This window comes from Oreochromis aureus, linkage group 13 (assembly GCF_013358895.1).
Source record: "Oreochromis aureus strain Israel breed Guangdong linkage group 13, ZZ_aureus, whole genome shotgun sequence".
Taxonomy (NCBI): Eukaryota; Metazoa; Chordata; class Actinopteri; order Cichliformes; family Cichlidae; genus Oreochromis; species Oreochromis aureus.
Window position 1 is genome coordinate 25,318,235 of NC_052954.1, and position 102,057 is coordinate 25,420,291.

Below are 102,057 nucleotides of genomic sequence, written 5' to 3' on the forward strand. Positions count from 1 at the left end.
GCAAGGCTGCCGGACACTGGCACCACTGGGCCCTCTGACCACCACCAGTAGGCAACAGGTGAAGTGTCTTGCCCAAGGACACAACGACTGAAACTGTCAGAGCCGGGGCTCGAACCGCAACCTTCCAATTATAAGACGAACTGTCAACTCTTCAGCCACGATTCAGTCATCCACCCATGTGTGTGAATGACTGAATGTGTAAAGCGCTTTGGAGTCCTTAGGGGACTAGTAAAGCGCTATACAAATACAGGCCATTTACCATTTAAATTGAAAATTTTGTTTGAATTCTGCAATTGAAGACATGCTCAGTTATTTATGAACATGGTCTTTGTTTAAAGCAAGAAATGGATTTGTAACATGGGGTGCATATCTCATTCTGAAAAAACTTTAACAACTAATAAGTGTTACCCAAAGCCAATCACCATCATCCAAAGCATCAGTATGGCTCTTCTTTGGAAGACATGAATTGTTAAGCACAAGGGATATTGTGTAATTGTAATTGTGTAATTTTTTTTTTTTTTTTTTTTTTTGTCTTTGAACCCTTTTATAGCCGACAGGTATTGAAGACACGTTTTCTAAGAGGACGAAAGTTGGCATTGCGATGGTGAAAGAAGAAGACATCATCGATGTGTTGGTTGTCCTTGAGGCGGCAGTAATCCTGTCTAATCTGAGGGATGTCTCAAGTGCCATTTCCATGCTGATGGGCCTTCTTTTTGCCCTCAACATAGACTATCCAAAGGAACTTAAGGACATCTTTGAAGTCATTCAGAACATCCTAATGAACATTGGTGGAAGGCAGTGCATCTCACTAGTGCATGGTCTAAGAAACAGACTCTTGCAGAAAGCCATGCAGAACTGTAATTGTATGCTCCTTAGTGTTAAGGACAGTTTTATTTTACTGTTTGTTTTTTTATTCTTGCAAGTTCTCATTCTCACTTTTGTATGTCACTAAATGACTACACTTTACATTCCAGATTAGACAATTGCTCATTTGTTCATGGTTTAAGAAACTTATGTGAACAACAATATGCTGGACTTTGCAGATGCTTATCTCATGCAAGTCAGTAGTTTTTCCTTTGTTTTGCAATTGAGCAGACTCAAACTGATGTTTCTGAAATATTCATATTATCAAATGTTTCAGAAGCATGCACTCATTTTCAGAGATATTGGTTCTGTGGAATTTGTTGCAGTTGTAAACGAAGACAAATACAAGAGTTTGATGTCTTAGTTGTTATAAACTGATCTTTACTGTCACTTATCAAAGGTTTTGTACTATTTTAATATTTCAAGTTTTATGCTAACAGGTGTGACTGAGCACAATGAAGTTTAAAAATTTTGCAAATGTAAAGAATAACTTTTCTAAAATAGCAAGTGTTCCGTTGATACATTACATTAATGCAGACTTTATGTTGTTACTTCACAAGAATCACTACTGCTCCTAGAGTATTGGTCAGAATTTAATCTTCACCCAAACTGGGCTCAAGACCAAGTTCAAATTTATTGTTTCACAGGAGCAGCCTTTGAGTTTTGATGGATTGTGAGCCTGATGAGCTACGTCACTGATTTTTCTGTTTCTCAGATGACTAAGATGGCACAATAAATGGTGAATGTTGGGTGCTCATGAGTAATTGTCTTGTCATGTTCTTAAAACAAACTTTCTGTATGAAATGATCAGATAGACTTTAATGGAATCTGTGGGGTTTTATTTTTTTTTCTGTAAACAACAGAAAATTAATTTAAAGGAATGTAGGTATTTAAACCTGAGATCTAAGATAAACCTAACAGGTAGTTTTGCTGAAATGGATGTTAGAAAGCTAAAAAACAAAACAAAACTTAAGATGTTTAATACACATTTTTCTTTACATCCAGTCAATCAACTCTTATAATTAAAATGAAACTGATTTACAAGTTCACTCAGCTACCTTAAGGAGCTCAGTTAATTAATAAACTTAAATCAACTTAGCTAACAGATTATGTTAGTTGAGCTAAAATAGATTCCTAAGTTAAAAGAACTACTAAAGCATTTGAATTAACTAAAAACCCAAGTCAACTGAACTAGGACAAGAGTTTAAACAATAGATTATTTTAATTTAGCTGAAAGGGTTTTCCCAAGTAAAAATGACAATTAAAGGAGTTGAACTGACTAACAAATCTCAGTCAACTAAACTAAGACGAAAGTTTAGACAACATGTGATTTTTCATTAAGATAACAATTGGTTGTGTTATAAGAACAAACTCTATTTCTTGACTTAACTTAAAATTTTAAGGCAGCCCTTTACCTCATATTTTTAAGTTGAAACAACAAGTTATATTTTACAGTGTACCGATAGGCTTAAGAAAGGTGGTGGTGTTACTGCTAATGTTAAGTCAAAATTTGATGCCACAATAATTCTATCAGAATCTTTATTGTCATTGTGCTTTCAGAAAAACGAAATTGTGTGCAAACCCGTTCAGTGCAAGTAAAAAGAGCACATTTTTAAAAGAAAAATAAATCAAATAAATATAGTATACAGTGTGGACAAGACAAGAGAAACTACTGTATATAAATGAACAAGTAAAATACGGTTACCCTCAGTAATAGTTGACCATGAAAGTAAAAAGGGTTTTTTTTGTTTGTTTTTTTGTATACTCAGTGATTACAGAGTATAACACGGTAGCAGAAGATTAAAAAGATTTTGGTGTCACAGTGATTCAGTCCCCAAAAATATTGCACAGTTACAAGTTTTTTGTATTTTGCAGTGATTTATCCCCTGAAGATATTTTTTAACACAACAGCCCTGATGGATGTTCTATATCTCAGTCTTTTTGTTTTGGCTGTTATTGTCCTGTACCGCCTTCCTTAGGGTAACAGCTGGAACAGGTGATGTGGGGGGTGGGATGTGTCCTTTTTCAGTAAGTTAAATGTGTTTATAAGGTAATCCGTAGCTAGGTCTTGAGGATAACAAATTTCCCACGTGTGGGACTAATAAAGGTTATCTTATCTTATCTTATCTTATCTTATCTAGTTAGCTAAGATGAGCACTCGGCTGTCGTGGAAACGTTTTGTAAAGTTCGTTTTGCTAATCCGTGCAGGTGAATGAATTCACCCAGACTAAAACAAAAAAACATAAAAACCCCAGAGAAAAGCACCGGGCTTCTCAGTCACTAACTAACTACCGTTACTGTACTTTTATTATTAGTAATATACTGTAAGAGCAACAGGCTGGACTCTTTACAGATGTTTCCTTTGCCACATCTGTAAAGACAGTAACACCATTTTTTTTTTTGCACTTAAGTAACCCCTCATTAATCATTAACTATGGATTAAGATAGCAAAGACCAATATTTATGCACTGAAGTCAACTACCGTTTGGCAGCTTACGTTTAAAATTTATCTTTAATTTTTCCACTGATGACGAATTTAGCACTGACTTGTTTTTTTAAATCAGTTTTTTAAAGTTTGTTTCAAATATTCAGATTAAAAAAGCAGTCTGGATGATTCTTAATGAGGTATTGTTCACAGTTACATGTGCAATACTCTGTACAACTGAGTATGGAGGACCAGAAGAACCACACTCATCAAAATTAAGAATTCTGTGCTTACCTAATGAATTGTAGAATAAATTTTGTATTTGTAAATTCATTTCTGAATTCATTTTTTAACATAATTTTATTTAAACACAATTTTTTAAATACATTTTTCAAAATGAATTATTAATTAAATTAAATTAAATACTTCAAATCAAAAATGAATTGCACAAAAAAGGATTAAAGTCTCAATAAAAACCTCATTTCAAAAACCATTTCGAATTACAAATTAAAAAACTGATTTTCAAAAACGTTTTTTAAAACGCAATTTAAAATGGCGATTCCACTCCTCATTTTAAAATCCATTTGCCTTTCCTGTTTGCTCACGGATTACAGGGTTGCTTGAAATCCTTGAAAACGCTTGGATTTTAATATTGTCTTTTCAAGGTTTGAAAAGTGCTTGAATTTTGTATGTGGTGCTTAAAACTGCTTGAAACTGTAACTATTATAGCTGTTAGTTATGGCATGGTCATTTATGGAATATGCTGTGAGCAGTAGCAGCACCACAGGCCTGCAGGGTTTAGGCCTGTGGTGTTCTCCTCTGTCTTGCGGCGGACAAACAATTTTTTTTACTGGCACAATTTGTGGGGCATCTTATTGTGACATCTGATTGTTCTTATTTTAGTTATAGTAGTATTTTAAATTTTGAGTGTACAAAAAAAAAAGTCAGATGCATAGGCTGCATTTTTAGATACATAGTTGTATAAAACTTTATGGTTTACAAAATTTGTGCATAAGTTTTCAAAATGTACAATTTTTATTCACATTTCAGGACGAAAAACACAGGCTGCTAAAAGTCTAAAGAATTCTGAAGCCTCAGTGTTGGCTGGAATGGAGAGATAAAAATTGGATAACGATTATAGAGAGAAAACAGGAGGAATTCAAACTGACTGTCCAGAGGAAACGGGGGCTGAAGAGAGCGGGACAAGTGTCAGAACGAAGGAAGAGGTAAGGCAAATTTTCAGTGTTTATAATCACAGCCAAATGGAACATATTAGGATGTATTTATAAGTTGTTGTTTTTTTTGTTGAAGCATTAATTACACAAAACTATGGCTGTATTTATAATATTAAAAACTTGTAAAACTGGACAATATACTACATCAATATTTACATTCTGAGTTGATGTCTGCAGAAAATGTCTGTTTTGAATATTTCGTGTTTGCATTTTTATGTTTTCTTTGATCTTGTCCTTGGGCTTGGAGTGAAGAAAGACGAAGTAGATGGGGAGGATTTTACTTTTGATGAGCCCTGTCTGAAGACACACGTTGCCTGCATGGGACAGCCGACTAACTTACCATCATCTGAAGCGCAGTCTTTGAGGAATGAACTCAATATGAACTGGGATTTGATAGAGGTATTTTTATATATTATGTGGGAATTGTTTCTTTTTTTGTTTAATTTTTGCCAGGTGGTAAACAGACACCACACTTAGTTTCAGACAGAAAATAAATGCTCTAATAAATGAACAGTTTGAAGGTGACCCCCACCAGCTGCTGGCCAAAAAGCATATTTCTGGACTTTGCCTGTGCCTTTATGGAGAGTTGGCTGCTGGATGCACTGGAGCTGCCGCTGGGGCGTACAAAACCAACTTTGGAGAGGGCTCACAGAATTGGCCAAGAGCCCACAACAATCCTGCACCCTGTATGCTGATAATGAGATTTCTGAGCTTCAGAGATAAAGAATTGGTGATGAGAGCAACTAAGACAAAAAGAGAAATATGATACAAGAACCAGACAGGGAGGCTGCATATCAAATATAATCAAATGCTAATGTTTGAAAATCAAAAGTATACAAGTAGCCAGTCTTAATGCACACTCACATATTTAAAAATCAGTGATCAGTTAATACACACAAAGATCCAGAATTCTGCATATCAAATATGAACAAATGCTCTCTGTTGAAAAGGTAAATTGTGTCTTTCTGCCTTCCTGCTTGTAGAGTAGATGCAGAGTTCCAATGCCTGTGTGTGTGTGTGTGTCCCCCCCCCCCCCCAGTGCTGTCCCATCTCACATGTGTAGAGCGATGGGTATATGCAAACATCATTGTGCTGCTTCGTGAGTAGAACACCGTTGATGGTGTGCTACAGGACAGATATGATTAACCACATGGATCCTGATGCTGTTTGTGATGTCCAGATGGTATATGAGGAGTTATGGTAAGTGAATGTAAGATGATAAATGAAACAAAAACAAAAAAATATATATGAATCTTATACTACTTTCAATACTCATGCCCTCGATATGTTAAAAGCATGGAAAGACCATTTTAGAATATTAGAATTATATTTGTAAAACCACATGAGCTGACTGTACTGAGTCTGGCAGGCAGATGGTGTTATATGTCAAACTTTAAAGCCTAAAAATAGTTGCATGTGGCTGATTTTTTTATTTATTTTTTTTAATTTGTCTGATTTTCGGGTGTTTGTCCTACACAGTTGATAATCTTTCTTTCTTCTTTATGTATATTTGTTCCTCAGCTCTTTGGCGAAGAGGACTAAGTCTGTGGTTCAGACCCTGAAGAAAGATGGGGTATTAAAATCAAAAGCTGAGGAGCTGCCGGTCAGCTGATGAACTGCACTGAGACATACCCCAGGTACCAAGCCCCCCACCCCCCCAAGGTGCTGTCCCACTTGACGTGTGTGGAGCGATGGGTATGTGCAAACATCATTATGCTGCTTCGTGAGGAGAAAACTGTGCCATTCATGGTGCGAACACTGTGCCATCCATGATCCTGAATCTGAAAACAGGGATCCTACAATCCATGGCCCCAAGTTAGGAAGACAGCACCATCACAAGAGATGTCAAGACTGCCATTAGAAAGGACCTGAAGCCCATATACACTTCACCACCAACCCTACGGGAGTACCTTCACAGATCTACTGCACTTGATCCAAGGTTCAAGTCCCTGTCTCACCTAGACCTTGCCCTACACCTGAGGACATACCGTGATCTCGCCACTGAGATTGTGAGAAGTCTTGGCACTGAATAGGTAAAGAAAATAATTATTTTGAAATTATATATTTTTTATTTTTTAATGATAATGTATTTGATCAAAGTTATTGCCACATTTTAATGTCTATAAAATATTTTGAAAAATAATTGTTTTAATCAATAAAGTAACTTTCCCTGCAGGGTCAAGCAGCACCAACAGGAGAAGACATGTCCCCAAAACCAGTTGGCAACGGCGGAGCTTTTTGGCAATCGCAAATTTTCAAAGTTATATCATGATAAATATTTTTGGTCATGTCGCCCTGCCCTAGTCTGAATCTCCCTCAATGATTCTGTTAAGAATTCTCTCTGCCTCTGTCAAAGAGTTGTCTATTAGGAAAAAGTGAAAAAGTCCTGATGTGCACTCGCACATACAGTACTAACACCATCTATTACTGTGTCTGAATGTGAGGTATTGCCACTGTCAGTTTAGGCCTAAAGAGATATGTGTTTTTAAAAAAAGAACACCTAATTTAAATGTAATCATTACATGCTTGTTAAAAGCTAACTTCCAATCTATAAAGTTTCTATTTGAGATGGCACAATAACACTTTTATAATGTGTACTCTAGTCTAATTTGGTTGTATGAGGTGTACATTGACCTTCTGTGTTGTAAGTTATAACAGTTACACAGCCATCAAGGATCAAATCAGCTTCTAAATAATTTTATGGTTTTTCTCCAACACTCCCCACATTACATCAAACTCTTACAAGTCCAGAAAAGGAGCTGTGAACAGAAAGACATCAACTGAGTGGTAAGTATTTTGGTTTTCCAATATATTATTAATTGTCAGTGACATTTATATTAATCAGGCTGAACTTTAATCATACTTTAGATCAACCTGTTTTACTTATACTTTGGTTTGGGAAAGTTGTGTCTTTACTGATCTTTTCCTGTCTTCTGCTTAGACTTGAGATATGACTGCTCTATGCTGTTGCTGACATGCTGTGTAAGTAAAAACGATGACAGTTTGGTCTGCATTTCTTGCAAGATCATATCCCAAAAACCTATATAGTGAACTCTGCAAGTTTTTGAACAGTGAAATTTGTTTTTTGCCCAAATTATTCTGCAGATCATCAGAATCAAACGTTAGTGGCCTTGTTTGCATAGCCCTTTTTAAAAATATGCTTTTATTATTGTGTGTTGGGTGGTGGTCAGGGCTATCCAGACTGACAAGCAGGAGATTGAATGTCACCTCTCTGGTTGGGAGGGAGCCTGAGATTGTCTAAATTGGGGTTTGTTCTATAGCAAATGCAGAAAAAAATGTTTTAAGAAAGCAAATAGGTTGGTGTTCTACAAAATATGATTGTTTGCTTGCAGTACACACTAGGAGAGATGAGTCCTCCGTCACAGATGGTGTGGTCAGTGAAGATGGTCACCTGCAGGTTCAAGCTCATTGCATCTCCATCCCACTGCCACTGTACTTAAGGGAAGTTGGGACAATGTTAAAGACTTTATTCTGCACTCACATTTGGATCACCTAAATCTATGACAGTCATTCAGGCAGTAATGGCTGGACTGGAAACAAACATCCTTAAAATGTTACAACATACCAAGCTTCTGTGTTTGAATGCAAAACAAATGTGCTGTTTGATCTAGAGCCTGCACTTGTGACTGAACAATAAATACATTTTATTTTGATTATGTAAGTAATGTAACTTGCTAAACAAAGTTGTGGAAAGCCTAAACTTAGTTTTACAACAATTAAATCTGAGACTTTGTTTCATTGTAAGATTATAACAATGATGGCAATATAATTGTTTGTTGTTCAGCAGAACAGGGTCCAGTATGTTGGCTGTTATACTTTTTTGCATTTGAAAATAAAAGTTGCCATTACAAGAATTGTTGTTAATGTTTTTTTTAATCATACTTGCATACAGTGTTCTATTAATATAAGTGTTGTACTAGAAATTTCAAGGATGATAAAACATAATGTGAATTTTTGTGTGTCAGTAGGTAAACAATTAGGCTATACGTTCACACTCCAGGTCTTAATGCTCAATTCCGATTTTTTGATCAAATCCGATTTTTTTTTGTCTGCTTGTTCACACTACAAATAAAATGTGACAGCAAACGCGCTCTAGTGTGAACGCTCAAAGCGGCCCGCATGCGCAAAAGAAGACGTCACGCTCTGTTTAGACCCAGAGCAAACAGTATTGTTTGACTGACGGCCGTTAATATAAAGACTTGTTTCGGACTTATTTCCCAATTTTGCTTTAAGTTATAAAGTTATTTTGTTATTTACATATGGCCTAATAATTATTCTTATTGCTGTTTTAGAGAGGAGCGGTGCTTCAAAGGATAGTTGCAGATTTCTGTCAGAATCTCCAGATTATACAGTACAAATAAAATGTTCACGTTGTCTTCCCAACAGTTTCACTAACATCTACACTGGACGGCCAGGAAGCATTCACAATGTCTTTTCGGGCGCTTCTCCGGCGCTGATAATTGACATCTGTCTTGTGTCAGTGACGTAAAAGACGGATTTAATGCGACATGACCATTCAAACAGCAGTCGCTTTCTAAACCATCAGATATGTATCGGATTCAGTACCACATACGAAAGTGACCCAGGTCGGATTTGAAAATATCGGATTTCTGCCGTTCACGCTGTCATAGCATGATCGGATATGGGTCGCATAGGTCAAAAAAGTCAGATTTGATGCGCTTTCGCCTGCAGTGTGAACGTAGCCTTAGTGTTGCAAAGTCAGAAACATCAAGTTATTCTTAGTACTGTATACTTGCAATGAAGTTGTCCTAAGAGTCATCTTAAGTAAGCTTAAGATCATTTTTTTGAGGCAACGAGTTTGCATAGTTTTTTTTGAGTTTTTTTTTTTTTTAAACTAATTACCACTTACAGGTTGGACTCCACACCTTTGTACTTTGCAGCATTGACAGTAGTCGCTCGGGGTCTTCGGATCATCTGTTAGAGAAGGTATTTTGGTAGAAAACATTACATCAAAATTCATTGGTAAAATCATATCACATGTAAGCAAAATTAACTGGCTTAACAATAACAGTGTGTTGTCAGTGCCGCTGCGCAAGAGCTCAATTCAGTTCAATTCAATTTTATTTATACCGCGACTTTTGTAAAGTTTTAAATAAATCCTTCTCATTTCATTGTGTTTCGGAACACTTAATATTAGGCCTACATTTTTGCTGTACTCTTTCGAAAGTAAGTAAAACAACAAAACAATCTGATGTCTTAAAATAGTGGGGAGGTTTTGTAGTCATTCCTCGGAGGGTTGAAGTGATTGACTGACTTTCATGTTTTGACAAATGTGAAAAAGGTTTTGATTGTTGTAGTGTCTTTTGAACAGGTTAGTCTGTGTTATGAAAAATGCCTTAACCGTTTTGAGAACTGCATTAAGAGTGGTGAAAATTGTTCCAAAATTATTGAGAACAACTGTAGGCTTACGGTTGTGATAGTTGCTACTAGTACTTCTTGTTTTTGAAAGGGGTAGATGTTATCAGAACGAGTGTGTAATCAGTACTTTATGTGGATGACTCAAAGTTATGAGCACACTGTCAAAACTCTGCCCTGAAACTCTTCACTCCCACTTACTGAGTCTAAATAATACTGAGATTTTTATTAAACAGAGCAGAAATTAATTGAACTGAACTTTCCTTTTTCTCGGCATTGTGCACACAGCAAGCAACTTGGTAAATGGACTAGTTCCTTTATAGCACTTCTAAACACTACTTGAACACTCAAAGCACTTCATACAACATGCTTCCTTCACCACTTCATGTTCTATATAACATTCACACTCGATGTATTGGAGAGCAATCCGTAACTTGTTTAGTATCTTGCCCAAGGATTTTTGCCATGAAGACTGGAGCAGTCAGGGATCAAAGCACCTACCTTCTGCTTAGTAGATGACCTGCTCTACCTTCTGAGCTACAGTCTGTTTTGAATTATAGTGAAATGTCTGTGAACTGAAAATTGAAATTAAGCTATTGTTATATTATATTATATATAATACTATTATATTATATTATATTATATTATATTATATTATATTATATTATATTATATTATATTATATTGTGTCTTAGGGTGATAGATTGCGTACATATACACATTTGGCACAATAACATGGTAACAGGGACACCCCGTGACCTGAGTGTAAATAACCTTTTGTGTTCCTCTATGCATTGCACAGGTCGGGAAGGCCCCAAGCAAGATGATACACGTGAAACTATCTTCTTCTTCTTCTTTTGGCTGCTCTCTTTAGTGGTTGTCCTGTTCCTAATATGCCCTCTGTCACAACAACCCTCCTTCATTCCATACATCTTCTATCTGGTTTTCCTACTTTTCTGCTGCCTTGCACCACCATCTTCAACATCCTTTGCCCAGTATATTCACTATGTGTCCATTCAGCCTTGCCAAAAGTGCATCAAAAAAATAAACAAGTACAATTATATAAAAAACTTATATACTACTGCTGTACTACTGTATATTACAGTAAATTCCCACTATATATGGTTACAGTATATATGCTTATGTAATTAGTCACAACATACAGCTGTGATACCAGAATGAGAGCATGTGTTACTATAACCACTGAAAAAAAGTTGGAAGTGATTTGACAGAAAACACTAACGCAAAGTAAAAGATATGTGGCATATAAGTTATAATACGTACAGATGAGAAATGCATAAACACAAAATGTTTTTTGTAGTGAAGTATGTGAAGTATATGAAACATAATGATAAAAGACCAATGTAAGGAAATGTCTTCCTCATTTGTGAACTACATAAAGAGTGGTTAGAGTGACATTTCTGATCTGAGAACTGTGTCAAAGCAATCAAGAAAAACTGTTTTTAAAAAAGTCCCCAGTATCACTTCCTGTTGCTCTGTTCAACATCAGATTTTTATCAATTTCTCATTTACATTTTTCCTCTGGTACATTTTTCTTCTGATACAGTAAAATCTATACTCTGTAGTCTTCTGCTTCTTATGATGATCTTTTTTGTTCCCTTTGTTGCTGAAAAGTACTCGATTCCTCTTCCTCTTCATTGGGCAGACTTGATTTCCTGATAAATGTCCATCTGACCAGGCTCCTCTAAGTTTACAAATTGTTGTTGTGGAACTAATGTCGGTATAGTTGGTCTGACTCAAATTTTGCTTTCATTTCATCCTACTTTAGTATTGTTGCTGATCATGTCCATCCCTTTATGAACACAGTAAATGGTAAATGGCCTGTATTTGTATAGCACTTTACTAGTCCCTAAGGACCCCAAAGCGCTTTACACAACCAGTCATCCACCCATTCACACACTGGTGATGGCAAGCTACATTGTAGCCACAGCCACCCTGGGGCGCACTGACAGAGCTGAGGCTGCCGGACACTGGCACCACCGGGCCCTCTGACCACCAGTAGGCAACGACCGAGGACACAACGACCGAGACTGTCCAAGCCGGGGCTCGAACCGGCAACCTTCCGATTACAAGGCGAACTCCCAACTCTTGAGCCACGATCGCCCCGTGTGGCTCCTGATGGTTGCTTCTGACAAAATGACAGGGAAAAAGTATTGAACACGCTTACTGAAATTTATTTAATACTTCATACAAAAGCCTTTGTTGGTGATGACAGGTTGAAGAGGCTTTTTTCATTGTCTTCCTGAAACGGCCACCCTCATTTCATCGTCATAAACCTGGTAGATGACACTAGCATTTTTATCAAGAATGTCTTGGTACATTTTTCCATTCCTCCTTCCTTCAATCATAAAGTGTGCCAGTGTCGTATGCTGAAAAACAGCCCACACCATGATGTTCCCATCACTGAAGCTGGTATAGTGTTTGTTGGGTGAAATCCAGTCTCCTTTTATGTCCAAACATGGTGCGTGTTATGGCACCCAAATACACCCATGTACAGCACTTCATGGAAATGGGGTCTACATGGTGTAAATGTACATGGTGTACATAAAAATCTACTGAAAATGATTTGATAGGGTTTCCCCCATTAAATATAGTATAGTGATTTTAAAGACCGAAAGCAATGATACTTCAGAAGCCTTTCCCTTTTCCTTACTCTTGAAAGAAGGTTATCCCCATCGCCCACATACTCAGAAAATCAGTTTCATTTTGTGTAATGTTTGTAATTTCAGAACTTCTTAGGCTACCAGAAAAATTAAAACAAGAGCACAGGGACTCATCATTAGAACTTCAACCAAACCACTCACAACTGTGATTTTGCAATCTCGTCTGATTTTAAATTATTTGACTTGCAGTATTGTCTTGCCAAATCAGATGTCCAACGTACTTTCACTTCCTTCAGTCAGTTCAATTGGGTCTTTGTTTTATTACTCTGACGTCACAACAAATCTAAATCAAGAAATACCTCAATAATTTTACAATGCTGCATATGTCTATTTTGCAAGAAACTAAGCAGTGTCCACACTTCAGATGTCATTAAGTGGTGGACATTTACAACCAATATAAAGAAAGGAAAAAGGAAGTCTCTAAGCTGGATGTGTGGATATTCATTTGAAATATGTATCAATATTACTCTTTCTTTTAAAAAAAAAAAATCTCCCATGTTAAATACATGCTAATGATATATATTTAATATAATAACAATTTTATAAATGAGTGTTTACTGGGGTCTGGTTTCTGAATTTTGAATGAAAAACTGTGTTTTTCAAGAGTTAACTTCGATTCAAGGATGTAAAGAAATTACAGGACTGGGTTGGAAGCATAATTGTTCCTCAATATAGTTATTAGTAGTAATTTTGTTAATATTATATTTAAATTTAGAAATAAAGATAGCAATATTTTATTAAAGACATAATCGGTAGTGCAGGTATTTTGAAAACACAGTATGTTGTTCATGTTTTTAACAAAGTTAAATTATTTACAGATATTTAATAAAATTCAAAGATATACCCCATTTATTTCGCCATATAAAGAGCTCAATTGTTTTTACCACGACTAAACGTCTGTATTCTCTGCCCCTAGTTACAGATGATGAACTATCACAAACAGCCAATCACAAATTCAGTTTGTGAAAAAAACGCCAACCAGAGTAGAGATTGGCAGTGCGGGATTCCCCTGCCTTCAGCTTTCAGTTCCTTCTGTCTTTCATCAGCCATAAAGGTAAAATTTGGTTGAATTCGGTCACTAATACTGTGAATCACTTTTCAGTCTGACCTAAGAAAAGGTAAACAATCCGTTTCTGTGTCCTTGTGTGTGTGTGTATGTGTGTCTGTTTGTGTTTATGAAAGCATGTTATTATTCTTTCTGTTTTATTTTTGTAATTAGCGTTTTTTAAATATATGTATGTTTGCTCCAGGTTTGTGTTTGCGTGAAGATGTCCGACCCCGAGACTCCAACCCAACCTCTAATCGGCGCTCGCAGCCATGAAACAACCGTCAATGTTGGAGTGCCAGGACAGAAGTAAGTGTTAAAGATGTACTTTTGTGTGTGTCACAAATATCAGGTGAGGGATCACGATGCGAAAACCAAAATGTGGGTGTCCTAAACGTTAATTTAGGTTTTGAAACTGTCGTGTCGTTTTGTTATAATAGGATACTACATGTTTTATATATATGTTTATATATGTTTTATTTTTGTTTGTTTGTTTGTGTGTGTGTGCGTGTGTGTGTGTGTGTGTGTGCACGCCTGCCAGACTGCTTGCCTGCTGATGTCTGTTTACAGTGTCACAGTTTGGGGATCCTGTTCCTTTTTGGGGGATAAGAAAGTCCTATAATGTCATAGAAAGTCGTGGCTATGTAATAAAAAACGAAATCACTGTCAAAGAAACACATTTGTGTGTCAGAGAGAAGGATTTTACCGTTATTTCCTGATTGTGTTTTTTCTATAGTTTTTACATAGCGGTAGCTGATCATATTGTAATTGTAAATTACTACCACACTGATACTATATTACTGTAGTACAGATGAATAACAGCACTTCAAAAAAAAAATCCCAAACAAAACAACCTCATTTATATTATATTTATAAAAGTTTTTAGTTTGCTAATTGATTTACACACTGCAAAAAGAAAAGAACGAAACAAAAATAGACTCCAAAACTGCAATGTGAAGTGGATTTCTGGGTTATTATGCTGAGACTGCTACTGATGTAGAAATTAATGTTATTTTAGAATTAAATAAAAATATAAATGAAATATATACGGCATTTGTTTAAAAACAAAACTGTATTTAATGATTTGGGGATTTTTTTTTTTTTCTACAATCAGTAAATCAGAACTCAAAAAACTTCTCACTGAGCACACGTCAAAATTAAGGATTGTCCAAAACATGCCCTGGTGAAAACAGAACTCATCTTAGATGTTCACTCAGGTGTCTGCTTGACAACAGCTGATGTCATTACTTAGTTACGTATACACATGAGCACCATGGACATAGTTCCTGTTATATCAATTTTTTCCCCAGTTCTGAGCCAACAAAAAGTCTAAGTTACCAATCAGGTTCTTCATTCTTCATATTCTTTTATGTCCATAAACCTTTCTGCCTACCTACTCATCATCTTTCTCTGACTGAAGGTTTTCATCCTGAAGACCTTCTAGTGGCAAATAATATTCTTTTAATCCTACAAGCATTAATAAAGAAATATTGATTTCTTTTTTTTCCAGTGGCCGCTCTACCCGGGCTTATAAGGTGGCAGGATTGACCCTTCTGGCCTGTGTGCTGATTGTGGGCCAGGCGATGACCGTCTATTTCGTCCTGAGCCAGAAGAATGACATCAAATCTCTGGAGGATCGGAACAACAAACTTGAGACACAGGTGTCACGAGGCAACTCTGGTGAGAATGCTCTGCTGGGAATTAGTAGGATCCAGCAAAAAAGCTTTATTTAAAACAAACTGCTTAACCGCTAAACATTAAAAAAGATGAAAAAGAAGACAAAATGTCATGAAACTGCCCTGTTACCTGTAAAACAACTTAGACTGATAATGAATCGGTTCCTAGGATTTTATTGAAACTGAATTACGGCTCTCTGTTGTTGTACAATTTATTTTTAGTGCCACTCTCTTTTTCCTGTATTTTGCTTTTTGTTTTACCTCCGTCTCACATACACCTTTCTCTCCCTGTCCATAGCTCCTGCACCCATGAAGATGCATCTGCCCTTGAACTCCATGGTGATGTCGGACTTTGTGGACACGGTAAAAAAAAAAAAAAAAAAAAAATGTCTGAAACTGGGCTTTTGATTTTCAAGTTAGTAAGTCTCAGACCAAATCTAACCCTAAACCTAATTTTGTCAAATTTTGAAGATAATCACGCAAAATTTTGACTTACTTATATATTTATTTACTTACTTTCAGTGATGAAATTTGATCCTTTTCAGTCTAGTTACTGTTTTTCAAGTTAAATAAGTACAACTTTACTGAATAGTGATACACTTCTAAAGTCCAGTATTTTTCTCATTTGTGTTTTTTTTAACTTATTGTGTTGCAGGACTCTTCAACTGGAACCCCAGATGATTCATGTATGTATTAAATATTTGTGTTTATGTATTCTGTATATGTGTTAATTATCTTCTCATCTGTTTATGGCCTAGAGAATGCTTTATTTTAACAAAAATGCTCTTTTTTCTTTCCTCATATGTGACCTCAAAGTTCAATAGTCAGAAAGATTAGACTGTTAAAGTTTGTCTTTAACAAATTTATAAAATGTGGATCAACTCATCCCCTCTCCCCTGCTCTCGCAGCCCCTCCTACCACCAAGTGCCAGCTGGAGGCTTCTGGCGTGAAGCCTGTTCAGGTGCCAGGTTTCAAACCTGCCTGTGAAAAGAATGGCCTCTACAAGGCCCAGCAGTGCTTCGGGTCCCTTTGCTGGTGTGTGAACACAGCCACCGGGGAACAGATTGATGGAAGCGAGCGCGAAGGACAAGCCAATTGCAATGTGTCCGTCCGTGCTGGTGAGACAAGATAACAGATTTTGAGTATTAAGTTCAAATTAGAAAAGAAAATATTCATGAAAATGCCATGTTCAGTTTCATATCAGCATTTTATTGTTGCATTTATGGTTTATTTTATGTAGTTATTTAAATCTACAACCCACACGTCAGAGATTTCAGTGAACCTTTTTGCTGACTATTTGTAGAGTTGTGCATGATTAATGAATTTGTGTATTAGGTTTTAGCATGATATTGAATATACTTTCAGAGAACTCAGATCTAAGGTTTTTTGTTTTAAAAATATTGATCTTTCATAAGAGGATTGTAATGTAATTCCAATATGCATATACAAATCTGGATTCATCTGATTTAAGCTACAGTGTCACTTACAGTCCAACATCTGTCTTTCCAGGCAGCATGATGAAAATGCTGAGTCTTCCCAGTGAGGACAATTAAAACTGTGGTGAGTAAACAATCATATTCTTCTGCCTTACTTTATATGATCGCTATAAGCTACAGTTTCTACAATTAAAATTTCACTATCGTAGGGTATTTCCCTACAATGTAATGTGCCTTGGTGCTATATAAATAAAATTGAATTGAACTAATAATTTTGGAAAAGTACAATTATCTTGAATAGCAAATTTAAAACCATTAATCATTTATTAATCATGCTTTTTTTGTTGTTGTTGTTGTTTTAGGCAACAGAAGCCGCTTCAGTCTTTTCCAGAAACCAGTTTCGGCTCATCTCCTAATATCGTGTTACAACTTTGCCGAATCAATCACCACAGCTGCACTTGATAAGCTAATGGGGTTTTATATATCGCTGATAAATTACCAAAGAGTAACCAGTTACCTGCTTGCTATCGTTCCTATTTTATTGCAACCAATATTCTACTGACAGCAGAGCCTTTTGACCGTGATTGCAGATTTTTAATGGCTATTAAAGATGAATAATTATCAAATAGTGTTTAGTGTGCAGCCTTAAATGCTTTATTTTAATGTTGATGATTGGACAAGAATGTGGTTTGTGTGTTGGGAGGCACACAATAAATAAAGAGGAAAAAATAAGCAGAAGCTAAGCCAAAGTACTTTAAAAAAAATACTTTTAAGAATGGATTTCTGACAAAATGTAAATGCAGTCCTCCCTGACATTAAAGGCTTGGTCTTTAAATTTTGTAATGTTTGGCATAAGGTAAAATATAATAACAATAAAGCTGTTATTACAAGTTTTGAAGCATAATTTGGACACATTCGGGATACATGAGTAGATTTATTTGAACAACCCAAATAAAACCTGTTAAAAACAGTTCTGATGGTTTTCTTTTATGACACCAGCACAGTGGGAATTATAAACAATTCTGTTTTCGATGTGTAGGAGCATAAACACACAAAAACCAAAACTGCTAAACCATTATGCTCTTTCAAGTTGAATCAATATCCCACAAAGATTATTACTTAAAAACATGCAAAGACAGAGGACAAAAAAGAGACACTAAAAGCATACAATATGGAGACAGGAACACAATGATTGTCAATAGGCACATGTCACCAAGCATACAGTACACACGTTTGCCTGAAAACTAACAAGCTGAAACGTCTTTCTCCTTTATGGCTTGTTTATCTAATTTCTGTTAGAGATCTAATTACGCAATGGTGTGAAATGTTCATTTCGATGTTGCCACCATGTTAAAAACATCACAGTGCAGTTTTACAGTGCTTTCCATAGACATGAATACATTTTTAATATTACACTAAAGCTGCAAAAACAACAATATATTTTGTAGAATCACTGAATACTGTAGTGTTTCCTGATTTATTTTTGAAAAAGCGGATTGTCCACATTTTTGGATGTGGATATCCATCCATAGTGAAATATCCGCTGTGCAAAATGAAAATTCACACTGAAATGTATGCTAGTTTTGCCAAGTGGCACCACTGTTTTGTACAACTTTACACGCTGGATTATTAGAGATGTGTCTCCTGCAGCAGAAGCAGCATCCTGCAGCAGAAGCAGCATAGTCTATGGATAAAACACTCAATTTTACAGCTTAAACCTCTAATACTAAAAAAGTACAACTCATAGGTGCATGATGCAATCAGCACATTCTAAGAAAGTGAAACTGCTACCGCTTTTCGTTCGACAGATTCCAAAAAAATACAAATTACTAACGGCTTTAGATTAGTAAAATTGATACATGTGCAAATGGTCAGTTTCCAGCATATAAAAAACAGGCAGCCAACTCTTACAAGGCTTTTGAGATGATACTGTCAACTCCGGACCACAGTAGGCACTATTAATGTATACTTTACATGAAATGCTTTAACACACATTCCCCAGTTTTTCTAAAAGTTCAAAGAGCAAATTAAATCTTAATAAAGAAAAAGAATTGCTTTGGCATTTGGCTGTTTTCTTGCTCTTAGAATTTTTTCAGCAGTGTGCAGGACACAGAAAAAGCAACATAATTTCCAGCAAATTGAGTTTTTTTCTGAGTCAATCATGGAACAACTTGTCAAAATAAAAAAAAGAGACAGGTCTCTGAAAAGTGTTAACTTATACAGAGATTAGGAAATACAATCTAGAAGGAAAGGGAAAGGGTTCTGTACCTGTAGATTGACATCACTCCACATTACAGACACTGCTCTGATAACTGTAAACAATGTGAAAAAATAACAAAAACCACAAGATTTGACAGGTTTTGCAGAGACGAACTGCGTGATGTAAAGTGAGGCAATTTTACACCCTGAGCAAAAAAGGAAAAAAAGTGCTAATTCGTTAAGGCTGCTATTGTTGATTTCTGACCACTAGAGGGCAGAAGATACCAAAACACACAGAATTCAAGTCCTGTTTGAATTTTCATAAAAATGCAACGTGTTTTCTTACAACAAGCTTGTGCTAGAGAGGTCAACAGAACCAGAGTTTACAGCTACATATTTGTTGGTCTTTCAATTAACTTTTAGAAAGCATGTGCTGTAATGAATGAAAAGGTTGGCTTCAGAAGTCAATCATAGCAGCTGTGAGGATTTACAATAGTAGCAGTTTGTCTAAATTTCAACCAGACATTTTTCTGCATTCATATTAATATGAACTGTCATCTGCAGGGGGGTCAACTTAATTAAAAAAAATATATATGAAAAGGAAAAGAACAGCTGTTTTTTTTTCACTCTATACCAAATTCAATAGTGTAATTATAAATTTTTTTTTATATATTATTTGAGTATATTGAAAGTAAAAAAATACCACATTAAAGTCTGATAAGTTTTAAACTTTTTCTATATGTTTCTGATCCCATGTGGAGCTGTACTGGCACACTCTTCCTGAAGATGTCTGACACTCGCTTTGCTCCGTTGTTTGCCTCCAATTTTCCTCCTTTTTACTTGCGTCCTCCTTTCAGGTTGCGTATGTAGTCTTTAATGGTTTCTTCGATGTTGGGAACAGCATAATTTTGAGCTGCATACATCCCTGTACACGTGCCTATGGCAACGCCTAGCAGCGCTGAAGAGCGAAGTCTAGCGACAACGTACCCAGCAAGAAAACCCTTCAAGAAAGGAGAAGCAAGCAGACTGCCCCCCTAGAGAGAGGAAGAGAAATGAGACCTGGTCTGGTGTTTTGATATATACCTCGACCTATAATTTTATAACTTAACTCTCAACAAAATTCAAGGCGAAGTAATCTATGCTCTCTGTATAATAATAATATTGGTTTTGTGAGCCTTACTGGAGGAACTCCAGCCTGTATCTCATCTTCTACCCGTTTCTGAATGTCCTCCAACTGGTCTTTTAACTCCACGAGATCCTTGAGTTGGCCCAGTGGATTCTACACAAACATGTAGGCAGAGAGACAAGCAAACAGGTTAGTGGAGGCAACCAGGGTTTTCTAAAACATGGAGTGTATCTAAAAATAATAAAACATTAGAACTTCCTGTATTATGACCAAGCACAGCAAACACTCTGACAATGAACTTGAAATAATAAATACACAGAATATACAGTATATACAGTTTTAAAATTACACAGTTTTAAAATTAAAGTGACTGAAGGTGAATAAATAACTGCAAGTGACTAAAAGTGAATAAAGTGTCAGTAGTGTAGGAAGAGTGTAGTTTATGTTTATGGGTGTGGGAAATGTTCTTATCGGCTGGAGCTGAAAAGCAGAGTGGCTTTGGGGACAAAGGTGGCTCTCCTCCTCTCAGTCCCCAAAGCCAATCCTTGCAATTGTGAACAGGCAATTTTCACATTTGGAACTAAATATTAAAGTGGTTGTATCTTATTAAGTTTCCTCGTGTTTCCCCGAGCTCTGTGTAAAAGCACACTGCATTCCACAAACCAGGTAAAACGGGTAACTTACACAACAGTGACCCTATGCCGATGGTAGTAAAATAAACAAAAAGCATAGAGAACATGTTGGAACAGGTACTTGTCTCTTAAAACCATTCCTATATATCCGTTGCCCTAAGCGGGCATGACACCTTTTAGAGAACAGTAACATTGTTTTCGACAGGTTACTAAGCTAACTGTGTTTTCTTTTAGCTTCTTTAATTGTAGAAATATTTCATTTTAAGCGCTGTTTTTGTTGTTTGCTAACTGACACAGTCAAGGTGAACAGACCTTCCAAATCTAGTCCTTCCCGTCAACGTTATTTTAGCAGCTAGCAAAACGTTTGCTGTTATTAAATTAACAGTCTTTTCATTTTCAGCTCATTGACAGTGCTATGGATTTGGTTGAATGCACAATAAATGTATTTCCTGTTTGCTAATTTCATTCGGTTAAACGGAAAGTAAGCTAACGGTTTAGCTAGCTACCTCTAAGACGCTACACTTTGTTTTACGTAATGACACCCCAAGCTGAAGCTGACGGCCAATGCTAAATGACAGGTCAAGTTAAAATTAACGCCTATCCACTATTCAAAGTTGGCTTAACATTAAAAACTTGGAGACAGACCTTGTCATTAGCCATCCTTCCAGTCCGTTGATGCAGCACCTCTTCTTCTTGTTCTCGTGGATTTGCTTAAAAATGAAGTCTACTGCCCTCCACTGGTGTATTCACGGACCACTGTTCTTCTTCTTTCGGCTGCTCCCTTTAAAAAGCAGAAGATCCTCCTTTCAGATCATCTGTTTCCATCTCACCCTATCAAACCAGCTTTCTCCTTTACTGCATCTATTAATCTAACCTGTGGTTTTCATTTTTTACTCCTGCCTGGCAGCTCCATACTCAGCTCCAGTGCTCCTGGCTTTGGTTCCCATCCACCTGGTCTCCTGCAGGCACAACATATTCTCCTTCCTTGTCTTCATCAGTCAGACAGGTCTTTCTTTACCAGTGTCATGCCAAAAAGGCGATTGTTGATGTTTATTTGTGGGTTTTTTAATGTCTAATATTTTTGTTTATATTGATAAATAGGCTGCAGTCAACAGGATTTATGACAAGGATATATATGATGTGAAGAAATGGCATGTTTTGCAAGTATCCTAATGACTCTGCCTTATTGTACTTAATGCTTTCACATTTTCCTCTATCACACCAAACCTGTTGCACATCACAATATCATAAATCTTCTCTCTGGTCTTCCTCTTTTCCTTCTGCCTGACAGCTCCATATTCAACACCATTTATTCAATATACCCACTATCTCTCCTCTGTACATGTCCAACCCATCTCATTGTTTCCCCTCTAACTTGATCTCCAAAGCCCTCGACCTGAGCTGTCCCTCTGACAGAATTATTTCTAATCCTGTCCACTCTGGTCACTGCCAGAGAAAATCTGAGCATCTATGACCCCGCCACCTCCAGCTAGACCATCTGCTTTTTTGTTAGTGCCACTGTCTCCAAACCATGCATACATAGCAGGTCTTACCTACTAACATCTTGCAAACCTTTCTTTTCACTCTTGCTGCTATTCTTTTCTCACCAATCACTCCTGACACTCCGCCCACTTCACCCTGTCTGCACTCTCTTCTTCACCTCTCTTCTGCACTGTGTGTTTCTTTGGATAGTTGACCTCAGGTATTTAAACATGCAGAACAGTTTGTATCCACCTCAAATGTCCCTGTCCTTAGTCTGTCTTCCACATTATAGTGAATTCACTTAAATGTCTTTATTGAATTGTTATGTTATATATATTTTTTAATTTGTGCTGCCATCTTGGGCAGATCTCTTTTGACAACAAAGTTTTTAATTTCAATGAGACCTTTTTACCTGGATTTTTTAAAAAGCATTTATAACAGTCACTTTGCCAGAACATGAAGGTAACTTCTACCTTTTGACAGGAATGTTATTTCTGGCTCAAAATGACTTGATATCATCCATGAAAGATATGATTGAGATATCTTTGGCAGATCATAGGCCAATAAGTCAATTACAGCTGTTTAAATACTGGCAATCATTTTTTTGGCAAATACCAGAAACCACTTTGTTAAGAATTTGTGACAGCCTGGTAAATTTCATTAAGGTGAAATATGAATAAATGAAGCAATTAATTACCCTGCCATTTCTGATCATTGTAAAAAAAAAAATGATATGCTATGTTTGAACACTGTTTGAGGGCTGTGATAATTGGGGAGACTTCAAAAACAATTTAACCAAAACATAACTCAGATGGTCACAATGGGCTCATTACTTTAATTGTCTCTTCCTCTTTCATCTCTCACTCTGAAACCTCTTTAATTCCAAGTTCCAGTTTGGCTTTTGCAATGCAGAGCAGTTTCCACCCCCCCACACATTTTAACATTATGATGCTGAAATACTAATATAATATACTGATATAATAGAACAGATCTAAATGATGGGAAAATGAAAGTGAAAAAAAGAACAAGAGTTCAGATAAATAACTAGCGAGGCAAAGGGATAGAGGATCAGAGAAACAGAAACAGAGAGATGCTCATTATCTCTCTTTTGTAATCATCAGTGCATCCCACAGTAGAAGCAGGGAATAAACATTGTAGGGATTAATGTAAGATAAGTATTTTCCCATAGATGTATAACAACAAAGTCTAAGTCATTACATCAAGTGAATTGGATTTAAAACCTTGTGTGATTTATTTTTTTTACTTGCCGAGACCATGACTCCCCACAAGTGTGTCTTTCCAGAGACTGTGGAAGTGAGAGCGAATGGCAGAGCCCCGAGTCACAGGAGATGAGAAAGAGATTGAGAAAGATGGCGAGAGAAAGCATTTAAGACCTACTAGAGAACTTGAGTTATTCCCATCTGATGTAGAGGCAAAAGAGACAAAAAGAGCGAAACTGCAAAATGAAAAATATGTAAAGGTCTTCATCTTCTATTCATTTAAAAAGATGAAGCTTGCCAAAACATAAATTTCTACTTTTTGTTTCTCCGAAGGGCCTTATAGAGGTATTTAATCCTCATGCTCAGGCAGGACAGAGAGTCCATTAACCTTTCCTTGTTTGGGGTTATCGCAGGACCAACCTGATATGGACCACAGTATTTAATGGTTGGTTCAAGCTGGACGTAACACAGTCTGCATAGTTTTGCATGAGATGAAAGACTGCCCTCACACTCCCCTGGACTGCAGGTGTTTAAGACTTGGAAGGAGCGATGGAGGTAAGGCGTCTGTGATCTTCAGTGCTGTTGATGGTTCAGGGGGCGTATTGATTTTGGCTGAGGGATGTTTGGCTGACTAATCTTTGGACGCCTCTGTACTGGAAAGGTCACGGAAGCTTATGGTGCAATCATTACAGAGATGAGCTTCAGGGAAATGTGTATTCACATACTGTACCACGAATATCAGGGACAGATCGTAGATTTATGTTTGAGTTATCATTTTTAGTTTAGGTAGTCATTGCAATGTCATGAGATGCAGCTCGCCCAAAATAACCTTCGAAACAGTAATAAATTTGCCTATTTTCTGACTAGAAAAAAACAATAAATAATTTGGACTTTTATAGCTTTGTGACTAAAGCTTCATCTATTATTCAACAAGCCCAGCGGAACATTTTCTCTTGCATAATGAATGTGGTTTGTGTTAATACTCCAAACAGCAATAGCATTGGTTGTTTGAGCAGATGTAGCTATTATAATTTAAAGGATGGAGAAGTAAGCCCTGCATACACTGGCTTTGAGATGTCGAGGCAGTCATCTTTTTTCAGATGTGATTAAAGAACTCATTTAAAATGTATTTTATAGTCAAAGCACTGTATGTGTTACTGTCTGTTAGTTATTTTCTTCATTGGGAATAAAGCAGGAAAACCCCAAGAAATGTTTACTCCATGATTTGCTGAAACTTAATAAAGCAAATGTTTTTTATAAGCAATCTTGAGTAAATATGAGTTTCTCTGAAGGGCACATAAATTCTCTAATTTCAGAAGCTTCTTCACAGCAAATAATATGTTCATATGTTCCTCAAATGGGATGACATGCTCTTCTGATAATCAGGGTATGAAATACTGTACGAGCTTCTAAAAGCATCTCTTTGGGATAACTTGCCAGCAGCATACCCTTTATGATTTATGTTTTTATTTGCTCCTTCATATCTTGTAAGTTGTTGTGTTGTTATGAAACAGGTACTCAGTGTGAATGTGGCAATATATGGAATTGGTTCTTTTTTTTTTTTTTTGCCTGTCCCATTTGGTTCTTAAGCCGTCAGAATTGTTGTCTGAAGACCAACAAGGATACCAAATGGATTTATTTTGCCAAATGGATCATCATGGCATTGCCGTATTGGTCCATTTGATCAAACTTTGTTGTTATTATTTATTTTATTTTCAGTTGTTACAGATGGGACAGACATGACGGGGGGATAGGAAAGGGAGAAAGAAAGAGAGGAAGGAAAAGAAAAACAGAAGGGAAAAGGGACAGTGAGAAAGGGCACTTACAAAGACAAAGAGAAAGAAAAAATAAAAAATAAAAAATCTCCTGGATCACCTGTTGAGAGAAAAAGAAGAAAAGACAAGCAAAAAAAAAAAAAACAAAAACAAAGCAACATACTAAACACAACACCATCACGTTAATCTAGCTAAGTGTGAACAGCAGTAAATACTAAATATTGAAAGTTGTTGTGCAGCACGCAGGACAGACAGCGCACAATGTGCTTTGAAGTAGCAGCTAAGAAAGGTGTAGTTTGTCTACGAACAGTAAACACCCGTGTGTACACCTGTGTGGATCAACGCGCTTGTATACAAAAAGGTTTCCCCATGTAACGGTCTGCTAGAGGGTGTGAGGCCCATAGCCCCGTCCCCCAGGGCATGAAGCAGGCATGGAGGAGATCCAGGCTCCAGACATCCAGAGGCCCCAGAGTGCGAGAGCCCAAGGAGTACCACCGGAGGGGCATCCGTGCCACCCTCCTGGGAAGGGCTGAGGGATCCCCAGATGAGGGGGTCACCCAGTAGCCACGGAGCAGAAGCCAGAGGGGCTGCACCGGCGTGCCCGCCGGCTCTGCCGGCAGCCAGCTGTGCCAGAGTGAACCGAGTTGCAGGCCCGAGGCCGGAGGCCCGAGGGCCCCTTTGCCCGGAAGAGGCCTGACCGAGCGACAGGCACCGGGCCCCGCCAAGTAGCCACCGGGAGTGAGCTGGTGCATACCTGAGCGCCCAGCCCGGACACCAAGAACCACCAATGCACCAACCCCTGAGGGCATCAGTTACCAGCAGGGAGTGTGGTGAGGGGAGATAGGCCTCCACACTTGGAGGGCCTGGGAGTACCCAGGAGGTGGAGTCTAAGACCCGACCTGACATATAGACACAGACAAACAGGCACACACAGACATAAACATGCTTTCCCACCCTCATGCACACATATACAAACACTCAGCACTCACCCAACGTAGGGATAGACATACATAGACATGTACACACAATCATACTCCCCAAACATACTCTATGCCTTGGGTCCAGGTACCCTCGCCCCCAGAGGGGGAAATGGCACCCAGACCCAAGAGATGTGACCCTTTCCCCCGGGGTGGAGGCAAGCAGACCGGAATTGGTTCTTAGAAGAAATGCGCTTGAAACATTGAAAGTTTTATCACAGAGTGTATAAAACTCATCTCCTGCTGCCTCTTGTGTGAAGAGCACTGACTTATGGTTTCATAACCTGAGCTCTGCTTCGAGAGTGTTATGGCTAAAGCAGCGTGGTACTGACTCGATGCTGCTTTTGCACTACACCGTGTTGGATGTTATCAAGGATCACCGTGCATAAATTGGTTCTTTCTATTGTGCTGCACGGCACTATACAAAAGACAGAAATAATGTACTTAACAAGCAAAGTTTTTCAGTTAATGCTTTGTGCCTTACTGTCTTATTTTTCAACCCAGTTGCAGCCTGGGATCACTTTTGATCCACTTTAATAGAAATAAAGTGTTTCGTCAGTCAGACACCTTTGTAGTGTACCAGCTAATGTGATGCTTTTCCCCAAGGCTAAAACCTAAAAGCCTTTCAGCAAGGTGCAGTGGTTTTGTGGGCTGACTTGGCCCCTCTTCATCTGAGTTCCCTCATTAACCTCGGTGCTCAGTATTCAGCCCGCGTCTCCACCGATGGCCCCTAGCCGAGAAAAATGTGAGTGAAGAAAACAGAGCTGCAGAGGGACTGAGACTGCTTCACAAATATTTATGACTCAGCATTGTTTAAATGCAATGAGGCGTCACAAAAAAATTATCAGCCACTTGAAAATAACACAGAATGAATTCAAATATAACACAGAAATGAATGGAAGCTAGGTAGTATTAGCCTTTCATGTGTAGTAAGGGAGAGTTTTCTAAACCTTTGAGATAACAGAAGAGAAGGTCAAACTTTATTGACTGTGAGGCTGCGTGATTTAATATACACCGATTTTTTTCAGGCTGCATGTCAACATTTGTGTGGACAGCCCAGGCTCCCTGCTGTAGCAACCACCAGCATGAGGTATGAGTCAAGTCAAAGTTTATTTTATAGCAAATTTTAAACAACCTCAGTTGACCAAAGTGCTGTAAAGTTTTACAAAATATACAATTATATGTGTAAGAGTCACCAAATCAAATAATAAAGATACACTAAAAGTCAAATAAAACAAGTAAATAAGACTGTGTTTGCATAATAAAAGCCAGAATACTCTGCTCAACTAGACAAAAAAGCAAGGGAGACCAAATAGGGTTTTCTAAAGTGCTTAAAATGATTGACATAGTCAACAGCTCTTATATAAAGAGGTAAGTTGTTCCAAAGATTAAGAGCCACCACTCAAATCACTATCGCCTCTGCTTTTAAGCCAGGATCTAGGAATGCCCGAGAGGAGCTGTTTTGTAGAACGCGGTACTCTCTTAGGATTGTAGGGTTTTAAAGGTTCCATTAAGAAAGGAGTACCAAACCACTGAGACTCCTAAAAACAACTAATCAAACTTTAGACTGGATCCTGAAATGGACTGGATCCTTTATAAGGAGGCCAGTATAGGTAGAAGCGTTCACACCATTTCTGGATAAAGGATAATCTTGATGATTGGATTGGCTGTATAAAGTAATCCATGTATTGCAGTCCTTTAACGATACATCAGTTATATGAAATGAGCCTGATAACTTTCTATACAGCAATGTAGAAAACTGAGTATTCTTCAAAAGCAAATTTTATAATACACTTACTAACCCAACTGTACAGCTCTGACATATGGCTTGCTGTAAGTTCTTTTTTCAAAAAACACTCAATCTTAATTTTACTCTTTAATTATATTTCTATGGACTAAAATATAAAGTGTCTAAGGAACATCATGCAGTGCATCTTGTGGTTTAAGGATTTCTAAATAACAGATGATGCAGTGATGTCGTTATTTTTTTTATTCATGAAAGGTGTGGAAGTGCTTTCCCACCAGATCAGCAGTTAATAGTAACATTAGTTCTAACCAGGACTGAAAAATGAAAGAAACTCATAACATCCATCTGGACAATGGAATTTGGGGAGTCACCAAACCTCCACTGTGTTTGGAGCTTTTTAATGGAAGTATCCAACAAATATTATGACCTGTTGTGTGATACAGACCGTCCAAGACATTTGCAACAAAACAGCACATGTGATGGTTACTTGTGATCTTCTTACGGCATCTAACAGAGGATGTGTTTCTATACTTGCTCTGCTAGGCCTCCGTCCAGCATTCAATACCACTGCTCATAACATAAAACTGAAATAACAATGCACTGCTTGTATTAAATTAAATGCTCTGCGCTGGTTTGAGTCGTATCTGTCTGATAGATTTAATAAATGGCCTGTATTTGTATAGCGCCTTTACTAGTCCCTAAGGACCCCAAAGCGCTTTACACATCCAGTCATCCACCCATTCACACACACATTCACACACTTTAGATTTAATAGATTCCAGTTTATTCATTCAAATGGCTCTGTGCTGTGACCAATACTTTCTTTTCTTATCCAATATTATTAGAAGACATCGCAAAAAAATGAACTGCTATTCAGATAGTACTCGGCTACATTTGTCTATTAAGCCAGACGACAGTACATACAGGCATGTCTTCAAAACAGGCCTGGCCTATAACTTTCTGCTCCTAAATTTGGACAAACCTGAAGTTATTGTACTCTGTGCTAAAAATTTAAAAAATGTAGTGTTTAATCTGGTACACTTTGAGCTGTCGATCAGCACATATGTGCTTCAATGGACACATTAAACACATATGTAGGACTGCTCTCTGCCATCTGCGCAATATTTATAAATATCCTAGAAAGAAAATTAGAAACTTCCTGTCCTGCATTTCTTTATGTTGAGGCTGGAGTATTGCAATTCATTATTAGCTTCTCTGAATTGGCTCCCTGTTAAATCAAGAATTTAAATTTCTTCTCATCACATACTATGTCTTGAAAGCTCAGGCACAATCACATCTTATCGTTATACCATATTGTCCCAATAGAACACTTAACTCTCAGAGTGCAGGCTTACTTGTGGTTCCTAGAGTTTCTAAAAGTTGAATGAGAGCCAGGCTGCAGCTGTCAGGTCCATCTCCTGTGGAACCAGCTCCTAGTTTGGATTCATGAGACAGAAATCTTCTTTTTTAAGACTAGGCTTAAAACTTTCATTTCTGAGAAAGATTAAAATTAGAGCTGGATCCAGGAGACCCTGAATCATCTACTAGTTGTTCTGCAATAGTATTAGGCTGCTGGGGAACATACCATGATACACTGAGCATTTTTTGCTCCACTCCTATCTTTCCCCTCCATGTGTATATATTAAAAATCACAAATGCATGACATTAAATTTTGTCTTCTCCATCCTAGAGTTTGTTTTTTGACCTCTGTTTCTAAGCTTTTCTTTTCTTTTTTCTCTTTCCTTTCACCCTCCACCAGTCAAGGCAGTTGGCTGTCCTTCCCTGAGCCTGTTTGTGCAGGAAGTTTTTTCCTGTTGAAAGGGAGTTCTTCCTTTCCACTGTTGCCAAGTGCTCGCTCATGAAAAGCCTCTGTTTGTTGGGGTTGTCTCTCTTACACTTTAGCTTACTATAAATTTTTTTTGGAGCTGTTGTTGTGATTTGGTGCTATATAAACAAAAATGTATTAGCATGAACTAATTGTTTTAGTGTGTGAGCTAGCACTTTTTAGCAGAATTGGTAGTTAGTTGATAACTTAGCACTAAGCCCTCTTATAAATAACCAACATAATAGGGCCCAAAGGCTTAAAAAAATATGGAGTCAAAAACCTAATGGGTGACTTCATGGTGGCAGAATCCATCTTTTATACAATCTCTGGCTCTAACTAAGAAATAGTATTAAATCTAGACTAAACCAGTAAACATTTTCTTTGACAGCACCCTGAATTCCTCCCATGCACAAAATAAAAAAAATCTGAATACCCTCACAGCCTCATATATTTCTCCCTATTTTATTATTTATTTTTAAGTGGCACCCCAATCATATTTTCGTATAATAAGCACAGAATGCATGTGTTGTCATTCTTTGGCAGACTCCCAGCATTAACTCTAACCACAGTAATGGAAGTCAGTGCATGCAATTAAAATGAACTGTTTTCATTTCAGTGAAGCAAAGTGCTCTGGCTATCCACCACTAATCACTTCAATGTGTAGATGGTGTGTGACACAGAACTTGCATTGCTTATATTATGGGGACCTGCCTCCCCTGTTTTTGGAACAAGAAAGCAAGTTTCTGTATTGCAGCTCATTAAATTTTAGGGTGAAGACATCTATAAATTATATGAATATAGTATAGATTTAGGGATTCAATACTAGCACGTAGGAATAACTGAAAGGAAATTAATACAAGTGAGTGCAATATTCTCCAACTGGAAGTAGAACCGATTGTGTGTGTCTGTGTGTGTGTCAGTACAGTATGCATGAGTTTTCCCAGATGCCAATTAAAGTTTTTAAGCTCTGTTGCTTCTCTGGCACAATGACACAACCAAAGGTAAGGAAAAAGAGGTACTGCAGCCTCACTGCACCACTCTGCTGTGATGCACCAAGGGGGATGTGTCTGCGTATGTCTGCATGTTTGAGTGCAGTCAGAGGTACATGTGTCATGAATCAGGGGAAAGATAACTGAAAAAACCTGTCAATACTCAAGTGGGTGGGAAGAAAATGAAGAAAGACAATGCAGAACTGGAGGTTTAGGCAGCAAAAGACAAGGGGAGAGAGCTGACAGGTTAAAAGAAGAAAACACTGATATTTCATAGTGTGAGGGAATTACTCAAAAAAGTGGAAAGAGAAAGGATTGAAGAGATAAAAAGAGGTTTAAGATTAAGAAAAAGGCTGAATAATGTTTATTGGATAAACACAGATGTGTCTGTTCCTCCTGTTGTCAGAGTCTATTGATAACGGCGTATGCTTTACAGAGGGGTCTTTCCTCCCTCTATGACTATGAATCAGCCTCACCTCAACTCTGTCCATCCCCTCTCTTTCTACCTCTTTCTGTGTGCTTTTCAACCCCTCCTCTTCCCCTCCCTTCTCTGTTCCTCACACTCACGCTCTCACGCGGGGGATGCCTGAATCGGTGGAAGTCCTGATCAGTGTTGTCAGAGTCCCTCGTCTGCTGAGGGCAGAGCCTAAACCCAGTCTAACCCAGCTCAGCAAATATTGAAGATCTCTGCATTATCATGAGAAGGAGAAGCACTGGAAAGAGGATTTCTTGCAGCCTGTGGACATTTGCAAAAAGTGTTGAAGACAGGGACACTCTCGTTTCATAACCAGAGAGGTACGGTGAGAATGAAAGCTGTTTGTTGATTATTTTGAGGAATGCAAAGCTTCAAACTGGGATTTTGTGTTTAAGTCATTACAGACATTGACAGAAGAGGATCCACCAGAGCTGAATATTTATAGCAAATCACTTTGGAAGAAAAAAAAAACACATTTTTATAATTGCAGATAAATAAGTGTATTTATTTTTCAGCATGTGCAAATTGAGTTAAAATTTGAGTGTACAGGATGCAGCTGGATGAAGAGTTGTTTTAACCTATTGGCTGAGGATCAACAAGCTAATTGATTTTTTTTGGCAAGAGTGGAAGACCACTGAACCAGTTGCCCAACCAACCAACCAGCCATGGAGTTACGAGGGACACGCGGGATAGTAGGTGGCCAGGACACAAAGGGTCAGGGGTTAGGTTTTGGCTATCCAGTCACCGGGATTCCAGCCAGCTCCATAATAACAGCCGTGCAGCAGCAGGACTACTCAGCCAGCGTCTGGCTTCGCAGGAGGGATAAACTGGAGCATGTAAGTTCTGATACTGGAGATGAGGTATTAGACATAGCTGAAAGAAGAGTGAAGTCTTAAGTAGAATTTAATAGTTAAATAGTTAAAAACATGTTGTATTTTTCATATCCACTGGGACATGTTCTCACCCTCTGACCCTTGGTTAAGCTTTTCAGAACATGTAATTTCAAAAATGGGATAAAATGGAGAAGAAATATGTTACCACATGAATGTCTTTTGGTGTTCAACTATTACAGACTGATAAAATGAGGGTGGTGTCACTAAATTATGATAATATTTGACTGTTTCCTATGAATGCACACCCAGATTACAGGGTGTGGGCTGGAGTGTTAACAAGAAGAGGCTTCTGTGGAAGGACTGGACAGAAAAATATACATTTATATAAATTTAAAATAAAATGTTGAGACAGTGGACTGTTTGGTAGCCATAAAGCAGAGACAAAATTCAGGGTACAATGCAAAGCTGAAAATCTAAATAATTAATTTATTGATGGAAATTTAATTATTTTGATAAGTGCAGCTGCTTATGTCTGATTAATAGAAATCTAAATTAAATTAATTACTTTGTTTTTGTTATTAGCAACAAAAGGAATTTAAGTTAAGCACAATAAGCAGAGGGAAAATTGATTGTTTATTATAAGGAAATGTTCATAATGAAAACACAAATAGAGCTGCTGTATGTTCATAAAATATTTGTCATGTCGCATTTAAACTGTATTGAGTAACTTCTTTTTTTGTTAACCATGCCCTCTTTCAGTACTGTAGGTTACAATGATCTACATCTAAAATGTATCCTTATAGCCTACACATGCTTGTAAAAATGAGTACAGAAAAAGGTCTAACATTAATGAATCTGCTGAGCAACTTCAACTGTAAACTACTGCTTGTATAACACATCAACTTACATTTCTAAATTTTGCATGCTTTGTGTTGTAAGTGAAGGAATAAGTTGAATTTTGCTTTATATCCAGCAACGCTTTTCTTTTATACCTTTGTGATGTTCAACAGTTACTTTTGTTTTCTATTAGAATTGAGTTTCTATTAGAAACATCCTCAGGAGACTCGCTGCTCCGACGTAAACTGAATCAACATTCTGTGAAGGCCTTCCAGGTGTAGAGATTTAGCGTCAAGGAAAGGAATGGAAGAGGTGTGTGTGCTGAATATTTGATGCTGCAGGGGAACAGTGCCACGTCCAGAGAACTGCTGCTAAGTCTGTCTGCATAACTAACTAGAATGATGAAGCAGCCTGTCCCCTTTCTGCACACCCACACACATCTACAGAGGCACTGAATCACACAGATACATGCACACGCATACTGTAAGTCTGTTTTTACAGGCCGGCAGAGCACACACAAAAGCACTCAGAGGCCAGCAAGTTGGCCGTCAAGCCTGAAAACAGAAAAGACATTTTGCATTTTAATACACTACCGAGCAGACATGCAGATAAACACACACTCATTCACTCTATGCATTATTCAAAGCAAATTATAGCTTGAAGGACAAAAGCAAACTTTACAGTGTACAGTGATTTTTTTTTCTGTAATTGCATAACATTAAGTCTGTGTCTTTCTAGCTACATCTAATGTACACGATGTGTTGGCAACATTTGACAGATATGATTTCTCATTCGAGTCGAGAACAAACCCATTATTGTTTTATAATGAGATTTTGTTTAACTGATGGAGCTTGACTATACATTTAAGAGCAAGAGTTTTCCTGCTGACAGCGATGACAAATGTGGTGTAAGTTCAAGGAGAGATAAGAAGTTGGATACTGAGAGCCTTAGGGACACGGAGTGCCAGTCACAGCGATGTGATTCAAGTCACATCTTCAGCATATTTTCAAACTCCAAGAAGGTTTTTTACTCATTCCAAGTGAAGTCATCAATCTAAGAAATCAGAGACTGATTACAGCCTCATGTTTTCACCTGGTCACTTTGTAACTTGGAATATGCATATTCTGCAGTTGTCCAAAAATCCACTTAAAACATATACAAATACTGTGAAATCTGTGAACATTTTGGCACAACCCTGTCCTCAAAACAGTACCAGTGAATAACAAGACTGTTTATCATTCCTCATTGATTAATTAAAAATTGATCATGATGCTTGAATCATCAAAGAACAACCAAGAAAATTCATTTTGACCACAAGGGGAAGGATTACTATTAGAGCAGCTAACAGAGAGATGGATCAGTTCAGTATGTATGGTGAAATTTCATTCCTTGCTACGTTTTGAAAGCATGATAGTGCTGCATTTGGATTAAACATCATCTTCTGTCCTTATTTGACCAGTCTCATGCAATTCATTGAACATATTTTGCTGCTCATCCAAGCGTATCAGCTTGCTCTTAGTTATTACTCGGTAGCTATGCATATGTGTTTTCTCTTACACTTCTCTTTTCCTCTTATCTGTGCTGAGTCATTGATTTTGTAACAGATGAGTTTACTGTGGTTGCTTTCATTAAATTATGCAAGTTTAAAGAGTACATTACTAAAGATGGGGTCTTGATATAGTACACAGTGGAGATACTTTTGCTTCCTATCCTGATGTAGTTTAATTTCCAACATAAAATCATGCAAATAAACAAATCATCCAGCAAATAATCTGAATGATGATCAGCTGAAGAAGGTGCATGTTGGTGCTGTATCCAGCCTTCTGCTTTGTGGATCCTCTATTGTTTGTTTATTGCCTACATGCATTTTTACATGAGTACATAGAATTTCATACAAGAGGTCAGAATCATAGACTAAGTGGTTGAAAAATATCTTTTTTGTTTCTTGTTGTAGTAAACAGGTGTGGCTGTTCTGCATCTTGTAGTCACACTCATTCATCTATCTGGTTTCAGGTGCACATCACTGCACCTAGGGAGGTGAAATGCCATTTAAAGTTTCTCTTAAGGCAGTTACTGGATCTTCTGTGTTCACTGTGTGCTCATAAGACAGTCTTAAAGAAGATGAATCAGCAGCTGAGAGCCAGGGCAGGAGGCTAACTGTGAATGAAAGATAGCCAAACCTCCCGGAGGAATTTTAAGAACTGGCAGCTGAAAGTACAGCTGGCTCCACACGCTGATTGCATTTTCAATTTCATAGTGGCAGCGCTGATGTATAGACCCATATCTGTGGTATTATTGGTCAAACTATATGGGGCCTCGGGGACTTCTAGCCTCTTATGTAAGTTTATTTGTCATGATTCTTAATCAGTGACCCAGTGTTCTGTGTTTTGGACTTTTGAATCTTGTTAAATTCATTTTGAGTTTGAGTATTAAGCTGATTTCTGGATGTTATTATGTTGGGTTTTCTTGTTTAGTCACTGTAGGGTCATCAGTTTATTTTTCTCTTCTCTTGGTCTAGTCTCTGGGTTTCGTTCTTTAGTGTTCTCCTCCTGTGTTCTTACACTCACCTTTATGTTTTGTCCTTAGCGTCGTCCATGTTAGGTCTGCCATGTTTCCATGTTTGTTACTCTCTGTGTCTCTCGCCCTCTCTTTCGTATCCCAGTCAGACACTCTGTGTTCTGTCTCCCTTAGCTATTCGTTCCCATGTTCTTCTTTGTGTTTCCTCCTTGTCTCCCCTGTCTGTCATGTGCTCTCATGTTTGTTTATCCCCATCCTGGTGTCAAGCTTACATGTCCTTGTCTGAGTCTTGGTATGCGTGCTACTTGTCTCATGTGCATTGTGTTCAGTTTTGCTTTCCTCGTCTTGTTATGTGGAAATTTGTTCCTGCTGTGTTCCCATGTGTTTCCACTTCCCTGATCATCCCTCAGTGTCTATATTGTCTCAGTTTTCCTCCGTCCTTTGCCAAAGCCCCTCTCCACCTACCCCTTTGTTTCCATGTTCCTAGTTTTCCAGGTTTCCTTGTGTTTTCCCAGTTTAGGTTTTCATGATTAGTTCCTCATTCATTTTGGTTTTCTTATTTCGTTCTGTTTTGACAATCAGCCTGAATAAATGGCTCGCCTTTTGTTAAAGTTCATTCCTGCCTACGTTGTCTGCATTTGGGTCCTCACGCTCCGCTCCACACGGTCTGCTGCCTGCAGATTGTGACATTATTATGTTTATTTCTTTCTTTTTTTCCTATCCCTCTCATCTGCTATTTTTGTGGGCTGGGCGAGTGAAGATGATGAAACTCAGGGAAAATATTTATTTGCCTCAAATGAATAAGAAAGTCGGATTGATTTCTCAGTGCACATTAGTCAAAGTATGAAATATTATTAGACATTATATCTTATGATGAACTTTTTTATCTGGAAGTGATGAATGATGCTGTGAATCGGCTGAAGAATGAGGGGTAGGAAGATTACACTCAGGTTTTGACACGTCCATCTATAACACAAGTTCACCCTGGAAGTGGGAAATGTAGATGTAGTGACAAAGTAGAAATATTTTTAGCCGTGTGAAAATTTGTGGAAATCAATTTGAGAAGCTGTCTATGAAGTGAATAACAACTTATGATTATTTATGATAAACCTCCGGATTTAATACATAATAAATAAAGTTATATATGTGAAACATTTATACTGCTTAACTAATTTATTAGACCACCACCCAGTGTAAGGATCTGCCACAGCTGTTCTAAATCAGCAATATTTTTAATTACCAAAAATCACTTTTACATTTTTATTTCATTTGTTTATTAAGATGCCAAATTACACTTACTTGCATGTCACTAACAGAAAAAAAATAGTTTTAATAGTTAAAACTCATGATTGATCTGACTTCTTTGAGAGTCCAGGCTCAAATTTGAGTATAAAAATGAGAATTCAGTAATTTTTAGTTTATGTAATTTTGTTATTTTAAAATGTAATTTTAAGTTTAGTCTTTTAGTTAAAGATGTTTTGACTCATTTTTAAAACATTTGTATTTTCTTGTTCTTAAGAAAGGTGTTCTAATACATTTATTTTAAGCACTTGAAGGAAACCAGAGTAAAACCTATTATTTCCATTGCCTTGCAAGGTGGAACTGTTTATATACATTTCAGATACTAAATGCAGAGACACTAAACCTGTGGTCATCAAATGAGGAGAATTAACTTTTTAAAAAATGTGATTAATTTGAAAGAAATAATAATCTTGGTGCATAAAACTGAGCATAATGTTAGTTCAAGCAGGCCACAGAATCAAGCTCACCTGGAAGTCCCTGCGTCCTGTTGGGAAACCTCTTATATTTATGCTGCTGCTTCTGCAAGCTGCTTTGCAACCCACCCTCCACGCCAGCTCTTCTGTTTCATGCTATTTCTGACCCAATCAATGTCTGTTGTCATTTTCTACTGTTCAGTAATGGTGCGTTGCTGTCTTTAAGTATTCCACACAGGGCATCGAGGTCCCACAACAGGGCCATACTGCCAAATAGCAATGATTAAAATTGTAATAACAATCCTGTTTCACATGCAGGTGTCCTAAGAGAAATATGATGATGCCTGTCTTACTCTTTACTATCTTTATTAGTGAAGCAGGAAAGCCTTGAGTCCTTTTTTCCCTTTGTTTACAATCAGTCAAGTTAAGTGCTTAAAAGGAAGGCCTGACATTAAAACTCTGGAAGACACTGATGTAGAGAAAATGGCATGTGGTCTAATAGCTGACAAATATCTCCTTGTGTTATATTCTGTGGCACCATATCATCCAACCCTAATGGAGGTGAATGGGACTCCAGATCTTTCAAAATTCTACAGCACCTTCTTTTTAAACAAAAAGCGTGCTTTAGAAACTGTCAGCAATTTATGTAACAGACATAAATACATTCACAAAAACACAGTAATGAATCATTAGGACTCAGGAGCACATCTGCTTCCTTTAGGCGATCCTAAAAGATTTCTTGTCATCACTTTCAATCCTTAACCACCCTCAGATAAAAGGTTGCTCTCCGTGGAGAAAGTGCAGCCTCATTAATGCTGTTGTCTCATGCGTTCATCCCCATTACTTGGTGATGACCTCGGGCAATTGTCTCTGCCTTCAAAGCAGCAAGACCTTAGTTTTTCAGTTAGAGATGGACAGGTTTTCAGAATTCTGGATTCCTTTTATTTTTAATTGGTGAGTTTTATCTGACAGCAGGGGAAAAGACTCATCTTGAAGTTTGTGCTGAAACTGTTTCTTTGCGGTTAAATTTAGCCATAAAGCAGTCTCTTCATAATGCTGCTCGAAGGCTTTGATCTTTCTGTAAGATGTTCTAGTCTAATTTTTTACTCTTAAACAACAAAAAAAAATAAAAAATTCACCAATCCACTTTCCTCTGTCAAGCAGCCACATTACATTGTAAGTAAAAATGTTGACCAGTTGATTAAAGGTGTTTGATTACAGACAGAATATTCTCATTATGTAGTGGATGGAAGATAAACAGCAAAGAGAAGACAGTGAAATAAAAGACAACACATATAAACTGCTGCAAGCGCTGATCAAAGTTAAGGAAGATTTACAATGGGATTATTTTCCTACCTAAAGATCAGCAGAAATGAGGGCAAGAAGACAGATGTCTTTATATCTGTGAGAGTTGTTGTTGTAAGTGTATTCAAACTTTATAGTCCGTGTGTAGATACCTTTGGCCAGAAGCTTACTATCATCAATCACCAACACTCTTCACTGTGTTCAATACCCAGTACCAATTAAAATTGATGCTCGGGGTTCTTGGCTCCTTTTTAACAGCTTGGCACGAGTTCATCCTGATTTCACTTCAGCATCAACTTGACCTTGTGTGGAGGCTTCATGCTTAATTAAAGTTTACCTCTTGCCTGTTTACAGCTAAACTGTACAAGGCTGCAACTACTGTATAAACATAATCTACACAAACATAGTTCTATATAGTCCATAATTAAACTCGCTACCATAACAAACCTTGAAAGAACTTCAATTAAAGCTACTTTCAGCTGCTCCTATATGCACAAGAGGTCACCACAGTGGGTAGATCCACATGTTTGATTTGTCATATAACATGCATGTTAATCACTTCTACATTATAAAGTAGGTGTTTCTGGGAGCTAGATATTTATTTTCCTAAATGGGTAGCATTCCTTGTTTACTTTGGTTGTGTTGATGGCTGGTTGTATTTCAGTGGTTTCTCTGTATTTAAACAAGCTATTTAAGGTATGTAAACAATAATTATCCCAAATTAAAACAATAATTTACTACCAATAATTGCTCATTCTCACTCTTTCATAGGTGGTTGAATTAACACAAATCTGGCTTGGTACACATACACACACACATTTATACACTCACACACGTATACCCTTAATTCACTATTCTGTTGTATAGTCCTGCCTTGTTTATTTAGTTTACTTTGACTGCTTTTTGGTTGGATAGATGCTTATTTGCTTTTCTTTTTGAATCACATGACTTCTGTATTTGCTGTTGATTTCTTTTCCAAACCTTAGTGATGTTTGATCCTTAGTGATGCTGCGAGTGCTTGCACAGTTTGTAGACTACAGGAACAGTAGGGGGAGCTATCACCTAATATGAAAACTTCATTGTGTAAATTGATGTAGATTTTTAATTCAGAGGATTGGAGCTATAACGTTTTGGCCCACAGCACGCATCAGACTGTCAGTTTCCAGGTGTGTGATCTATATACTGCACCATGATAATGAATACCATCTGTTTCAATTCTAATTAGTTGAACGTCTCTTCAGGACCTGACAGTTTGAGGCATACTGGCTGTCAGTTTTCTACATGTGAGCTTTAAATCTCCTTTAGTTTAACTGGCTTTTTATTTTCTTTCCTTTTTTTCTTTTTGTTTTATGACATCTCAGAGGGAGCGTGTTTCCTCTTTCTCTTTAATCACAAAATTGGCTCAGATTGCTTTAAAATATAATCAGTTAATAAATACACATTACATCAAAATTTTTAATACATGATATTTTTTCCCAACTTTGTAATACTGCAAAAAGCCCTTCAGTATTTATACTGATTTATGTTATATATTTAGGATTTACTGTCAAATCAATTCAAGCCTTGAATAATGTGATAGTGCAGTCAGGGACATCATAAAAAAAGATTTTGCTGTCTTCAAAGTCAGAAGAGGTCTTTTCAGGTCTTTGCCTGTTGTTATTCTTTGTTTGACAAACTGCCCTTGGCACAGACAATGAAGTGCATATCTTTGAAGGGGAAGTGACTGACTAAATGAGTAAATAAGTAAATCAATAGCATTCCTTATCATGGAAAAAAAAGGCTGTATAATTGATTTTTTTTCCCCAGATTTTTAAAGATGGAAAGAATCTCTACTACCCCCTCACAAACCACCTGCCGAGACAGAGTAATGGGGAAAATCCACTGGAAGCCATAATCATGCTTTTTCATGAATTGAACTAATTAGGCAATTAGCTGAAACTCATTAGACTCTGTTTCTGTACCACGAAGCTAAATTATTTCAGCTGTGAAAGTGTTACATGAGTACAGAGCCCTCACTGAATTGTGAAATCCACATTATCTTAAACGTCCAGAAGGATTTAAGCCTTCTATGAAACCTTTGTGCTATCATCTCTAGATCTCTTAAGAGAGAAGCTCTGCTGGTCTGTTGTAGCTCACAATGGAGATTAAAAAGAAAGCTTTCATGTTGACATTTCATAATCTAATTTGATGCTCTTTTTATCCCCCTCGACTCCACTGATTTCTAGAAATGTTTTCTGTTTAATTTCACTGGCAAACACTTCATAGCTCTTATAGTTCAAATGCCGGAGGCTCAGTAAACTCTCACGCTTCGGGAAATTTCAATACAGCAGAGCAGAGATAAGAGTGGTTACAGCTCATGAAACTACTCAAGTGCAATATCTTTGTATATGCTAGAAGGGATTAGTTTATTGGATGCTTGCTTTGACTACACTGATAATAAAGAGACTCTTAGTGTTGGAGTAACAGAACTGCTGCTCATGTTATATTCCAGCTTTAGAACTTTTCTTCTCATCAAAACTATGGTAAATATATACCTGCAACCCTGCAAATTTGTTCAAAACATATATATGAATGTATGGGGTGCATTAGGTCTGTGCGTTATTCACCTTCTTGATAATTCTTTGAGTTTTCAAACCTCCTCAAGCTATATATCTTCATTTTTTTAAATCCAGTCCCACTTGGAGCTGTGTGTTATTTAAATTGTTATGTTACCTGCAACAAATACAGTAAGCTACTGGTTATATTAATGTAACAAATCTTTTAAAAAGTTGGTGTTTTTAGGGCTTTGCACACATTTTAACAATTAATCAATCAAAATAATACAACCACACATTAATGTGCATAAGAGAGATGAACTGTCTATGGCCACATCTATAACTTTTAAAAACACGGACTGCATATAAATGATGGAAGCAGCTTCTAATAGCTTGCAAAGATGCATAGAAAGATCCATGCATTAAGTAATTCTTTTCAGGTACTTTTATTGCCTCAGTAGTTTCAAGTTTTATCAAACAAAGTATGAAGAAAAAAATGACTAGCGTAAGCAAAGCTGTTAGATGTGCTTTATTAATGATGATGAATGAAACTGTGCATTGAAGTTGCATTAAAGTCATGTAGTCGTGGCAATTCACGTTCTTTTGTTGATGAAATTCGTGTTGATCCTTATTTCTGATTTGCTGTAAAGTGACTGCCCCCTGCTGGAATTTCTCTCATGTGTTCCTAATTTGTGGGACAGTGCCAGATCTAATTGCACTACTTGAGTATTATGTTTACATGGAATTTCATATCAGTGTGCAGCTGTGATATACCAGCAATATATAGGAGAGTAGTGAGTGATAAAACCAATGCAGCATCTTCCTCTTGCATTATTTGCTGCACACGCAGGCGGCATCATGTTGTCAGCTAGTACCCATGTTGCGCTAGCTGACACTAACAAGAGAGACGCAGCTTGACCTCTTCATGAAGTGTGGCAAAGGAAATCTGGAGCTGATACCGGAAGGCTGGATGTGAAATGACCTGAATCCGACATAAAACTGTCAATCTAAGACAAGGCCAAACAAAGTCTCCCTTGTTTTTTTTGTTGTGCGCAGTGCCAAGTCAGCTTGAAACTCACAGTTCTGCAGTGCATCCAAAACACAAAAACACACCAACTTCAGCAGATGGATGGCACCGCTGAGTGCTGATACTGCATCAGTGATGCTTGTGACAGATGCTCCAATTATTTTTGTGCGTGAAGAAAAACTGACAGATCCTGAAACTATCAGAATGTATTTAATGGAACACGGATCAGCATTTCTATAAATATTGTGTTGTTAGAATATTGTTTAAGGTGTGCTTTGCTGCTGTGATGACCCCCTAATATGTTCCTGCTGTGGAACACAAAGACACAAAGAGACATTTCAGAGGCAAGTAAAGCTACTGTTATACAGTACTATTGAAACATTTGGAAAACTGATCAACTACAGATTACATATCTTTTAGAGCTTCCAAACAGCACATGCATCCTTTATCCTGCAGAAGGACAGATGAGGTCAATGCTTTATATCTGAGATCGGTTGCACTTCAGTGGTTTCTCTGTATTTAAACAAGCTATTTAAGGAATTTAAACAACAATTATCCTAAATTAAACAATAATTTACCAACTATAATTGCACATTCTCACTCTTTCTTAAGTGGTTCAAACTGAGCGTTTACGTCAAACAAGTTTTCAGTCATTTCCTCTGAGAAACACTTATTTTTGGTTTAGTCAAGAGGGCTGCCTGGATACAGAGGACAGGAAGCAGGAAACTAACAGCACCTCCTTTAGTGTTTTTAAAAGAGTTCAAGGCTTGTGCAAATAAATCTTCTACCTCTTTATATGTGCTACAGTTACACTGTAGGCTGACTAGTCACAAGCAAGTACTTAATTGATTTTCTCCCGGTAAAAATAATTAAAAAAAAACCCATTCATCTGGAGTGATGTTGCACTTGCTGTCATTCGGGTCATTGTATTGTTTTTATACTTAAGGCAAGGAACCTTATAAAAGTGACTTTATTATGCAAATACCTTTTGAGGCAACATGAATATTGACCATAGGTGTGAACATGAGTGTGAGTGGGTGTCTCTCTGTGTGGACTGTGACTGAGTGGGTTCCCTCTGGGTAATCTGGATTGCTCCTACAGTCCAAAGGTATGCAGTTCGTGGGCTTAGGTTAACTGGTATTACTAAAATGCCCACAGATGTGAATGTGAATGCGAATCATTGTCTGCGTTAGCCCTGCAGCAGACTGGCAGCCTTTCCTATACCCTGCTTCAACCCTGTGGCAGCTGGGGTAGAAGCAGAAGAGAATGGATTGATGGATGGATGCTCCTGAATGAGTGATTATATGGGGTGCAATTGTAGTGTTGAAGAGCTATTGTCAGTGCAAGTTATTATAACATATGGGTGGTTGTGTGGGGGGAAAAGCTGTTCCTTAGTCTGTTTGCATGAGTATTGTATTAATCTGTATCATCAGCCTGATGGCAAAAGTTGAAACAGAGGGTAACAGGGGTGTGACGTGTCTGAAATGATGCCGCTGGTCTTCTTCCTCAGAAGATTGGTGTAGACATCTTCCAGTTGTGGGAGCTCCTTTAGTATGCAGTCTTCACCACACGGTGTAGGTCCTTCTGCTCGGCTGCTTCAGCAGCTTTAGTACCGCGTCATGATCATGTTCGTGAGGATGGTTCTGTAGAAATTCAGCACCAGTCCCTGGGGGAGATGTGCTTGAAATACTACACTTGAACAGAAAGAGTCTTGAATGACTGTAGTGAATGATATGGTTTTTATCACCCTTGTAGGCACTTGATCAAAAAGGAATAAATATTGCTTGTCCGTCAAAGGTCTGAAGGTCCATGTCAGGTGGTTGGACATGGTAACTCCAACAAATTTTAATCTCTGCATACTCTCTGCTGCTTAAGATACTGTTGGGATTTGGGTTGTATTTACTTCTTTATATGACTCTTAAGTCTTGTCATCTTCTATTTAAATAATCAAGAATATGTCTAATAATAGGGATTTTAAGCTTTTGTGAGTTTCAGCTAACGATCATCATTGTAGCCTTGCATAAGACTGGTGAAAATTGCCTGGATACTGTAACAGTGTTTGTTTATGGGCAGTAAAGCTGTTCTATCGGATAGCTAGCTGCAGGTGGACCATAAAAGACATAAAGGTAATGTATTTGTAAGGGCTTTAACAAAGAAAAATAGTCCATTGACTTTAGTGTTTTCTGCTTCATTCTCTGCTGGTCTGTTCTCATTGTATTAAAAATGGTTTCACAGATCTTCTGCTTGTTGCTTGTTTTTCAAAATTTCAGTCTATGGTAAGTTTAACATAGTTGATCTACTAGTTATTTCTAATCACGAAGCCCTGTTTCTCTTTGTCTCTTATTTTCCTATGCCTACTGCACTGCGATGATCGCCAACTTAAGAAGCGTACTAGCACCCCCTGTTGGTTCTTCTCTGTCAGCACACAGCTGCAGGGCAGACAGACTTTAAAAGATTTACTATCTATACCCTGCATCCGAACAGGATCTGCTCTGCATTTCAATGCGCTGCCGATGTATTGCTGTTGCATACTAAGAAGTGTAAAATAGCATTACTTTGTCATATCTCTGCTTGCTGTCAGTGAACTAAACTGCACTGAGATGTCTTGAATCAATGCAATTCAGTAGCATTGGCTGTGTTTCACTAGGCTCACTGCCTGCACTTTGTTTCATGCTGTGCCTCTGCAATTCCATCATGTATTGCATTTCTGTTTTAACATCTGAACAAACTGGATTAGTATTAAAACCAATAGACCTGAAAAATCTGATTAATTACGGCAAAGAAAGAGTGGAGGAGCTCACTATCGCAATAATGCAGGGTAAGGTGAGACGATATAAGCAGGAGAGGCAAGTGGATGTACAGTGAAAAGAGAGGAGAGTCTGAACATCTATTTATTCTCTATTCCCTCCCTGTTTTGTGGGTCTGTATGGGAGAGTGGAGAAATTTGAGCTTTCTATTAGAGAGAGAGAGGGTGGTGAGACAGCACAGGGGAGGGAGAGGGAGAGTGAGAAGGAGGTGAGCGAACATGCGATATGGTCAGATGAGAGGAGGAAAGGATAGAGAAAGAAAAGTGAAGAAGGAAGCTAGAAGACAGATAGTTCAACAGATAGATAGATCTATATATAGATTGACAGATAGAGGTGTGTCCTTTTATGTTTTCATTCATGCAGTTGTAGGAGAGGATAGGAGGAGCAGCGCTTTCCCTCTCTTTCCCTCTCTTTCACTCTCTTTCACACACATATGCACGTGCACTTACAAACACCAACACATACATTTTCTCTGCCGAGAGGGATGGACTCTCCTCCCCTGTGACTCCCGGGGACCAGAGAAGGCAGCGGACTTTGCAGCTCACACACGGACACATATTCCTTCTGTCTCTTTCATCTCGCACATCCGGAAGAACACATGTGTTTCAGAGTGGACTAACAAACAGAGGGATGCATCATGAAGGTGGGCTCTGTACTATAAAATTTGTTTAATCTAAGCAGGAGTGAGTGAGTGAGTGGATCTATCTATCTATCTATCTATCTATCTATCTATCTATCTATCTATCTATCTATCTATCTATCTATCTATCTATCTATCTATCTATCTATCTATCTATCTATCTATCTATCTATCTATCTGGTGCAACCTGTGTGCTGTATGAGAAAGTCATATGTCTCTTTGTTACTGTGAAGTGTTCTGACTGTTCTTTGGCTTCAAGTGTTGGGGGGGGGGGGGTTTTTTTTCTGTGTTTTTTGTTTTTTTTACTCAGAGTGTGAAGATCAAGTCTTGAATATAGTGTGTAGCCCTCAAGGATAGTGGTGCTGTGGGATATTGTACTTTGCCTTTACTTTATACTCTTCTCTGATCTTTGTTTATAGGAAGTAGGTCAAAAAATATCTTGAAATATTGCATGTAATGTGAAGTCATCCATGCTTTGGCACTGTGCATACTCATTCACACTTAGACCTAGATACAAGGTGCTGTATTGACTTGGTCTTGTGACTATTTTATTCATTGCTGTTTTTGGCAATCAGTGGAAAATGGGTTTATAAGTGCCCTTCATTACTTTATCCATAAACTCAATGTTTTTTTCTGCATTTCTCTTTATACGAATCTTATTATATTTTGAGGCAAGTCTGTGTACATTCCCAGTCATCCATGTCACGGTAGTCTTTGGGTTCAGAAATATAAAGAAGTCCTGTTGCCTTCTTTTCAAACACTTGAGATTTTGAGGTAACAAGGTGGGCTTTAGTAGGTGCATTCATACTGAGTGAATGGTGACGATGCAGTAAAAACAATAAAATGTGGGGGAAAAAAAGGTTTAATCCTGTATATTAGGACGTTTTCACATTTTTTCTCTTATGCCTAATCAGAATCACAGAAAGTAATTGATGTCTTTTTTTGGGGATAAGATTAGCCCTCATTTAGCTACAGTTACAAAGCTACAGGACTACATTCACAATTGTATTGCTTGGCACATATACTAATAATAAAAACACACACAACAACATTACTCAATGCCGATGAATGTTTTTTGATCTGCATATTAATTTTGCATGAATTATGACTCATTATGACTCATGACATCTATGTATTAGAAAATATTGCTAATGGAATGTTTATGAATTCAGATTATAATACTGGCTACAAATGTAGCGATTTACAATTATTTTTTATGGGAAGTCAATATTGCGGGACATACTTAATTTATTATTAACAGGCTTACGGTAAATGCTGGCAGACAGTTGTTGTTCTGAATATTTCTTTTTTTAACATGGATTAACATAAAAATGCTTGTTAATGTTTGTTTTTTTAATTTTTTTTTTTTAGATTGTTAGCATTTAGTGTACAATAAAGTTATCTTCTATTATGTCTCAGACCTCAGTTATGGGTAGCCATTAAAGTAATCAATGACTCTCCAACAAAAGTCAGCAGGTAAAGCATCCAATAGAAACTCTGATACATAATAACACTGTTCCGTAAACATCAAGATATCCTGTTTACTGAATACACAAGTATGAATTACAAAGCAGATTTCATCACAGTGCAAATAAAATCAAAGAATGCTGGAGGAGGACAGCCAGACTAATCTTGTCCAGGCTTACCTCACCGTGAACTGCTGGCCAGCTCTCACTGGCCATGATTCACTGATTAGCGCACAGAGCATGACTCAGACCCATACAGATATCAGGCTGTCCTCTTTTTGTGGTTTACTGAAATTTTATATAGTGTGTGTGAACCTTTGACAACTATAAATTCTCCCAGGATCTTTATAGGAATGTTCTATACCAGCACTCTATGTCCCTGATCCTTCCTCTCAATCTCTGCTTCTCTTTGTCTCCTGGTACCATCAGTCTTTCAGCCTGGGTACACATAGCACAGGCTGACAAGTGGGCTGCTGGGCCAAATTGGACTGGCCAAGTCTGGCCTACTACACTCTGTATATCTATGGGGAATAGGAAGAAGAAGAAGAAGGGAGGTGGTGATGGCAAAGGAGGGAGTTCGTCAGTCAGGCGGGGGGGGAAAAGTATGTGAGGGCTGGAAATGAGAAGAGAAGAGAAGAGAAGAGAAGAGAAGAGAAGAGAAGAGAAGAGAAGAGAAGAGAAGAGAAGAGGAAAATATGATTACAGGAATAAATGCGCCATGAAAAGAAAAAAAAATTAATTCTGCTCACAGACAGCATCAATATGCTGGATACACAGACACACAATCACAAGGACTCAAACAAACAGACCCAGAAGCCATCAGATCATGGTGTACAAAGCACCGACAGACAGTAGAGCCCCAAAACACCTGAACTGGTATCCATGGCAACCGAACTACTAGCTTCTGAATATTAGCCAAAACAGAACAGCCAGTGATTTATCTGTGAGTGATATCTCTACAAAGACAGGTCAGTCTGGCCTGATCTCTTTTTGTGAAGAAGAATGTGTCCATTAAAGTTTAGAGGTTCGATTAGTCGCACTTCAGGATTAAAGCGGTCTGATTTACTGCATTTTGCCTGCGTGGAGTCTTCCCCTCTCTGGCAATACATGTTGCGATTGTCAGTGAGAAGCAGTCAGTGGTAGATCTAGCTAACAAGGTGCACCTTAATACTAAAAAGTCAGATTAATACTACATAAAGAAGGGTTTTTCTGGAAGAACTGTGTAAAAGAAAGTGGGGTAGGCTTCAGTCTAGAAATGCTGTATGCATTATTGGGATAACGAAACAACATAGTTATGCTATTTATGCATTTAGTACATCTATCTGTAATTTCTGTCATAGTCAATATATGACGAGCATCCTTATTTGGACTGTTGTAGCCTTGCTTCTCTGTCCTCATGCTGCAGTATCCTCGGTGTCAGTGAGTTCAGTTCAAAACCATGGTTACCTCAAGAAAGAAAAAGATAAGAAATTGAAAAATGATCTTTTCTTAGTTATTTTGTTCTAATTGTTAAAAAGATAGAATAAAGCAGTTCGTACTGTAAATGTTTCTTTGTTAGAAAATCAATCAATATTATATCATCTGGTCAAGCTCTCATAATGCTTCAAGCATTTTCTGTTACTGAATTAATGTCACATATTTAGCACTATGCACTCTCAGAGTGGTTATTCTGTTCCAGTTAATTGGGATAATGAACACGTTTAGTATTGTAGAGGAGTAAGTGTGGAGAACACGCGTGAATAGATTAATGAATCTCGTTCTAATATAATGTCTCTTCTGCAGATGTCACCTTAGGACAGCCCTGAGGTTGCTACCTGCATACTGAGTACGCTTAGTTGATTATATAATCGCAGATGGAAAAAAAAGAATAAAAAGCTGAGAAATAAAACTGCAGGAGATGCCTTTAGAGCTACAGTTTGCGGTGTCTTCACTGTTCATTCTTAAGCATTTTTTAAGTGTAATTTAGCGTCAGTTTCTTCAGTAGCCAGACCTGGATGACTTATTTTTATACTTGAATACTAGTGTGAATAGCGTGAAAGGGGATTTGATTTTCAGTCCGTTCGTAGAGATTTTTCTCTTTTTTTTTCCTGTGGTCAGTTTTGTCTAAAGTATGCCATTTTTGTGTTGACATTGTTCATATTTGACAAAAAATCTTTTTGTGGGTGGGTTTATTTTTTTCCTTTTAGACTAAACTGTGCTTTTAGTAATTTTAAATATCCATCCATCTTCTTTTGCTTATTTGGGTCCGGGTCGTGGGGGCAGCAGCCTAAGCAGAGAAACCCAGACCTAATTCTCCCCAGCCACCTCCTCCAGCTTGTCCGGGGGAACACCAAGGTGTTCCTAGGCCAGCCGAGAGATATAATCTCTCGAGCGTGTCCTGGGTCTGCCCCAGGGCCTCCCCCCGTGGGACATGCCCGGGACACCTCACCCAGGGGGCGCCCAGGAGGCATCCTTGTCAGATGGCCAAACCACCTCAACTGGCTCCTTTCGATGTGGAGGAGCAGCGACTCTACTCTAAGCCCCTCCCGGATGGCCGAAATTCTCACCCTATCTCTAAGGGAAAGGCCAGCCCATTTCTGCTTCTCTATCCACGATCTTGTTCTGATTTTAAATATCATATTTCTTTTTTCTGCATAAGATCTAATTTATTTCAAATCAAATCAGATTTGATTTGATTATTTATTTGTTTTTGTTTTTGTTATGTTTTTTGGGAGGGTTGCATTATTCAAACAATTTTTTAGCCTTTGCCATTTCAAAGGTTTTTTTTTAAATCTGTTTTAAAAGCTACATTTTCAAATGTCATATTGATATATTCAGTAACCTTGTTTGCACCATCTCTGGTACAGATAGATGGATTTTAGTTGTATAGAGTTGAAAGCTGTCTGTGACTTATCTGTAAGAAGATTTTAATCCTCTGTTTTGTGTCAATCATTTGAAAGACTGAGTTGAGTTGAAAGACTTTTATTTAGTTGTGTATGAAAAGGTGGATTGCTATCTAACAGTAATGCACTGATATAAAGCATGATCTACACTAGACCACATTATTGAGGAGATGGCCTGTGTAGCTCTACCTACTGAATCCCCTTTAAAACTACAGCTGGCTCTGCACAAGTTTACAGTGTTGCACCCACTTTAATTTATTTCAGATTCAAGGTTGTTCTGAAGGGTTGGTGGTATGTGTGGTAATCAGAGGAGAATGACCAAATTCATGGTCTTGGCCTTGTGGGTTGACAACATCAGGTCCCCTCACTTCTGCCCTCCACTGATTCCGATTGACACATCATTCATCACTAACACTGCACTAACAAGGGTTTAACAAGGCAAATCATATAACACCTCTTAGAACATTACAAGATCTTGTCAGAGAGAAAGAGAAAATGAGATTTAACAAACCATTAATAATGAATGAACCTGGAGGAGAGGAGAGGATGCTGACTCTTTGTTTCATATATTTACATTTCTGCGCCCAGCTGTTTTTATAAATTGGTACATTGTTACAGTATTAATTCGTTACATAGCTTAGAGGCAAGTGTAATCCAGATTAATTTTCACTAAAGTAATAATACAACAGCATTTTGTGTGTTTATTCACTGCTCCTACATGCAGTCACTACCGGCACTTTGTCCTTGATTTGTCTAAAACAGTCCCGTTGTGGAAGCTCATCTATTTCACAGGTGACACAGTCAGTCTGCATTAGTTCTCATTAAGTTCCTGTCACTACTTCACTTCAGTCAACTAAGGGTGACACAGCCTGCAGAGGGACGATCAATATGTTACAGAAGATGTATTCTTTTCGTGCATCTAGCTAAGCATCTGGAGTTTTTTAAGTCTTTAATGGGTCTAACTTGCTTTTTTCCTCAAATGATAAAAAGAGAAAAATGAATGTGGCATTAGCATGATGAAGTTAAAGTTACAGTCAAGTGAGTGTTTGAGGAAGTCTCTTTTCAGTGCCGTTATTCTGCTTTCTGTGCATTCTGTGCTGCTATTTTTTGTTGCTCTTAGCCTCTTTTAGCTGCTATTAGCTGATGCTAGCCACTGTTAGCCTCTGTTAGCTACTGCTAGCCTTTGTTTTCTGCCATTGCCTCTGTTAGTTGCTATGAACCTGTCTGTAAGCTACTATTAAAACTTATATTAGCCCCTCTTAGCTACTGCTACCCAGAGCTAGTGAAACTTTAGTTGAAGTTGATATAACACTGTTGGATTGATGCATAGTGAATATGCATATGATTTTAGAATGAAATTCAAAATTGATTGATTGATTGATTGATTGATTGGTTGAGTGATTGGTTGGTTGATTGATTGATTGATTGCTTGATTGAATCTTTATTTTGAACATGTTGACATGTTGCAAAACAAAAGGAAAATGAACCAAAACTACAAATAACTTTCATGTTCAAAAAGGAGCAGGAAGAAGCATAAGCATATAAATGCCAGATTCAAGACCCCTAACCCCTAACCTAAACTGTTTATATGAGGGAAAGTATTATTTTTAGGACACTTGAACCTGACATTAGTAGTGGCATAATGTTAGCTTAAAACCACATGTTGTTGTTTAGCCAGCTGTTTGTCAGCTGTTCAGAGATTGGAGGTCTTCATGTCTACTCTGCTTGCAATAAGTAACTGCGATAATATCGGGAATAAATAAGCATGTCAATGCACAATTTCATGTGTTAGAGCCCTGACTTCAGTTCAGGAGATGAGGCTTGAGGTGAAGAGGAAAAGGATGACTGTTTATCAAGATGCTGGTTGTTTTGGTCTCTTTGCGTTGCTTATTCGCTTCTTTGTTAAAAGGGACCCCTTGTCAGATGATACTACACAGGTATGAGCCTTCATATCTTGGGTCAGAAAGTTTAGAAACAGATGAAAATTTGCTTGCACAGCAGGCAAATGCCTAAGAGTTCCCTTCTCCTCAACCTTTGGCATACAAAGTATGCGGCCAGTCTCTAGCCACACACATAAAATGCAATTAGACAAAAAGCACCATGTTCGAGGTGGCGGGGAAACATGGGAGCTTCCACAAACTGGTGCCCTAAGTTAATGAATTCATTAAAAAATAATTCATTAGTTTGCCGAAATATTTAAATACACACTATTCAATGTATATTCATAAGTAAAATATTCTTTATATTATATTCTAATCTCAAAAAATTACTAATCACACCTTTCAGTGTCCCTAAGTATTATTGCTGGGTTCAAATGTACTAACTAGCAGGGGCTTTTCTGTGTATAATTTCCATTTTTCTCCATGTACTGGAGTTTTCTCAAAATAATCCTCCCACAGTCCAAAGACAGGCATGCAGGGTTAAATGGTTATTCTAAATTGGCTGAAGCTGTGAGTGTAGCTGTCAGTCTCTCTCCTGGAAGACCCTATTATTCAAATATTGCAGCATAAATCAACATTTTCCAGTCTTGTGTTGTTCAATAAGTGTAGAATGAAGTGTACGAAATAAAGTAGTCATTGAACGTATAGTATCCATATATAGACAGAAATATACAGGTAGGAAAAAAGTGACTTACCACCACCTCCAGTCAACTAGTGTTCATCATTTAGCACCATCTAGCTCTAGTTTCAATCATCTTGCTCACCTGATGTAAAAAAGAAAATGATCAGAATCATAACCATTACCTTCATGTGCAAGAGATAGAGCGGTTTAACTCAACATGATCAAGTGGCCAGATGTGAATAGGCCACAGCAGGAGTGCAGATGATGTACAGTAGGTACGGTTTATTGTGACAGTGTTATTAACAGTGAAAAAAAAAGTGTAGACTCAGTGATTTTAAAGTTAGCTCCCTGTCCTGGAGTTAAATCTGCCACTAAACTTCTTGGTGTGTTGGCTTATTACTGTGAGCATCAGCATCCCTGAGGCTTGCAAGAGGGATCGAAGGCCGGAGGCGGAGAAGGCTGGGAGACTGTCAAGGCCATACGTATAATAAAATTGCTGTCACAAACTTTGCTCCAAGTAAAATACTGGCAGGCAAAAGAATTAGTGTCAAACACCACAGAGTCATCTACATCATAAGATAGACAGGCAACAATGGCAATTTTATCCATGTTTCTCACTGGGGTACCCAAACATATTTAAGAAGCCAAAAAGTTAACAAACTAATAAGTTTGTGTAAGGACAAGGACTATAAGATCTAATGATGGTTTAGCCAATCCTGTGTGATAAGAAGTGTGATACTATACAAGAAGGCGGGTGATCACACAAGTTATCAGAATTCATTCTCTGGAAATCAGGAACAGTTGGAAAAAATTGTCCTTGTAATTTAATAATAGACTCATAAAAGAGATACATGTAGCCACAGTGGTTTCACGTGTTGATCTGTGTACTCTTCTCAACTTTAGCTTCATGGCCATCACCATCTTGTTTTTTTAAAGCAAGAAGTGACCATGACTGTGTCTGAAATTAATTGATAAACAGAGGACTACAACTGTTAATTAATCTTTTTGCTATTATTGCTATATTATTTGTAATATTATATCCCATATGATGGATGGCTACTACCAAAGTAAGGCAACAAAAGGAAAAACATAGCATCTTATCAAGATAGCATTTATGGGTCCATTTATTGATATGCAAAGCAGCTGAAAGTAGGTTCTTCTACATTTTTTATCCTAAAGATTTTTGTCACGATTAATTTATTTCAACAAAATTTGTCACCACGTAATTGTGAGATAATGCACCAAAAACCCTCACCTGAGTAGTGTCCAAATACCTTTTTTGTTTCGTTTTGGCAATAGGAATTAACTATGTTCTCCATGAGTGAATCATTTTGGGCATCAGACATATTTAGACATTAAGGTGGAGAATTATTTCTGCTAATGCTGGTGAGCTAGCTTAGTGCATCTATAAAGTGTATGGATGATTCTAAAACTAGATTACAGACTTCTTGGATATGTTAGCAGTATAATTAACCTCAAAGCAAGACATAATTACATTAAAAATGTTGCAACACAATTATGGTCGAGAGAACCTATTAATGACTTGAATTAGCATATATGGTGCCTAGCCACCTAGCCTAGCCACCTGTGTCATCAACCGCCTTACTGAAATACCTCTTCCCCTTTAAAAGTTGTTATGAAGAGATAAATTAGCTACAGAGTCAAAAACCTGATTATTTCTGCTGTTAAATTTGGTATTTTTCCTGTAGGACACCTTGTAGGAGACATTAAATCATTAAAGTTGATTTGGAGCCAGCTTTAACTAGAAATAAAAATTCTTTTTTTTGCTGAGATATTTCTTTATGGACTAAAAAATTACGCTAAATTGTGATTCCTGCAGACATCCTGTAAGTGTGGAGAGAAGGTTCAATACCAAGTCATCTGTAGAACTAAACAGCGATGATGACTTGATAAATAAAACATTTCTGTTATTAAAAGTAATTAAAGACTAATTAACTAAGGAGCCAAACATCTCTGTCCTTTAACACACCCACACAAACTCTTCACATCATATTTACTTAGCTTAATTTCCTGAAGATTTACACTGCCTCTACTTGTCAAACCCTGAGCTAAGCTATTTATATTAAATGCTATGGACAGTCACACTCACAGAACTGATGGTCTGACAGCATAGCACGGACACTCAGACATATAATCCACTCACACCAGAGACCAATAAACGCTCACACGTGTTGTTCCTGTTAAATGACACTTTGTCACAGAGCTGCTACTTATTCATTTATTATAATTACAAATACACTGACACAAGCACTCAGAGCCCAAATGCAAATAGTGCCACACTCTAAGGTTTTGTGCATTGAGAAAAGTTGTGGTCGTTACAAATCTCTGAAAAAGGTCACGGTGCACTGCAGAAATTGCACCCAAGCCCCTTTTGTGGGGCAGATCATCTCTCTGTTCCCAAGGTGATCACCTTACTCAAGCTAGGAAGAAAAAAAAAGTTGCAGCCCTGAATTGAGTTCAATCAACAGAGTTTAATGGCTAATTTGATCCACGTGTAATTTGTGGATAACTTTGCATGAAAAGTTTATGTTATCACAGAAAAAAAGGTTTGTCTTCAGCTTTAATAATCTTATCATTTCAAGTTCAAACATGATATTACTTTGCTCGTTGTTTGGCTGCTATCCCATTTCTAAAGCTCAAAGGTCCAGATGATTTTTTTTTTTGAAAGAGTGCACAGAGAGATGAGCCCTTATTGTGAATCAATTCATGAAACTCACTCTTTCAGTGCTCCCTCTTTGTTCCCTGCCATCGTTGTAATTTAGCCTACGCCTGTGACTTGTCAGGGGATCGTGCCCAAGCAGCTCTACTGGCAGAGCTTTAATGAAACACTTTGGTGCACAAAGCATGTGAGTGCTTCAGTGGATATGTGTGTGTATGGGCAGTCATAAACCATTCTCTGTGTCTGTATACACCAGCTGAGCCAGTGTAATTTAACATCCTGCTGATTCCACCACAGACACATGGAGTCACAAACACAAACACACGCACAAACAGTGAAGTGCGGTGGTATGACCAGTGGCAATAGGATACATTTGCTATTAAAGATATGCAGGGGATAGCACAGTCAGGAAATGCCGGTCGGATGGTCGGAAATGTGGAGAAAAATGCAGTGGTATGCAAAACATCTGCTTTTTAGTAAGATGAGAGCACCATCGTGGTAGCTTTAGTACTATAGTCAATAAAAACGTACAGTATATCGGTTGTATTGCTACAGCAGCAGCAGCTTATTGCAAGTGTGATTTTGTGGATTGCTTATGTTTAGAAGTTCTTGTGTGTGTCTGTGTGTGAGAAGGAGGCAATGAGGGCAGTGTCTTTCTTTCTGGACAGTAATTGTAATGCAAATGTAAGAGGAATAATAAGACATGTGGGTAATAAAATGGTGTTAAAAGTAGATAGAATATCAATTATTCAAAGGGGCTTTCTTATTAAACACTGTAAGAGAGTATGGTGGAGCAGCTATGCTGGAGAGTCTACTCTGCAGAAAGCTAATAGTACAACTTATAAATATGGTATAACACAATGCAGTTTGATTCACATTCAGGCGCTGAGTGGAAACTGCCTTGCATTGGGTTGGACTGAATCCATTGAACTGCACATTTGCAAAAATGACTTAGAAAGCAACGTTGTGGTTATTTATAAATTCGACAAACTATGAATTCGACAGTTACACCTTCAACAATTACCATATGTATAAATCATTAAATATCAAATATCAAGGCATCACCAGATTTACAGACAACACAAGAAGTCCAGATGAAAACAAGTCATACAGAAGATTCAGAACTGAGAATTATTGTCTGACTGCAGCTTCTTTTGGCTTTGCAGAGATTTATAATGTGTTTAAGTTCAGGTCAGAAAAGGTTCTAATGAAAGAAGACAGTGATTACTGGATTTAATGTTGCTTTGTGACTGCTGGGAGTCTAAAATGAACATCTGTTTACTAATGAGTTTGCCACAAATTGCCACATCACATTAGAAAGAATAGCCATTGTTTCGTTCACGACTTGTTTCTTCCTTAAATCACCCCTCCTCCCATCATGACCGCCACCCCCACCACACACACCCCCACCACACACACTTCAAAACAAAACCAGAGAAATTAAGAAATTAAGAAAATTCCTGATATCAACAATCAGACTAGAACAAGAAATATAATGAAACAAGGATGAAATTATGCTACTATGTATGTTTTTGGTTTACCAAATTTAGCACATTTCTTCCCATCTATTTGAAATACAAAGAGATGAACAAAAGTGCACGCTCTTTCAATATAATTAAGTTCTACAGTGAACAGTAAGAAGAAACAAAGATGATAAAGTCCCAGCACTTTCTGCTGAACCAGCAAAAGCATACAGTCCTTACAGTCTGTGCTAAACAACCAAGTGCTCCCAGCTGACTGGATAACAGCTGATTAAATGAACAGATAGAGCACTGAGTGGGTGGGTTAACAGTGGACTCAAGTCTCATCATGGTCAGCAGGGTTCTTATGTCATTTTAACAGGACTGTGAATGACTTATTGATTTTGATAACACAGGTGGGATGAGTGGACACGGGCACTTTGCAAGAAAAGGAGGCATGAAGGGAAAGTGTGAGTGAAAGTAGATTGAGTGCATGATTGTGGCAGATGCGAAATCTTTAAATGTGATAACCTCTTATTAGTCCAGGCAAAAACAAGTACTGCAAACAGACTATATGAATTGTAACAGTATATAACACTTTGCATCTTCAAGTCCTTCCTTGCCATGTTTCTTCTTCTCTGTGAATCAAAATGATTTCTCTGTCTTCTACAGCTTATACAAAGATGCACAAAGACAGAAGTTTAGAAGTGTACATCATCATTTGCAGGTCAGCTTCAAGGCCAATGCTGACTTTTGTTATCAGAGATTGAGAATGACCTCTGTCTGTTAAGAAAAGGTCAAGGAAGAGGTCCGCTGAAAGCTTTGCTCAGAGAGAGACAGACTGCGTTGCCTCACCTGCCTGACCTTTAAAAGATGATGCATATAGATGCATATTCAAGACATAGTTTGGTCTTAAACTTTTCTCTGCAGTGTAGGACTCTGAAGACCATGACGACTTTTGTAAATTTGGCACAAACAGATGAATGTAGATAAATGTAAGTTATAACTAGGCCAACAAAGAGTTTAAAACCTACCCACCACTCAGGACTGGTGAAGGGTTTACCATCCACCATTCCCAAGGCTTAGACAGATCCAACCAGTAGCAGAAGGTGCAGAAACCAGTCCGTTTTAGTGTTTTAAGGACAGAAAGCTGCATCAGTCACGGTTGCTGTTGTATTTCATCCCCTCACACAACATGTACTCTCAGGTTCAAACTGTCAGCATGGATACATTCTGCAATCTGTGTGCTCCAAATGAAACCATAAAAGATGTTTTTCTTCAAAAAAACCTTTTTTATACAAAGTGCACAGCATCTGAAGACGTGACACTGAGGATTAAACTGGATGATGGATCGGAACAACAAAATGTGCTAACCTTCAACCTTAACAAGGAATCAAGGACTAGATCCAGGAATGAAGGTTGAAATAGAGAGATAGAACAAGCAAATTGAGAAATAGCAGCACAGTTCCCAGCTGAGCGGGAATTGATGAGATTTTTTACCGAGTGTAGGTATGAAGGTTCAAGACTGTCAGAGTAAATCTGGGGAAGAATGGAGCTGCTGGGACTGTCTACCTCTAGCTCCTTTCATTCCCAGACTTTCTTTAGAAGTGATGGATGGCCTTGCTCCAGTGTTGCAAACTGAAACAGAAGCAATTCAATTTAGAGCGACTGATGAAAAGTTTTGTGTACTTATAAAGTCGTTTGTCATAGAAATTAAATCAGGGAACACAAAGTGACATGAAAAAATGGGATAAGACACTTCATTTGTCTCAGGAGCTTTGCAAGCATCTGCCTTTTTTATTGTCACCCCACAGAAATTGAATCAGTGTATACAGGCTACAGAATTTTTTTTGTTAGTTTTTTCTCTGTGTAATTTGTGCAATATGTTAAGAAAATTACACATTTAATATGTTATTGTAGTTTAAGGGATCTTTTGAAAGGTTCTGCTAAAAGAATCACACAGAAAACTAGTAATTTTCATCCATCAGAAAATAAACAAGTTGTTATCAATGCAAGCTGCTTTTTGAACCAATCCCATTCAGATAGTGATCCGAGACTGACCTGCGTGGCTTCAGGATAATTCTCTCTCCAATGTTACCACACCATGTCTCACCATCTGTATACCAGTTTCTAGAAGAAGTGCAAACATAGAACAGAGGAAGCTACTGTAACAGCAAAGGGCCAGAAAGATTGAGCTAACAGCGTTTCGTTGTATGTTTCCAATAGTTTTTCACTTAACTGTTCTTCAGTGAGTTGACAAAAACAAAACTTTCCATTTAGGTTTCTGGTAACACTTTGTAACACGACCGGTGAATAAGGCACAAATACCCTGTACTTTCTGGGGCACGGGTCATGTTATGGAGTGACTAAGATGCAATTACCCTGTACTTACGTGCAATTTGCAGGTAACAAGTCAGGTTTTTGCAAAAAACAATGAAACAAGTATATTGTAAGTACACTGTACTTTTTGGGGCGCGGGTTGTGTCATTGGAGTGACTAAGGTGAAAGTACAGGATACATAAGATGTAAGATGAGGAAATATTGTTTGTTTTCCGGTATTTACCATGAAATAATCCAGTTCTTAAAATTGCTTAATTTAATTTGATGTTATTATTTTATTGTTTCCCGTATGAAACTTGTTACACAAAATTACACGTAATTGCAGGGTACTTGTCCTACCCTACTTGTGCTACAATGTAAATGTTTCATTGTTTCGTGGGTCTTGCTTGTGACGCCATAATATGGTTCGCATTTCATAAAGTACAGGGTGCTTACAGTGTAACTGTTCCATCGTTCCTTGCAAAAACGTGATAAGCTGCCTGCAAAATGCACATAAGTACAGGGTGTTTGCGCATTATTCGTGGGTCGTGTTAAAAAGTGTTACCAAGTTTCCCTATGTTCCCTAATTCCCTGTGTTTTATATCAGATTTGACACTTGTTTGTACATTTTTATTGCTCTCAGAATAACATGTGATGAATGACATCGTGTTAACCACAACTCGCTAATGAGGAGCATCGTGTCTGCTCTGCTTTATGTGAGAGAAGTTATAAAGAAAGGAGAAACTGGTGTAACCAAAGATAACAGCAGGAAAAGTTGAAGCTGAAAAGAGATTATTATTTAACTACTAAATGTTAATTCAGTAATTCATGCATTTTGTTCAGCAGAATTTAAGTCAGATATTATCTGATGCATTAAAGCATGATTCCCAGTCTCTTCTACAGAGTGAGGAATAAAAATAAATGAAACTCTAATTACTACGGTCTATATTTATGTATTGTAGTTAAACAACCTCTAGCTGCTGTGTGAAGTGCATGTAAAGTGTGTCTGACGTTTTCAATTTTAGATTAAATGAAATACACTCAGTTAACCTAAAAAAATATAATACGTGAAGTGATTCCATTAAACCCCAAACATAAGCTTTTCCTAAAGAAGGTTTGGGTTAGCTAGTTTATGTGACAAAAAACACTGAACAAAAACAAAGTAAAAAGTAACTAAAAATGGTACATAAAAATGGTCATAGATGAACTAGATGAGACTCATACTACTGTCAAAATCCCTTTACTTGGACACTTTTAAAGCATAGACACTCCTATATGCGTACATGGGTATTTTTAGGCAGAAGGAACAAACTCCTGGCAAACAAATTTACCTTCCACTACCTGAAAACATTTGGCACATCATGAAAAATATGACAAAGGAGACCAAACTCCAGCAGCTGGTCTCCTCAGTTCCCATTTAAAGACTGTTGTTATATGGTGGTTTTTTTGTGCCTCTATTCTGAACGCATGTAAATAATAAGTACAAGTGTTGCATTTTGAGGAGAAAATTAATTTGAGCGAAGAAAATTCATTGCTGCGTGCAAGAAATGTATTTTAAACAGATTTCTGAACAGATTTCAAAAACAGTATTTGAACAGATACAAACTTTATAAGATTTATATATATCTTTTCCATATGGGTCCAGCTTTCAGTGCATGTAAAATGCATAATGAGTTCATTTATGTGGTTCATGGTAGCACTGAGCAGCAGCTGAGTGTACAACAGTGGTTTCATTACGACTTCTTATTCAGAACAAAGAGGAAATACATTACTGAAGTATAAATGCCCTCATAGATTTATAACTGTACTTTAATGGGTGTACTTTAATGCATTTGTTTCATTAAACTACTTTATGTTTCATTAAAATATTTTTTGTGCTTTAATGAAACAAATGCAACTGCAAACCAAATGGAAGAAAGGAACAACATGGCCATTTTTCTGCCAGAAATGGGCCAAATATGCCTCTATTGCTTAGCCTTTAAATACTGTTGCTACAAATCACAGCTATTCTTCACATTATAAATTCTTCAAGCAGTTCTTCATTCCGTTAGAGTAGAAAATTAGATTTGAGAATTGTGACCCTGTTGCTTTAGCTGAAGTATTAAGGTGAAATTTAACTGTTGCTCTGCCCACTTTGTATTCCAGATCATACTCTTGTCCTGTGTGTGTACCTGCCTTAAAGATGGATGATGTTCCTCTTCTATTGATTGGCCCCAATGATGGATTCAGGCTGAAAGTGAAAGAGACATAAGTTGGCATTAAGCCAGGCGCTCTTACTGTTATCACAACCAAAAACAAAAATGAATATGTGCACCTGTACGGAGGCAGAAAGACAGATAAAGGAAAATAATGGTGCAATGATATGTTTATTCTAGTATTTATTTACTAAAGATGTATTTAAAAGACACCATAGGCCATTGACCAAAACATGCATCTCCTGCCAAAAACCTGTAAGAGTAAAAGAAATAAAAATCCCATCATCCATTTTCATGTGCATAAGGCCATCTGGACTCTTGGGTGCACCACAGTGATTTTTAGTCACATCTGAGCTGGCAGGATCAAAAAGCAGCAACATAGCATAACACAATTTGTAATTACCATATAGCAAGGCAGCGCAGTAACAGAGGCACAATGATGCGACATCGAATGATTATCATAACAAATGCAGAGCATTTGATGCGTGACTCATATGTTGTGGTCTTTACAATCCCCACAGCTCTGTTATTATTGTTGTTCTCGTTACTGTGAGTTTGACAGAGCCAGCCTAGCAGTTTCATCTCACTTTTCTCCTTCCCCTAACCAAAACTAATGGTCCTGAGTGCACAGACACAGAGTGATATTGATCATCACATGTAACTCTCAGCAGGAAAGCAACTAAGCATACTTCCCAAAATGTCAAGCTGTTTGGATGAACATTATGAATGCATCATGTTTGCAACTCAGGGTAGCCAAAAACAAGACTTCAAAAGAGCAATGGCATTTCCAGTGTAACAGTAAATTATGTGTGTTTTTCTTATTACAGTACCTCAGAGGTTCAGCAGCTTTTTTTCTTTCTTGTTGACATGAAATAACTTTAATAAGATTACACAAAAGACTTATGTACTAAAATGGGGTACAGTGGTATAGCGGTTACCACTATCATCTTACAACAAGACGGTTTGGGGTTTGAACCTGTACTACCAGTACTAAGAAGCAACTGCAACATTTCAATAAGGAGAGATCGTGTGGAAGAACTGAGACACAGAATTCAATGAAGCTATTAGACTGATGACCCAGCATGACAGAACGGAATCCCAGTGGTGATAGGAATTAGGACCAGTCCACCGTAGTTTAGACACTGAAGTTGAAGATGGAGGCTTGGATGGGTTTCTGCTTTAAAGAACACAGAATGGAGGCCGATTGGCTCAGAGAATGCAGGTGTGAAAGTGATTGGACTAGAGCAATGGACAGCAGGCAAATGAGTGATCTTCCCCTCTGAACTGAATGCATAAGTTTCATAATCATTCATGATCTTCTTCTTACTTGGCTAAGTAGTCGCATGTAAATGGTTATCAACTCAGAGATTCCCATTTAATTATGATGATGTTCAGTTGAAAGTGGAGCAGTGACAGCACATATCCCATCACAAACATAGACAGATGTACTAGCAGCAGAGCAGCACAGAGAAAGAACAAAATAGAGCAAGTTATAATAGAATGATGTCTTGTTTTGTTTTTTAGAAGTCTGTTCTTGAATCAGTTTTAACATTTTCCACTATTGCCTGGTTTGGCGATGTTAAAACAGGGACTGTATGAACTTGAACATGTTGTGAGGGTAGCCAACAATGTAATAGGTCTCTCACAGTCACTGTAACTTGCTGTATATGAGCAGCAAGTATTGGGAAAGGCCCAAGATGTTGTGGAGAGCTAGAAACACGCGTGGCATAGAGAATTTTAACTGCTTCCTTCAGGCTTCAGGTACAAAACATCAAAAGTGTGTAATAGAACCAAAAACCCCTTTGCTCCAATTGCAGAATCAGTCTGTGATGTTTGTACCTTACCTTACACCATTTTAGTATAAAAACAAATATATTTTAGCAATATTTCTCTTTTTTTTCTTCATTTTTGTTTGGTTATGTCTTGTGATTTTGTATGTTTGGTTTATTTTGGTTTTTGTGCATTATTGTAGTTGTTTCAATGATAAACAACAAAAATGGATAAGCTGTACCAAAAATAAATAGCACCACCTAACAGCTGCAGGAGATGTTTAAATGTAAAGGAAAAAAATAGTGTAGTGGTTAACATGTTTGCCTAACCCAATAAATTATACTAAGTCTAGTTTGAGACCAGGAAGAGGCACAAATCCCTGGGTGGGTTTTTTTAGGAACTTGTGTAAAAGGTCTATGCCAAATCAAATATGTGGTTCCATCTGCTGTGGCAATCCCTTATGATTAAGAGGGCAGCTTACAGAGGCTTTTATAAATAAAAACTGTGAACTAATAAACTAAAAGTAAACTTATTTCTCTGTCAGTGCGCCCCAGGGTGGGTGTGGCTACAATGTAGCTTGCCATCACCAGTGTGTGAATGTGTGTGTGAATGGGTGGATGACTGGATATGTAAAGCGCTTTGGGGTCCTTAGGGACTATTAAAAGCGCTATATAAATACAGGCCATTTACCATTTACCATTTATTTGCAAATGTTATGTAACTACAATAAGCCCAAAGCTTAAGATATTATTGCTATATGAAGGCTCATAGAAAATATAAAATTCATTGTAGCTATAGGGTCAAAAAAGCAAGTTTTAAAGTTGTTATTTAAGCACCAAATCCTGCTTCATAGTACAGGCTTCTAGTTGGCTGAGACCTCACTGTGTTGAGTTGTATCCTCTCGTGCATCTACAGTATGTGGATTTCCTCCAGGTGCTCCAGTTTTCTCTCACAGTAGAAGCATCTTCTTGCCAGATTAATTGAAGACACAAAACCGGCTGAAGGTGTTGATGTAAGAGTGTGTGGTTGTCTCTCTGTGTTTGGCCTGTAATGGACCGTCAGTGTGTCCAGGATTTACACCACCTTTTTTGCCTGTTGTCAGCTGGAATAGGCTCTTCTTTTAAAAACAACGGTCTACAGGCAAATTAACATCTTACAGTCTAAGAATTTAATGGCCACACATTTAAACAACACAGATGCGCTTACAGGTATTTTTTTAGGATTCTTGTAGGCAGATCGGTCCAAATATCATCTGATATAAGGCTTCTACTGCTTCATCATCTGTGGGGCACATTATCTGTTGCAGGACTCTTGTAAAATAATAACTCTTTAAGACAGTGGCTGCTTGTTTGGGATCACTGTCAAAATGCAAAATGACTTCAGTGCCGATGATGTCCTCCTTTTATTGTGTGGTGTGGAAAAAAATGTAAACATCTTAAGTGTCCAAAACCTTTGCATATGACTGCATATGTATGGCTTACATCTCACCAGTTAAATTCATTAAAGCTAGAAGTGTTTCTAAGAAGAGTTCCTGCTCCACAGACATTAACACGAATGAGAGAAAATCCATACATGCACAAGACTTGACAGAGCAGTCAAACAGAGTGATAGTGGAAAATCTTCAAAGACATGTAGCCCCTGGTCTTCCAGCCATTAAAGAACAAGAGCCAAGAATCTGGTCATCCATTGCTTTCTTTTATTTGACTAAAGGTGTCAAGCTGAGGCGATCACTCCTTTTTTAAATTGAACAGAGATGGAAAAAAGGCTCTCAGCCAACCGGCTACTGCACTCTTTAATTCAAAGTTAACTCAATTTACTCTGTGCTCTTGAAGATATTTCCTGCTCTGGCTTTATGGTTAGTTCTTTAAAACTGTTTCCAACTTTGCACAGCATGGCCTGGTGCATTTCTCTTATTCAAACACCTAGACAACGAGAGAGCTTCATAAACTCTATCATAATGAAATAACATCTTTAGAAAGCTTCTGTGGTTGTACTTCACTAAAGGCAGAACTGTTTCACTACCCATCCAGCTGGCAGAACACTTTGAGGTCTTGGTTCACTCCAGGGACCAGAGCAGACAGTCTCTAACAGCACTCAAGTCTCCCAAGAGAGGAGCACTTGATGTCACTTTCCAAAAGGCAGGAACAGGCAACAGCTCAGAGGTGAAAAACTGTGGCAGCAGGATTGAAGGAAAGCACTCGTTTTTTTGACAGAAAATCTGATTAATTGTGTTGCTTCTCTGACCTTTTCCTCAGTGTCTTGCTAAAGGAAAAATACAATAAAGTACAGTCTAATATTAAATAATCTTAGCTGACAAAGAGCTCCAAGGACGTATTAACTACATACAATAAAGTAACAACAAAAAGGTGTTTAATTTCACCAAGAAAACTGCTAGTTGTCTACCTTAACACCTTTTACCACACGCAACAGACAGAAACTGACCATGAATGGATCTGTATAAGCCAGTGGATTTTATCCGGATAGACACATTTTCAGTTCACTGACAGCTTGGGGCAATCATGCTAATCACAGATCTCTATTAGTACATTGCAATAGCCTTGAGTCACCCAAACTTTCTTTATATTTTGCTTGCAAGGAGCCAGACTTTCTTCCCATTTTTAAAATGGTCTTGAGCAGAAATTCTCCAGGTTTTCTGAAGAACTATCAAAAATGTTCTATGGACATTGGCTGCTTTGTACACTCATTTTCAATCCGCTCTTTGTACCAGACTATTTTCAGAGGAAAGCTTTTTTGAGTGTAAAAAGCATAAAAAGACCCTTAACTCAAAGGATAAACCAGTATTTTGTCCACACTTGAATTTGCAAAAAAATTATTTTATGTTGTAACAAGGCATTTTTTACTAGCAGCCTTTTACAAAGGCATAGTTTGCCACTTACAATTTCTTGAATCTATAAAAAGATTCCAAAGATAACATAAAAAAATTTCAAGCACCAACAAGGTGATTCCCAGAGAGCGCGTAGCCAAAACGTGTCATTTTTCGGCATCCTGTGCAATGTGTCCTTTTAGGAAACTGGACAAGTAGAGGACAACGAAAGAAAATCCTAAAAACAGCTACAGCAGATGAACAGTATCTGAAAGTCAAGTCACTGGCAGCAGAACTTGTGGAGTGATGAACTAAATTTAAAATTATTTGTTCAAATCATCTTCAGTCTGTACAGATGAGATCAGGCGAGCGGTACAACTGTGAGTGTCTACAGCCATTAGTTCTGTCATGGTCTGGAGATGTATTTAAATCAGTGTTGTTGGGGATCTGGTCACAACTGATGCAATTATGAATGCAGAAAAGTACCAGTATCAGATTTTCATCCACCATCTGGAAATAATTTCCCCGACAACACCTTCATTTTTCAGTATTATAATAATCCCAAACACACTGCCAGTGCAGTAAAAGCATGCCTGATTAGAAAAAACACACAATGGAGCACTATCAGTCATGGATTGGCCTCTGCAGAGCCCAAACCGAACATCACTGAAGTAGTGTTGGATCAACTTGACACAGAACAGAACAAAGGCAGCCAGCATCCAAAATAGAGCTTTGAATGTCTTTAAGAAGCCCGGAGAACTCTTCCTGAAAACTGTTTAAAGAAATTACCAGAAGGCTTGCCTAAGACATGCCTTTCAGCTAACCTTTTAACTGTGTCTGCTGCAATCCCTGTTAGAGGGAATACACATTTTAGTTTTGAAATGTAGCTTTTAGTAAACCATTCCTTACATTATGCTGCGTTGTTCATCACAAATATTCTGTTAAATTGCTTCTTGTCTCACACTCGCGTTATATTTGTTTGTTTATTAAGGAAATCTATGAATGCATGTTAGAGGAGTGTGCATACGGACTTTCAGAAATGCTTATCATATTGTGCACCAAAGTCCATTTCAGCTGTCACTGCCTTGTCAGTTTGCATTCCTTTCTATGTCTGTCTTCTATGTGCATGCTCAGCCTTTCAAAAGCAACATCAGTAAAACATCAGCACATCTCCTGTCTGTTGCTCAGTCATTCAATTTGAACCTGAATATTTTTCTAAATGTGTAAATATTTCCACTGTTCTTACACAGAAAGCTTACTTGTCAAAGTTAATGACTTTGAGCATTGCTTCAGAAGGTGTTTTTTCAGCTTTGATAAATTTCCATCATCTCATAAAGTGATGGATTGCTGTCACCTTGAGCACAGACCAGTAAAAAGACTTATTGCACTCATGAAGACAGACAGCTTCCTAAAAGTGAAGCATAAAATCATCCAGCGTTGCCTCTGAACAGAATTCATTCATATACTGACCAAATTGCAGCACAGACAGATGGATTATCTGCTAATAAATGCAAGCAGCACTTTGCGGAAGAGTCAAGAGTACAGTTAGAATCACCAGCACTCCCCGACTCACCAGAAAAATAGGTATTTGACAAAGAAATAAGTATGGCCATGTATTAGTATATTCTGTTACAGACAGTTATTTGATAATAGTCCAGCCTCCTTGAGCCTGATTCTGCCTGAGGTTTCTTCCTATTAAAAGGGAGTTTTTCCTCCCCACTGTCGCCAAAGTGCTGGCTCATAGGGGGTCATATAATTGTTAGATTTTTCTCTGTATGTATTATTGTAGGCTCTACCCTACAATATGAAGTGCCTTGAGGTAACTGTTGTTGTGATACGGCGCTATTCAGTAAAATTGGTTTGAATTAATAAGTTACTTTAACTTTTAAGTGTGTAAAAAAAAGTACAGAAATTAAGTTTAACCAAAAAGCAAAAACACAAGAGGAATAAAACTCAGAGACATGAGGAGGCAGAAGGTACACAAGGAAAAGCAATTACTAAAATAAAGAAAGAAATGACTATAAATGAGACATGAGAAGGCTAACAGAGTAACAAATAAGACAAATACAACAGACACCAAGCTCCATGACAGTGTTGCATTTAAATAAAGATAAGCATGAGTAGGGGAGAGCCGGGATGTTTGGCACACCTTCTCTTTTGTGTTATCTTTTCTGTCATGCAGTAATTTAAAATACTCCAACCAGCGCCAAATGAAAGATTTAGGTAAAGTTGTTTTGTGTTGTGCCAGCAGTCCTACAAAACAGCTGTTATAGAGTAAAATGTTAAGAGTGAAATAACAAATGTAATAAAAGCTTTTCATTCACACCAGAAACAGAGACTGTATACACATTAATCCAGGTTTATGCATATTTTGACCAAATAACAGTTTATATGGGTGGTCTGTATGTGTGAGTGTGCTCAAACCCTCGCCTCAGCACTCGTGTGCTTTCCATAAACGGGTGTGATAAGGTCAAGTAGGCAAGCAATTTGATATTAGATTTTTATGACCATACCCTTTTAGTTGCCTGTAGAATAAATGAGTGCCAACCAGCCTTCGTCGCTGGTGATGCTGTCCTCCTCATCTAACTCTCCATCAGAAAGCACATTTAAATCTGTCAAATTTTCACTTTTAGCTCAACAAGAAAATGTCACTGTTTTTTCTCTTGCTTCTTTTTTCCCCCCTGATAATTGGAAAGATAAAGTTAAAGATAGATGAAATCACTGAAAAGACGGAAGAGAAACAGAGCCCAAAATAGAGCCGACAGCACAGAAAAAGATACCAAGTCAGACTTTACACAACTAGAGTGATAACCTGATTTATCTCAACACACAGAGGCAAAAAAAGAAGTCAAGTAAAAGAGAGAGGAAGCACATAGGTGACTGGAAATGAACTACATTCCCAGCATTTTGCTCAAAGCTCCAAGACACACACAGAAACACACACTCATAATAAAAAGTCGCCTTCTCAGCACTTACTTGGAGAGCATGGCGGTACACCGTCTGATATTATTTTTTCTTTACAGTCAGTCCCTGTGCACCTCTGGCATTCAAAAGCCACTGTACATAATACACACATCGTCCCACAAACACATAAAGCTGCTGACTACGTGTTTGTGTGCAGAAATGTTGATCCTGGATTCACATTTCAGGGATAGTCAGGTTATTTTTTTTGTTATTGCTACTGTTTTATTTATTTGAACATTTTGCAAGACAGAGAAATAATTACAGACAAAGACATTTAAAGTAGATTTCAGACTAGTGGTAAACACAGGATACAAGAAATTATTTAAAGGGTCATTTCATATACAGTTATTAATAAATCTATTAGACCCCCACCCTAACCCTACATGTATATATATATATATATATATATATATATATATACTGTTATATCCCATTAGATTGATACCTGAAAATTGGTTATAGAAAAAAAATCCTTTCAGAAGAAAAAAAAGATTTTGGTTTTAGATGTTGACTCGCAGAGTGGTTGTATAATTGAATATAAAAGCTTAAATGTGTTTTTCAGCGCTGAAATTTCATATGGCTTTCACCTATATTTATGAAGTCTGAAGGGCTGGAAGAAAAATTAATATGACTATATTAAAAAAAATATTTTGGTACAGAAGGAATCGCTGCCTGAAGGTGAGCCTGATAAAAATGTAGGTAAAGCTTAGACTTTTCATATGACATAACTTGTTTTGATTGGTGGCCTATCAGACATGCAATTTTTGAAGACTCTGTGTGTGGGTGTAAAACTGATTTGGTTGCAGTTTTTAGTGGCTTTCTCCTGTACTTATGAAATTTTGAGAAAAAAAAAAGTGAAAATAAGGTAAATTAAAAATTGCAAAATCTCAGGCCTCCCTTCTGAAACACTGAACTACAAGTTTAGCTTACAGGTTACAAAATGCTGGCTTTTTAAGCATGAAGTCAAACGAATTTAAATGTTAGAACATTAAATAATTGATTTTTGTTTGTAAGTATAACATATATATGCAAATAATTTGCAATAATATTTTATACTACAGGGAAATATATGCAGACCTTCTTCCTCTATCACAGCACGATGACAATGGTCACATTGTGACGTCTAACACAGTTAAGCCACAAAATAATAAACAGTTTTTAACAATTCATGAATTGTTTTCTATCAGCAAAAAAATACAAAAAAAAAAGGTTAAAAAAAAAAACAATAGTGAGAGTTGTTTGTATATTGCGTGAATACTGTTAGCATGTGAAGTTATTAAATTTCCAGCAGCTGTGTGAACCATCTGCTTTTGCCTGAGGCATGAGCCTGAAGCACAACAGCTTTTTGCCCCACTTAAGACAGTTGTTTCATCACAAATGTGATTACTGGATTCATCCATTATGGTGTAATGTGGAGAAAACAGTGTTAGAGTGATGGAAAAGTACCCAAAAATATGTCTAGATGGTACAGAGACTGTAGTGTCAGTGTTTGTTTGTTTGTTTATTGTTTTGGGGAGTTAGACGACCATTATGAATATGCAATAGTACTAAAATGGTATTTTGTCACATTTGTATTTCAAGCGGCTTGGCATGTTAAAAATTATGGCTATGTTGAATACACTGAAGTTCTGTGTCAAAGTCTAGTATATGTGGACTCATTCACATGTACTAGACTCAGAGGTTCTCATCAGGACCTCCATCATGAACTTAAAGTCAGACACTTTAGAGGATTGTGGGAATTTAACCAATGCATAGGCCTCAAAGACACACTCTGCATCGGCTGCGGATTGCTTTAAAAGTTATCTTGAAGAGGAAAGAGAAAATCTAAGAACTGCACGAGAAGCACAGACAATGGCTGCAGTGGACACTTGTCATCATTTCGCTCCACAAAAAAATTACATATTTTTAAATTTTATATTTTGTCACTTATTATTGGCTCCACAGTCTAGTGGTTTTCTTATTCACCTACCAAGCGACAGAAAGTCTTGAATAACAGGCCCCATCATGTCTTAAAGTTTCCGAAAGTAGAATGAGATGCAGACCCCCAGCTGTCAGGCCTCCTCCTGTGCAGCTCTAATTTCAGTTAAGACACCTTCACTACTTTAAAAATTATGCTTAAAACTATCCTTTTGGGTAAAGTATATAGTTGGGGCTGAATCAGGTGGCTCAGAACCATCCATCTCTTAGTTCTGCTGCTATAGGCTCAGACTGCTGCAGGACTTTTCATGATGCATGCAGCACTTCGCTCCCCATTTCATTTCCCATGTGCTTATAAGCCACTACTGCATGTCATTCATTTTGCATACTTTTTTCCAGTAGTTTGTGTTTGATCCCGTTTTGTTTTCTCTCTGTGTTGCTCCCAGCTGGTCACCATAGATGTCTCAGATCATCGGGGTTCTCTCTCTAGGATTGCAGGGTCTTCACCTTGTCAACTGATGCCATATAAATAAAACTGAATCGAAGTGGATAAAAACATAACTGCACATCCTTTGAAATACCATGTCTGCAGGCTTGTGATGAGCTTTGACTTCTCCCTCCTAACATCCCCACGACATCTGCGGCACTCCAAGCGCTCATTAGACAAATTATACCAGGATTTGTTGTTGATAGCTTTCCCATATTTCTGTTGCAATGTTTGTATGATGTAAACTTATCTTCCCCTCTAAGCCACATAGCTCCTTCCTGTCCCCTTCCCTTGACAACAAGGAAAGAGTCCTAAGAGGATAATTGGGCCCCTCACACTTTACTCTGGCTGTACTGTGGAGAAACTCATTCTGCTTCTCTGTAGGCGCACTTTAAGATTTCCTTAAATGTGCTTCCAAAGCTGCAGGGATCATATGCCTTCACAAACTGTCAGCTTGCTGCATATTTCTAGCGTCTTTCTGCTTTTCTTCAGCATACTATAGTGTGACATTGCAGTACAAAAAAAGTAGGACTTAAGAAAGATAGTGTCTACTTTAGATAACCCCCACACTTTAGTAAAACTTTTTTTTACAGCAGAGTTTTTAAAGGTTATAAGATGACTAGAATAAGCCTGTTTTTCAAAAGATGGAAAAGGGCTAACTTTAAACAACTAAGAAGAGCTTTGGCAGATAGTTGCAGGGGGAAGGGACAGGCAGTTTTGTTTAAAACATCTGCATCTGATCTGCACTTATAAACATCCACCTTCTCTGGCCTTTACTTCTGTGTCTGCATGTGTGTTTGTGCATTCAAAAAAGCAGGCAAGGAGACAGTATGAGGTGTAGAGTGTTTGTTTTTGTGTGTAGTCTGGCACCGCGCCATCCACCTTGCACAGGCTTTTTTAGATGGACTCAGGGGAGCATTTTAAAACATCCAGCGAGCAATTTCATTAAATCATCTTATTTATGATTTTTTTTCTCCTCAGTCACTCAAGGCCATCTTTGCTTCTGGTATAAGATTGGAATTTTTATGCCACAAAAACCATTACTGTAAACAGCCAAAAAGCTTCTTGAAAGTGATGGCAGAAAAAAAGTCTGTATATTTAAGCTGGAAATGTTTTTTTGTAGGATTTGTCTGTTTAGAGTTATTGCTTTAGAGATGATACTGGCAGTGTCAGCGTTCAGTTTTCAGTGAAACGGCAATGTGGGAAGTATAGAACAGTGTTTTATCATCAGCTGTTAGATTAACCCATTTAATCCCACCGGCAACAATTGTTGCCGTTTTAGCCCCCTATTACATTAACGAAATTAAGCATATTATGTGTAGGGGAAGTCTAAGGAGTAAAATGCATGCACTTATTTTGCAGGGAAAATTGGGGATTAAAAGGGAACCATAAAAATCTTTCCATATTCCACCAGGATTGGATTACCAGACATTGCTACCTTGAGTAGTGTCTGTACCCTGCCTCCCTCTCAGCTTGCTATTTTGTTGCAGATCTATGATGGGTATCAATCAGCAGCACGTGTAACACCTGGGGCCAAGTCTGTCTTTAATGGCTTTATAGTTGGTTTGCAGCCACAGCTGCAGTGATGTGGACGCTGTACCAGTCTGTCCTGGTGAAGAGAAAGCTGAAAAGCAAAGCTGTTGAATTACCGCTCAATGTACCTATGGTCACAAGCTTTGGGTAGTAACCGAAAGAACAAGACCAAGAATATAAGCAGTGGAAATGAGCTTTCTCCAAAGGGTGGCTGACTTCTTCCTTAGAGATAAGGTGAAGAGTCCAGTCATTTGAGAATGACCCAGAATAAAACCACTACTTCTCTACATTGAAAGGAGCCAGTTGAAGTTGCTCTGCACTATGACTAGGATGCTTCCTGGGTGGGATGTTCTGGGCATGTCCTACTGAGAGGAGGCCCCAGTGACCCACAACATAAGTGGAGAGATTATATCTCTCGACTGTGTGGCCTGGGAACCCCTCAGCATTGCCCTGGATAAGCTGGAGGACATGGCTGGAGAGAAGGAGGTCTGAGGTCTTGTTTGCTGTAGCCAGTTTTTGACATAAATATTAAAAATATTAAAGGCTATATGCAAATTAATAACCCTTCAAAAATCCAAGTTAGGTATTCATACTCTTATGCAGCTAGCAATTATTTTGTTCATATTTTTTGATGATTGCATTAAAGTTTTCTTTATATGTCTAGCTAATGCTGCTACTTCCTATGATTTAAGGAGCATTGACTTCTAGCTGTGCTGCAGTGCCAGGTAACATGGTCCCTAGTGTGCACTAACGTGACCTTTTCATATCACTGCTATCAGGCACAAACAACCAATCACATGTGATTGGAGGTTCAGCAGTTAAGTTAATCTCCATTTACCCTGTTGGTCTGTGCTGAGTATGCTGTTGCTTCATCTTCTTTCTCCAGTCAGTCTAAGATGTAAACTGATTGCATTATGGTTTAAATGGAACATGTACAGTGTAATATCTCATCCACCAGTGGAAAACGCCATTCCTATGCCAGACATCAGCACAGACAGATAGTTGTGTGAGCATGAGAGTGTGAAGCTGAATATCCAGCTAGTGCGTCTTTGCTTCTCTGGGAATGCTCCATTGACTGGCTCAAAGATTAATTTAATTCCCACATTGAGGACCTGTGGGCATCCATCTCTCTAGCTACAATAAACACACTACAGCAACCAAAGCTATGTGTTTGTGTGGCTCGCAGAGGTTGATGGTCTGTGATATGACATTTCTCTTTGGAGACAGAGAGTTTAGCTGACTGTGCTAGTGATCTGCTGTGCTAGTGTTCAAGGGTAATTAGTTTTGGCTCTTCTGGCTGGTTTCTGGGAATCAGGATGCATTTATTATTATTTTACAAATAACTATGGCAGTTCCCTGTAAATGGGTCAGATCTTCTCTACATCAACAGCTCATTATCAGGGCACCTTGAGACTACAGTAGAAACATAATGTCATTTACTGCTTGGTGGTTGTAAAGTTGATTAAAATCTTTAACATACTGATATAAATATTTGAATAATTTTTCTTCACTGACTAGTAGAGCAGTGTAATACGATTTCAAGCAAAAATCAATACAGTTCTGTATTTCATTTTTGTATCGTGAATTATTTTTTTCAATATCACTAAAACTTTTACAGATTTAAACACTATAAGAATATGGAAACATGTACAGTATGCCCACTAGCCACACGATTACATATTTAACTCTAGATGTCTACAGTCAAGTTTTTATAGGAATCTATGCAGGGTAAGCAGCATAGATATAAATAAGTGCACCCCTGTTATTTCTATAGGAAATAAGGGGCTAAACAGCAGCGGTGATGCTAATCATTTGCACTTAATTAACTGATTATCAGCAGCGCAGGTTGTTGCTGGAGGTTTGCTTATAGAGGCAAAAGTTTAGGCAGGTTGTTGGTCTGAACCATTCAGGTGTGTGTTAACACCATCTTCCCAGGGATGAACGTCCCAGTAAATTCACCCAAAGCTCAGACCGTGCAATGATCAGAGAAATTGCAGAAACCCAAGAGCTCAGACTCTACAAGCCTCAATTGGCATCTTAAATGTTAATGTTTATAAAAATACATTTAGAAAAAGAATGAACAAGTATGGCTTGTTTTGAGGGTTTCCCGGGACCTCTTCTCTCTAGCATCGTTTGGCTAAAATCCACAGCACAGTTGTTATGCATTTGCTTTTTTGTTTAGTTTTTTTTTTTTTTTTTTTTTGAGGAGAAAAAAGAAACTTGAACCACCTTTAGCAGTTTTTTTTAAATGACCAAAATCATGCTATAAAACAGGCAATGACCTCAATAGGATTCAAATGTCCTGTTGGGACCTTGAGAGAGTTCTGCATAAAGGATTGCCAGCATACTTAAATGAACTAAAGCCGCGCTGTAAAGACGAATGGGCCAGAATTCCTCCACAACAATGTGAGAGAATGAAACAATCATACAAAAAATAATTACTTTAAGTTATTACTGCTAAAGTGAATGATGGGATATACTTAGTTTTTCACCAGCTTGCTCTGGAAACATCTTTCACATGACTATACGTATGCATATGCAAGTTGCTTAAGAAGACAGGAAATGAAGCGTGATGTAGGAACTTTTGAGCCAATATAGAAAATAGAATATAGTATGTTGATTACAACTATTGTATTTTACATCTCCATCATATTTAATTTCATTTCACTGGTCTGAAATGGTGTTAAAGGTCTTTTCTATTATCATTTTTTAAGCTTGTGCAATAGTTGGCATAAAAAGTTTTCTTCTATAGATCCATCATAATCACCAGAACCACACACGTCTAAGTCGTCTTGACTTTCACTGCATGTTAAATGCAGAGGTAGCATAGTATTTAATATGATGCTGTGAAAATGTGTTCAATTAAACAAAAACCATATGCTTTGTGGCTTATAAAGACACAAAATACAAGATACATTTACCATGATCTCTGAGCTGGTACCATGTAATTTCCTCTACTTCCTGGGGGTCATGCAATTTTAGATCTTTTGTTTAAACAACAGCAAATGGAACAAATCTGGTTATAATTATTTATATATTTTATCCCATTTCTGGTGTGTTTATCTTTAGGAGCTAAACAGAAAACTGTGCAGTTATTTGCTACTGCCGGGTCTTTCAAAGGTCGACAAATCCCCTAGGAAATATTCTTAGTAAGAAACTTTCCCTCCTCCTGTCAACAATAATGGATAGTGTTCTTTTTTCAGAGTAGATTTGCACCCAGAGGGGCTGTTTGGCTGATGAGGTAGAGATATTGCATTTCCTTTCACACTGTAATTGGTCACCAATGCATGGGACAAAATTACATTTTGGCTTTGTGATTTCTCCAAAGGGCTGATTAATATTAACAAGCAAAACAGATTCTTTGATGTCAAACTTCATATTTCCATGTTGCACAGTTCAGATGACCTTTATTTTCTTCTGAGCTATATGGGATGTTGAAGTTCATCAGACCATAAATATTACCAAAAATAAATAAAAATTAGACACAGTGAGAGAAACAAAACCACCTCTTTCTATACTTTTTGTTCTTTTCTTCTCATTCCTGTTTCTGGATTATATGAAAGTCAGAACTTGCGAGGTCATACTTCCTACATGTTGGTGTTCAATTCTCCTCTATCATCCAGTGACCCGCTGAGCTGGGCATTAAATCACTTCTGTCAGCCAGACGACTAATAGGAGCCAAGGTTGAAGAACTTTGGCTGTGTTTCTGCAGTAGCAATGAAGAGCAGAAAATGCGCCTTTATAATGTAAGTGTTGTTGTGTTTTTTCTTTCTTGCAGTCTCAGCAGAAGTGCATTGTGATCTTTGCCTTGGTGTGCTGCTTTGCTGTATTGGTGGCCTTGATTTTCTCTGCTGTGGACATCTGGGGTGAAGACGAGGACGGGATCACGGAGGAGAACTGTAGCAAGGATTGCAGGTGACACTGCTGAACTGTAAACACACAGAAGACCCAGAGTGGCTTCCAAACTTTCTGCCTCATCACAAGTTAAAAGCTAAAGCTGATTTTTTTTTTCTTTATTAGAATTGCAAGGAAATTATTTGCAAGAGGTCTGAAAAGTTGGAGAAACTAAAACAAAATCAGGCTGAGAAACACTGCATTATTTTATGTTGTTAATTATATCAGTAGTTTTTCATAATTATGACATTTTGACCCTTTTGACATTTTTTCATAAGACCTTCAAGCATTTTTTCCTTTCACCTGTACTTCTCATTGTGTTTGTTCTATTGTATTACATTTCCCATTAGTCACATATATTGGAAATATTGGTTTAAATTGATAATAAATTGATTTACAGAATTTAAAAGTTACATCAGTTTCCAATGTTTCCACTGATATCTACCTGTGCTGCATCAGCACGGGTAGATATCATAGTTGGGAAGTTTATTTATGTTTTAAAATTCAGTATGTGCACTGTTGACAGCATTGTAAGGTCACGAGATCTACAGTGAGCTCACAAATCAGGAATAAAGGCTCGCAAAACAGGGCTGCTGCAGCAAGTCCTACAGCCCTGAAATGACGCAGCATTTTTCACATGTGATTCCCTCATCACAAAGTCAACAGGTTTTTGGGGTTGGGGTTCTTATGGGCTTTTGATTGGACGCCTGAAACGAGCTCTGTATTTACACAAGCTTCAGAAAGCTTAAAAAAACCAAACAAACATCTGCAACAAAACACAAAAGTAAATGCCGCTCTCCTAAACTTTGAAGTTTTATGATATTTGGTAACAAGTAACTAAACGAGACAACAGAAGTCAAGGACTTAATCCAGGCTATTCAAAGCATCGTGCCAAACACAGAAGTTTAGTGGTGGAGGTCAAATTAAATCAATTAAAACTACTTATGATAATCATCAAAAAATGTAAACGTGGCATTTTTGTTTATTTCCCACTGAGCTTATTTTCTGATGTCAGTTAACCTATCCCCACTAACTGCATGTCTTTGGACTGTGGGAGGAAGCCGGAGTAGCCGGGGAGAACCCACGCAAACACGGGGAGAACATGCAAACTCCCCACAGAAAGACTGGAACTCAGGACCTTCGTGCTGTGAGGCAACAGTGCTAACCACCATGCTGCCCAAAAAGAATACAATAAAATAAAAATCCCCGTGGCATTCTAGGCTGATATTACCAGCCCAGCAGCAGATGGAAATAACATACCCAAAACCTCAGAGCTGAATAAAATTTGACAAGCTGTAGTTTGAAAATGAGACATACAGTGATTCCTTTATTTTTACAGGGTTCAATGTGGAAAGGACCAAATTGCTGTACACTGTAGGAAGAATTTCAAACTAAAGAAGCATCAAAATCAAAAGTATCAAAATGACCAACAGAAGGTTAATGAGACAAATGTGAAGACAACAAGGGAGACAAGGAAAATTACTGAACATGGGTTCAAGAAGACTCATGAAGACAAAAAAGACCAAAGAAGAAACACATGGGGGATGAGTGAGGGAACTTCAGCTGCTAATAACAGAAACAAAGCCATGAAGCAAAACAGGAATAAAATCATCCAAGATGGCACGGGAATTAAAACTAATAAATAAATGGAATAAAATGTGAAAAAAACAAAACCAGGACCCCAAAAACCACAGAAATCAAACCTCCAAACACCTGGAAATCAAAACCCGAGCAGAAGCTCAGACTCAAATATATAAGTCATTCAAAAATAGAGACCAATGAGATGTTTAGATGCAAGTAGACATGCAAGATATAAGAAGAAGCAGTTAAGTACAACGGAGGAGCGAAGCATTTACTAAGAAATGAATATCTTTTGAGACTTTAGTTGACACGAGTTAAGTGGCTTCTCTTTTGCTTGTCTGGGCCTTGGCAACTGTAATAACCAACTGTCTGGAATTGTTTGCATTATAAGTGAGTTGACTGTTGCCTAAAGCACCAGAACATAACAAATGTCTATTCACTCCCCCACAGGTGTGAAATGATGACCAGGCTGTTCCTAAAGTTAATTTAAACCAGACTTTAGCAAGTTTCTACAGTCTGTTCCAAGTTTTAAGATTATAGATCCCCAGACAAAAAAAGTGTAAAAGCCACTGCAGCACATCTTGTAGTCCAGAGTAAAAATGGCTGATCAGCAGGCATTCAGCTGATACAGCAGTCCTGTTCTCCTGCTCGCCACTTCCTACTGGTTCCTCTCCATTAGACTCTTATTATTCAATTTAACATTCAGCCTTGAATTACTTCCTTCTTCTCTCGTTAAGTCTGTGTCCATTTACTCTCTCCCTCCTCTTCCTCCAATCAGCTATTAACAAGCCTGTAGAGAACTCTATCGGGCATCTATCTCTTCCACTCGAGGCTGAAAGTGTAGTCCCAACTTGTAAAGACAAATTGGACTCCCCTTCTCCTCTGAAGGACCCCTAAAGCTAGTGGGTAGAATGAGAGATAAAACATGGCCAGGGCAATGATTGAGGGACGGTGATCCGGATGGAGGGAGAAAAAGAAAAAGTTATCAGGGTAGACTTGGAGTTTGAATCAGTGAGACACGAACAGATGTTGTTTGCTTGGCAGGCAAATTCCAGAAATGTGTGCTGTCAGACGTCTACGCGTGCACTGTTATTTACTTCGACTGAGCTTAGCAATGACGTTTTGACTGTGACATGCATCATTTTAAAGGACTACAAGATGTAATTAATGATTTCATAAAGCGATTTGCCCAAAGCAAGTCCCTATGCAAGGTCTGAAACGTGATAAATTACTGTGAGTTTGACACATTTGTAATGAGGTTGCGGTGAGACTTGCTCATGCAAGCCCTTTACATTTCTAAAGCGAATTCATCAAAGCAAATGCATCTACGGCGCATACTGGCATTTCTTATATGGAAGGTTCACACTCTGAAAACGATCTAGTGATTAACTTAAAAAATGAAACTACTGAACAATCGAACAGAGCCAGTCAACCTCGATGCTGTGTAGCCATTACTCTCCTTTAACTAAAAACCCCCTTTGAGCTTCCAAATAACATGTCAGCAGTTTTTATTTGTGATGTTGTAATTTTGACTTGTCAGCTGTTTGTTTTGTTATGTAGATTTCCTTTTAATCTGCTTTGGCCTCCATAATGAATGATGCTAATTCTTGCATCCAAGGAACAGGATGGGATGAGATGGGAGTTGCTGCCACTCTGTGTCCTCGCTGACGCAGATAGTTGCTTCATGTTTTCCTGGCAGTATAATCAAACACATAATTAATTTGATTTATACTACCTCTTCCGATGATAAACAGTGTAATCTACAACTGCACTGAAGCTTGAAGCCTCTTAGGTATACAACAATGTGCATGTGTGTTGCTTGGTTGTTGGAACAAAGTGGGAGCATTAATTTTCCTCTCATCTCGTCGCATCCAAATGCGGGTCTGATCCATCCCTGGTGTACATCTATAATTGCTTCATGTAAGACAGCTAATAAGGAGGTTAGTATTGATCCATCAGCTACTGTGGAAATGCAGAAAGTACGCTTGAAGAACCACGCTTGCCTCATCCCTAAAATCCGACACGTTTCAGATATCATATACAGATAATCTGAATATGATATATGGATCTAACAACATGGCATCGCCCATTGGTTTGAGGAGAGGACTAACAGTTTTTTAGCTAAGGCTCGCAGGCTTGGTTAGCCATAAACTGTACTATAAATGCAATGCACAAAATCAAAATCATCTGTACTAAAGTTGGTATGAAGATAGAAACTACCCATAGAGGCCAAAAACATTTTGTACCTTACTACAAACACAGTTTTCAAAACGTGCCATTTTGTGGGGACTGACTCACTTTGAGATCAGCCTCAAGCAGCCATGAGAATAAGTGTAACTTTCGGCATTTCCACACTGGCTTCATATTTCAAACCTCTCTGAAATATGAAGCCTTGAACAGACAAAGATTAAAAAGGTCACCATGAAGACAGATTAAATGGAGCATCATGGTGTGTAAAGGAGTCGTACATAATATAGTCCACGTTTAAAGTTCATATATTGCAAACTGCTTTAGTAAATAGTTAAAAGTTTATTAATATAAATAAAAAATAAATTTAAAATTTATTACTAAATGGAGTCCGCTCAGTTTTAATTTCTTTTTAAAGTCCATGTCTAAGTTCTTAAATAAGCTGATTTAATGAATTTGAGAATTGGCATGCTCCTTAAAATTTAAGAATTGAGCTCAAGTGACATCAAGTCCACAAAGTCTTGGTTTTAGCATGAAGTCTTTCAAGTCTGCTAGTTTCTACATCTCAATGCAACTGCCCCTAAAGTAGCTGCTGTCCAAAAAATTAATTATTTGGGATTTTAGGAAAGTTAAATAGCGTGTACTTTCTGTGCACAGAAAAACTGTGAGTAACATTTTGAAACAATGGCAGGTATTCTGCTATTATATATGGATATATATATCCATTTTTGATTGGATCAGATTGGCTACTGTGATTGTTTATGTTAGGAAAACAGAGGAAAGCTCACTGGAAGCATCTTGGCAGCTGGGTCTCAGGCAGTAGGTTGAGTTGTCTACAAATCACAGATTTGACTTGTCATAAAGTGCAGTTTGCAGATGTACATACAGACTTCTTAGACCAAGACAACAGGGATACAGGAAGTAAAATGAGGCTCTAAATAGACACGGGAGGTAATCGGGGAGAGTGGAAACAACCTGTTAACAGAGCACAGAAGAAGCTATTTAAGAAAATAAAAAAGGAAGTAAAACTACTGACAAGGTACCAGAAACAGAGGACTAACAAAATAAAACAGGAAGTAAAAGCAAGACGCCCTAACAAGATGCTAGAGAGAATAAAACTCCCCAAAATAACATTAAAACCGACAGATCGTAACATGATGGTAAACGTAGCTATCAAGTCAGCACAGAAAGGAACACTCAGGGTTTGTGGGTTACTGATTTACTAGTTTGAGGTAAAAATATAGGGGAGCAATTTATTGTTACCTGCTGACAATTCCTGACATGACCCAAACCATTAAAACACTTCAGATTTCCCTCTGGGCAAAGCTGGAAGAGGATGGAGTGAACCACGCAAAAGAGACGTAGAGCAGCAAGATAGAAAACTGATAAAAATATAAGCTATTTTGTTTTCATTACTTGTGCCACACATACTATACTGTTTACCAAAGACATTAGCATCCCTATAAATACAATTTTAATTAAAATATACACAAGAATAAAGAGCTTCCAGTTTCATGTCCACTTTATCATTGCATAGTCTTATCATTTAAACACTAGCAAGCAAGTAACTTGTATTTAATTGGTGTTGCTATTTAGTATATAACAATATAAGAGGCAGTTTGTGTTGTGTGGCTTAATTGAGTGAAAACTGAATGATAACCTATTTCAGTTCAAACCAGATTACGTTTAAACTTTCAGTGCTGCTCATTCCTCCAGGGCACAAAATGCAGCGCTCAGCACAAATGGATTATCAGACATCAAAAACCTTAAATAGACCCTCGTCCCCAAAAATGAAAGGCTGAACTAATTAAACAATTACCTGAACCAATCAGCAACCAGTATCTGAAACACACAGGTATAAAATAAAGCTAGGTAGTACTGATAAGACTCATCACTATGAGCAAACTGGCAATCAGTCCAGATCATTTTATGTATGAAAAAGCATTTCCTTTGTTTGCTTTTTTATTTTTTATTTTTTGCATATTTATCACACTTATATGTTTCAGGTCATCAAACAAATGTTAATATTAGACAAATATACCACAAATAAATTCAAAATGCAGTTTTTAAATGATTATTTAATTTTTTAAGGGAAAAAAATCTATCCAAAAAAGGTAAAGTAATTGCCCCCTGAACCTAATAACTGGTTGTGCCACCAAGTTTTTGCAATAACTGGCAAAGAGTCTTTCACATCTCTGCCAAGAACATTTAGCTCACTCCTCTTTGCAGAATTGTTTTAATTCATCCACACTGCAGGGTTTTTGAGTATGAATAGTCTGTTTAAGATCACACCAAAGCAAGTCAATACGATTTCATCCCAGACTTTGACTAGGCCATTCCAAAACCTTCATTTTGTTTTGTTTTTTTTTTATTTTTTGAGCCATTCAGGGATGGATTTACTGGTATGTTCTGGATCATTGTCCTGCTGCATAAACCAAGTGAGCTTGAGCTTCAGGGCACAAACTAATGGCCCGAAAATGTCCTTCAGGATTTTCTGGTAGAGAACAAAATTCATCCATCAGTCAAACAAATCATTCAGGTCCTGAAGCAGCAAAGCATCCCCAGGTCTGGCTGTAATCCAGCCTGTGTGTGGTTAATGAAATTGAACTCTGTTTTCCAAAATATGGGATTAATCACAGTTAATTCATGATTTAACAAGGGGGGCAATTACTTTATCACACGGGGGTAGAAGCAGGTTTGGATAACTTTTTTCCTTTAATAAAGTAATTCATAATTTAAAAAGGGTATTTTGTATTTACTTGGCTTATCTTGTATAATATTAGAAAAACATTAACATGTAAACTTGTTAGTGTGACAAAAAAACTAAGAAATCAGGAAGGGAGCACTGTAAATTTAAATAAACATCCTAGCTGTGTTTACTGTGACAGGAGCACTTTGGTTGTACCTGGTGAAAATAAAATGAACATCATGCAGGGAGCAGAGCAGCAGCAGCAGCTTCTGTGATGCCCATATTAATGTCCTCGCTGCTGTGCACCCACTGCTCAGGGCAGCTCGTGAGAGGGTGGATAATTTATATCAGATGTCAGGAATGACTCGGGCACACTGAGGTTTATCAACATGCTCTTACTATAGGTGTGGATCAGCAGGCGCACGCTGATAAAAGCATTTGCATGTAACAGATTTTATTACATAGATTATGCCGACGTACGATTTATCCACTTTTACTGTGCTGTATCTTTAACATGTAAAGATGCCAGTCTCAGCTCTGGCAGCCCTGTAACGGTGTGAAATGTGTTCTTATGTTCAGCCCTTGTGGAGCAAAACATCAGGAGGGAGAGCATAATTTCAAGAGAATACGTTTTAGTGATCTAACTGCTCTCGCTTGCAGCACTGAAACTGGAAATCCATTATCATTCAGAGTGTGAGATTATACATTCAGACACCCTCGTTCTTCTTTCTGTGTCACTGCCTCGTGTATGCACACACACACTGTGAAGTTTACACCACTTAGGTATTGGCTGCTTGAGCTGAATCACACTCACAAGTGCACAGATGGGTAACAAAGGAGGGAACCAGCCGTGGACAACACAGACTGCATAAATCAATGAATCCTCTGCCGGAAGACACAGCCGCTGCCTCTCTGCTTCCCTCTCTTTTAATACCAAATCCTGTCTCGTTGTTTAAACTGGTCAGAGTTACTATTCATCATATCTCATAGCCATTAAAGCGGACTGAGAGGATTCCTTTCAGAATGAGATTACCCCTGTTCTTCTTCAATCTGTTTTCCATCCATCTTTCTTTTCCTCATTGTGAGGTGTTTACTGCAGCTGTCCTAGTTTTTGCTGTCAGTTTAGGACAAAGAGGGATACTCTACATACACTGCGAGGTGCAACGCTCTATAATTTAATCACAGTTCCCTATATTTGTTTCTTTGTGCCTTTTCCAGTTCACTCACTCTCAGTGTCGAGTCCTCGAGCTCTGTGAATGGCAGAGCACAGAATACACATCGAATCAAATCCCTCAGAAGAAAATCAAGCGCCACTGGTATTGCTCCGCTTTATTAAACATTAACAGTTTTTCTCCATGTGGCGATATCAGCATGTCGAGGGAACGAATCCTACAGTTTGACCACTGTCAACTTTCCAAAACCCTGACTTTGCTTTATTTTAGCCAGGAATACATTTTCAAGCTGTGAACTGCAAACTGGCCTCTCGGTGTGATGCCACTACATTATCACCTGCAGCTCATACTCCCACCAGCATGCCCTTGAGTCCAGCTCCCGAGCTGTCACTTTTTGCTGACCCTGTGTTCTGACTACTCTACATGCAGGCAGACATTTGAAAAACAAAAAGGTTAAATTAGGCTTTAACAGAACAAACAATCACAAATGGACAGGGAAACAATAATTAACTTTATCTGCTGCAGTCCAAAATAAAACCAGATGAATATAAATATGGAAAAGAGCAATAGCTATCTTTTATTTAATATTGCTGTTAGTGATTCTTTACATTCTACAGTTTTAAAAATGTGTAGCCTATAAACGAACTAATTTAAAAAATATATATTTCCACAGTTAAAATGTATCCATCTCTAAATATAGCCTACCTCTAAACCCCACACCTCCTTTTAATAATAAATGCAATACAAACAATGCAACAAAAACTTTGCATGTCAATAATAAAGTGTTACTCTAATGAAATGCAACGTTTTAGATACTGAGAAATCACTGCAGAGTCGTGTATTATATTACAGCATCATAAGCTGATTTATACTTAATATTCCGTTTGACCTTTATTGTAAAGCTTATTCAGATGTTTTTTTTGTGTAATAAAAAAACAGCAACCTTTATTATCACACATTCTTTTCAAGTCACTGTATTCTATTTTAAACCATTCTCCTCCGCTCTAATAACCCTGTTCCACCAGTGCCAGCACCCAATCTACAGCCGATTTCATGCATTTCCACTCAAAAAAGACTGGTAGCTGTGATGAAAAGCTTGTAACATCAAGGCGACACAAAAGTGCCAGACCCAACCACTCACAGTTGCTCTGGGAAAGGCTACCATAAGAAATTTACCAATGATTGGCACATGCACCACATAGTAACACTACATAACAACTGGTAATAAAAACGAGCAAAAATGTGGGTTGTTTGTCAAAAGGCAGCAAAGCAAAACTGGCTTTGCAGCATTAGTGGATAGAAGGTGCAATAATTAGGCTAAAATAAAACAGTCAAACAAAAAAAGGAAGAATTTTTCTTATCTTGCCCAAAGTAAAATGAATCAATAAATGTTGCATTAGTGTTAATCTTTTCCTTTTATCAACCTTTTCATGAGGGAATAGAGATAAAGCTCTGCACTTGTTTTAAATGTTTACAGTTTTTTGGGGTTTTTTTACCGGCAAATGTGCTACTTTTAAATTCCACTACACCACTTTTCAGGATACACTGTGAGTCATATGAGCTTTTATCATGTTATTTTACACTTTTCTGTGTGCGCTGTGAAGGGAGGCACTCATAAAAATAACATTATTGGCATTGGTGCCTTGGACAGTAGAGGAATTGTTTCTCAGCTGCTGTGTCAGCGGTTTGAACCCTGGTCCTGGCCTCTATGGTTATTGACTTCCTGTAATTTCCTGCATTTAATCACCCCCCTGGATAAACCACCAAAGTAATCAACAGTATATTTACCTTACAAATTCTTACTTTAATCCATTTTCTCACTTAAGTGCCTAAAGGTCCTGTGCAGAAGTGGTTCTGCTAGCTTCCTGGACAACATTTATTTCATAGACTTAATCAACCTAGGTGCAGCCGAATTGATAGCTAAGCTGTTTACCCTCGAGGAAAATAGCCGCTCCCCCTCTTTGTATTTCCCTCTTTTGAAATCCAATTGTCATAAATCGATGTCTGCCTTTACAGAAACGCAGAGAGAAAGTAGTGGAGCTTGGTAATGGCTTGGTTCTGAGTGGCTGCAGATCTAGGCCTGGCTGCCACAGCTAATTCAGTCTGTTTACTCCAGTGCTAATGCCTTTATTATTTTTATCAGGATATCTGAAAATGACAACTGCTGAGTCACTGGATGATATATACAAAAGAAAAACACAACCACAGAGAACATTTTCCCCATCATTCAACTTTGTGCTAAGGGTTTACCAGAAAAGGAAATAACCTGGCGCCACTTAATCAGGTCATTTAAAGGATGAATTGCCTCTGTACGTGATATCATTATATTCTGTTTGCTGTAGCTATAGTATGCAGTCTAACCCCAGACTGCTGATCTTTACATTAAATGCACCATGTGACCACAAAGGGAGTAGTGTATAATAGAAACCACTGACAATACAGCAAAAAATGTCATTTTTCCCTGACTAGCTGTAATTGAATCTACATAACTGACAACTCTGCATATCAGCCTTCAATTATTCTCAACCCCTGCCAGAGGCAACCTGTACACAATTTAATGAAGCTTAATAGAATCTAAGGGGCCTGTGTAGTCTCAAAATCTTTCTCTCATTAAGCTAACGATCCAGAGAGAGGAAGAAGGCTGAAGTAAGCTAATTTGTCACGGAGAACGAGTATAACCTTATTTCACTACCACAAGATCTCCCATTGATGTGCACCCATAATTGCTTTGTGAAAGAGCATAATCCCCACATTAATTTCACCTCCATTTCCCCATTAACAGGGCTCTGTGACCATCCAAATGATGCTTTTGTGACTTTGTGCATCTGTTATTAAGCAGTTCCTACTTAAATATGTATGTTTTTCTTTCCATTTCACAGAGTCGTGCTCGTGGAGAACATCCCAGAAGACATTTCCTTCTTAAACAACAGCACATCCCACCTCCCCCTCTCCATAGGGCTGTACAACCTACTGAACCAAGCTATCCGGGTCGTAGAGATAGTTTCCCCGCAGTGGCTCCTTAACTCCTCTGATAATGAATCCAGTTTCCAGCCTGCTGGAAGACAGGTAAAAATAGAGCAAGTCAACAGGGATTTAATTCTGCAAGAGTAGTATTTACATTTTATGCCTGTGACATTTTCTCTCTCTCTCTCTTTTTCTCTGTGTTAGTCTGTATAAACTGGTGAAAGACAAAGTTGGTTCCTTAAAAACATTAAAGGTTCAATAAAATCAAGATCCTGAATTTAAACCTCATAAGTAAAAGGACATTTACACAGAGAAAAATGTTACTGTAAATTATATGTTATCCAAAATGTGATAACATCAGATTTTATGCTTATAAGAGTTGATCAGCGAGCTTATTTTAACTACTTTACATGTACTCAGTCGTTTTTTACATTTTTAAATTTAAGCAGATGACTGTGTTTAGAATCTTGTGGGTTACTGAATAATTTGACTGTTCAGCCCTTTAAACACTTGCATTGCTAAATACACTTACTGGACACATTTACAGAAAAAAAATTTACAGAAAAAAAATCCTGTTCAGAAAACGAGATGATTACAAAAAATGTTTTTAAATATTTTTCTGTGCTTTTTGTAAAACAGTGAATTTGATGTTCAAGTATAAAAACAATAATTATATTTTAGCATTAAAAATATATTAATCATTTTGATTAAAGAGATTGTGCTTACTGATAGATTAACAAAATGTCTTAAACATAACACGTAAAGGGTGTCAACCAAGAAACTTCTGTTTTGTAGGGGTCATGACAGAATATATCTTTATTATTAAACATTGTATTTGTTCTCTGTGCAACATTTATTTAAATTTATGGGCTTTAATCTATGTTTGTGCATCTTTCAGAAATGTTACTGATGTTATTTTGCTTTTTATCCAGCTCCCATTACTCCTAGAGTCACTCTGTGTTTATGCAGTCGGTGCTAAAAACAAAAATTTCAGCTGCTCTGATGCTCTGTTCTGTGAATCATCCTATTAAACTGGAAGTGTAGCTTTATGCAATATCCATCCATCCATGTTCCTAACCATGTTTCAGAAGGCTAGAACTTCTCCCCACTGACAGTGGGTGAGAGGTGGGAGTACCAGTCCATCACAGGGCTGACACATACAGGCAAACACATCTAATTTAGAATCACCACTTAACCTAGCATCAGCCATGTGTTTGGACTGTTACAGGAAGTGTGTTTGATAACATTTACAAGTAAAACAGTAAATTAAATCATGAAAAAGTACAGTATTTCCTGCTGAAATGTGAAGTAGATATAAATTACCACAAAAGTGGAGTAAGACCTCTAATTGCACATTCATATTGGACTGGATGAATGTTATTGACCACTGCCCAGAGCATTTGGTTAGTGTGTGTGTGTGTGTGTGTGTGTGTGTGTGTGTGTGTGTGTGTGTGTGTGTGTGTGTGTGTGTGTGTGTGTGTGTGTGTGTGTGTGTGTGTGTGCAGCCTGGCAAAATACACGGTTCATGGGTCACACTGTTTATAAAAAATTGAATATGTCAGAATTAATGAAACCCTGAGGCTGATGGTCAGAAACTAATTGCACCTTTCGTTCCCCTCAGGCCAGAGAGAAGCTAATGCTCTTTCAGTCTGCACCAACCTAAAAATTTTACAACATGTTAAATTAAAAATTTGACATGAAATTTAAAATGTAATGTTCTGTAAAAAGGAATGCTTCACTGCATGCAGGTGGAAGTGCTCTGCACTTTGCTCTGTTCTTCTTCAAATTGTGAACATCTGTGTGGCTACAACAGACATAAAGCTAATAATCCTGGAGACACAGTGTGGGTATTGATGAACCGTCACTGAAAAGAATATCTGTCAGTCCTACAAACAGAGTGGGACCCAATAGCTTATAGATTTTGAGCTAGAAAGCATTCTGTACCTGGATCCTTGGTTTGTCTCGTGTCTGTCTGGTCCATTTTATTATATTAGTACCAGTGTTGGGTAAGTTACTTTAAATTAGTAACTTAGTTACATTACTAGTTACTTCTCTAAAAAAGTAACTCAGTTACTTCAAGTTACTCGTTACTTTCAGAGTAACTAGTTACTAGGGAAAGTAACTTTGGTTTTACTCAGAATTCTCTTGTTAATGTGTTGCTTCCATAACTGGATACCCAGCCAGACTGCCAGTCTTCTAGCTTGCTTACTTGCCACAAGTGCAGTGTGCCACCTACCAATAGAAAGGAAAAAATAATGTGCACATTTCCACGAGAGAAATCCCACGCCTGGACCGTCGTTGACCACCGCCATGATTCTAGCCTGCTTTTTACATCCAACACAAAAACTGCAGTCGTGGTGCTTTTGATTGTACTCAGAACTTGGAAATTCTGCCTTCTGAATAGGAAAGATGTAGGTAACACCAGACTGCAGATGAGCTGCATACAGAGCTGGACTGGGACAAAAAAATCGTCCCGGGCATTTTGACTAGAGACCGCCCACCATTATAGGAAAAATCATAAAGCCTTTGAATGAAAATAAACACTGTTGTGACAGTGATGTACACTGTTCTGATGGTATATATGTATCAATCTATCAATCGTTTGTTGTAAGACTCAGATAATTATTTTTTTAAAAGCGAGACATTTTAAATGAGAATAATAAAGAAAAGTATTTCCTTGTCCCCCCCTTTCCCTGTTAATGCCCTACCTGGCCCCTGGCAACACTTTGCTAGATCCGCCCCTGCACAGTTACCAGCTGTCAGCTACGTGAAAAGGATCCTGGTGTTATTTGTCTCTCAGAAACAGTTCATAACTTCCCTTCAACTCATTCATGTCACCTAAAAGGTAAACCTGTTTCTACGTCACCTGTTCAGCTCTGATGATTCAGTAAGGACATCTCCTGGTTTCATCTGCATGTTTCCCTCTCACCAGATAACCAAACCGATATCATGACCAGCAGCTTTACAGCTGTGGCTCCAGCAAACATCAGCTGATACTAGCAATTAATATTAAATAAATTCTAACAACAGCTGATCAAGCTTAAACGTGCTGCTGTTTTTTAGCGCGACATCCGCTGGTTTCCTCTTTCTGGCGCAAAGTGGGCGATAAATAAACAAGAGAGAAAAGCCGATCAGCTGATCATTGATCAGTTTCGTGATTGAAGTAGAAACAGGAGAGGAGAGAATGAGAGAAGAAGAGGCAGCTGTGCAGCTTCAGCTTTGTGTCTTTTTCATTGTAGCTGAAGTCCGGGACAAACTGTGTTCCTTTTCACCTCAGTACGAAACGCGTAATATTTTCTCTGAATACCAGACGATTCTGTTTTTACGGACGGTTGGCAACTCTAATAATTAACCGTATGAACAAAATAAAGTTCAGCATCAGTAACATAGCACCCACACAGCTGTATAGAAACTCCATCATGCTAGCTAGCACGCAGTACGAAAATGTCAGCATACCGAAAATAAACTCCACCTAAACTTGGGTTATATCTGACTCAGATAGACTGCAGGTCATAACTTCTTACCTGAAGTTCAGTTCACCTGACACGCGACCGGCGGCGCTTGGGTCTCTCCTTTGCCTCCCTTTTCCTTCATCCACCTGCTGGCCTCCACCACTTGCTAATGTTACTGAATCTGTGGAAGCGCCGCGATATCCACCACACGAAGTAACGAGTAACGAGCCTATCTAAATCCCAGTAACGAGTAACGCGTTCCTGGTTTTGGCATAATAACTATAGTTATTATGCCAAAACCGTGCTCGTTAGTTACCGTGCTCGTTACCACAATAATAACGTAGTTACTGTAACGCGTTACTTAATAACGCGTTAGTCCCAACACTGATTAGTACATATTTCCTGTCTATCTACAATCCACTAAATCCCAGAAATAAAGTTAAGTCAAAAGAAATAGATTTTTAAGATCCATCCATTCATTTTCTTCCCCTTATCCAATTCGAGGTTGTGGTTGGGGGTTGCATTTGGACATATCTGTTGCAGGGCTGACACAGATAACCATAGAATCACTTATTTCTCCAACCCTGTGGGGTGGTGGTTAGCAGTGTTGCTAACAACAGCAAAAAGGTCCTGGTTTCAAATCCACCAGCCAGCAGAGGCCTTTCTGTGTGGAGTTTGAATATTCTCCCCAAATACTCACACAGTCCAAAAATTTGCATGGGGTTTGCATACATCTTTAAATCTCTGTATCAGTATAGTGGTACAAGATCGCTTACACATTACAAGAGCTACTCGGCCATCAGAGCCCATGCCATGAAGCTCCCGGTGCACAGTTTTTGTGCTGATGTTAATGCCAAAGTAGGTTAGGAACTCTGCAGTTATTGAGTCAGCAGAGCACTGGTGACTTTTAAACCCTACACACCACCGATTTAACTTTACTTAGTGTCCCATTTTATGGCTCTGCTGTGTTGTTCCTAAATACTTCCACTTTGCAATAATATCACTTACAGTTGATTGCAAATTATATGGCAGAGAAGAAATTTCACAGACTGATTTGTTGCAATTGTAGCACCCTATTATCATTATCAGTATCATACTTGAATTCAGTGAGCTTTTTAGAATAAACCCATTTTTAAGAATGTTTCTAAGGCACACTGCATTTCTGAGAAGACCTGAATTCAAAGATTGAGAGGTGTGGCCCAATAATTTTGTCCATGTAGTGTGATGTGGAACATACATTTTCTAGTAAAAATGTGAACTTCCCAAACTCAAACTGATAAAGACGCCATTGAAAAGACTTGAAAAGAAAATAATCCTCTGAAGCCATAGGTGTTATAATGTTGTTTTTAAAGCCTGAGCAGTACTCGATGTAATGCATTAACAGGACTTAAAGTGTAAAATCAAATATGTCTCATTTAAATTGTAAAACACAGTTTTAGTACATCGTGAAATAACAACTTCCCCAGTGTACATCAGGATCTGGGTGTTGAAATGGAGCCAAATTGACCAAATTTGCATCTCAACTGTAGCTTATTTAAAATCCTCCTTGTCTTCATTTGTGTCCTGTAATGTGTGTTCAGTGATCACTAAAGAGAAACTAATGAAGGGTAATTTTCCTTGTATCACTTAATGAAAGAAGTCATCATAGTATCTTGTACTCTGGGTGGATTTCAGGTCGGTTTTATGAAGGAAAACTTAATGAAACTGGAAATTAATCTTCATATCAAGTGAAAGACATTGTTAGTTTGCTTGTTTCTAAATGACATGAGATGAATGCATGTAAACTATGTCAAACAGGTTGCTGTTTATTTTGTGTTACAGCAGTAACTTAGTATACATCATTTGTGGGTTTGTAAAATTTGTGCTTCTAAATATGCACAGAGGGTTACGTGTTTTTGGATAGTTACAGTGATCAGAGGTAGTCATCACTGGAAAACCATAAGAGACATATAAATATTTTTCTAAATAAGACTTCAAAAGAAAAATAGAGATTACAGTAGCTGTCTGCAGACGAGTGCTTTGAAAAGAACGAATGGGACAAACATAGCACATTTATCACTTATGATAGTACTTGAATGTAAAAAATGTAAGCACTTAGTCTGAACTCTGTCTATCTGATTATACTGCATGGATTTCATGTAACAGCCTTGCTTTGCTGGTTTGTTTCCCTTAGGGCAGGGCTCTGCTGTCCAGCCTGCAGGGACTGAAGGCAAGAGGAATTCAGCTGAAGATCTCATCTGGAATAGCTAACTCAACTGAGCTCAGCAAACTCAGTAATCACACCTAGCTCTTACTTTCATTGCTTTATATGTTATGACATAACACATAAGATGTTATGTTGTGTTTAGATCTGACTGTTCAGCCCTTTGCTCCCCCTGGTCATGTTTTCAGTCTTTCAGTCTCTCACCATCTTTCCAATCGCCTGTGTTTATTGGTATGCTTTTTGCCAGATTTGGCCAGATTTGTCTTTATCCTCCTCCATGTCTCACATGTAACTCCCTTTTCTCTCCATTTCTAGATGCTGAGGTTCACTATATTAACATGGCAGCTCTGACCAAAGGCAACCTTCACTCCTCCTTCTGGGTGGTCGACAGGAAACATTTCTACATCGGCAGTGCCAGCATGGACTGGAGATCTCTGGCCACCGTACTGCCACCATACATACACCACACACAGAAATACTTACAGAGACTTTGGAGGAAAATCAACCAAATTTTACCTCTGTGATTTCTGAGGCAGGATGGTAACACAAATTATCGAAATTTGGTATTGTTAATGTAAGTTTCTTATAATGATCTACTGGATCAAACTTTACACTTCACAAGGTATGAGCCAGTATCGCTTAAAAACAGCATTATTGGTGAAACAAGAATATTCATATTTAATGTATTTGTACAGTGCTGTGCAAATATTATAGGCACCAAGAGGGAAGTTAGAATGTTTTTTAATGAATACACAAATAGTTTACACAAATTCATTCTGTTCAATTTTATTTATATTGCATTGACTCACACCACCAGTTGCCTCAATGCAGGAATTAGAAAGAAATACTCAATCATACCAATATTTAGTGTGACAACTCTTAGGTTCTTTTAGAACTTAAACACCTAAAACATTTTGTAAGTGCTGTATATACACTCACCAGGCATTTCATTATGTACACTTTCTTAAATGTTTGTTACCGCAAATATCTAATCAGCCAATCACATGGCAGCTACCCAGTGCATTTAGGCATGTAGATAAGATCAAGACAACCTGCTGAAGTTCGAGCCGCTCTGTGATGTTGATATAGAATAAGAGGAATGAAGAATCCTTCCACAATCTTGCTGAATCTGTGCCACAAAGAACTAAAGCAACTGTTGAAGGCAAAAGGGGGTTCAACTATATCTGTGTAGATGTTTCTGTGAGTCCAAGTGTTACTAGCAAAGTGTACCTAACAGAGTGTCTGCTCGTTGTACATCAGGGGGGATAAGGCGTAAATTTGAACGTGAGGTGACATGCTAAGATTTTCTGATATTCATTTAGTGTTCATATTAAACAATAGTTAGCACATAGTCAGTTTATATCTGTGTACATGTTTTTGTGAGCGCAGGAGATGGCGTCCAAAAATAGAGAATCCAGAATCTTTCATCTCTTGTTCAAAGGTAGACAGCTCATCAAAGTGTGAGACCGTTTGTTAGTGAGGGCCTTAATTTAGGAAGATGAACTGCAAGAAGCACAAGGTAACTATTCAAAAGTATTTGTTAGTTCAGCATGTTTTTATGCTTCCTCAGCCAGGTTTATATTGATGTTACATTGTATTTAAATTAGACCGCAAAACAAACAGACTGACATTGTTCTTTTCCTTCCTTATTTCTGTAGATATCTATGAAAATAGTCAGGTTATGGACTCGATTTTTAGTCTATTGAGGAGTGCACATATTTGCGTTTTTTAAAAAGAGAATGGCAAGATTTTAGTAACTACATGAGCTGCAAGAGAAGAATTTATTGGAAATGCTTTGCTCATGTGAACACTGCTGGGTTGTGTAGAAAGACAGAAAGAAAAGGTGATTCCAAGAAATGCACGGTGAGAATCAAAAAAATGACAAGTGCCACTTTGAAATGGTACTGAGAGCAAAGAATGAAGATCAGGAACAGAAAGGCTCACTGCAGCATATTTACATTCCCTGCTGTTTTTGTCAGGATAGACTAAGGCTTGGAATTGAATTAGGCATGCGGACAATATGGCCTAATGTGGAAATTTCAGAGAAATATGGGTGTGTAGGTAGATGAATGCATAAAAATGTTAAAACAGTAAAAACAGGTTAATATTAGTTGGCAGGTAAATGTTGATGGAGATGATCGGCAAAGGCTGATTCAAATAACTAAAGTCAAAAATGAAGATATACATCTTTAATTACGTAAATGCTGCCGGCTTCAATTCTTGTTTTGCTCTACAAAATGTGTTTGTTTATTTTTTGTTTGTTTTTTAGAGGAAGGAGCTGGGTGTGTTGGTTTACAACTGCAGCTGTCTGGCTCTGGACCTCCACAAAGTGTTCAGTCTCTACTGGGGTCTCCAGTATAAAGACTTTATTCCCTCCTTCTGGTCCAAGCGCCTATTTGCTGTATCCAACAGAGACACGCCGCTGAATCTCACAATCAATGGCACAAAAGCATTGGCCTATGTTTCTGTAAGTAACATTTAAAGTATTAGTTTGCATTATAAATGATTCAATTCATTGGTTAATGTAGCAAACACACAGTCCAAAACCCCAACTTTTGGTAAATTACTATACACATTTACTGAAATTAGACATAGATATAAGTGCGTGCAGTGCACATTAGTGTAAAAGCCACCTGCAGTGGTGGCGACAGCTTAGGAGAGGGAAGGTAAATTTTTCATAGAGTCCTCTGCAGGATGCTGTGTCTTTCAGTGTCCTTATCTTCTTGGACAAGAGTAATGGTGATCCAGCAGAAAAAAAATGTTGATTAGGCTAAGCTGTCCATTTCAGTAATATTAAAATGAACACAAAAAGCACACTCAAGCACACACTCTGAGTAAATCATTCATAGGGTACAGTGCCTGTCAGCAAGAAGTTAAAACTGAAACTTTAATCCTCACTTATTCACACAACGAGAAACCCTGATGCTTATTTACAATGATAATAACAAGGAAGGCTCAGTCAGTTATTATGATTCTAACAGTTCACAGTGGTAACTCTGTAGTTTACTAAGATTCCTGTGGTAATAATTATCTGTTTGCACAATGCTCTTGTGATCACTGTTGTGTGCATCTTTAAAGGGGAGTATGCAACACCAACATTCCCTAATTCTCTGTTGACAGAGCTCACCGGATGTTTTCATTCCCAAACATCGCAGCAGTGATCTGGAAGCTATTGCCAGGGTCATCCAAGACGCCAACCATTTCATATATATCTCCATCACTGATTACCTGCCCCTCATGGGCAGAAACACCAGCAGGTTAGAGCAAATTTGCTGCCGCACAGTGACTTGGCAGGCATTTATCACCAGTGGCTTGAGTGCTTCTTGCTTTGATTCAAGTGTTTAAACTGCGTATGTGCCGGACCAGCTGCATGCCCAATTCTGCGTGTATTTGTATCTGTGCCAAGGTACTGGTCGCGTATCGACAGCCTTATAAGAGAGGCTCTGATCCTGAGGAATGTACGAGTCCGTCTGCTGATAAGTTGCTCAGAAAAGACTCATCCGCTAACTTTCAACTTCGTCTGGTCCCTGAGGAGTCTGTGCATGGAGCAGGCCAACTGCTCACTAGAAGCTGTAAGTTCAGGGCTAATATGCACTATTTTCATCTCTACAGATACTCTTTATCAAAGCTCACTGCATAATTGCATGTGTGTGTATACGTGTGTGCAGAAATTCTTCAACCCCAGGGGCCAGAGGGACGTCAGTCTCGAAGGAATAAACCACAACAGGTTTATGGTTACAGACAGAGCCATTTATTTAGGTGAGCTCATCGACTAGACTTTATGACTGTGGCCTATATGTCTGCTCACTTTATGTAGAATTATTTTTAGTGGACCTAAAGGAATACTTCCTCTTTTGTTTTCTTTCTCACAGTGAGAATAAAAGATCAATATGATGAGGAAATTTGCCTAACACAGATGAACAAAAGATACAAGGGGAAATGACTGAACTGGCACACTAAGGTCAAAAACACTATAATCAGATGTTCAGAGGTTAATTATATGTCTGCTTCATCAACTTTATTACTAGCCAGGATAACAACCCCAAATACAAATTAGAATAATTAAGTGATAATGAAGCAACAAGCTAGGCCAGAGGCTGTGATTTGGGAAAAGCCTCGCTGAGGATCAGCTGCAGCTCCTGGCCCTGGCAAATCCACCTGATACCTTTGCTAGAGGCAGGAGGGAGGGTGTTGCACAATACTAGAGCAAATGTACGTACGGTGCAAGTATGCTATTATTAATTATTAGATGTATGAACAGTGTTTGAGGCATGTGGTCCAGTCTCTGAAATTCAGCTAAATCATCTCCAAAATCTGGATGTTGATCCATTTATATGGAAAACAATAACCAGACAGTGAGCATCCAAGACAGGAAAGTCTGTGGCACCCATCGACTGAATATAAAAACCTAATGTAGCCACTGTATCATCAACAATATTGATTTCTGTAGTCCTGTTTTGAACGCTCGACTTGAGTGTTTTGGCCATCACCATACTGGTTATTTGAAACCAAACTTAGCCAAGATTATCCTGCTTTGCTGCCTGTTCTACTTACTACCGGATCACACGTTACAAAATGAACAACCTTTTCTTTGAGCTGCTCCCTTTAGGCGTCACCACAGCAGATCATCTGCCGCCATCTCACCCTATCCCTACCATCCTCTTCTATCGCTCCAACCCTCTGCATGTCCTCCTTCACCAGATCCATGAACCTCCTTTGTGGTCTTCCTCTTTTCCTCCTGCCTGGCAGCTCCATCTTCAGCATCCTTTCTCTACTATATTCACTATCACTCTTCTGCACTATACAAATCATCTCAACCTTGCCTCCCTAACTTCCCTCTGATAAATATAAAAATAAGAATAACTTTTTTGATCCAAGAGGGAAATTCATATGTCTGACATAGCTCATCTGCTATTTGTATAAGAACTGAAAAGCCTGATGGACATTTTTTTGCTCCATAAAGATTTCATAATGTAGGTGATCAGAGTTGTTCAGGATGGCTTCTAACATCTTTCGTGTGTATCCTTCCTCCACCTCCTTCAGCATGTCCAGTCTGGCTCCAATAACAGAGCCAGCTTTCCTGCCTTCTTGCATCCTTGTTCCTGATGCTGCCTCACCAGCAGGCTGCAGCACAGAACAGCACACTTGCCACCACAGACTGGTGGCAGAGAACATCTGCAGCAGTTTACTAAAGATGCAGAGAGATCTTAGTTTTCTTAACAAAAAGAGGCGACTTTGCCCCTTTTTGTACAGTTCGTCTGTATTCAGGGAAGTGTCTAATTTGTTGTCTAGGTGATGTACTCATTTCTAATCTTTTGCCTCCTGCCTTTTTATTTGTGCCACTCTCTTCAAACTATAGCAGTTCTCACTATTGCCATGTAAATCTTCCTTTACCTTACCCTCATGCTGCTATCCTGTCACATATCACCCCACTCAAGGAGACTCCCCCTGCTGGAAAGTGAAGAGAATGCAGGTTGAATATACAGACCTAAAACCCATAAGTTATATTAATCATCACTGTTTGGTTGCAAATGAGTTCATCGGTACAATTTCCACTTTGATTTACAGTCTATAAGCTCAGATGCTTTTCAGTTCTTCAGTTAGATCTACAAGTTACCCAAAACTGTGATGTCATTTCTGTTTCTCACTGTGGTCTATTTCCTGACAGGTAATCTTGACTGGGAGGGGGAAGAGTTTACCTTTAATGCAGGAGCAGGCCTTGTGATCAGTAAGCTAGAAGATATCGACGACAGGAACTTCACCGTCGTGGAGCAGTTACAGGCAGCGTTTGAGCGGGACTGGTTTTCACAGTACACCATCCCCCTGCAGGCTAATAAATTCCTGGTTTGCAACAAGCACCAGATCAAACCAATGGTGTTACTCAAACCCAGCCAGCTACACGATGGACCACTGCCTATTCGGAAAGGGCAGCATAATAAAGGATCTACACTACCAAGAAATCATCACAAAGTTGCTGGACAGACACCGGACGAAACAAGGCACCGTAACGACAGACTGAGCAAACTTACTCGACAAGGCACTGCTAGTGGGTTAGTGCCAGTTATGGACAACTACCAAGAGAGGGGTCAAATGAAAATGAGTCGCTTTGACCAAAAACAGGTAGAAATAAAAGGTAACGCCGACAATCCAATGGAACTACCCGGTCAGTCCGCTGAGAGCAGTGGTGGCAGAGAGATCGCCAATGGATTTGTGTGACCACAAAAATCATGTTTGAAGAACTTCTTTCCTCCAGTGGCAATGGACTTCCAACACTGGGTCTTTGTAGCAGTTTATTATTGTGATTTTGTAGAAAGAAACTTTTCAAATTTAGGTATCTGGTTTGCAGGACTTGATAAAAGCAAGAACTCAGGAAGGAAAGTAAATGGTCCACAGCAGGCTGGCACTTTTGATTCTTTACAAATGAAACCAAATCATTTTGGTTTAGAATACTGATTAATAGGCTAATAATATTTTACAACCTTACAACTTATATAATCTTTTTTTGTCCTTGTTTAGATCTCCCAGGAAAGGAAATAAATTGCACTGATTGCCTAAATATTGTATGTCACTTAAGCTAACATTCATAATTAATCACCTTTTAAAAGGAGGGATAACAGCTGCATGTGAACAGACAGGAGGCACATCAGCATATGTAGCCACAGTAGCTACATCTGGCATTCAGTATTCAGCACGCACAGGTTACCACACACCTTAAGCTGTTGCGGATCTCTAATTGCCTCTGCACTCTCAACGGTCCTGAATATGTTAGCCTAAAGTAAACAGGTTTGTGCTTCTCCCATAGTATTCACTCACACCAGAACATTATTTAAATTGCAAAATTCTTAAAAACAACAATTAAGCAGAGACTAAAATAAAAGTTTAATCGGCTTCCTAGAAACAAACAGCTTCATGTGGCCCTGCCAAATAATGTATTGATCTCTAATTGTAAGCATTAGTTGTTTTAGAAAAAAAAGCTGATGAAGTGGGCCTTTTAAGGGATTGCTCAAACCATCTCTACCATGTTTTATTTCCATTTCCAGAAGTATAAATGTGGGTGCATTGTTCTACTGCATGACTGAATTAGATGATGCATTTGATGGCTTAGCATCCTCCATCAGCCACTACTTTCAATAAAGCAAGCTATGGTCTTTTATGGTGGAAGGAAGGAGGGGGAGCTAATGATCCAGAAGGGTCTTAAAAGATAATTATCATTATCGATAACCATAAACAAATCCTGGGATTGGAGGTGGATTGCATGGACATCTATAGTATCCTTTCAAACCCAGCATTGTGACTTATTGAACAAATACTGAAGTAGCATTAAGACTAAAGGGGCCAGAGGGTCTCTGCTGTCAACCAAATCAATACAATGAATTTTTAACAGAGCTTGACAGAGGCAGTTGCTGTATTTTAACCTCAAGGACATGTTGGCCTGTAATGTCATGCCTGTGACAGAATATATATTCCCTTTATCTTGTGGAGATAGAGCTACAAATCTAGCATCTTTAGTTTATACTTGACTGAAAGCTTGAAGCAGCATTTATTTGCATTTCGAATGATTGCATGTTTACACACTCTTTGCTACAAGTGTTTTTAGAAATGATTCTTGTTGGATCTATAATAATACAGAAGGGTTTTTTTTCCAACTTTCAAAGCCATTAACTGAGTAAAGTCAAAAACAACACCAGAGAGAAACTCATAGGGATGTCTTTCTCTAAAATGTATATATATGTTGGTATGGGGTGCTTTAACATGACAGCGCGCACATGTCATCAGTGTTACTTCTGATTTCATGAGAGAATTAATTGACAAGTATTCTGATAATGTATTGATTATAAACAGTTATTTTCTATCATTAATATATGAGGTGACGTTTCTTGAACCAACTAATAAAGATATTATCAATTTAATCAGTAATGAAAACCAAACATTAGTTCCTTCCCTAAAACAATATCTGGGGTTTGGTTATTTTCAGGCTGTGTACCATTTGAAAAACTAATGTCTGTCGAGGTTCTCAGTCATCCACGCCGTGGTAGTCCTAAGCATGTTACGCGAAGGCAGCTGGACCTTTTTTGAAATTGGCACATGGATCAAAAGGAAGTCCAGTTGTCTTCATTTCAAGTGCTTAGGATTTCAAATGTTTGTTGGCCAACATCGAGTCAGTTGAAACTTGGGTAGCTGCTGCCATCTAGTGGATGTCACGAGGCAAGTTACTTGCTTTCACTTAAAAGTTGCTATTAAATGTTAAATGAAAAATTCTGCCTTGATCACGCAACATGTTGGTTCACATCTGCTGATTTTATGCATGTGTAACATGCACAACAGGCAATTCCATGAGAATGTGTGTTTTATCAGATAATACTTAACTGACACTATCCTGAGAGCTATTCTTTCACACCAGAATGTATAAACTATAAACAAGAATAATATCATTTAAAAAATTATTTTATTCTGAAAAGCAAAAAACTTTTTTTACTACTTATGTGTACCCTAAGAACTTATACCTTCCTGTGCAAGACACAGCCACTTGTCTATCTATAATAGTTACTTCATAAAAGTATCCTTAAATGACAAACGCAGTCGTTTTTCATTTGTAGCATAACTTCTCCATATCAAGTGAGTAGACTTTGAGAATATGACAATAATAATATCTATATGTAAAGCACTGTGTCACCACACTGTAATGCTTATCTGCCAGCTGACCTGGAGTCAGATTCACTACTATACGCTGCTATTATCTATGATTGTCATATGGGGAGGGCGGGAACGCTGATACTGCATTCTGCCCAGGTTTTTATGGTTTTTGTGGTTTTTAACTATTCTGTTCTTGGAAAACAAATCTTTTTCCAGTTACAGTGGGGATTATTTCAGCTCTGTACACAGTACAGAGTACACAGATGCCAAGATTTAAGTGGTTTACAATCTGCTACGTGCAACTTACAGAGTCAGAGCAAAATGAAAAAAAAAACAAAAACTGGAATGTTTCTGAATTATGTGTTGTCTGCCTGTCCATTGCTCCAGCAAAAGTTTCATTTTTCAGTGAAAACTCTGTAACAGATCATATTTTTCTTGCACACAGAAGGGCAAAACTGCTTATTTTAGCAAAACAAAGCACTATTACCGAGAGATACATTTCAAATACTCCCTGTAAAGCTTTTTAATGTTGCCTACCTTTAGTATGTTTTTTCGGCATGACTGCTGCTTGCATGCCTTGCCTTTATGAACTGTGCACAGTAGCTATGAGCCTTTCTTGAGATGATGCTAATAATGAAATCTTGTACCTTTAAAGATACAGAAGGAATGTATATTTATTGAATATCCTTGTCAATGCACACTACTAAATTATGTGATCACTCGATTTTTACTATTAATAAAAAATAAGCATCTTATGTTTCTCTGTGTGTTTGTGTGTGTATGTGTGTCTGTTTAGTG

At 38.0% G+C, this 102,057-nt stretch overlaps 3 protein-coding genes and 1 long non-coding RNA gene across 5 annotated transcripts; 2 read left to right on the forward strand and 2 right to left on the reverse strand.

The window, feature by feature from the left end:
• Positions 1-13,528: 13,528 nt before the first annotated feature.
• LOC116325724 lies at positions 13,529-17,732 on the forward strand. 2 transcript variants are annotated; one of them, XM_039621744.1, is made up of 8 exons: positions 13,529-13,659; positions 13,856-13,959; positions 15,161-15,330; positions 15,625-15,689; positions 15,982-16,012; positions 16,235-16,444; positions 16,836-16,886; positions 17,125-17,732. In XM_039621744.1, the coding sequence occupies exons 1-7, from the start codon at positions 13,531-13,533 to the stop codon at positions 16,877-16,879; spliced, it is 753 nt and encodes a 250-aa protein (XP_039477678.1). In that variant the 5' UTR covers positions 13,529-13,530; the 3' UTR covers positions 16,880-16,886; positions 17,125-17,732. The 2 variants fall into 2 exon arrangements, with proteins under 2 accessions (XP_039477678.1, XP_031602562.1); XM_031746702.2 differs by having other exon boundaries at positions 13,597-13,723.
• LOC116325726 (SLC35A4 upstream open reading frame protein-like) lies at positions 17,677-21,509 on the reverse strand. Its single transcript, XM_031746703.2, has 3 exons — positions 21,365-21,509; positions 20,142-20,240; positions 17,677-19,995 (listed from the first exon to the last, which is right to left on the reverse strand). Exons 1-3 carry the CDS (start codon positions 21,377-21,379, stop codon positions 19,798-19,800), a joined length of 312 nt encoding a protein of 103 aa, XP_031602563.1. The 5' UTR covers positions 21,380-21,509; the 3' UTR covers positions 17,677-19,797.
• Positions 21,510-44,987: 23,478 nt separating this feature from the next.
• LOC116325742 (inactive phospholipase D5-like) lies at positions 44,988-101,581 on the forward strand. Its single transcript, XM_039622152.1, has 10 exons — positions 44,988-45,427; positions 76,262-76,398; positions 86,886-87,072; positions 92,596-92,695; positions 92,941-93,068; positions 94,895-95,092; positions 95,746-95,882; positions 96,032-96,197; positions 96,294-96,384; positions 98,294-101,581. Exons 1-10 carry the CDS (start codon positions 45,422-45,424, stop codon positions 98,839-98,841), a joined length of 1,698 nt encoding a protein of 565 aa, XP_039478086.1. The 5' UTR covers positions 44,988-45,421; the 3' UTR covers positions 98,842-101,581.
• Positions 76,287-90,546, reverse strand: LOC120443442. Its single transcript, XR_005615433.1, has 3 exons — positions 90,495-90,546; positions 86,978-87,061; positions 76,287-76,412 (listed from the first exon to the last, which is right to left on the reverse strand). It is a non-coding gene; the product is annotated as an uncharacterized LOC120443442 (long non-coding RNA).
• Positions 101,582-102,057: the final 476 nt, after the last annotated feature.

Bases quoted from the DNA above. Each gene is read 5' to 3' on its own strand.
- LOC116325742 (XM_039622152.1), top strand. The intron at 76,399-86,885 runs GTGACACTGCTG...TCCATTTCACAG, and splicing joins AACTGTAGCAAGGATTGCAG to AGTCGTGCTCGTGGAGAACA. The intron at 95,093-95,745 runs GTAAGTAACATT...CTCTGTTGACAG, and splicing joins AAGCATTGGCCTATGTTTCT to AGCTCACCGGATGTTTTCAT.
- LOC116325726 (XM_031746703.2), bottom strand. The intron at 19,996-20,141 runs GTAAGGCTCACA...TCCTCTCTCTAG, and splicing joins TACAGGCTGGAGTTCCTCCA to GGGGGCAGTCTGCTTGCTTC.
- LOC116325724 (XM_039621744.1), top strand. From the start codon at position 13,531: ATGAACTATCACAAACAGCCAATCACAAATTCAGTTTGTGAAAAAAAC. The intron at 16,013-16,234 runs GTATGTATTAAA...CTGCTCTCGCAG, and splicing joins TGGAACCCCAGATGATTCAT to CCCCTCCTACCACCAAGTGC. The intron at 16,445-16,835 runs GTGAGACAAGAT...CTGTCTTTCCAG, and splicing joins CAATGTGTCCGTCCGTGCTG to GCAGCATGATGAAAATGCTG.